Genomic DNA, 144,179 nt, shown 5'->3' on the forward strand with positions numbered 1-144,179 from the left:
ACGTGGAGACCACACACAATACTCAGCCTCATCAGGAGCATGCCCAGGCGTTGTAGGGAGGTCATACAGGCACGTGGAGGCCACACACTATACTCAGCCTCATCAGGAGCATGCCCAGGCATTGTAGGGAGGTCATACAGGCACGTGGAGGCCACACACAGTACTCAGCCTCATCAGGAGCATGCGCATTGTAGGGAGGTCATACAGGCACGTGGAGGCCACACACAATACTGAGCCTCATCAGGAGCATGCCCAGGCATTGTAGGGAGGTCATACAGGCACGTGGAGGCCACACACAATACTCAGCCTCATCAGGAGCTTGCCCAGGCGTTGTAGGGAGGTCATACAGGCACGTGGAGGCCACACACAATACTCAACCTCATCAGGAGCACGCCCAGGCGTTGTAGGGAGGTCATACAGGCACGTGGAGGCCACACACAATACTCAGCCTCATCAGGAGCATGCCCAGGCGTTGTAGGGAGGTCATACAGGCACGTGGAGTCCACACACAATACTCAGCCTCATCAGGAGCATGCCCAGGCTTGTAGGGAGGTCATACAGGCACGTGGAGGCCACACACAATACTTAGCGTCACCAGGAGCATGCTCAGGCGTTGTAGGGAGGTCATACAGGCACGTGGAGGCCACACACAATACTCAGCCTCATCAGGAGCATGCCCAGGCGATGTAGGGAGGTCATACAGGCACGTGGAGTCCACACACAATACTCAGCCTCATCAGGAGCATGCCCAGGCGTTGTAGGGAGGTCATACAGGCACGTGGAGGCCACACACAATACTCAGCCTCATCAGGAGCATGCCCAGGCATTGTAGGGAGGTCATACAGGCACGTGGAGGCCACACACAATACTCAGCCTCATCAGGAGCATGCCCAGGCGTTGTAGGGAGGTCATACAGGCACGTGGAGGCCACACACAATACTCAGCCTCATCAGGAGCATGCCCAGGCGTTGTAGGGAGGTCATACAGGCACGTGGAGGCCACACACAATACTGAGCCTCATCAGGAGCATGCCCAGGCGTTGTACGGAGGTCATACAGGCACGTGGAGGCCACACACAATACTCAGCCTCATCAGGAGTATGCCCAGGCGTTGTAGGGAGGTCATACAGGCACGTGGAGGCCACACACAATACACCGCCTCATCAGGAGCATGCCCAGGCATTGTAGGGAGGTCATACAGGCACGTGGAGGCCACACACAATACTGAGCCTCATCAGGAGCATGCCCAGGCGTTGTAGGGAGGTCATACAGGCACGTGGAGGCCACACACAATACTCAGCCTCATCAGGAGCATGCCCAGGCGTTGTAGGGAGGTCATACAGGCACGTGGAGGCCACACACAATACTCAGCCTCATCAGGAGCATGCCCAGGCGTTGTAGGGAGGTCATACAGGCACGTGGAGGCCACACACAATACTCAGCCTCATCAGGAGCATGCCCAGGCGTTGTAAGGAGGTCATACAGGCACGTGGAGGCCACACACAATACTCAGGATCATCAGGAGCATGCCCAGGCGTTGTAAGGAGGTCATACAGGCACGTGGAGGCCACACACAATACTCAGCCTCATCAGGAGCATGCCCAGGCGTTGTAGGGAGGTCATACAGGCACGTGGAGGCCACACACAATACTCAGCTTCATCAGGAGCATGCCCAGGCGTTGTAGGGAGGTCATACAGGCACGTGGAGGCCGCACACAATACTCAGCCTCATCAGGAGCATGCCCAGGCGTTGTAAGGAGGTCATACAGGCACGTGGAGGCCACACACAATACTCAGCCTCATCAGGAGCATGCCCAGGCGTTGTAGGGAGGTCATACAGGCACGTGGAGGCCACACACAATACTGAGCCTGATCAGGAACATGCCCAGGCGTTGTAGGGAGGTCATACAGGCACGTGGAGGCCACACACAATACTCAGCCTCATCAGGAGCATGCCCAGGCGTTGTAGGGAGGTCATACAGGCACGTGGAGGCCACACACTATACTGAGCCTCATCAGGAGCATGCCCAGGCGTTGTAGGGAGGTCATACAGGCACGTGGAGGCCACACACAATACTCAGCCTCATCAGGAGCATTCCCAGGCGTTGTAGGGAGGTCATACAGGCACGTGGAGGCCACACACAATACTGAGCCTCATCAGGAGCATGCCCAGGCGTTGTACGGAGGTCATACAGGCACGTGGAGGCCACACGCAATACTCAGCCTCATCAGGAGCATGCCCAGGCATTGTAGGGAGGTCATACAGGCACGTGGAGGCCACACACAATACTCAGCCTCATCAGGAGTATGCCCAGGCGTTGTAGGGAAGTCATACAGGCACGTGGAGGCCACACACAATACTCCGCCTCATCAGGAGCATGCCCAGGCATTGTAGGGAGGTCATACAGGCACGTGGAGGCCACATACAATACTGAGCCTCATCAGGAGCATGCCCAGGCGTTGTAGGGAGGTCATACAGGCACGTGGAGGCCACACACAATACTCAGCCTCATCAGGAGCATGCCCAGGCGTTGTAGGGAGGTCATACAGGCACGTGGAGGCCACACACAATACTCAGCCTCATCAGGAGCATGCCCAGGCGTTGTAGGGAGGTCATACAGGCACGTGGAGGCCACACACAATACTCAGCCTCATCAGGAGCATGCCCAGGCGTTGTAAGGAGGTCATACAGGCACGTGGAGGCCACACACAATACTCAGCCTCATCAGGAGCATGCCCAGGCGTTGTAAGGAGGTCATACAGGCACGTGGAGGCCACACACAATACTCAGCCTCATCAGGATCATGCCCAGGCGTTGTAGGGAGGTCATACAGGCACGTGGAGGCCACACACAATACTCAGCCTCATCAGGAGCATGCCCAGGCGTTGTAGGGAGGTCATACAGGCACGTGGAGGCCGCACACAATACTCAGCCTCATCAGGAGCATGCCCAGGCGTTGTAAGGAGGTCATACAGGCACGTGGAGGCCACACACAATACTCAGCCTCATCAGGAGCATGCCCAGGCGTTGTAGGGAGGTCATACAGGCACGTGGAGGCCACACACAATACTGAGCCTGATCAGGAACATGCCCAGGCGTTGTAGGGAGGTCATACAGGCACGTGGAGGCCACACACAATACTCAGCCTCATCAGGAGCATGCCCAGGCGTTGTAGGGAGGTCATACAGGCACGTGGAGGCCACACACAATACTCAGTCTCATCAGGAGCATGCCCAGGCGTTGTAGGGAGGTCATACAGGCACGTGGAGGCCACACACAATACTCAGCCTCATCAGGAGCATGCCCAGGCGTTGTAGGGAGGTCATACAGGCACGTGGAGGCCACACACAATACTCAGCCTCATCAGGAGCATGCCCAGGCGTTGTAAGGAGGTCATACAGGCACGTGGACGCCACACACAATACTCAGGATCATCAGGAGCATGCCCAGGCGTTGTAAGGAGGTCATACAGGCACGTGGAGGCCACACACAATACTCAGCCTCATCAGGAGCATGCCCAGGCGTTGTAGGGAGGTCATACAGGCACGTGGAGGCCACACACAATACTCAGCCTCATCAGGAGCATGCCCAGGCGTTGTAGGGAGGTCATACAGGCACGTGGAGGCCGCACACAATACTCAGCCTCATCAGGAGCATGCCCAGGCGTTGTAAGGAGGTCATACAGGCACGTGGAGGCCACACACAATACTCAGCCTCATCAGGAGCATGCCCAGGCGTTGTAGGGAGGTCATACAGGCACGTGGAGGCCACACACAATACTGAGCCTGATCAGGAACATGCCCAGGCGTTGTAGGGAGGTCATACAGGCACGTGGAGGCCACACACAATACTCAGCCTCATCAGGAGCATGCCCAGGCGTTGTAGGGAGGTCATACAGGCACGTGGAGGCCACACACTATACTGAGCCTCATCAGGAGCATGCCCAGGCGTTGTAGGGAGGTCATACAGGCACGTGGAGGCCACACACAATACTCAGCCTCATCAGGAGCATTCCCAGGCGTTGTAGGGAGGTCATACAGGCACGTGGAGGCCACACACAATACTGAGCCTCATCAGGAGCATGCCCAGGCGTTGTACGGAGGTCATACAGGCACGTGGAGGCCACACGCAATACTCAGCCTCATCAGGAGCATGCCCAGGCATTGTAGGGAGGTCATACAGGCACGTGGAGGCCACACACAATACTCAGCCTCATCAGGAGTATGCCCAGGCGTTGTAGGGAAGTCATACAGGCACGTGGAGGCCACACACAATACTCCGCCTCATCAGGAGCATGCCCAGGCATTGTAGGGAGGTCATACAGGCACGTGGAGGCCACATACAATACTGAGCCTCATCAGGAGCATGCCCAGGCGTTGTAGGGAGGTCATACAGGCACGTGGAGGCCACACACAATACTCAGCCTCATCAGGAGCATGCCCAGGCGTTGTAGGGAGGTCATACAGGCACGTGGAGGCCACACACAATACTCAGCCTCATCAGGAGCATGCCCAGGCGTTGTAGGGAGGTCATACAGGCACGTGGAGGCCACACACAATACTCAGCCTCATCAGGAGCATGCCCAGGCGTTGTAAGGAGGTCATACAGGCACGTGGAGGCCACACACAATACTCAGCCTCATCAGGAGCATGCCCAGGCGTTGTAAGGAGGTCATACAGGCACGTGGAGGCCACACACAATACTCAGCCTCATCAGGAGCATGCCCAGGCGTTGTAGGGAGGTCATACAGGCACGTGGAGGCCACACACAATACTCAGCCTCATCAGGAGCATGCCCAGGCGTTGTAGGGAGGTCATACAGGCACGTGGAGGCCGCACACAATACTCAGCCTCATCAGGAGCATGCCCAGGCGTTGTAAGGAGGTCATACAGGCACGTGGAGGCCACACACAATACTCAGCCTCATCAGGAGCATGCCCAGGCGTTGTAGGGAGGTCATACAGGCACGTGGAGGCCACACACAATACTGAGCCTGATCAGGAACATGCCCAGGCGTTGTAGGGAGGTCATACAGGCACGTGGAGGCCACACACAATACTCAGCCTCATCAGGAGCATGCCCAGGCGTTGTAGGGAGGTCATACAGGCACGTGGAGGCCACACACAATACTCAGTCTCATCAGGAGCATGCCCAGGCGTTGTAGGGAGGTCATACAGGCACGTGGAGGCCACACACAATACTCAGCCTCATCAGGAGCATGCCCAGGCGTTGTAGGGAGGTCATACAGGCACGTGGAGGCCACACACAATACTCAGCCTCATCAGGAGCATGCCCAGGCGTTGTAGGGAGGTCATACAGGCACGTGGAGGCCACACACAATACTCAGCCTCATCAGGAGCACGCCCAGGCGTTGTAGGGAGGTCATACAGGCATGTGGAGGCCACACACAATACTGAGCCTCATCAGGAGCATGCCCAGGCGTTGTAGGAAGGTCATACAGGCACATGGAGGCCACACACAATACTCAGCCTCATCAGGAGCATGCCCAGGTGTTGTAGGGAGGTCATACAGGCACGTTGAGGCCACACACAATACTCAGCCTCATCAGGAGCATGCCCAGGCGTTGTAGGGAGGTCATACAGGCACGTGGAGGCCACACACAATACTCAACCTCATCAGGAGCATGCCCAGGCATTGTAGGGAGGTCATACAGGCACGTGGAGGCCACACACAATACTCAACCTCATCAGGAGCATGCCCAGGCGTTGTAGGGAGGTCATACAGGCACGTGGAGGCCACACACAATACTGAGCCTCATCAGGAGCATGCCCAGGCGTTGTAAGGAGGTCATACAGGCACGTGGAGGCCACACACAATACTCAGCCTCATCAGGAGCATGCTCAGGCGTTGTAGGGAGGTCATACAGGCACGTGGAGGCCACACACAATACTGAGCCTGATCAGGAACATGCCCAGGCGTTGTAGGGAGGTCATACAGGCACGTGGAGGCCACACACAATACTCAGTCTCATCAGGAGCATGCCCAGGCGTTGTAGGGAGGTCATACAGGCACGTGGAGGCCACACACAATACTGAGCCTCATCAGGAGCATGCCCAGGCGTTGTAGGGAGGTCATACAGGCACGTGGAGGCCACACACAATACTCAGCCTCATCAGGAGCATGCCCAGGCGTTGTAGGGAGGTCATACAGGCACGTGGAGGCCACACACAATACTGAGCCTCATCAGGAGCATGCCCAGGCGTTGTACGGAGGTCATACAGGCACGTGGAGGCCACACGCAATACTCAGCCTCATCAGGAGCATGCCCAGGCATTGTAGGGAGGTCATACAGGCACGTGGAGGCCACACATAATACTCAGCCTCATCAGGAGTATGCCCAGGCGTTGTAGGGAGGTCATACAGGCACGTGGAGGCCACACACAATACTCCGCCTCATCAGGAGCATGCCCAGGCATTGTAGGGAGGTCATACAGGCACGTGGAGGCCACACACAATACTGAGCCTCATCAGGAGCATGCCCAGGCGTTGTAGGGACGTCATACAGGCACGTGGAGGCCACACACAATACTCCGCCTCATCAGGAGCATGCCCAGGCGTTGTAGGGAGGTCATACAGGCACGTGGAGGCCACACACAATACTCAGCCTCATCAGGAGCATGCCCAGGCGTTGTAGGGAGGTCATACAGGCACGTGGAGGCCACACACAATACTCAGCCTCATCAGGAGCATGCCAGGCGTTGTAAGGAGGTCATACAGGCACGTGGAGGCCACACACAATACTCAGCCTCATCAGGAGCATGCCCAGGCGTTGTAAGGAGGTCATACAGGCACGTGGAGGCCACACACAATACTCAGCCTCATCAGGAGCATGCCCAGGCGTTGTAGGGAGGTCATACAGGCACGTGGAGGCCACACACAATACTCAGCCTCATCAGGAGCATGCCCAGGCGTTGTAGGGAGGTCATACAGGCACGTGGAGGCCGCACACAATACTCAGCCTCATCAGGAGCATGCCCAGGCGTTGTAAGGAGGTCATACAGGCACGTGGAGGCCACACACAATACTCAGCCTCATCAGGAGCATGCCCAGGCGTTGTAGGGAGGTCATACAGGCACGTGGAGGCCACACACAATACTGAGCCTGATCAGGAACATGCCCAGGCGTTGTAGGGAGGTCATACAGGCACGTGGAGGCCACACACAATACTCAGCCTCATCAGGAGCATGCCCAGGCGTTGTAGGGAGGTCATACAGGCACGTGGAGGCCACACACAATACTCAGTCTCATCAGGAGCATGCCCAGGCGTTGTAGGGAGGTCATACAGGCACGTGGAGGCCACACACAATACTCAGCCTCATCAGGAGCATGCCCAGGCGTTGTAGGGAGGTCATACAGGCACGTGGAGGCCACACACAATACTCAGCCTCATCAGGAGCATGCCCAGGCATTGTAGGGAGGTCATACAGGCACGTGGAGGCCACACACAATACTCAGCCTCATCAGGAGCACGCCCAGGCGTTGTAGGGAGGTCATACAGGCATGTGGAGGCCACACACAATACTGAGCCTCATCAGGAGCATGCCCAGGCGTTGTAGGAAGGTCATACAGGCACATGGAGGCCACACACAATACTCAGCCTCATCAGGAGCATGCCCAGGCGTTGTAGGGAGGTCATACAGGCACGTGGAGGACACACACAATACTCAGCCTCATCAGGAGCACGCCCAGGTGTTGTAGGGAGGTCATACAGGCACGTTGAGGCCACACACAATACTCAGCCTCATCAGGAGCATGCCCAGGCGTTGTAGGGAGGTCATACAGGCACGTGGAGGCCACACACAATACTCAGCCTCATCAGGAGCATGCCCAGGCATTGTAGGGAGGTCATACAGGCACGTGGAGGCCACACACAATACTCAACCTCATCAGGAGCATGCCCAGGCGTTGTAGGGAGGTCATACAGGCACGTGGAGGCCACACACAATACTGAGCCTTATCAGGAGCATGCCCAGGCTTTGTAGGGAGGTCATACAGGCACGTGGAGGCCACACACAATACTCAGCCTCATCAGGAGCATGCCCAGGCGTTGTAGGGAGGTCATACAGGCACGTGGAGGCCACACACAATACTCAATCTCATCAGGAGCATGCCAAGGCGTTGTAGGGAGGTCATACAGGCACGTGGAGGCCACACACAATACTGAGCCTCATCAGGAGCATGCCCAGGCGTTGTAGGGAGGTCATACAGGCACGTGGAGGCCACACACAATACTCAGCCTCATCAGGAGCATGCCCAGGCGTTGTAGGGAGGTCATACAGGCACGTGGAGGCCACACACAATACTCAGTCTCATCAGCAGCATGCCCAGGCGTTGTAGGGAGGTCTTACAGGCACGTGGAGGCCACACACAATACTCAGCCTCATCAGGAGCATGCCCAGGCGTTGTAGGGAGGTCATACAGGCACGTGGAGGCCACACACAATACTCAGCCTCATCAGGAGCATGCCCAGGCGTTGTAGGGAGGTCATACAGGCACGTGGAGGCCACACACAATACTCAACCTCATCAGGAGCATGCCCAGGCGTTGTAGGGAGGTCATACAGGCACGTGGAGGCCACACACAATACTCAGCCTCATCAGGAGCTTGCCCAGGCGTTGTAGGGAGGTCATACAGGCACGTGGAGGCCACACACAATACTCAACCTCATCAGGAGCACGCCCAGGCGTTGTAGGGAGGTCATACAGGCACGTGGAGGCCACATACAATACTCAGCCTCATCAGGAGCATGCCCAGGCGTTGTAGGGAGGTCATACAGGCACGTGGAGGCCACACACAATACTCAGCCTCACCAGGAGCATGCCCAGGCGTTGTAGGGAGGTCATACAGGCACGTGGAGGCCACACACAATACTCAGCCTCATCAGGAGCATGCCCAGGCGTTGTAGGGAGGTCATACAGGCACGTGGAGTCCACACACAATACTCAGCCTCATCAGGAGCATGCCCAGGCGTTGTAGGGAGGTCATACAGGCACGTGGAGGCCACACACAATACTCAGCCTCATCAGGAGCATGCCCAGGCGTCGTAGGGAGGTCATACAGGCACGTGGAGGCCACACACAATACTCAGCCTCATCAGGAGCATGCCCAGGCATTGTAGGGAGGTCATACAGGCACGTGGAGGCCACACACAATACTCAGCCTCATCAGGAGCATGCCCAGGCCTCGTAGGAAGGTCATACAGGCACGTGGAGGCCACACACAATACTCAGCCTCATCAGGAGCATGCCCAGGCGTTGTAGGGAGGTCATACAGGCACGTGGAGGCCACACACAATACTCAGCCTCATCAGGAGCATGCCCAGGCCTCGTAGGAAGGTCATACAGGCACGTGGAGGCCACACACAATACTCAGCCTCATCAGGAGCATGCCCAGGCGTTGTAGGGAGGTCATACAGGCACGTGGAGGCCACACACAATACTCAGCCTCATCAGGAGCATGCCCAGGCGTTGTAGGGAGGTCATACAGACACGTGTAGGCCACACACAATACTGAGCCTCATCAGGAGCATGCCCAGGCGTTGCAGCGAGGTCATACAGACACGTGGAGGCCACACACAATACTCAGCCGCATCAGGAGCTTGCCCAGGCGTTGTAGGGAGGTCATACAGGCACGTGGAGGCCACACACAATACTCAGCCTCATCAGGAGCATGCCCAGGCGTCGTAGGGAGGTCATACAGGCACGTGGAGGCCACACACAATACTCAACCTCATCAGGAGCATGCCCAGGCGTCGTAGGGAGGTCATACAGGCACGTGGAGGCCACACACAATACTCAGCCTCATCAGGAGCATGCCCAGGCGTCGTAGGAAGGTCATACAGGCACGTGGAGGCCACACACAATACTCAGCCTCATCAGGAGCATGCCCAGGCGTTGTAGGGAGGTCATACAGGCACGTGGAGGCCACACACAATACTCAGCCTCACCAGGAGCATGCCCAGGCGTTGAAGGGAGGTCATACAGGCACGTGGAGGCCACACACAATACTCTGCCTCATCAGGAGCACGCCCAGGCGTTGTAGGGAGGTTATACAGGCACGTGGAGGCCACACACAATACTCAGCCTCATCAGGAGCATGCCCAGGCGTTGTAGGGAGGTCATAAAGGCACGTGAAGGCCACACACAATACTCAGCCTCATCAGGAGCATGCCCAGGCTTTATAGGGAGGTCATACAGGCACGTGGAGGCCACACACAATACTCAGCCTCATCAGGAGCATGCCCAGGCGTTGTAGGGAGGTCATACAGGCACGAGGAGGCCACACACAATACTCAGCCTCATCAGGAGCATGCCCAGGCGTTGTAGGGAGGTCATACAGGCACGTGGAGGCCCCACACAATATTCAGCCTCATCAGGAGCATGCCCAGGCGGTGTAGGGAGGTCATACAGGCACGTGGAGGCCACAAACAATACTGAGCCTCATCAGGAGAATGTCCAGGCGTTGTAGGGAGGTCATACAGGCACGTGGAGGCCACACACTAAACTCAGCCTCATCAGGAGCATGCCCAGGCATTGTAGGGAGGTCATACAGGCACGTGGAGGCCACACACAGTACTCAGCCTCACCAGGAGCATGCCCAGGCATTGTAGGGAGGTCATACAGGCACGTGGAGGCCACACACAATACTGAGCCTCATCAGGAGCATGCCCAGGCGTTGTAGGGAGGTCATACAGGCACGTGGAGGCCACACACAATACTCAGCCTCATCAGGAGCTTGCCCAGGCGTTGTAGGGAGGTCATACAGGCACGTGGAGGCCACACACAATACTCAACCTCATCAGGAGCATGCCCAGGCGTTGTAGGGAGGTCATACAGGCACGTGGAGGCCACACACAATACTCAGCCTCATCAGGAGCTTGCCCAGGCGTTGTAGGGAGGTCATACAGGCACGTGGAGGCCACACACAATACTCAACCTCATCAGGAGCACGCCCAGGCGTTGTAGGGAGGTCATACAGGCACGTGGAGGCCACACACAATACTCAGCCTCATCAGGAGCATGCCCAGGCGTTGTAGGGAGGTCATACAGGCACGTGGAGTCCACACACAATACTCAGCCTCATCAGGAGCATGCCCAGGCGTTGTAGGGAGGTCATACAGGCACGTGGAGGCCACACACAATACTCAGCCTCACCAGGAGCATGCTCAGGCGTTGTAGGGAGGTCATACAGGCACGTGGAGGCCACACACAATACTCAGCCTCATCAGGAGCATGCCCAGGCGTTGTAGGGAGGTCATACAGGCACGTGGAGTCCACACACAATACTCAGCCTCATCAGGAGCATGCCCAGGAGTTGTAGGGAGGTCATACAGGCACGTGGAGGCCACACACAATACTCAGCCTCATCAGGAGCATGCCCAGGCATTGTAGGGAGGTCATACTGGCACGTGGAGGCCACACACAATACTCAGCCTCATCAGGAGCATGCCCAGGCGTTGTAGGGAGGTCATACAGGCACGTGGATGACGCGCCCCCTGGGCCAGTGCTGTTTGGGGATTACCCGGAGCCGGATCTGATGGGGGTTGTAGTCTCCGAGTGTCGGCGACCCGGTCCGTGCCCAGGGTGTCAAACTCAGTGTGTGGCAGTCTTTACAGATGTTATTAGTTGTTGTTAGTGTCGACTACGCCACCCGTTGATTTGCGGTCAAAAGGCCGCCGCTGCAGCAGGGTCCGCTGAGGCTGGTGGTATATGTGCAGCTGTGGTAGTATAACCCCCAACGGGAGGGGTATAGCCTCAGGGGGTCAGGTGTAGAGGATGGTGGTAGTGGTGGTGCAGTGTGGATGGTAAGAAGACTCAGAGTCGGGCTGTGCAGTTCAGGGTTTTTACTTACTGCTGTTCTGTTGGTCACTCTGGCCTTGAGTGACCGCCCGAGCCGTGCTGCGTCCACCAGGTCCTGGACTCGGCCAACCCCCAAGCAATTCTGGAGCGTGGTCTTGAGCTCCCTTTCTGACTGTCCTCTCTACTGGCCGTTCCCACCAGGGGTCCACTTATGTCCGGCTCCCTCGGGTCTCCTGTTGGGTGAACCTTCTTTGGCTTCCCTGACCCTATGCTCGGTGTGCCTTCTTAGTGGACTTGGTGAGGGGCTGCTCCACATGTAATGTCGCAGCCTCCGGTTCTTAGTTGAGGGTAGTTTCTCTCCTCCACTAATTTGGGATCCGGTTCCCTTGCGTGCCAACCCTTCACCCTTCTGGTTGTATACTGGGTTCTTGGGGTTCCTTCTTCTCCCCCTCTGGGTCCTTCTCTTCTCCTCCCTCTCTTCTCTCTGCAGGCGCTCCTGGACCTCTCTCAGGACTGACTGACCCTCTACAGAAGACTGACCCTGATCTAAGATGGTGCCCACCTTATATACTCCCTCTATGTGTGAGCTCAGGTCACCAGCACCCAATGAGCTCCTAGCCTTACCCAAACTGCTCCCCCTATCTGCCCCTACACTACTGGGATGTTCCACCCCCCTCCCACTCCAGCCAGGGACAGACACTGTCGTACCTGCACATATACTGGTGGGAGTACCGTCGGTCTGTCCCCCGGAAATGGGATGTATGTAGTGTATGCAGCTATCTGAGCTCAGTCCCACACTCCATCCTTACCCGGGAGTGGAATACCACACCTCTGGCTTGAGGTGTAATACCCCTGTAGCAGCCGAGTCCTCAGGGTGCTACATGGAGGCCACACACAATACTCAGCCTCATCAGGAGCATGCCCAGGCGTTGTAGGGAGGTCATACAGGCACGTGGAGGCCACACACAATACTGAGCCTCATCAGGAGCATGCCCAGGCGTTGTACGGAGGTCATACAGGCACGTGGAGGCCACACGCAATACTCAGCCTCATCAGGAGCATGCCCAGGCATTGTAGGGAGGTCATACAGGCACGTGGAGGCCACACACAATACTCCGCCTCATCAGGAGCATGCCCAGGCATTGTAGGGAGGTCATACAGGCACGTGGAGGCCACACACAATACTGAGCCTCATCAGGAGCATGCCCAGGCGTTGTAGGGAGGTCATACAGGCACGTGGAGGCCACACACAATACTCAGCCTCATCAGGAGCATGCCCAGGCGTTGTAGGGAGGTCATACAGGCACGTGGAGGCCACAAACAATACTCCGCCTCATCAGGAGCATGCCCAGGCGTTGTAGGGAGGTCATACAGGCACGTGGAGGCCACACACAATACTCAGCCTCATCAGGAGCATGCCCAGGCGTTGTAGGGAGGTCATACAGGCACGTGGAGGCCACACACAATACTCAGCCTCATCAGGAGCATGCCCAGGCGTTGTAGGGAGGTCATACAGGCACGTGGAGGCCACACACAATACTCAACCTCATCAGGAGCATGCCCAGGCGTTGTAGGGAGGTCATACAGGCACGTGGAGGCCACACACAATACTGAGCCTTATCAGGAGCATGCCCAGGCTTTGTAGGGAGGTCATACAGGCACGTGGAGGCCACACACAATACTCAGCCTCATCAGGAGCATGCCCAGGCGTTGTAGGGAGGTCATACAGGCACGTGGAGGCCACACACAATACTCAGCCTCATCAGGAGCATGCCCAGGCGTTGTAGGGAGGTCATACAGGCACGTGGAGGCCACACACAATACTCAGCCTCATCAGGAGCATGCCCAGGCGTTGTAGGGAGGTCATACAGGCACGTGGAGGCCACACACAATACTCAACCTCATCAGGAGCATGCCCAGGAGTTGTAGGGAGGTCATACAGGCATGTGGAGGCCACACACAATACTGAGCCTCATCAGGAGCATGCCCAGGCGTTGTAGGGAGGTCATACAGGCACGTGGAGGCCACACACAATACTCAGCCTCATCAGGAGCATGCCCAGGCGTTGTAGGGAGGTCATACAGGCACGTGGAGGCCACACACAATACTCAGCCTCATCAGAAGCATGCCCAGGCGTTGTAGGGAGGTCATACAGGCACGTGGAGGCCACACACAATACTCAGCCTCATCAGGAGCATGCCCAGGCGTTGTAGGGAGGTCATATAGGCACGTGGAGGCCACACACAATACTCAGTCTCATCAGGAGCATGCCCAGGCGTTGTAGGGAGGTCATACAGGCACGTGGAGGCCACACACAATACTCCGCCTCATCAGGAGCATGCCCAGGCGTTGTAGGGAGGTCATACAGGCACGTGGAGGCCACACACAATACTGAGCCTCATCAGGAACATGCCCAGGCGTTGTAGGGAGGTCATACAGGCACGTGGAGTCCACACACAATACTGAGCCTCATCAGGAACATGCCCAGGCGTTGTAGGGAGGTCATACAGGCACGTGGAGGCCACACACAATACTCAGTCTCATCAGGAGCATGCCCAGGCGTTGTAGGGAGGTCATACAGGCACGTGGAGGCCACACACAATACTCAGCCTCATCAGGAGCATGCCCAGGCGTTGTAGGGAGGTCATACAGGCACGTGGAGTCCACACACAATACTGAGCCTCATCAGGAACATGCCCAGGCGTTGTAGGGAGGTCATACAGGCACGTGGAGGCCACACACAATACTCAGTCTCATCAGGAGCATGCCCAGTCGTTGTAGGGAGGTCATACAGGCACGTGGAGGCCACACACAATACTCAGCCTCATCAGGAGCATGCCCAGGCGTTGTGGGGAGGTCATACAGGCACGTGGAGGCCACACACAATACTCAGCCTCATCAGGAGCATGCCCAGGCGTTGTAGGGAGGTCATACAGGCACGTGGAGGCCACACACAATACTCAGCTTCATCAGGAGCACGCCCAGGCGTTGTAGGGAGGTCATACAGGCACGTGGAGGCCACACACAATACTGAGCCTCATCAGGAGCATGCCCAGGCGTTGTAGGAAGGTCATACAGGCACGTGGAGGCCACACACAATATTCAGCCTCATCAGGAGCATGCCCAGGTGTTGTAGGGAGGTCATACAGGCACGTTGAGGCCACACACAATACTCAGCCTCATCAGGAGCATGCCCAGGCGTTGTAGGGAGGTCATACAGGCACGTGGAGGCCACACACAATACTCAGCCTCATCAGGAGCATGCCCAGGCGTTGTAGGGAGGTCATACAGGCACGTGGAGGCCACACACAATACTCAACCTCATCAGGAGCATGCCCAGGCGTTGTAGGGAGGTCATACAGGCACGTGGAGGCCACACACAATACTGAGCCTTATCAGGAGCATGCCCAGGCTTTGTAGGGAGGTCATACAGGCACATGGAGGCCACACACAATACTCAGCCTCATCAGGAGCATGCCCAGGCGTTGTAGGGAGGTCATACAGGCACGTGGAGGCCACACACAATACTCAACCTCATCAGGAGCATGCCCAGGAGTTGTAGGGAGGTCATACAGGCACGTGGAGGCCACACACAATACTGAGCCTCATCTGGAACATGCCCAGGCGTTGTAGGGAGGTCATACAGGCACGTGGAGGCCACACACAATACTCAGTCTCATCAGGAGCATGCCCAGGCGTTGTAGGGAGGTCATACAGGCACGTGGAGGCCACACACAATACTCAGCCTCATCAGGAGCATGCCCAGGCGTTGTAGGGAGGTCATACAGGCACGTGGAGTCCACACACAATACTGAGCCTCATCAGGAACATGCCCAGGCGTTGTAGGGAGGTCATACAGGCACGTGGAGGCCACACACAATACTCAGTCTCATCAGGAGCATGCCCAGGCGTTGTAGGGAGGTCATACAGGCACGTGGAGGCCACACACAATACTCAGCCTCATCAGGAGCATGCCCAGGCGTTGTAGGGAGGTCATACAGGCACGTGGAGGCCACACACAATACTCAGCCTCATCAGGAGCATGCCCAGGCGTTGTAGGGAGGTCATACAGGCACGTGGAGGCCACACACAATACTCAGCCTCATCAGGAGCACGCCCAGGCGTTGTAGGGAGGTCATACAGGCACGTGGAGGCCACACACAATACTGAGCCTCATCAGGAGCATGCCCAGGCGTTGTAGGAAGGTCATACAGGCACGTGGAGGCCACACACAATATTCAGCCTCATCAGGAGCATGCCCAGGTGTTGTAGGGAGGTCATACAGGCACGTTGAGGCCACACACAATACTCAGCCTCATCAGGAGCATGCCCAGGCGTTGTAGGGAGGTCATACAGGCACGTGGAGGCCACACACAATACTCAGCCTCATCAGGAGCATGCCCAGGCGTTGTAGGGAGGTCATACAGGCACGTGGAGGCCACACACAATACTCAACCTCATCAGGAGCATGCCCAGGCGTTGTAGGGAGGTCATACAGGCACGTGGAGGCCACACACAATACTGAGCCTTATCAGGAGCATGCCCAGGCTTTGTAGGGAGGTCATACAGGCACATGGAGGCCACACACAATACTCAGCCTCATCAGGAGCATGCCCAGGCGTTGTAGGGAGGTCATACAGGCACGTGGAGGCCACACACAATACTCAACCTCATCAGGAGCATGCCCAGGAGTTGTAGGGAGGTCATACAGGCACGTGGAGGCCACACACAATACTGAGCCTCATCAGGAGCATGCCCAGGCGTTGTAGGGAGGTCATACAGGCACGTGGAGGCCACACACAATACTCAGCCTCATCAGGAGCATGCCCAGGCGTTGTAGGGAGGTCATACAGGCACGTGGAGGCCACACACAATACTCAGCCTCATCAGGAGCATGCCCAGGCGTTGTAGGGAGGTCATACAGGCACGTGGAGGCCACACACAATACTCAGCCTCATCAGGAGCATGCCCAGGCGTTGTAGGGAGGTCATATAGGCATGTGGAGGCCACACACAATACTCAGTCTCATCAGGAGCATGCCCAGGCGTTGTAGGGAGGTCATACAGGCACGTGGAGGTCACACACAATACTCAGCCTCATCAGGAGCATGCCCAGGCGTTGTAGGGAGGTCATACAGACACGTGGAGGCCACACACAATACTGAGCCTCATCAGGAGCATGCCCAGGCGTTGTAGGGAGGTCATACAGGCACGTGGAGGCCACACACAATACTCAGCCTCATCAGGAGCATGCCCAGGTGTTGTAGGGAGGCCATACAGGCACGTGGAGGCCACACACAATACTGAGCCTCATCAGAAGCATGCCCAGGCGTTGTAGGGAGGTCATACAGGCACGTGGAGGCCACACACAATACTCAGCCTCATCAGCAGCATGCCCAGGCGTTGTAGGGAGGTCTTACAGGCACGTGGAGGCCACACACAATACTCAGCCTCATCAGGAGCATGCCCAGGCGTTGTAGGGAGGTCATACAGGCACGTGGAGGCCACACACAATACTCAGCCTCATCAGGAGCATGCCCAGGCGTTGTAGGGAGGTCATACAGGCACGTGGAGGCCACACACAATACTCAACCTCATCAGGAGCATGCCCAGGCGTTGTAGGGAGGTCATACAGGCACGTGGAGGCCACACACAATACTCAGCCTCATCAGGAGCTTGCCCAGGCGTTGTAGGGAGGTCATACAGGCACGTGGAGGTCACACACAATACTCAGCCTCATCAGGAGCATGCCCAGGCGTTGTAGGGAGGTCATACAGACACGTGGAGGCCACACACAATACTGAGCCTCATCAGGAGCATGCCCAGGCGTTGTAGGGAGGTCATACAGGCACGTGGAGGCCACACACAATACTCAGCCTCATCAGGAGCATGCCCAGGTGTTGTAGGGAGGCCATACAGGCACGTGGAGGCCACACACAATACTGAGCCTCATCAGAAGCATGCCCAGGCGTTGTAGGGAGGTCATACAGGCACGTGGAGGCCACACACAATACTCAGCCTCATCAGCAGCATGCCCAGGCGTTGTAGGGAGGTCTTACAGGCACGTGGAGGCCACACACAATACTCAGCCTCATCAGGAGCATGCCCAGGCGTTGTAGGGAGGTCATACAGGCACGTGGAGGCCACACACAATACTCAGCCTCATCAGGAGCATGCCCAGGCGTTGTAGGGAGGTCATACAGGCACGTGGAGGCCACACACAATACTCAACCTCATCAGGAGCATGCCCAGGCGTTGTAGGGAGGTCATACAGGCACGTGGAGGCCACACACAATACTCAGCCTCATCAGGAGCTTGCCCAGGCGTTGTAGGGAGGTCATACAGGCACGTGGAGGCCACACACAATACTCAACCTCATCAGGAGCACGCCCAGGCGTTGTAGGGAGGTCATACAGGCACGTGGAGGCCACATACAATACTCAGCCTCATCAGGAGCATGCCCAGGCGTTGTAGGGAGGTCATAAAGGCACGTGGAGTCCACACACAATACTCAGCCTCATCAGGAGCATGCCCAGGCGTTGTAGGGAGGTCATACAGGCACGTGGAGGCCACACACAATACTCAGCCTCACCAGGAGCATGCCCAGGCGTTGTAGGGAGGTCATACAGGCACGTGGAGGCCACACACAATACTCAGCCTCATCAGGAGCATGCCCAGGCGTCGTAGGGAGGTCATACAGGCACGTGGAGGCCACACACAATACTCAGCCTCATCAGGAGCATGCCCAGGCATTGTAGGGAGGTCATACAGGCACGTGGAGGCCACACACAATACTCAGCCTCATCAGGAGCATGCCCAGGCCTCGTAGGAAGGTCATACAGGCACGTGGAGGCCACACACAATACTCAGCCTCATCAGGAGCATGCCCAGGCGTTGTAGGGAGGTCATACAGGCACGTGGAGGCCACACACAATACTCAGCCTCATCAGGAGCATGCCCAGGCCTCGTAGGAAGGTCATACAGGCACGTGGAGGCCACACACAATACTCAGCCTCATCAGGAGCATGCCCAGGCGTTGTAGGGAGGTCATACAGGCACGTGGAGGCCACACACAATACTCAGCCTCATCAGGAGCATGCCCAGGCGTTGTAGGGAGGTCATACAGACACGTGTAGGCCACACACAATACTGAGCCTCATCAGGAGCATGCCCAGGCGTTGTAGGGAGGTCATACAGGCACGTGGAGGCCACACACAATACTCAGCCTCATCAGGAGCATGCCCAGGCGTTGTAGCGAGGTCATACAGACACGTGGAGGCCACACACAATACTCAGCCGCATCAGGAGCTTGCCCAGGCGTTGTAGGGAGGTCATACAGGCACGTGGAGGCCACACACAATACTCAGCCTCATCAGGAGCATGCCCAGGCGTCGTAGGGAGGTCATACAGGCACGTGGAGGCCACACACAATACTCAACCTCATCAGGAGCATGCCCAGGCGTCGTAGGGAGGTCATACAGGCACGTGGAGGCCACACACAATACTCAGCCTCATCAGGAGCATGCCCAGGCGTCGTAGGAAGGTCATACAGGCACGTGGAGGCCACACACAATACTCAGCCTCATCAGGAGCATGCCCAGGCGTTGTAGGGAGGTCATACAGGCACGTGGAGGCCACACACAATACTCAGCCTCACCAGGAGCATGCCCAGGCATTGAAGGGAGGTCATACAGGCACGTGGAGGCCACACACAATACTCTGCCTCATCAGGAGCACGCCCAGGCGTTGTAGGGAGGTTATACAGGCACGTGGAGGCCACACACAATACTCAGCCTCATCAGGAGCATGCCCAGGCGTTGTAGGGAGGTCATAAAGGCACGTGAAGGCCACACACAATACTCAGCCTCATCAGGAGCATGCCCAGGCTTTATAGGGAGGTCATACAGGCACGTGGAGGCCACACACAATACTCAGCCTCATCAGGAGCATGCCCAGGCGTTGTAGGGAGGTCATACAGGCACGAGGAGGCCACACACAATACTCAGCCTCATCAGGAGCATGCCCAGGCGTTGTAGGGAGGTCATACAGGCACGTGGAGGCCCCACACAATATTCAGCCTCATCAGGAGCATGCCCAGGCGGTGTAGGGAGGTCATACAGGCACGTGGAGGCCACAAACAATACTGAGCCTCATCAGGAGAATGTCCAGGCGTTGTAGGGAGGTCATACAGGCACGTGGAGGCCACACACTCATCAGGAGCATGCCCAGGCATTGTAGGGAGGTCATACAGGCACGTGGAGGCCACACACAGTACTCAGCCTCACCAGGAGCATGCCCAGGCATTGTAGGGAGGTCATACAGGCACGTGGAGGCCACACACAATACTGAGCCTCTTCAGGAGCATGCCCAGGCGTTGTAGGGAGGTCATACAGGCACGTGGAGGCCACACACAATACTCAGCCTCATCAGGAGCTTGCCCAGGCGTTGTAGGGAGGTCATACAGGCACGTGGAGGCCACACACAATACTCAACCTCATTAGGAGCATGCCCAGGCGTTGTAGGGAGGTCATACAGGCACGTGGAGGCCACACACAATACTCAGCCTCATCAGGAGCTTGCCCAGGCGTTGTAGGGAGGTCATACAGGCACGTGGAGGCCACACACAATACTCAACCTCATCAGGAGCACGCCCAGGCGTTGTAGGGAGGTCATACAGGCACGTGGAGGCCACACACAATACTCAGCCTCATCAGGAGCATGCCCAGGCGTTGTAGGGAGGTCATACAGGCACGTGGAGTCCACACACAATACTCAGCCTCATCAGGAGCATGCCCAGGCGTTGTAGGGAGGTCATACAGGCACGTGGAGGCCACACACAATACTCAGCCTCACCAGGAGCATGCTCAGGCGTTGTAGGGAGGTCATACAGGCACGTGGAGGCCACACACAATACTCAGCCTCATCAGGAGCATGCCCAGGCGTTGTAGGGAGGTCATACAGGCACGTGGAGTCCACACACAATACTCAGCCTCATCAGGAGCATGCCCAGGCGTTGTAGGGAGGTCATACAGGCACGTGGAGGCCACACACAATACTCAGCCTCATCAGGAGCATGCCAGGCATTGTAGGGAGGTCATACTGGCACGTGGAGGCCACACACAATACTCAGCCTCATCAGGAGCATGCCCAGGCGTTGTAGGGAGGTCATACAGGCACGTGGATGACGCGCCCCCTGGGCCAGTGCTGTTTGGGGATTACCCGGAGCCGGATCTGATGGGGGTTGTAGTCTCCGAGTGTCGGCGACCCGGTCCGTGCCCAGGGTGTCAAACTCAGTGTGTGGCAGTCTTTACAGATGTTATTAGTTGTTGTTAGTGTCGACTACGCCACCCGTTGATTTGCGGTCAAAAGGCCGCCGCTGCAGCAGGGTCCGCTGAGGCTGGTGGTATATGTGCAGCTGTGGTAGTATAACCCCCAACGGGAGGGGTATAGCCTCAGGGGGTCAGGTGTAGAGGATGGTGGTAGTGGTGGTGCAGTGTGGATGGTAAGAAGACTCAGAGTCGGGCTGTGCAGTTCAGGGTTTTTACTTACTGCTGTTCTGTTGGTCACTCTGGCCTTGAGTGACCGCCCGAGCCGTGCTGCGTCCACCAGGTCCTGGACTCGGCCAACCCCCAAGCAATTCTGGAGCGTGGTCTTGAGCTCCCTTTCTGACTGTCCTCTCTACTGGCCGTTCCCACCAGGGGTCCACTTATGTCCGGCTCCCTCGGGTCTCCTGTTGGGTGAACCTTCTTTGGCTTCCCTGACCCTATGCTCGGTGTGCCTTCTTAGTGGACTTGGTGAGGGGCTGCTCCACATGTAATGTCGCAGCCTCCGGTTCTTAGTTGAGGGTAGTTTCTCTCCTCCACTAATTTGGGATCCGGTTCCCTTGCGTGCCAACCCTTCACCCTTCTGGTTGTATACTGGGTTCTTGGGGTTCCTTCTTCTCCCCCTCTGGGTCCTTCTCTTCTCCTCCCTCTCTTCTCTCTGCAGGCGCTCCTGGACCTCTCTCAGGACTGACTGACCCTCTACAGAAGACTGACCCCTTTCTAAGATGGTGCCCACCTTATATACTCCCTCTATGTGTGAGCTCAGGTCACCAGCACCCAATGAGCTCCTAGCCTTACCCAAACTGCTCCCCCTATCTGCCCCTACACTACTGGGATGTTCCACCCCCCTCCCACTCCAGCCAGGGACAGACACTGTCGTACCTGCACATATACTGGTGGGAGTACCGTCGGTCTGTCCCCCGGAAATGGGATGTATGTAGTGTATGCAGCTATCTGAGCTCAGTCCCACACTCCATCCTTACCCGGGAGTGGAATACCACACCTCTGGCTTGAGGTGTAATACCCCTGTAGCAGCCGAGTCCTCAGGGTGCTACATGGAGGCCACACACAATACTCAGCCTCATCAGGAGCATGCCCAGGCGTTGTAGGGAGGTCATACAGGCACGTGGAGGCCACACACAATACTGAGCCTCATCAGGAGCATGCCCAGGCGTTGTACGGAGGTCATACAGGCACGTGGAGGCCACACGCAATACTCAGCCTCATCAGGAGCATGCCCAGGCATTGTAGGGAGGTCATACAGGCACGTGGAGGCCACACACAATACTCCGCCTCATCAGGAGCATGCCCAGGCATTGTAGGGAGGTCATACAGGCACGTGGAGGCCACACACAATACTGAGCCTCATCAGGAGCATGCCCAGGCGTTGTAGGGAGGTCATACAGGCACGTGGAGGCCACACACAATACTCAGCCTCATCAGGAGCATGCCCAGGCGTTGTAGGGAGGTCATACAGGCACGTGGAGGCCACAAACAATACTCCGCCTCATCAGGAGCATGCCCAGGCGTTGTAGGGAGGTCATACAGGCACGTGGAGGCCACACACAATACTCAGCCTCATCAGGAGCATGCCCAGGCGTTGTAGGGAGGTCATACAGGCACGTGGAGGCCACACACAATACTCAACCTCATCAGGAGCATGCCCAGGCGTTGTAGGGAGGTCATACAGGCACGTGGAGGCCACACACAATACTGAGCCTTATCAGGAGCATGCCCAGGCTTTGTAGGGAGGTCATACAGGCACGTGGAGGCCACACACAATACTCAGCCTCATCAGGAGCATGCCCAGGCGTTGTAGGGAGGTCATACAGGCACGTGGAGGCCACACACAATACTCAGCCTCATCAGGAGCATGCCCAGGCGTTGTAGGGAGGTCATACAGGCACGTGGAGGCCACACACAATACTCAGCCTCATCAGGAGCATGCCCAGGCGTTGTAGGGAGGTCATACAGGCACGTGGAGGCCACACACAATACTCAACCTCATCAGGAGCATGCCCAGGAGTTGTAGGGAGGTCATACAGGCATGTGGAGGCCACACACAATACTGAGCCTCATCAGGAGCATGCCCAGGCGTTGTAGGGAGGTCATACAGGCACGTGGAGGCCACACACAATACTCAGCCTCATCAGGAGCATGCCCAGGCGTTGTAGGGAGGTCATACAGGCACGTGGAGGCCACACACAATACTCAGCCTCATCAGGAGCATGCCCAGGCGTTGTAGGGAGGTCATACAGGCACGTGGAGGCCACACACAATACTCAGCCTCATCAGGAGCATGCCCAGGCGTTGTAGGGAGGTCATATAGGCACGTGGAGGCCACACACAATACTCAGTCTCATCAGGAGCATGCCCAGGCGTTGTAGGGAGGTCATACAGGCACGTGGAGGCCACACACAATACTCCGCCTCATCAGGAGCATGCCCAGGCGTTGTAGGGAGGTCATACAGGCACGTGGAGGCCACACACAATACTGAGCCTCATCAGGAACATGCCCAGGCGTTGTAGGGAGGTCATACAGGCACGTGGAGTCCACACACAATACTGAGCCTCATCAGGAACATGCCCAGGCGTTGTAGGGAGGTCATACAGGCACGTGGAGGCCACACACAATACTCAGTCTCATCAGGAGCATGCCCAGGCGTTGTAGGGAGGTCATACAGGCACGTGGAGGCCACACACAATACTCAGCCTCATCAGGAGCATGCCCAGGCGTTGTAGGGAGGTCATACAGGCACGTGGAGTCCACACACAATACTGAGCCTCATCAGGAACATGCCCAGGCGTTGTAGGGAGGTCATACAGGCACGTGGAGGCCACACACAATACTCAGTCTCATCAGGAGCATGCCCAGTCGTTGTAGGGAGGTCATACAGGCACGTGGAGGCCACACACAATACTCAGCCTCATCAGGAGCATGCCCAGGCGTTGTAGGGAGGTCATACAGGCACGTGGAGGCCACACACAATACTCAGCCTCATCAGGAGCATGCCCAGGCGTTGTAGGGAGGTCATACAGGAACGTGGAGGCCACACACAATACTCAGCTTCATCAGGAGCACGCCCAGGCGTTGTAGGGAGGTCATACAGGCACGTGGAGGCCACACACAATACTGAGCCTCATCAGGAGCATGCCCAGGCGTTGTAGGAAGGTCATACAGGCACGTGGAGGCCACACACAATATTCAGCCTCATCAGGAGCATGCCCAGGTGTTGTAGGGAGGTCATACAGGCACGTGGAGGCCACACACAATACTCAGCCTCATCAGGAGCATGCCCAGGCATTGTAGGGAGGTCATACAGGCACGTGGAGGCCACACACAATACTCAGCCTCATCAGGAGCATGCCCAGGCGTTGTAGGGAGGTCATACAGGCACGTGGAGGCCACACACAATACTCAACCTCATCAGGAGCATGCCCAGGCGTTGTAGGGAGGTCATACAGGCACGTGGAGGCCACACACAATACTGAGCCTTATCAGGAGCATGCCCAGGCTTTGTAGGGAGGTCATACAGGCACATGGAGGCCACACACAATACTCAGCCTCATCAGGAGCATGCCCAGGCGTTGTAGGGAGGTCATACAGGCACGTGGAGGCCACACACAATACTCAACCTCATCAGGAGCATGCCCAGGAGTTGTAGGGAGGTCATACAGGCACGTGGAGGCCACACACAATACTGAGCCTCATCAGGAACATGCCCAGGCGTTGTAGGGAGGTCATACAGGCACGTGGAGGCCACACACAATACTCAGTCTCATCAGGAGCATGCCCAGGCGTTGTAGGGAGGTCATACAGGCACGTGGAGGCCACACACAATACTCAGCCTCATCAGGAGCATGCCCAGGCGTTGTAGGGAGGTCATACAGGCACGTGAAGTCCACACACAATACTGAGCCTCATCAGGAACATGCCCAGGCGTTGTAGGGAGGTCATACAGGCACGTGGAGGCCACACACAATACTCAGTCTCATCAGGAGCATGCCCAGGCGTTGTAGGGAGGTCATACAGGCACGTGGAGGCCACACACAATACTCAGCCTCATCAGGAGCATGCCCAGGCGTTGTAGGGAGGTCATACAGGCACGTGGAGGCCACACACAATACTCAGCCTCATCAGGAGCATGCCCAGGCGTTGTAGGGAGGTCATACAGGCACGTGGAGTCCACACACAATACTCAGCCTCATCAGGAGCACGCCCAGGCGTTGTAGGGAGGTCATACAGGCACGTGGAGGCCACACACAATACTGAGCCTCATCAGGAGCATGCCCAGGCGTTGTAGGAAGGTCATACAGGCACGTGGAGGCCACACACAATATTCAGCCTCATCAGGAGCATGCCCAGGTGTTGTAGGGAGGTCATACAGGCACGTTGAGGCCACACACAATACTCAGCCTCATCAGGAGCATGCCCAGGCGTTGTAGGGAGGTCATACAGGCACGTGGAGGCCACACACAATACTCAGCCTCATCAGGAGCATGCCCAGGCGTTGTAGGGAGGTCATACAGGCACGTGGAGGCCACACACAATACTCAACCTCATCAGGAGCATGCCCAGGTGTTGTAGGGAGGTCATACAGGCACGTGGAGGCCACACACAATACTGAGCCTTATCAGGAGCATGCCCAGGCTTTGTAGGGAGGTCATACAGGCACATGGAGGCCACACACAATACTCAGCCTCATCAGGAGCATGCCCAGGCGTTGTAGGGAGGTCATACAGGCACGTGGAGGCCACACACAATACTCAACCTCATCAGGAGCATGCCCAGGAGTTGTAGGGAGGTCATACAGGCACGTGGAGGCCACACACAATACTGAGCCTCATCAGGAGCATGCCCAGGCGTTGTAGGGAGGTCATACAGGCACGTGGAGGCCACACACAATACTCAGCCTCATCAGGAGCATGCCCAGGCGTTGTAGGGAGGTCATACAGGCACGTGGAGGCCACACACAATACTCAGCCTCATCAGGAGCATGCCCAGGCGTTGTAGGGAGGTCATACAGGCACGTGGAGGCCACACACAATACTCAGCCTCATCAGGAGCATGCCCAGGCGTTGTAGGGAGGTCATATAGGCATGTGGAGGCCACACACAATACTCAGTCTCATCAGGAGCATGCCCAGGCGTTGTAGGGAGGTCATACAGGCACGTGGAGGTCACACACAATACTCAGCCTCATCAGGAGCATGCCCAGGCGTTGTAGGGAGGTCATACAGACACGTGGAGGCCACACACAATACTGAGCCTCATCAGGAGCATGCCCAGGCGTTGTAGGGAGGTCATACAGGCACGTGGAGGCCACACACAATACTCAGCCTCATCAGGAGCATGCCCAGGTGTTGTAGGGAGGCCATACAGGCACGTGGAGGCCACACACAATACTGAGCCTCATCAGGAGCATGCCCAGGCGTTGTAGGGAGGTCATATAGGCATGTGGAGGCCACACACAATACTCAGTCTCATCAGGAGCATGCCCAGGCGTTGTAGGGAGGTCATACAGGCACGTGGAGGTCACACACAATACTCAGCCTCATCAGGAGCATGCCCAGGCGTTGTAGGGAGGTCATACAGACACGTGGAGGCCACACACAATACTGAGCCTCATCAGGAGCATGCCCAGGCGTTGTAGGGAGGTCATACAGGCACGTGGAGGCCACACACAAAACTCAGCCTCATCAGGAGCATGCCCAGGTGTTGTAGGGAGGCCATACAGGCACGTGGAGGCCACACACAATACTGAGCCTCATCAGAAGCATGCCCAGGCGTTGTAGGGAGGTCATACAGGCACGGGGAGGCCACACACAATACTCAGCCTCATCAGGAGCATGCCCAGGCGTTGTAGGGAGGTCATACAGGCACGTGGAGGTCACACACAATACTCAGTCTCATCAGGAGCATGCCCAGGTGTTGTAGGGAGGTCATACAGGCACGTGGAGGCCACACACAATACTCAGCCTCATCAGGAGCATGCCCAGGCGTTGTAGGTAGGTCATATAGGCACGTGAAGGTCACACGCAATACTCAGCCTCATCAGGAGCATGCCCAGGCGTTGTAGGGAGGTCATACAGGCACGTGGAGGCCACACACAATACTGAGCCTCATCAGGAGCATGCCCAGGCGTTGTAGGGAGGTCATACAGGCACGTGGAGGCCACACACAATACTCAGCCTCATCAGGAGCATGCCCAGGCGTTGTAGGGAGGTCATACAGGCACGTGGAGGCCACACACAATGCTCAGCCTCATCAGGAGCATGCCCAGGCATTCTAGGGAAGTCATACAGGCACGTGGAGGCCACACACAATACTAAGCCTCATCAGGAGCATGCCCAGGCATTGTAGGGAGGTCATACAGGCACGTGGAGGCCACACACAATACTCAGCCTCATCAGGAGCATGCCCAGGCGTTGTAGGGAGGTCATACAGGCACGTGGAGGCCACACACAATACTCAGCCTCATCAGTAGCATGCCCAGGCGTTGTAGGGAGGTCATACAGGCACGTGGAGTCCACACACAATACTGAGCCTCATCAGGAGCATGCCCAGGCGTTGTAGGGAGGTCATACAGGCACGTGGAGGCCACACACAATACTCAGCCTCATCAGGAGCATGCCCAGGCGTTGTAGGGAGGTCATACAGGCACGTGGAGGCCACACACAATACTCAACCTCATCAGGAGCATGCCCAGGCGTTGTAGGGAGGTCATACAGGCACGTGGAGGCCACACACAATACTGAGCCTTATCAGGAGCATGCCCAGGCTTTGTAGGGAGGTCATACAGGCACATGGAGGCCACACACAATACTCAGCCTCATCAGGAGCATGCCCAGGCGTTGTAGGGAGGTCATACAGGCACGTGGAGGCCACACACAATACTCAACCTCATCAGGAGCATGCCCAGGAGTTGTAGGGAGGTCATACAGGCACGTGGAGGCCACACACAATACTGAGCCTCATCAGGAGCATGCCCAGGCGTTGTAGGGAGGTCATACAGGCACGTGGAGGCCACACACAATACTCAGCCTCATCAGGAGCATGCCCAGGCGTTGTAGGGAGGTCATACAGGCACGTGGAGGCCACACACAATACTCAGCCTCATCAGGAGCATGCCCAGGCGTTGTAGGGAGGTCATACAGGCACGTGGAGGCCACACACAATACTCAGCCTCATCAGGAGCATGCCCAGGCGTTGTAGGGAGGTCATATAGGCATGTGGAGGCCACACACAATACTCAGTCTCATCAGGAGCATGCCCAGGCGTTGTAGGGAGGTCATACAGGCACGTGGAGGTCACACACAATACTCAGCCTCATCAGGAGCATGCCCAGGCGTTGTAGGGAGGTCATACAGACACGTGGAGGCCACACACAATACTGAGCCTCATCAGGAGCATGCCCAGGCGTTGTAGGGAGGTCATACAGGCACGTGGAGGCCACACACAATACTCAGCCTCATCAGGAGCATGCCCAGGTGTTGTAGGGAGGCCATACAGGCACGTGGAGGCCACACACAATACTGAGCCTCATCAGAAGCATGCCCAGGCGTTGTAGGGAGGTCATACAGGCACGTGGAGGCCACACACAATACTCAGCCTCATCAGGAGCATGCCCAGGCGTTGTAGGGAGGTCATACAGGCACGTGGAGGTCACACACAATACTCAGTCTCATCAGGAGCATGCCCAGGTGTTGTAGGGAGGTCATACAGGCACGTGGAGGCCACACACAATACTCAGCCTCATCAGGAGCATGCCCAGGCGTTGTAGGTAGGTCATATAGGCACGTGAAGGTCACACGCAATACTCAGCCTCATCAGGAGCATGCCCAGGCGTTGTAGGGAGGTCATACAGGCACGTGGAGGCCACACACAATACTGAGCCTCATCAGGAGCATGCCCAGGCGTTGTAGGGAGGTCATACAGGCACGTGGAGGCCACACACAATACTCAGCCTCATCAGGAGCATGCCCAGGCGTTGTAGGGAGGTCATACAGGCACGTGGAGGCCACACACAATGCTCAGCCTCATCAGGAGCATGCCCAGGCATTCTAGGGAAGTCATACAGGCACGTGGAGGCCACACACAATACTAAGCCTCATCAGGAGCATGCCCAGGCATTGTAGGGAGGTCATACAGGCACGTGGAGGCCACACACAATACTCAGCCTCATCAGGAGCATGCCCAGGCGTTGTAGGGAGGTCATACAGGCACGTGGAGGCCACACACAATACTCAGCCTCATCAGTAGCATGCCCAGGCGTTGTAGGGAGGTCATACAGGCACGTGGAGTCCACACACAATACTGAGCCTCATCAGGAGCATGCCCAGGCGTTGTAGGGAGGTCATACAGGCACGTGGAGGCCACACACAATACTGAGCCTCATCAGGAGCATGCCCAGGCGTTGTAGGGAGGTCATACAGGCACGTGGAGGCCACACACAATACTCAGCCTCATCAGGAGCATGGCCAGGCGTTTTAGGGAGGTCATACAGGCACGTGGAGGCCACACACAATACTCAGCCTCATCAGGAGCATGCCCAGGCATTGTAGGGAGGTCATACAGGCACGTGGAGGCCACACACAATACTCAGCCTCATCAAGAGCATGGCCAGGCGTTGTAGGGAGGTCACACAGGCACGTGGAGGCCACACACAATACTCAGCCTCATCAGGAGCATGCCCAGGCGTTGTAGGGAGGTCATACAGGCACGTGGAAGCCACACACAATACTGAGCCTCATCAGGAGCATGCCCAGGCGTTGTAGGGAGGTCATACAGGCACGTGGAGGCCACACACAATACTCAGCCTCATTGTGACTTGTTTTAAGGACATTACATCACAGTTGGATCGGCCTGTAGTGGGTTTTTCCACTGTAATTTTGGGGGTGACTCCACATCCAGGCCTCCATTGGTTAATAAATGTGATTTTCATTGATGATTTTTGTGTGATTTTGTTGTCAGCACATTCAGCTTCTACAGAACAAAGTATTCAATGAGAAGATTTCATCCATTCAGATCTAGGAGGGGGGATTTCAGGGGTCCCTTTAGTTTTTTGAGCAGTGTATATATATATCCCCCTCCTGTATATATATCCCCCTCCCGTATATATATATATCCCCCTCCTGTATATATATATCCTCCTGTATATATATCCCCTCCTGTATATATATCCCCTCCTGTATATATATATCCCCTACTGTATATAAATCCTCCTCCTGTATATATATATCCCCCTCCTGTATATATATCCCCCTCCTGTATATATATATCCCCCTCCTGTATATATATATCCTCCTCCTGTATATATATATATATCCCCCTCCTGTATATATATCCCCTCCTATATATATATATCCCCCTCCTGTATATATATATCCCCCTCCTGTATATATATATCCTCCTCCTGTATATATATCCCCCTCCTGTATATATATCCCCCTCCTGTATACATATCCCCCTCCTGTATATATATATCCCCCTCCTGTATATATATATATCCCCCTCCTGTATATATATCCCCATCCTGTATATATATATCCCCTCCTGTATATATATCCCCCTCCTGTATATATATATCCCCCTCCTGTATATATATATCCCCTCCTGTATATATATATCTCCCTCCTGTATATATATATCCCCTCCTGTATATATATATCCCCCTCCTGTATATATATATCCCCCTCCTGTTTACATATCCCCCTCCTGTATATATATCCCCCTCCTGTATATATATCCCCCTCCTGTATACATATCCCCCTCCTGTATATATATATCCCCCTCCTGTATATATATATATATCCCCCTCCTGTATATATATCCCCATCCTGTATATATATATCCCCTCCTGTATATATATATCTCCGTCCTGTATATATATATCCCCTCCTGTATATATAAATCCCCCTCCTGTATATATATATCCACCTCCTGTATATATATATCCCCCTCCTGTATACATATCCCCCTCCTGTATATATATCCCCCTCCTGTATATATATCCCCCTCTTGTATATATATATCCCCCTCCTGTACATATATATCCTCCTCCTGTATATATATCCTCCTCCTGTATATATATCCCCCTCCTGTATATATATATACCCCTCCTGTATATATATCCCCTCCTGTATATATATATCCCCCTCCTGTATATATATATCCCCTCCTGTATATATATATCCCCCTCCTGTATATATATATCCCCTTCTGTATATATATCCCCCTCCTGTATATATATATCCCCTCCTGTATATATATCCCCCTCATGTATATATATATCCCCTCCTGTATATATATATATCCCCTCCTGTATATATATATATATATCCCCTCCTGTATATATATCCCCCTCCTGTATATATATATCCCCTCCTGTATATATATATATCCCCTCCTGTATATATATATATCCCCCTCCTGTATATATATATCCTCCTCCTGTATATATATCCTCCTCCTGTATATATATCCCCCTCCTGTATATATATATCCCCCTCCTGTATATATATCCCCTCCTGTATATATATATCCCCCCTATATATATATATCCCCTCCTGTATATATATATCCCCCTCCTGTATTTATATATCCCCCTCCTGTATATATATCCCTCTCCTGTATATATATATCCCCCTCCTGTATATATATATCCCCTTCTGTATATATATCCCCCTCCTGTATATATATATCCCCTCCTGTATATATATATCCCCCTCCTGTATATATATATCCCCTTCTGTATATATATCCCCCTCCTGTATATATATATCCCCTCCTGTATATGTATCCCCCTCCTGTATATATATCCCCTCCTGTATATATATATATCCCCTCCTGTATATATATATCCCCTTCTGTATATATATATATATATCCCCCTCCTGTATATATATATCCCCCTCCTGTATATATATCCTCCTCCTGTATATATATCCCCTCCTGTATATATATATATCCCCTCCTGTATATATATCCCCTCCTGTATATTTATCCTCCTCCTGTATATATATCCCCTCCTGTATATATATATCCCCCTCCTGTATATATATACCCTCCTGTATATATATCCCCCTCCTGTATATATATCCCCTCCTGTATATATATATCCCCTCCTGTATATATATCCCCTCCTGTATATATATATCCCCTTCTGTATATATATATATATCCTCCTCCTGTATATATATCCCCCTCCTGTATATATATATCCCCCTCCTGTATATATATCCCCTCCTGTATATATATATCCCCTTCTGTATAAATATATATATCCTCCTCCTGTATATATATCCCCCTCCTGTATATATATATCCCCTTCTGTATATATATATATATCCTCCTCCTGTATATATATCCCCCTCCTGTATATATATATCCCCCTCCTGTATATATATCCCCTCCTGTATATATATCCTCCTCCTGTATATATATCCCCTCCTGTATATATATATCCCCCTCCTGTATATATATATACCCTCCTGTATATATATCCCCCTCCTGTATATATATCCCCTCCTGTATATATATATCCCCTCCTGTATATATATATCCCCTCCTGTATATATATCCCCTCCTGTATATATATATCCCCCTCCTGTATATATCCCCTCCTGTATATATATATATATATATCCCCTCCTGTATATATATATCCCCTCCTGTATATATATATATATATATATATATATCCCCCTCCTGTATATATATATCCCCTCCTGTATATATATATATATCCCCTCCTGTATATATATATCCCCCTCCTGTATATATCCCCTCCTGTATATATATATATATATCCCCTCCTGTATATATATATATCCCCCTCCTGTATATATATACCCTCCTGTATATATATATATATATATATATATCCCCCTCCTGTATATATATATCCCCTCCTGTATATATATATATATCCACTCCTGTATATATATATATCCCCTCCTGTATATAAATATCCCCCTCCTGTATATATATATCCTCCTGTATATATATATATCCTCCTCCTGTATATATATCCCCTCCTGTACATATATATATCCCCCTCGTGTATATATATCCCCCTCCTGTATATATATCCCCCTCCTGTATATATATATCCCCCTCCTGTATATATATATATCCCCCTAGTGTATATATATCCCCCTCCTGTATATATATCCCCTCCTGTATATATATATCCCCCTCCTGTATATATATATCCCCCTCCTGTATATATATATACCCTCCTGTATATATATATATCCCCTCCTGTATATATATCCCCTCCTGAATATATATATATCCCCCTCCTGTATATATATATCCCTCCTGTATATATATCCCCTCCTGTATATATATATATCCCCTCCTGTATATATATATCCCCCTCCTGTATATATATATATCCCCCTCCTGTATATATATATCCCCTCCTGTATATATATCCCCTCCTGTATATATATATCCCCTCCTGTATATATATCCCCTCCTGTATATATATATCCCCCTCCTGTATATATATCCCCCTCCTGTATATATATATCCCCCTCCTGTATATATATATCCCCTCATGTATATATATATCCCCTCCTGTATATATATCCCCTCCTGTATATATATATATCCCCCTCCTGTATATATATATATCCCTCCTGTATATATATATCCCCCTCCTGTATATATATCACCTCCAATATATATATATCCCCCTCCTGTATATATATATCCCCTCCTGTATATATATATCCCCCTCCTGTATATATATCCACTCCTGTATATATATATCCCCCTCCTGTATATATATATCCCCCTCCTGTATATATATCCCCCTCCTGTATATATATATATCCCCCTCCTGTATATATATCCCCTCCTGTATATATATATCCCCCTCCTGTATATATATATCCCCCTCCTGTATATATATCCCCCTCCTGTATATATATATCCCCCTCCTGTATATATATATCCCCTCATGTATATATATATCCCCTCCTGTATATATATCCCCTCCTGTATATATATATCCCCCTCCTGTATATATATATATCCCTCCTGTATATATATATCCCCCTCCTGTATATATATCACCTCCAATATATATATATCCCCCTCCTGTATATATATATCCCCTCCTGTATATATATATCCCCCTCCTGTATATATATCCCCTCCTGTATATATATATCCCCCTCCTGTATATATATATCCCCCTCCTGTATATATATATCCCCTCCTCTATATATATATATATCCCCCTCCTGTATATATATATATCCCCCTCCTGTATATATATCCCCTCCTGTATATATATATCCCCCTCCTGTATATATATATCCCCCTCCTGTATATATATATATATCCCCCCTGTATATATATATCCCCTCCTGTATATATATATCCCCCTCCTGTATTTATATATCCCCTCCTGTATATATATCCCCTTCTGTATATATATCCCCCTCCTGTATATATATATATCCCCCCTGTATATATATATCCCCCCCTGTATATATATCCCTCTCCTGTATATATATTCCCTCCTGTATATATATCCCCCTCCTGTATATATATTTCCCCTCCTGTATATATATCCCCTTCTGTATATATATCCCCCTCCTGTATATATATATCCCCCTGTATATATATATCTCCTCCTGTATATATATCCCCCTCCTGTATATATATATCCCCTCCTGTATATATATCCCCCTCCTGTATATATATATATATATCCCCTCCTGTATATATATCCCCTCCTGTATATATATATCCCCCTCCTGTATATATATCCCCCTCCTGTATATATATATATATATATCCCCTCCTGTATATATATCCCCTCCTGTATATATATATCCCCCTCCTGTATATATATCCCCCTCCTGTATATATATATCCCCTCCTGTATATATCCCCTCCTGTATATATATATATCCCCTCTGTATATATATCCCCCCTGTATATATATATCCCCTCCTGTATATATATATATATATCCCCTCCTGTATATATATATATCCCCTCCTGTATATATATATCCCCCTCCTGTATATATATCCCCTTCTGTATATATATCCCCCTCCTGTATATATATATCCCCCCTGTATATATATATCCCCCCCTGTATATATATATCCCCTCCTGTATATATATATCCCCCTCCTGTATATATATATCCAGTCCTGTATATATATATATATATATCCCCTTCTGTATATATATCCCCCTCCTGTATATATATCCCTCTCCTGTATATATATATATCCCCTCCTGTATATATATCCCCCACCTGTATACATATATCCCCCTCCTGTATATATATATCCCCTCCTGTATATATATATATATATATATATCCCCTCCTGTATATATATATCCCCCTCCTGTATATATATATATATCCCCCTCCTGTATATATATATCCCTCTCCTGTATATATATATATATATCCCCCTCCTGTATATATATCCCCCTCCTGTATATATATATATCCCCTCCTGTATATATATCCCCTCCTGTATATATATCCCCCTCCTGTATATATATATCCCCTCCTGTACATATATCCCCCTCCTGTATATATATATCCCCCTCCTGTATATATGTATCCCCCTCCTGTATATATATCCCCTCCTGTATATATATATATATATATATATATCCCCCTCCTGTATATATATCCCCTCCTGTATACATATATATCCCCCTCCTGTATATATATCCTCCTGCTGTATATATATATCCCCCTCCTGTATATATATCCCCCTCCTGTATATATATATATGTCCCCCTCCTGTATATATATATCCTCCTCCTGTATATATATATCCCCCTCCTTTATATATATATATATATCCCCCTCCTGTATATATATCCCCTCCTGTATATATATATCCCCCTCCTGTATATATATCCCCCTCCTGTATACATATATATCCCCCTCCTGTATATATATCCCCCTCCTGTATATATATATCCCCCTCGTGTATATATATCCCCCTCCTGTATATATATATCCCCCTCCTGTATATATATATCCTCCTCCTGTATATATATCCCCCTCCTGTATATATATCCCCCCCTGTATATATATATATCCCCTCCTGTATATATATATCCCCCTCCTGTATGTATATATCCCCCTCCTGTATATATATATATATCCGCCTCCTGTATATATATCCCCCTCCTGTATATATATATATATATCCCCCTCCTGTATACATATCCCCCTCCTGTATATATATATCCCCCTCCTGTATATATATATATCCCGCTCCTGTATATATATCCCCCTCCTGTATATATATATCCCCTCCTGTATATATATCCCCCTCCTGTATATATATCCCCCTCCTGTATATATATATCCCCTCCTGTATATATATATCTCCCTACTGTATATATATATCCCCTCCTGTATATATATATCCCCCTCCTGTATACATATCCCCCTCCTGTATATATATCCCCCTCCTGTATACATATCCCCCTCCTGTATATATATATCCCCCTCCTGTATACATATATATCCCCCTCCTGTATATATATCCCCCTTCTGTATATATATATCCCCTCCTGTATATATATATCTCCCTCCTGTATATATATATCCCCTCCTGTATATATAAATCCCCCTCCTGTATATATATATCCCCCTCCTGTATATATATATATATCCCCCTCCTGTATACATATCCCCCTCCTGTATATATATCCCCCTCCTGTATATATATATCCCCCTCCTGTATATATATATCCTCCTCCAGTATATGTATCCTCCTCCTGTATATATATCCCCCTCCTGTATATATATATCCCCCTCCTGTATATATATCCCCTCCTGTATATATATATATATCCCCCTCCTGTATATATATATATCCCCTCCTGTATATATATATCCCCCTCCTGTATATATATATATCCCCTCCTGTATATATATCCCCCTCCTGTATATATATATCCTCCTCCTGTATATATATATCCCCCTCCTGTATATATATCCCCCTCCTGTATATATATATCCCCCTCCTGTATATATATATCCTCCTCCTGTATATATATATCCCCCTCCTGTATATATATATATATATATATATCCCCCTCCTGTATATATATCCCCTCCTGTATATATATATCCCCCTCCTGTATATATATATCCCCCTCCTGTATACATATATATCCCCCTCCTGTATATATATCCCCCTCCTGTATATATATATCCCCCTCCTGTATATATATCCCCCTCCTGTATATATATATCCCCCTCCTGTATATATATATCCTCCTCCTGTATATATATCCCCCTCCTGTATATATATCCCCTCCTGTATAAATATATATCCCCTCCTGTATATATATATCCCCCTCCTGTATGTATATATCCCCCTCCTGTATATATATATATCCCCTCCTGTATATATATCCCCCACCTGTATATATATATATATACCCCTCCTGTATACATATCCCCCTCCTGTATATATATATCCCCTCCTGTATACATATATATATCCCCCTCCTGTATATATATCCCCCTCCTGTATATATATATCCCCTCCTGTATATATATCCCCCTCCTGTATATATATATCCCCCTCCTGTATATATATATCCCCTCCTATATATATATATCTCCCTCCTGTATATATATATCCCCTCCTGTATATATATATCCCCCTCCTGTATATATATCCCCCTCCTGTATACATATCCCCCTCCTGTATATATATCCCCCTCCTGTATATATATATCCCCCTCCTGTATATATATCCCCCTCCTGTATATATATATATCCCCTCCTGTATATATATATCTCCCTCCTGTATATATATATATCCCCTCCTGTATATATAAATCCCCCTCCTGTATATATATATCCCCCTCCTGTATACATATCCCCCTCCTGTATATATATCCCCCTCCTGTATATATATCCCCCTCCTGTATATATATATCCCCCTCCTGTATGTATATATCCTCCTCCAGTATATATATCCTCCTCCTGTATATATATCCCCCTCCTGTATATATATATCCCCCTCCTGTATATATATCCCCTCCTGTATATATATATCCCCCTCCTGTATATATATATCCCCTCCTGTATATATATATCCCCCTCCTGTGTATATATATATATCCCCTCCTGTATATATATCCCCCTCCTGTATATATATATCCCCTCCTGTATATATATATCTCCCTCCTGTATATATATATCCCCTCCTGTATATTTATATCCCCCTCCTGTATACATATCCCCCTCCTGTATATATATCCCCCTCCTGTATATATATCCCCTCCTGTATATATATCTCCCTCCTGTATATATATCTCCCTCCTGTATATATATATCCCCCTCCTGTATATATATCCCCCTCCTGTATATATATCCCCCTCCTGTATATATATATGCCCCTCCTGTATATATATCTCCCTCCTGTATATATATCTCCCTCCTGTATATATATATCCCCCTCCAGTATATATATCCCCCTCCTGTATATATATCCCCCTCCTGTATACATATCCCCCTCCTGTATATATATATCCCCCTCCTGTATATATATCCCCCTCCTGTATTTATATCCCCCTCCTGTATATATATATCCCCTCCTGTATATATATATCTCCCTCCTGTATATATATATCCCCTCCTGTATATATAAATCCCCCTCCTGTATATATATCCCCCTCCTGTATATATATATCCCCCTCCTGTATACATATCCCCCTCCTGTATATATATCCCCCTCCTGTATATATATATCCCCCTCCTGTATATATATCCCCTCCTGTATATATATCCCCTCCTGTATATATATCCCCCTCCTGTATATATATATCCTCCTGTATATATTCCCCTCCTGTATATATATATCCCCCTCCTGTATATATATCCCCTCCTGTATATATATATCCCCCTCCTGTATATATATATCCTCCTCCTGTATATATATCCCCCTCCTGTATATATATATCCTCCTCCTGTATATATATATCCCCTCCTGTATATATATCCCCTCCTGTATATATATATCCCCTCCTGTATATATATATCCTCCTCCTGTATATATATCCTCCTCCTGTATATAAATCCCCCTCCTGTATATATATATCCCCCTCCTGTATATATATCCCCTCCTGTATATATATATCCCCCTCCTGTATATATATATCCCCTCCTGTATATATATATCCCCCTCCTGTATATATATATCCCCTCCTGTATATATAGCCCCCTCCTGTATATATATATCCCCTCCTGTATATATATCCCCCTCCTGTATATATATATCCCCTCCTGTATATATATATCCCCTCCTGGATATATATATCTCCCTCCTGTGTATATATATATATATATATATATCCCTCCTGTATATATATATCCCCCTCCTGTATATATATATCCTCCTCCTGTATATATATCCTCCTCCTGTATATATATCCCCTCCTGTATATATATATCCCCTCCTGTATATATATATCCCCTCCTGTATATATATCCCCCTCCTGTATATATATATCCCCTCCTTTATATATATATCCCCTCCTGTATATATATATCCCCTCCTGTATATATATATCCCCTCCTGTATATATATATATCCCCCTCCTGTATATATCCCCTCCTGTATATATATATATATATATATATATATATATATATCTCCCCCTCCTGTATATATATATCCCCTCCTGTATATATATATATATATATATATATATCCCCTCCTGTATATATATATCCCCCTCCTGTATATATCCCCTCCTGTATATATATATCCCCTCCTGTATATATATCCCCTCCTGTATATATATATTCCCTCCTGTATATATATCCCCTCCTGTATATATATCTATATCTATCCCCTCCTGTATATATATATCCCCTCCTGTATATATATATATATATCCCCCTCCTGTATATATATATCCCCTCCTGTATATATATCCCCTCCTGTATATATATATATCCCCCTCCTGTAAATATATATCCTCCTCCTGTATATATATATATCTCCTCCTGTATATATATATCCCCTCCTGTATATATCCCCTCCTGTATATATATATATATATATCCCCCTCCAGCATATATATCCCCTCCTGTATATATATACCCCTCCTGTATATATCCCCTTCTGTATATACATATATATCTCCCTCCTGTATATATATTCCCTCCTGTATATATATATATACCCCTCCTGTATATATATCCCCTCCTGTATATATATATCCCCTCCTGTATATATATCCCCTCCTGTATATATATCCCCTCCTGTATATATATATCCCCCTCCTGTATATATATCCCCTCCTGTATATATATCCCCCTCCTGTATATATATCCCCCTCCTGTATATATATATATCCCCCTCCTGTATATATATCCCCTCCTGTATATATATATCCCCCTCCTGTATATATATATCCCCCTCCTGTAAATATATATCCCCTCCTGTATATATATCCCTCCTGTATATATATCCCCTCCTGTATATATATCCCCCTCCTGTATATATATCCCCCTCCTGTATATATATATATCCCCCTCCTGTATATATATCCCCTCCTGTATATATATATCCCCCTCCTGTATATATATATCCCCCTCCTGTATACATATATCCCCCTCCTGTATTTATATATCCCCTCCTGTATATATATATAGAATCATAGAATGGTAGAGTTGGAAGGGACCTCCTGGGTCATCTGGTCCAACCCCCTGCTCAAAGCAGGATTCACTAGATCATCTCAGACAGATGTCTGTCCAGCCTCTGTTTGAAGACGTCCATTGAAGGGGAACTCACCACCTCTCGTGGCAGCCTGTTCCACTCATTGATCTCCTCACTGTCAAAAAGTTTTTTCTAATATCTAATCTGTGTCTCCTCCCATTCAGTTTCATCCCATTGCTTCTAGTCTTTCCTTGTGCAAATGAGAATAAAGATGATCCTTCTACAATGTGACAGCCCTTGACATATTTGTAGACAGCTATTAAGTCTCCTCTCAGTCTTCTTTTTTGCAAGCTAAACATTCCCAAATCCTGCAACCGTTCCTCATAGGACATGGTTTGCAGACCAGTCACCATTCTGGTCGCTCTTCTCTGAACTTGCTCCAGTTTGTCGATGTCTTTTTTAAAATGTGGTGCCCAAAACTGTACACAGTATTCCAGATGAGGTCTGACCAAAGAGATATATATATATCCCCTCCTGTATATATATATCCCCCTCCTGTATATATATATCCCCTCCTGTATATATATCCCCCTCCTGTATATATATCCCTCCTGTATATATATCCCCTCCTGTATATATATATCCCCCTCCTGTATATATATCCCCTCCTGTATATATATATCCCCCTCCTGTATATATATATCCCCCTCCTGTATATATATCCCCTCCTGTATTTATGTATCCCCTCCTGTATATATATATCCCCTCCTGTATATACATATCCCCCTCCTGTATATATATATCCCCTCCTGTATATATATATCCCCCTCCTGTATATATATCCCTCCTGTATATATATCCCCTCCTGTATATATATATCCCCTCCTGTATATATATATCCCCCTCCTGTATATATATATCCCCTCCTGTATATATATCCCCTGCTGTATATATATATCCCCTCCTGTATATATATCCCTCCTGTATATATATCCCCTCCTGTATATATATATCCCCTCCTGTATATATATATCCCCCTCCTGTATATATATATCCCCTCCTGTATATATATCCCCATCCTGTATATATATATCCCCTCCTGTATATATATATCCCCCTCCTGTATATATATATCCCCTCCTGTATATATATCCCCTCCTGTATATATATATCCCCCTCCTGTATATATATATATCCCCTCCTGTATATATATCCCCTGCTGTATATATATATCCCCTCCTGTATATATATCCCCATCCTGTATATATATATCCCCCTCCTGTATATATATATCCCCCTCCTGTATATATATATCCCCTCCTGTATATATATCCCCTCCTGTATATATATATCCCCCTCCTGTATATATATATATCCCCTCCTGTATATATATCCCCTGCTGTATATATATATCCCCTCCTGTATATATATCCCCTCCTATATATATATATATCCCCCTCCTGTATATATATCCCCCTCCTGTATATATCCCCCTCCTGTATATATATATTCCCCTCCTGTATATATATATCCCCTCCTGTATATATATCCCCTCCTGTATATATATATATCCCCCTCCTGTATATATATCCCCCTCCTGTATATATATATCCTCCTCCTGTATATATATATATCCCCCTCCTGTATATATATCCCCCTCCTGTATATATCCCCCTCCTGTATATATATATCCCCCTCCTGTATATATATCCCCTCCTGTATATATATATATCCCCCTCCTGTATATATATCCCCTCCTGTATATATATATCCCCCTCCTGTATATATATCCCCTCCTGTATATATATATATCCCCCTCCTGTATATATATCCCCTCCTGTATATATATCCCCCTCCTGTATATATATATCCCCTCCTGTATATATATATCCCCCTCCTGTATATATATATCCCCCTCCTGTATATATATATCCCCTCCTGTATATATATATCACCCTCCTGTATATATATATATATATCCCCCTCCTGTATATATATCCCCTCCTGTATATATATCCCCTCCTGTATATATATCCTCCTCCTGTATATATATATCCCCTCCTGTATATATATATCCCCTCCTGTATATATATATCCCCCTCCTGTATATATATATCCCCCTCCTGTATATATATATCCCCTCCTGTATATATATCCCCTCCTGTATATATATATCCCCTCCTGTATATATATATCCCCTCCTGTATATATATATCCCCCTCCTGTATATATATATCCCCCTCCTGTATATATATATCCCCTCCTGTATATATATCCCCTCCTGTATATATATATCCCCCTCCTGTATATATATATCCCCCTCCTGTATATATATCCCCCTCCTGTATATATATATCCCCTCCTGTATATATATATCCCCCTCCTGTATATATATCCCCCTCCTGTATATATATATCCCCTCCTGTATATATATATCCTCCTCCTGTATTTATATATATCCCCCCTGTATATATATCCCCTCCTGTATATATATATCCCCCTCCTGTATATATATATCCCCTCCTGTATATATATCCCCTCCTGTATATATATATCCCCCTCCTGTATAAATATCCCCTCCTGTATATATATATCCCCCTCCTGTATATATATATCCCCCTCCTGTATATATATCCCCCTCCTGTATATATATCCCCTCCTGTATATATATATCCCCTCCTGGATATATATATCTCCCTCCTGTGTATATATATATATATATATCCCTCCTGTATATATATCCCCTCCTGTATATATATCCCCTCCTGTATATATATATCCCCCTCCTGTATATATATATATATATATCCCCCTCCTGTATATATATCCCCTCCTGTATATATATCCCCTCCTGTATATATATCCTCCTCCTGTATATATATATCCCCTCCTGTATATATATATCCCCTCCTGTATATATATATCCCCCTCCTGTATATATATATCCCCTCCTGTATATATATATCCCCCTCCTGTATATATATATCCCCCTCCTGTATATATATCCCCCTCCTGTATATATATATCCCCTCCTGTATATATATATCCTCCTCCTGTATATATATCCCCTCCTGTATATATACAGTCATATGAAAAAGTTTGGGCACCCCTATTAATCTTAAGCTTATTGTTTTATAAAAATTGGTGTTTTTGCAACAGCTATTTCAGTTTGATATATGTAATAACTGTTGGACACAGTAATGTTTCTGCCTTGAAATGAGGTTTATTGTACTAACAGAAAATGTGCAATCTGCATTCAGACAAAATTTGACAGGTGCATAAGTATGGGCACCTCACCAGAAAAGTGACATTAATATTTAGTAGATCCTCCTTTTGCAAAAATAACAGCCTCTAGTCGCTTCCTGTAGCTTTTAATGAGTTCCTGGATCCTGGATGAAGGTATTTTTGACCATTCCTCTTTACAAAACAATTCCAGTTCAGTTAAGTTTGATGGTCGTCGAGCATGGACAGCCCTCTTCAAATGATCCCACAGATGTTCAATGATATTCAGGTCTGGGGACTGGGATGGCCATTCCAGAACATTGTAATTGTTCCTCTGCATGAATGCCTGAGTAGATTTGGAGCGGTGTTTGGATCATTGTCTTGCTGAAAGATCCATCCCCTGCGTAACTTCAACTTTATCACTGATTCTTGAACATTATTGTCAAGAATCTGCTGATACTGAGTGGAATCCATGCGTCCCTCAACTTTAACAAGATTCCCAGTGCCAGCATTGACCACACAGCCCCAAAGCATGATGGAACCTCCACCAAATTTTACTGTGGGTAGCAAGTGTTTTTCTTGGAATGCTGTGTTTTTTTGCCGCCATGCATAACGCCTTTTTGTATGACCAAATAACTCAATCTTGATTTCATCAGTCCACAGGACCTTCTTCCAAAAAGAAATTGGCTTCTCCAAATGTGCTTTTGCGTACCTCAGCCAACTCTGTTTGTGGCGTGCTTGCAGAAACGGCTTCTTTCGCATCACTCTCCCATACAGCTTCTCCTTGTGCAAAGTGCGTTGTATAGTTGACCGATGCACAGTGACACCATCTGCAGCAAGTTGATGCTGCAGCTCTCTGGAGGTGGTCTGAGGATTGTCCTTGAATGATCTCACCATTCTTCTTCTCTGCCTTTCTGATGTTTTTCTTGGCCTGCCACTTCTGGCCTTAACAAGAACTGTCCCTGTGTTCTTCCATTTCCTTACTATGTTCCTCACAGTGGAAACTGACAGGTTAAATCTCTGAGACAGCTTTTTGTATCCTTCCCCTGAACAACTATGTTGAATAATCTTTGTTTTCAGATCATTTGACAGTTGTTTTGAGGAGCACATGATGCCACTCTTCAGAGGAGATTCAAACAGGAGAACAACTTGCAAGTGGCCACTTTAAGTAGCTTTTCTCATGATTGCATACACCTGGCTATAAAGTTCAAAGCTCCATGAGGTTACAAAACCAAAAAAAGTGCTTTAGTAAGTCAGTAAAAAGTAGGTAGGAGTATTTAAAACAAGAAAATGATAAGGGTGCCCATACTTATGCACCTTTCAAATTTTGTTTGAATGCAGATTGCACATTTTCTGTTAGTACAATAAACCTCATTTCAAGGCAGAAACATTACTGTGTCCAACAGTTATTACATATATCAAACTGAAAGAGCTGCTGCAAAAACACCAATTTTTATAAAACATTAAGCTTAAGATTAATAGGGGTGCCCAAACTTTTTCATATGACTGTATATCCCCCTCCTGTATATATATATCCCCTCCTGTATATATATCCCCTCCTGTATATATATATCCCCCTCCTGTATATATCCCCTCCTGTATATATATATCCCCCTCCTGTATATATATATATCCCCTCCTGTATATATATATATCCCCTCCTGTATATATATATCCCCCCTTTATATATATCACCTTCTGTATATATATATCCCCCTCCTGTATATATATATCCCCTCCTGTATATATATATCCCCCTCCTGTATATATATATCCCCCTCCTGTATATATCCCCTCCTGTATATATATATCCTCCTCCTGTATATATATCCCCCTCCTGTATATATATATCCCCTCCTGTATATATATCCCCCTCCTGTATATATATATATATATATCCCTCCTGTATATATATATCCCCCTCCTGTATATATATATATCCCCCTCCTGTATATATATATCCCCTCCTGTATATATATATCCCCCTCCTGTATATATATATCCCCCTCCTGTATATATCCCCTCCTGTATATATATATCCTCCTCCTGTATATATATCCCCCTCCTGTATATATATATCCCCTCCTGTATATATATCCCCCTCCTGTATATATATATATATATATCCCTCCTGTATATATATATCCCCCTCCTGTATATATATATATATATATCCCTCCTGTATATATATATCCCCTCCTGTATATATATCCTCCTCCTGTATATATATCCCCCTCCTGTATATATAAATCCCCCTCCTGTATATATATCCCCCTCCTGTATATATATATCCCCCTCCTGTATATATATCCCCCTCCTGTATATATATCCCCCTCCTGTATATATATATCCCCTCCTGTATATATATATATCCCCCTCCTGTATATATATCCCCTCCTGTATATATATATATCCCCCTCCTGTATATATATCCCCCTCCTGTATATATATATATCCCCTCCTGTATATATATATATCCCCCTCCTGTATATATATCCCCCTCCTGTATATATATATATCCCCCTCCTGTATATATTTATATCTTCCTGGTTTTTTCTTTCCTGCGCTCCTGCAGTTCCCGCTGCGGCCGCCAGATGTCGTCCTCCGCCTCTTTCTCGGCCTCTCGGTGACGTCACAGTTGTTCTGCGCAGACGCCTTTGGTGGAAAATGAAACCCGACGAGCCCGGCGCCAGCTGTTCGGTTACGTCATCGCTTGGTAACCATGGCAGCAGAGACATCAATGTTCGCGTCAGAACCCCCGGTCACCAGGCAACCGGGCGGAGTTCTGGGGAGGATGACGTAAGTTTGACGTTAATAAGGCGGGGCAATAGCAGTGTGGGCGGAGTTATGGAGCGCAGACACTCAGAAACACGTGATGAACGGGGAAAGAAGACTGGAAGCCGGGCGCGAAGCATGAGCGAGAGCTGAGACCCCCGAGACAGGTGAGACCCCCGAGACAGGCGAGACCCCCCCCCCCCCCGAGACTGGAGAAAGCCCCCCCCCCGAAACTGGAGAGAGCTCCCAGAGACAGCTGAGACCCCCCCCAAGACTGGAGAGAGCCCCCCGAGTCAGGTGAGAGCCCCCCCCCCCCCCTCGAAACTGAAGAGAGCTCCGTGAGACAGTTGAGACCCCCCCCCCCCCCCCCGAGGCTGGTGAGAGCTCCCCGAGATAGGAGAGAGCCCCCCCTGTACTTGTGAGAGACCCCCCCCCCCCCCGGAACTGAAGAGAGCTCTGCGAGACAGTTGAGCCCTCCCACCCCCGAGTCAGGTGTGAGCCCCCCCCCCCCAAGTCAGGTGAGAGCCCCCCCCCCGAGTCAGGTGAGAGCCCCCCCCCGAGTCAGGTGAGAGCCCCCCCCGAGTCAGGTGAGAGCCCCCCCCCCCCGAGTCAGGTGAGAGCCCCCCCCCCCCGAGTCAGGTGAGAGCCCCCCCCCCCGAGTCAGGTGAGAGCCCCCCCCCCGAGTCAGGTGAGAGCCCCCCCCCCCGAGTCAGGTGAGAGCCCCCCCCCCCGAGTCAGGTGAGAGCCCCCCCCCCCGAGTCAGGTGAGAGCCCCCCCCCCCGAGTCAGGTGAGAGCCCCCCCCCCCCGAGTCAGGTGAGAGCCCCCCCCCCCCGAGTCAGGTGAGAGCCCCCCCCCCCCGAGTCAGGTGAGAGCCCCCCCCCCCCGAGTCAGGTGAGAGCCCCCCCCCGAGGCTGGTGAGAGCCCCCCCCTGAGGCTGGTGAGAGCCCCCCGAGACTGGTGAGAGCCCCCCCGAGTTAGGTGAGAGCCCCCCCCCCTCCCAGAGAGTGAGTGAGAGATAGAGGGAGAACCCCCCAGAGTGAATGAGATAGAGAGGGGGGAGACCCCTGCATACACCGGCCTGTGACGCCTGAATCCCCCCTTCCTCCTGCCCGGTGCCCCCTGACTCTCTTCCTCCCCCTGCAGGATGGTGATTCTCAGGGACGGCCGTGTGTCGGGCAGCGCTTCCCATAGACCCCTCCGAGTCGGCTTTTATGACATTGGGGGGACACTCGGCAAAGGCAACTTTGCGGTGGTGAAACTGGCGAGGCACAGAGTGACCAACACGCAGGTAATGGGGTGCAAGATCCGGGTGTGGGGGCAGCGCGGGTCATCGGCCGCTCACCCTCCTCCTCCTCGCAGGTCGCCATTAAGATCATCGATAAAACGCAACTGGACCGCGCCAATCTGGAGAAGATTTATAGGGAAGTCCAGATCCTGAAACGCCTGCGCCACCCTCACATCATCCGCCTCTACCAGGTGAGGGACATGGACCGCACCCCCTGTATAGCCCTCACCGTCCTCACATGACCCCCGTATACTGGGACTGTCACTGTCCACACTTGACCCCCATATATTGTGCCCCTCACGATCTTCAGATGACCCTCGAAATACTGTGACCGTCACAGTCTTCACATGATTCCACCCCCCTACGTACTGTGTCCCTCACCATCCTCACATGACCCCCTCGCCTCCCTCGGCGCCGCCGCTCCCCCCTCTCCTCCCTCGGCGCCGCTCCCTGCTCCTCCCTTCCATTACTCCTCTCTTATATTGCAGGTGATGGAGACCAAAGACATGATTTATATCGTGACAGAATACGCCAAAAATGGGGAGTTATTTGGTGAGTGCAGAATTGGTGTTTCTGGTGGCGCAGACCTAGTTTATGTCACGGTCTGACCCTTGTGTGTCCCACAGATTACCTGACCGTTCGTGGGCGCCTGTCCGAGGAAGAAGCCAGGGTCAAATTCCTGCAGATCCTGTCCGCTGTGGAATATTGTCATTCCCAGAACATTGTCCACCGAGACCTAAAGACCGAGAACCTGCTACTGAGCGAGGCCATGGACGTCAAGCTGGCTGGTGAGCCGGGGGCAGAGCGGGCTGATGCTGAGAGGGCAACACAGAGGAGGGGATGGCCCCGGCCCTGGTGAGGGTGGCCCTCTGGAGGAGGGGATGGCCCCGGCCCTGGTGAAGCGGGGCGTTGAGGATGATGGCACAAGGCGTGACAAGTTGTAACAAAGACTTATTGTTTCTCTGCAGATTTTGGGTTTGGTAACTTCTACATGGAGGGTCGACCCCTCAATACCTGGTGTGGGAGCCCCCCATATGCTGCTCCAGAAGTGTTCCTGGGAAAGGAGTATGAGGGGCCTCTACTGGATGTCTGGGTGAGGCCCGTGTGATATGGAATATGATATACTCTGTATATATGGGGTGTCCATTTTGCAGTTTTCCACCTACACAGAATGGAGAGATCTGTGATATTTATCGTCGGTCTCTTCACCTGTGAGAGACAGAATCTAACAATAACATCCAGAGAATCACATTGTAGGATTTTTAAAATAATTAATTTGCATTTTATTGCATGAAATAAGTATTTGGTCACCGACCAACCAGCAAGAATTCTGCCTCTCACAGACCTGTTAGTTTTTCTGTAAGAAGCCTCCTACTCTGCACTCATTACCTGGATTAATTGCACCTGTTTGAACTCGTTACCTGTATAAAAGACACCTGTCCACACGCTCAATCACACTCCAACCTCTCCACCATGGCCAAGACCTAAGAGCTGTCTAAGGACACCAGAGACAAAATTCTAGACCTGCACAAGGCTGGGATGGGCTACAGGACAATAGGCAAGCAGCTTGGTGAGAAGACAACAACTGTTGGCACAATTATTAGAAAATGGAAGAAACGCAAGATGACTGTCAGTCTTCCTCGGTCTGGGGCTCCTTACAAGATCTCGCCTCGTGGGGGAAGGACGATTCTGAGAAAGGTCAGAAATCAGCCCAGAACTACCCAGGAGGCCCTGGTCAATGACCTGAAGAGAGCTGGGACCACAGTCTCAGATATTACCGTTAGGCCACAGCCCCACTATCAGTATTCAGTCAATATTTTTTCTCAGGAGTTGGAGCCAAAACCTGGTAAGGAACAATCAGAGAAAAGGTATAATAGAAACAAGTCACCAATTCTGCAGTTATCGCTCACTGCTGATTTTGGCTCTCACTACTGAGGAAAAAATACTGACCGAATACTGATAATGGGGCCGTGGCCTTAATAACACACTACGCCGCTCGCGCCAGCACACATCCAGGCCCGTTTGAAGTTTGCCAATGACCATCTTGGTGATCCAGAGGAGGCATGGGAGACGGTCATGTGGTCAGATGAGACCAAAATAGAACTTTTTGGTATTCACTCCACTCGCTGTGTTCGAAGGAGAAGGATGAGTACAACCCCAAGAACACCATCCCAACCGTGAAGCATGGTGGGGGAATCCTCATACTTTGGGGTGCTTTTCTGTAAAGGGGAAAGGATGACTGCACCGTATTGAAGGGAGGATGGATGGGGTCATGTATGTAAGATTTTGGCAGACAACCTCCTTCCTTCAGTAAGAAGATGGGTCGTGGCTGGATCTTGCAGAATGACAATGACCTGAAATACACTGTCAAGGCAACTAAGGAGTGGCTCCGTAAGAAGCATTTCAAGGTCTTGGAATGGTCTAGCCAGTCTCCAGACCTGAACCCAATAGAAAATCTTTGGAGGAGCTGAAGCTCAATGTTGCCCAGTGACAGCCCCGAAACCTGAAAGATCTGGAGAAGATCTGTATGGAGGAGGGGGCCAAAATCCCTGCTGCAGTGTGTGCAAACCTGGTCAAGAACTACAGGAAACGTCTGACCTCTGTAATCGCAAAGAAGTAGCAAAAAGACTGACTGAGTACAGGTGCGAACTAAGAGTATAAGAGTAGCCATCGCTGCTTAGAAGACCCCATGGCTGCTGGTTTTGGCACAAGGTTAGAGGAGGCTGGGTTTATAAAGATGGGAAATCTCCATCACCGGCCTTTCCCAACGAAGATGGTGAACAAGCCAGAACCCTAACAGGCTAATTAAAGTCTGAAATCTTGGTCAAAGTTATCTGAGCGCGCACAAATCTCCAAGGGTGCCCAAACTTTTGCATCAGCCCATTTTCCGCTTTGTAATTTTTAAAATGGGGAAAAAAACGAATACAGGAACAGGACTTTTGACCAGGGGTGCCCAAACTATTGCATGCCACTGTGTGTGTGTGTATATATATATATATATATATATATATATATATATATATATATATATATATATATATATATATATATATATATATATATATATATATATATATATATATATATATATATATATATATATATATATATATATATATATATTATTATAGCCTCTTACCCGCCGTCTCTTCCTCTCCGCAGAGTTTGGGGGTCGTCCTTTATGTCCTGCTTTGTGGATCTTTTCCCTTCGATGGACCGAACCTCCCGGCCGTGCGGCAGCGGGTCCTAGATGGCCGTTTCCGAATCCCATACTACATGTCACAAGGTGAGGGGCTGGTGTGGACAGGAGCGGCTGCCGTGTCCTCTACGTGTTAGTCCTAGTGTAGGGTTGGGGTCTACATGCCCCCTCCATGTTTTTCTGCCTTGTCCCCCATTCACTGACTCTTGTGCTGTCGCCCCCCAGACTGCGAGTCTCTGCTACGCCGAATGCTGGTGGTTGACCCAGGGAAGCGGCTGAGCATTGCACAGATCCGACAGCATCGGTGGTTCCAGGGTGCGGCCCCCCAAGAGCCCATCCTGCACCCCGACTGCCTGTCACCGCAGCCCTGCATACAAGTCCTGGCCATCATGCAGATTCTGGGCATTGACAGAGAGCGCACCCTGCAGGTGAGTGGCTGTACTGTCCGGCTCTGCTCAGCTCCACACGGCCGCACTACGTCCTGCAGTGACGCTCGTCTCGCTCTCTCAGGCTCTGCAGAACGACACCTATGATCACTATGCCGCCATCTACTACCTCCTGGCGGAGCGGCTGCAGGAGTCGCGATTTGTACAGTCTCCAGTACCCGAAACCAAAGCCTCACTGGACTGTGCGCAGGTAAGGACTCTGGGGGTGGAGGGTGGGGGGCGGCGGTAAGGACTCTGGGGGGTGGGGGGCGGCGGTAAGGATTCTGGGGGTGGTGGGGGGGGCGGTAAGGATTCTGGGGAGGGAGGGTGGTAAGGATTCTGGGGAGGGAGGGTGGTAAGGACTATGGGGGGCGCTACGAAAGCAAATGAGGAAAAAGCAGCAACGTGCCTACACTGCTGTCAGCTAAAAGTGAGAGAACAAAGGTGAAATGTAAATCTCATCCGTGTTTGGTGACCGCCCATCGTCTGCAGAACCGCATCACTTCTGGATGCGCCAGCGATTGAGGGTCAGCAGAAAGCTTTGCGGAGGTCCAGCAATCTAGAGCTGCACTTAAGCAAAGTGGAGACAGTCAGGATTACTTGTGTCCTCAATGCTGAGAAATCCCAGCAGATACTGACCCATCATGTGACACCATCAGGAGGCGTCTGATCGGCTCCAGATTTATCCTACAGCCGGACAACGACCCACAACATCCAGCCAATGTCATTAAGAATGAAGAGTCCTGGGGATGATGATCCAGAGTCCTGATCTCCCATCATCCAGTCTGTCTGGGATCACATGAAGAGACAGAAGGATCCGCACAAGCCTCATACACAAAAGATCTGAGGGAAGTTATCCAAGATCTTTGGAACAATCTCCTGCCAAGATCCTCCATAACCTGTGTACAAGTGACGAGAAGAAGTGATGGAGGCGACCGCCGGTCACAAGATAGTGATGGTGGAGGTGACTGGCGGTCACCAGATTAGTGATGGTGGAGGCGACGGGCGGTTACCAGATTAGTGATGGTGGAGGCGACGGGCGGTCACACGTGTACTCACTCATACCTACACCCTGTGGGGGGATGATACGGGCAGGTGCCGGGTGTCCACTGCTGCATTTCTGATTGAGTCTCCTCCCCTACAGGCCTCCTCCTCCACGGCCGTCTCGTCCCTCTTGTGTCAGCCACGGGTTATGATGACAGATTATGACTGTGAGCTCAGCGCTCCGCTGCAGGTGAGACACATGTCCATCCCTGCAGTCACACAGACGCATACACATGCATGTATACATATATACTACAAGGCTGTGATCACTGCCTCTCTACACCATAATTCACACTGATCGGATGGATTGTGCATAGCACTACACAATACAGCACAAAGGGGCCGATGCACGAGGGCCACCAGCTGCCACGGGGTGACCTCCCCTGATTGGATCCTGGGCTGATGTTCCTCAGACATGCCCACATATATATTGTATATCGCACGTACGTCCGCCATTGATCCGACTCCTCTGCTCTTCTCAGTCTCTGCTGTGTCTCGGGGAGCCGTCTGTTCCTGCGTCAGCCCCTTGTCCTCCACTAGTGCTGGAGGCTTCTTTACTTGAGGGCCCATCGCTGTATGAGAAGATCCTGAGGAGCAGACATCCCAGCCTAGTGACACCAGGTACAAGACCCTGCTGGCTTCCTCTGTGCTGCTTGTGCGGCAGTGTCCGTGTGTGTGCACTCACTCATTGTCCTTTTCTTGCAGATATTCTTGTTTCCTCCACGCCTTCCCCTTGTAACAGTCTAGAGACTTGTCTGAGACCATCCGGCCTCCATCCACTGCTGGGCGTCACTAACTTGCCCCCCACGGCGCCCGTCAGCACCCAGTCCGCTACTCCTGTCCTGCAGCATCAGGGAGTCCCCTCTCTCAACTGTCTCCTGCCCGTCACCTTCCAGGAGGGGCGCCGAGCATCCGACACCTACCTGACGCTAGGTAAGTCCTTACTGGTTATAGACTGGGGGCTTTACACTGAGACTGGAGGCGGACCCACAATAGCCCCCTCCACTAATCGCTACTCGTATATATCAGTGTGTGATAAATGTATGTGCAAACGTTACAGCAGATGTGGGAGAATCATCAGTATTTGGTGACTGCCCGTCTCCTCCATCATCCAGTATCTGGTGACCTCCTGTACCAGTAGCACTAGGTTACTGAGAGAGTCTTAATTTGACTGGATTTGGGATTTAGGAGCAACCAAAAGAGTCTGGGTGAGAAAGATCGTTACCACAATCCAGCTGGGGGCTTACAGGCCTAATAACAGCAGCTGGGTGAGCTCAGCATAGTGGAATTGAAAACAGGTGTGTGTGTGTGTGTGTGTGTGTGTGTGTGTGTGTGTGTGTGTGTTTTGCATATAATATTATATTTAGTGTATATAATCTATATGGATATACATCATGTATGCACCTGCTGCCCACGGCTTCTGCTGTGTATTAAGCCCCTGTGTGTTCGGTTAGGATCCAGCACCCTGCGACAGCTGCGAAGGTCTGTTCGAGTGCGCGGTTTTCTGTGTGTCCATAAGCCGCGTCACCGAGGGATCTCCACCTCTGGGGGGCGCACTGCGGACTCGCCAGGCTTCTTGCTGGGTGTGCGTCAGCAGCAGCGGTAAGTGTTCATTCCGCTGATCTGTTTCCAGTGGCCGAGCCCGGGGAGTCTCATGATTGTTTCTTTTTTTTTGCAGTTTGCTACAGATTTCCTTCTCCCATCCTGCCACATCCCCATCAGGAATCCCCTCTTCACTGCCCCCCGAAAATCCTGCAGATTGTTATTTGCATCACAAATTCTTCCCAGAAGCAAAGGTGTGGCCCCCGACACCGGTGACTTGTAGTGTGGACTGTGCAGTGAATGATGGGGGGTGTAGTACTTAGATTTTTACCTCGTACCTGCTCCTTGGCAGTTGGCCTAGCAATATATCACATGCACAGGGGGGCCACTCTGTCCCTGGAGGGGTCCTCAAAGCACTGACCGGGATGAAGCAATAACCACAAGCACAGAACAAAACGTCAATGCCTCTCCTCCTCTACTGTCTATTTATGGGGCATGCGCTGGAAGCCGTGACACCGCGACGTGCGCTGGAAGCCGTGACACCGCGACGTGCGCTGGAAGCCGTGACACCGCGACGTGCGCTGGAAGCCGTGACACCGCGATGTGCGCTGGAACTATGACTGTGGAACTCAGAAAGCTGCTAATTCATTAGATGATTCATTCTCTGTTTTCCACCCAAAGGCCGCCCCCCCCCCCCCAACTGCACTGTAATGTGAACTCCCTAACTTGTACCTATGTTGGAGAGGCAGCTACATCCTCTGTACCCCCTCCTCTGTACCTGACCGCCACAGCTGCCTCTTCTCTTCTGTACCCCTCCTCTGTACCTTACCGTCGTAGCTGCCTCTCCTCCTCTGTACGCTCCCCAACCCCCGTACCTGAGCGCCACAGCTGCCTCTCCTCTGTACCCTCCTCAGCCCTCTGTACCTGACCGCCGTAGCTACCTCTCCTCCTCTGTACCTGACCGCCGTAGCTGCCTCTCCCCCTCTGTACCCTCCCCAGCTCTCTGTACCTGACCGCCGTAGCTACCTCTCCTCCTCTGTACCTAACCGCCGTAGTTGCCTCTCCCCCTCTGTACCCTCCCCGGCCCTCTGTACCTGACCGTCTTAGCTGCCTCTCCCCCTCTGTACCCTCCCCGGCCCTCTGTACCTGACCGCCTTAGCTGCCTCTCCCCCTCTGTACCCTCCTCAGCCCTCTGTACCTGACCGCCGTAGCTGCCTCTCCCCCTCTGTACCCTCCTCAGCCCTCTGTACCTGACCGCCGTAGCTACCTCTCCTCCTCTGTACCTGACCGCCGTAGCTGCCTCTCCTCCTCTGTACCCTCTGTACCTGACCGCCGTAGCTGCCTCTCCTCCTCTGTACCCTCCCCGGCCCTCTGTACCTGACCGCCGTAGCTGCCTCTCCTCCTCTGTACCCTCCTCAGCCCTCTGTACCTGACCGCCGTAGCTGCCTCTTCTCCTCTGTACCCTCCCCAGCTCTCTGTACCTGACTGCCGTAGCTACCTCTCCTCCTCTGTACCTGACCGCCGTAGCTACCTCTCCCCCTCTGTACCTGACCGCCTTAGCTGCCTCTCCCCCTCTGTACCCTCCTCAGTCCTCTGTACCTGACCGTCGTAGCTGCCTCTCCTCCTCTGTACCCTCCCCAGCCCTCTGTACCTGACCGCCGTAGCTGCCTCTCTTCTGAGGGATGCGTTTTGTGTATTTTCCTGCGTGTTGCAGGACAGACGGACACTAACTGGTCAACAACTCATTTCTACTGATAACTTACTAAATAAATTATTTTTCATACCTGATGGGAGTGATTGTCATGTTGTACCAAATAAACAAGAGAAGCTGGTCTGACACAATGTGATCAGACATTGGATGAGCAGAACCTCCGCTCACGTCTGCACGTGCGTCAGCCACCGGAGCTGCGGCGGTGTCACTGCCTTCCGTCGGCACGTGCGTCAGCCACCGGAGCTGCGGCGGTGTCACTGCCTTCCGTCGGCACGTGCGTCAGCCACCGGAGCTGCGGCTGCGTCACTGCTGAAGCTATAGATAAAGCTGCTACTAAAGGCTGAACACCAAGAAGGGAAGACATCAAGGGTCGTGTGTGCTCCCCTCCGACCAGAGATCCCTGCTCCATAGATGATAGACACATGCGGATGATATCAGGAGATCTTTATTGCTGTTTTGGCCCTGCAATCTGTACATAGGAAAGCAGAGGCAGGGGGCAGAGAGGAGGACTGGAAGGGGACTGTTTTAGGAGGAGGGGGCAGAGGTGGGCTTCTCCTCACGGGAAACAGGAATGGGTCTCTCACTGTGGCTTGAATCCAGGTTGGAAAGCAGTTTGGGACCAGAGAAGGTTAAAATGCCATCGGCAGAGAGGGAGCAGCTGACTGAGGACTGGTCCAAGCTTGGTGGGAGGCGATAACGGCGATGAAACTCCCGGGAGATGTATCCGTGATCGTCCTTAACAGAGAGAACATGTCGTTATACACATGTAACCCCCCGCCAATCATCGGATCACATCCGCACCAGTATCGTGCCCATATAATCGGCAACTGCCTGCGACTCGTCGTATGAAGGGTGCGGAGAAAATCTTTGCAATACTAGATAATACTGATCCCATTGAGGTCCAGTGACCATGACTGTCAGCAGTGGGGGCTGTGATATCTTACCTGCCTTCTGCTACAGCGTGCAGGAGACTACCTGCACCTCTCCATCATTCAACCTTCTGTCCATCCATTCCACTTCTCCACCGATCCATCCTTCCACCCACTCACCAATTCCATCCATCTATCCGTCCACCCCTTGGCATCTCTGCTCAGAGCACACATCGCCCACCTGTCTTTCACTGTGTTTTCCATGGATCTCCACAAAGTCATCCAGAAGTTTCACCGTCAGATCCTCAGGAGAAAAATGCTTCACGTCCAAGTTAATTGTGAAACGCTCACGGTCTGAGCGCACCTGTAATGATAGACACAGAGGTAAGCGGAGGTCATGCGGTCACCCATGAGTGACACCAAATTCCGCATATAGCTATGAAGGTGACCAGCAGGAGAGAGACTCCATCACAGAAGGAATAGACATTTCTACACGGACCTCTGATGGTCCCAGAAAGGACAGAACCGACAACTGCAGGATGTAATGAAAAGCCTAATGGGCAGGGTCAGGTTGGAGGCTGTCGGGGTCAGGTTGGAGGCTGTCGGGGTTAGGTTGGAGGCTGTCTGGGTCAGGTTGGAGACTGTCGGGGTCAGGTTGAAGGCTGTCGGGGTCGGGGTCAGGTTGGAGACTGTCGAGGTCAGCTTGGAGGCTGTCGGGGTCAGCTTGGAGGCTGTCGGGGTCAGCTTGGAGGCTGTCGGGGTATGCTGGGACAGGTAGTTTTATAACAGATCATGACCCTAATTGTTCTAGCGGCCACAAGAGGAGCCCTCACCTCAGAAATGCCAGAATCCATGTATCCCCTGAAGAGGCTCTGCCTGTAGTAAGGGCTGATAGTGGAAGAGAAGAAGGGGTACAGGTCATAATCAAACAGCCCTTCCCCAAAGATCTGCTCGAAGAGACGGTTGGGAAAGAAGGGGCTCAGTGCACGCTTGAACCAGGGGTGTTGAATAGTGATGTCCATCGTGGAGACGTGAAGCCAGACACAGACGTATGTGCCTCAATGTGCCGGCACCCCCTTATATACCAGGAGAAAAGAGGGGATCACACGTTCACAGGGGGAGGCAGAGCCCTCCGCAGAGACATGACTTCATCCACACCCAACTGTCAGCACATTTCTCAGTCTGACCCGGGGCACATTGTCTGCCCAGCCAGCTTCTCCTGCGCCAGCAAAATCCCTAACTATGAGAGGGATCACAATGGCCGGGTCACAGGAGACTGAAAAATGAAGGAAAATTAGGCACCGCTGCCCTCATCTGTCAGAGCGAAATACAAGAAACAATCCTTAGACATTACATAAGAAGGAATCCAACGATCTCAGATCTCACACATATTCACAAGGAATCGAGATCAGATCTCACAGATACCGAAATATAACGAGGAATCGAGATCAGATCTCACAGATACCGAAATATAACGAGGAATCGAGATCAGATCTCACAGATACCGAAATACAGCAAGGAATCGAGATCAGATCTCTCAGATACCGAAATACAGCAAGGAATCGAGATCAGATCTCTCAGATACCGAAATATAACGAGGAATCGAGATCAGATCTCTCAGATACCGAAATATAACGAGGAATCGAGATCAGATCTCACTGATACCGAAATATAACGAGGAATCGGGATCAGATCTCACAGATACCGAAATATAACGAGGAATCGAGATCAGATCTCACAGATACCGAAATACAGCAAGGAATCGAGATCAGATCTCACAGATACCGAAATACAGCAAGGAATCGAGATCAGATCTCACAGATACCGAAATATAACAAGGAATCGAGATCAGATCTCACTGATACCGAAATATAACGAGGAATCGAGATCAGATCTCACAGATACTGAAATATAACGAGGAATCGAGATCAGATCTCACAGATACCGAAATATAACGAGGAATCGAGATCAGATCTCACAGATACTGAAATATAACGAGGAATCGAGATCAGATCTCACAGATACCGAAATATAACAAGGAATCGAGATCAGATCTCACAGATGCCGAAATATAACGAGGAATCGAGATCAGATCTCACAGATACCGAAATATAACGAGGAATCGAGATCAGATCTCACAGATACCGAAATATAACGAGGAATCGAGATCAGATCTCACATATACCAAAACATGACGAGGAGTCGAGATCAGATCTCAAAGATACTGAAATATAACAAGGAATCGAGATCAGATCTCACAGATACCGAAATATAACGAGGAATCGAGATCAGATCTCACAGATACTGAAATATAACGAGGAATCGAGATCAGATCTCACAGATACCGAAATATAACGAGGAATCGAGATCAGATCTCACAGATACTGAAATATAACGAGGAATCGAGATCAGATCTCACAGATACCGAAATATAACGAGGAATCGAGATCAGATCTCACAGATACCGAAATATAACGAGGAATCGAGATCAGATCTCACAGATACTGAAATATAACGAGGAATCGAGATCAGATCTCACAGATACCGAAATATAATCAGGAATCGAGATCAGATCTCACAGATACTGAAATACAGCAAGGAATCGAGATCAGATCTCACAGATACCGAAATATATAACGAGGAATCGAGATCAGATCTCACAGATACTGAAATATAACGAGGAATCGAGATCAGATCTCACAGATACCGAAATATAACAAGGAATCAAGATCAGATCTCACAGATACCGAAATATAACAAGGAATCGAGATCAGATCTCACAGATACCGAAATATAACAAGCAATCGAGATCAGATCTCACAGGTACCGAAATATAATGAGGAATCGAGATCAGATCTCACAGATACCGAAATATAACAAGGAATCGAGATCAGATCTCACAGATACTGAAATATAAAAAAGAATCGAGATCAGATCTCACAGATACCGAAATATAACAAGGAATCGAGATCAGATCTCACAGATACCGAAATGCAACGAGGAATCGAGATCAGATCTCACAGATACCGAAATACACTGCTCAAAAAAATAAATGGAGCTCTTAAGCACAATGTAACTCCAAGTCAATAACACTTCTGTGAAATCAACCTGTCCAGTTATGAAGCAACACTGATTGTGAATCAATTTCTCCTGCTGGTGTGGACATGGAACAGACAATCGGTAGAAATGATCGGCAATTAGCAAGACACCCCCTATAAAGGAGCGGTTCTGCAGGTGGTGACCACAGACCATTTCTCTGTTCTCATCCTTTTTGGCTCTTGTTTTGGTCACGTTTGCATATTGTCATTGCTCTCACCCCTAGAGGTACAGTAGCATGAGGCGGTGTCTACAACCCACAGAAGTTTCTCAGGTAGTGCAGCTCTTCAGGATGGCACATCAATGCGAGGTGTGGCAAAAAGGGCAGCTGTGTCTGTCATCAGAGTGCCCAGAAAATGGAGCAGATACCAGGAGACAGGCCAGTACACCAGGAGACATGGAGGGGGCTGTAGGAGGGCAACAACCCAGCAGCAGGACCGCTACCTCCGCCTTTGTGCTTAGAGGAAGAGGAGGAGCACTGCCAGAGCCCTGCAAAATGACCTCCAGCAGGCCACAAATGTGCAGGTGTCTGCACAAACAGTTAGAAACCGACTCCATGAGGGTGGTATGAGGGCCCGACGTCCACAGATGAGGGTTGTGCTCACAGCCCAACACCGTGCAAGACGATTAGCAATGTATTTTCATGGTGCCTGTATACTGAGGTGAAGAAAAATATTTTTTTGTTCCTATAAAAGTAGTAAAAATAATAAGTAATTATAATTTTTTTCCTGTTAGCCTCCTGGTCTCTAACCCACAACGTCAACATTACAGACAGGCACTTAAGCTGCTGAACCACAAGCTCCAGTGATGTCATTAGGAGAATTCTGTCTACTTGATCTGTACTGCAGGATCTGACTATAGGCTGAATGTACTGATACAATATATGTATTTGTATTCTAGACGGAGAATAACAGATTTTTTCAGCCTATAAAATTGATAAAAATAATGATGAAAAACACTTGATAATGAAACAAATATCGTCATTTTTAATTTGCTTTTTAAAAAATAATAAACAGCGCTAATCAGCAAACAACACAGACATATTTGGTGTCCCTGTAAGCGTAATGACCCGCACAACACAGCGATCAGATTATTTACGGGGATCGGTAAATGGCGTAACAAAATGGCGTGATTGATATTTTTTCTCTATTAAACCCATAAAAATGTAATAACACTGTAATGCTGAGGCCGTGTTCACACTTAGCGTAAATGCTGCGTTCTTTCTGCTGCTTTTTTTCTGCAGGTGTCCTCGCCAGATGACGCAATGACAATCTTCTCTGATTATTGGTGCTTGCTGTGTTTCTTTTATGCGTTTTCCCGCTTATTTGATGCGATTCTGGGGCAGATATGAAGCAGAGTTTTTAACGCTTTTTTAATAATACAGAAAAGCTTTGATTCTGCGCTTAAAAATGCAGCGGAGTTTTTTTCTTCATGCGTTTTTTTTACAGAAGAAGCCTATAAAGAAAAAAGCACCAAAACCGCAGCGTTCAGCAGAGGCTCGATACCACAGACAGCGGAGATCTCATGGAATCACGTCCACTTTGCTTCAAAATTTAGTCCTTATTCACATGTAGCGTAAATGCTGCAGATTTTCTGCTGCTTTTTTTGCATAAAAATTCTGCTGTTTAACTGTTCAAGCAAAATGGATGTCATTTCATGAGAACTGCGACCGCTATTAGAATTCATCAAACATTATTAGTATTTCTCTATATTCCTGTCTCTCCAGCTGTTTTTGCAGGTGTTCTTCCTTTCCCTTTTCTTTCCTTGCCTTTCCTGTTCCTTTTCTTCCTCTCCTACCTCTTAAATGTTTTATATATAAGGTATTTTATATACGTATCCTGTACATACCAATCTTTTTCATTTTCCTTCTATCCCTTTAATTTTTGTTTTTCCTTTTTTCCCATTTTCCTTAATAAGCCATTATTTTCCTTAATAAGCCATATTTTTCCTTCCCTCTTCTCATCCTTAACCCTTTCCACCTTTATCTTTCATCCCTTTAAATTTTGCTTTTTTGCTTTATTTAGTTTTTGTTTGCGGCAATATTACTGTGTATTTATAATATGTCTCCTCCTTTTTCTATATTACTGTGTATTTATAATATGTTTCCCCCCTTTTTCTATATTACTGTGTATTTATAATATGTCTCCTCCTTTTTCTATATTACTGTGTATTTATAATATGTCTCCTCCTTTTTCTATATTACTGTGTATTTATAATATGTCTCCTCCTTTTTCTATATTACTGTGTATTTATAATATGTCTCCTCCTTTTTCTATATTACTGTGTATTTATAATATGTCTCCCCCCTTTTTCTCACAGTGCATGTCAGACCAAATGAGACCTGGCCGTCCAGCCAAACTGAGCAATCGTGGGAGAGGAGCCTTGGTGAGAGAGGTAAAGAAGAAGCCCAAGATCACTGTGGCTGAGCTCCAGAGATGCAGTAGGGAGATGGGAGAAAGTTCCACAAAGTCAGCTATCACTGCAGCCCTCCACCAGTCTGGCCTTTATGGCAGAGTGGCCCGACGGAAGCCTCTCCTCAGTGCAAGACATATGAAAGCCCACAAAGAGTTTGCTCAAAAACACATGAAGGACTCCCAGACTATGAGAAATAAGATTCTCTGGTCTGATGAGACGAAGATAGAACTTTTTGGTGATAATTCTAAGCGGTATATGTGGAGAAAACTAGGTACTGCTCATCAACTGCCCAATACAATCCCAACAGTGAAACATGGTGGTGGCAGCATCATGCTATGGGGGTGTTTTTCAGCTGCAGGGACAGGATGACTGGTTGCAATTGAAGGAAGCGTATGAAGGAAATATTACTGTGTATTTATAATATGTCTCCCTCCTTTTTCTCACAGTGCATGTCAGACCAAATGAGACCTGGCCGTCCAGCCAAACTGAGCAATCGTGGGAGAAGAGCCTTGGTAAGAGAGGTAAAGAAGAACCCCAAGATCACTGTGGCTGAGCTCCAGAAATGCAGTAGGGAGATGGGAAAAAGTTCCACAAAGTCAACTATCACTGCAGCCCTCCACCAGTCGGGCCTTTATGGCAGAGTGGCCCGACGGAAGCCTCTCCTCAGTGCAAGACATATGAAAGCCCACATAGAGTTTTTGAGTAAACTCTATGTGGGCTTTCATATGTCTTGCACTGAGGAGAGGCTTCCGTCGGGCCACTCTGCCATAAAGGCCCGACTGGTGGAGGGCTGCAGTGATAGTTGACTTTGTGGAACTTTTTCCCATCTCCCTACTGCATTTCTGGAGCTCAGCCACAGTGATCTTGGGGTTCTTCTTTACCTCTCTTACCAAGGCTCTTCTCCCACGATTGCTCAGTTTGGCTGGACGGCCAGGTCTCATTTGGTCTGACATGCACTGTGAGAAAAAGGGGGGAGACATATTATAAATACACAGTAATATAGAAAAAGGAGGAGACATATTATAAATACACAGTAATATAGAAAAAGGGGGGAAACATATTATAAATACACAGTAATATAGAAAAAGGAGGGAGACATATTATAAATACACAGTAATGTAGAAAAAGGGGGGGACATATTATAAATACACAGTAATGTAGAAAAAGGGGGGAGACATATTATAAATACACAGTAACATAGAAAAAGGAGGGAGACATATTATAAATACACAGTAATATTTCCTTCATACGTTTCCTTCAATTGCAACCAGTCATCATGTCCCTGCAGCTGAAAAACACCCCCATAGCATGATGCTGCCACCACGTTTCACTGTTGGGATTGTATTGGGCAGGTGATGAGCAGTACCTAGTTTTCTCCACATATACCGCTTAGAATTATCACCAAAAAGTTCTACCTTCGTCTCATCAGACCAGAGAATCTTATTTCTCATAGTCTGGGAGTCCTTCATGTGTTTTTGAGTAAACACATGAAGGACTCCCAGACTATGAGAAATAAGATTCTCTGGTCTGATGAGACGAAGGTAGAACTTTTTGGTGATAATTCTAAGCGGTATATGTGGAGAAAACTAGGTACTGCTCATCACCTGCCCAATACAATCCCAACAGTGAAACGTGGTGGCAGCATCATGCTATGGGGGTGTTTTTCAGCTGCAGGGACATGATGACTGGTTGCAATTGAAGGAAACGTATGAAGGAAATATTACTGTGTATTTATAATATGTCTCCCTCCTTTTTCTATGTTACTGTGTATTTATAATATGTCTCCCCCCTTTTTCTACATTACTGTGTATTTATAATATGTCCCCCCCTTTTTCTACATTACTGTGTATTTATAATATGTCTCCCTCCTTTTTCTATATTACTGTGTATTCATAATATGTTTCCCCCCTTTTTCTATATTACTGTGTATTTATAATATGTCTCCTCCTTTTTCTATATTACTGTGTATTTATAATATGTCTCCCCCCTTTTTCTCACAGTGCATGTCAGACCAAATGAGACCTGGCCGTCCAGCCAAACTGAGCAATCGTGGGAGAAGAGCCTTGGTGAGAGAGGTAAAGAAGAACCCCAAGATCACTGTGGCTGAGCTCCAGAGATGCAGTAGGAAGATGGGAGAAAGTTCCACAAAGTCAGCTATCACTGTGTCGGGGTAAAAGAGAATATATATATTTGTAACTTTTATACTTTTGTAACTTTTATACGCTTTTTTGCTAATGTACTAACCACCATTTTGTGTCATATAACAATAAGCTTTCCTTGCTACGTAATACTCAAATCGAAACTTAAACTAAGACAGTTCCAGTGTTGCCAAGACTTATTTCAGAGAAACGAAACAAGATTATAAGCTGACGGCTGCAATATCTGCCCAGAGACTGAGATAAGGAGATGTGGACCAATCAGGAGTGGCCAGACACTGGACTTTCATGGCTTACCCCGCCCCGGACAACCCCTTTCCCCTCCCATTATGTAGTGTATTTAGATTTGTGCATGTAAAAAATAAATTCAGAACATTGCTGAGAGCGTTGTCTGTAGTAGCCTTCTGAGCGTGCTCTGAGCTTGAACCAGCTTGTTGTCTGACTCATTCTTTGAATGGTTGACCCATGCTCATAGTTTGAATTTGGAGTGACTGGAGGACGAGTGGAATGTCATCACGACCCTCACAACTGCAGCCCTCCACCAGTCTGGCCTTTATGGCAGAGTGGCCCGACGGAAGCCTCTCCTCAGTGCAAGACATATGAAAGCCCACATAGAGTTTGCTCAAAAACACATGAAGGACTCCCAGACTATGAGAAATAAGATTCTCTGGTCTGATGAGACGAAGATAGAACTTTTTGGTGATAATTCTAAGCGGTATATGTGGAGAAAACTAGGTACTGCTCATCACCTGCCCAATACAATCCCAACAGTGAAACATGGTGGTGGCAGCATCATGCTATGGGGGTGTTTTTCAGCTGCAGGGACAGGATGACTGGTTGCAATTGAAGGAAACGTATGAAGGAAATATTACTGTGTATTTATAATATGTCTCCCTCCTTTTTCTATGTTACTGTGTATTTATAATATGTCTCCTCCTTTTTCTATATTACTGTGTATTTATAATATGTCTCCTCCTTTTTCTATATTACTGTGTATTTATAATATGTCTCCCCCCTTTTTCTCACAGTGCATGTCAGACCAAATGAGACCTGGCCGTCCAGCCAAACTGAGCAATCGTGGGAGAGGAGCCTTGGTGAGAGAGGTAAAGAAGAACCCCAAGATCACTGTGGCTGAGCTCCAGAGATGCAGTAGGGAGATGGGAGAAAGTTCCACAAAGTCAGCTATCACTGCAGCCCTCCACCAGTCTGGCCTTTATGGCAGAGTGGCCCGACGGAAGCCTCTCCTCAGTGCAAGACATATGAAAGCCCACATAGAGTTTGCTCAAAAACACATGAAGGACTCCCAGACTATGAGAAATAAGATTCTCTGGTCTGATGAGACGAAGGTAGAACTTTTTGGTGATAATTCTAAGCGGTATATGTGGAGAAAACTAGGTACTGCTCATCACCTGCCCAATACAATCCCAACAGTGAAACATGGTGGTGGCAGCATCATGCTATGGGGGTGTTTTTCAGCTGCAGGGACAGGATGACTGGTTGCATTTGAAGGAAACGTATGAAGGAAATATTACTGTGTATTTATAATATGTCTCCCTCCTTTTTCTCACAGTGCATGTCAGACCAAATGAGACCTGGCCGTCCAGCCAAACTGAGCAATCGTGGGAGAAGAGCCTTGGTGAGAGAGGTAAAGAAGAACCCCAAGATCACTGTGGCTGAGCTCCAGAAATGCAGTAGGGAGATCGGAAAAAGTTCCACAAAGTCAACTATCACTGCAGCCCTCCACCAGTCGGGCCTTTATGGCAGAGTGGCCCGACGGAAGCCTCTCCTCAGTGCAAGACATATGAAAGCCCACATAGAGTTTGCTCAAAAACACATGAAGGACTCCCAGACTATGAGAAATAAGATTCTCTGGTCTGATGAGACGAAGGTAGAACTTTTTGGTGATAATTCTAAGCGGTATATGTGGAGAAAACTAGGTACTGCTCATCACCTGCCCAATACAATCCCAACAGTGAAACGTGGTGGCAGCATCATGCTATGGGGGTGTTTTTCAGCTGCAGGGACAGGATGACTGGTTGCAATTGAAGGAAACGTATGAAGGAAATATTACTGTGTATTTATAATATGTCTCCCTCCTTTTTCTATGTTACTGTGTATTTATAATATGTCTCCCCCCTTTTTCTACATTACTGTGTATTTATAATATGTCCCCCCCTTTTTCTACATTACTGTGTATTTATAATATGTCTCCCTCCTTTTTCTATATTGCTGTGTATTTATAATATGTCTCCCTCCTTTTTCTATATTACTGTGTATTTATAATATGTTTCCCCCCTTTTTCTATATTACTGTGTATTTATAATATGTCTCCTCCTTTTTCTATATTACTGTGTATTTATAATATGTCTCCCCCCTTTTTCTCACAGTGCATGTCAGACCAAATGAGACCTGGCCGTCCAGCCAAACTGAGCAATCGTGGGAGAAGAGCCTTGGTGAGAGAGGTAAAGAAGAACCCCAAGATCACTGTGGCTGAGCTCCAGAGATGCAGTAGGAAGATGGGAGAAAGTTCCACAAAGTCAGCTATCACTGCAGCCGTCCACCAGTCTGGCCTTTATGGCAGAGTGGCCCGACAGAAGCCTCTCCTCAGTGCAAGACATATGAAAGCCCACATAGAGTTTGCTCAAAAACACATGAAGGACTCCCAGACTATGAGAAATAAGATTCTCTGGTCTGATGAGACGAAGATAGAACTTTTTGGTGATAATTCTAAGCGGTATATGTGGAGAAAACTAGGTACTGCTCATTACCTGCCCAATACAATCCCAACAGTGAAACATGGTGGTGGCAGCATCATGCTATGGGGGTGTTTTTCAGCTGCAGGGACAGGATGACTGGTTGCAATTGAAGGAAACGTATGAAGGAAATATTACTGTGTATTTATAATATGTCTCCCTCCTTTTTCTCACAGTGCATGTCAGACCAAATGAGACCTGGCCGTCCAGCCAAACTGAGCAATCGTGGGAGAAGAGCCTTGGTGAGAGAGGTAAAGAAGAACCCCAAGATCACTGTGGCTGAGCTCCAGAAATGCAGTAGGGAGATGGGAAAAAGTTCCACAAAGTCAACTATCACTGCAGCCCTCCACCAGTCGGGCCTTTATGGCAGAGTGGCCCGACGGAAGCCTCTCCTCAGTGCAAGACATATGAAAGCCCACATAGAGTTTACTCAAAAACACATGAAGGACTCCCAGACTATGAGAAATAAGATTCTCTGGTCTGATGAGACGAAGGTAGAACTTTTTGGTGATAATTCTAAGCGGTATATGTGGAGAAAACTAGGTACTGCTCATCACCTGCCCAATACAATCCCAACAGTGAAACGTGGTGGCAGCATCATGCTATGGGGGTGTTTTTCAGCTGCAGGGACATGATGACTGGTTGCAATTGAAGGAAACGTATGAAGGAAATATTACTGTGTATTTATAATATGTCTCCCTCCTTTTTCTATGTTACTGTGTATTTATAATATGTCTCCCCCCTTTTTCTACATTACTGTGTATTTATAATATGTCCCCCCCTTTTTCTACATTACTGTGTATTTATAATATGTCTCCCTCCTTTTTCTATATTACTGTGTATTTATAATATGTTTCCCCCCTTTTTCTATATTACTGTGTATTTATAATATGTCTCCTCCTTTTTCTATATTACTGTGTATTTATAATATGTCTCCCCCCTTTTTCTCACAGTGCATGTCAGACCAAATGAGACCTGGCCGTCCAGCCAAACTGAGCAATCGTGGGAGAAGAGCCTTGGTGAGAGAGGTAAAGAAGAACCCCAAGATCACTGTGGCTGAGCTCCAGAGATGCAGTAGGAAGATGGGAGAAAGTTCCACAAAGTCAGCTATCACTGTGTCGGGGTAAAAGAGAATATATATATTTGTAACTTTTATACTTTTGTAACTTTTATACGCTTTTTTGCTAATGTACTAACCACCATTTTGTGTCATATAACAATAAGCTTTCCTTGCTACGTAATACTCAAATCGAAACTTAAACTAAGACAGTTCCAGTGTTGCCAAGACTTATTTCAGAGAAACGAAACAAGATTATAAGCTGACGGCTGCAATATCTGCCCAGAGACTGAGATAAGGAGATGTGGACCAATCAGGAGTGGCCAGACACTGGACTTTCATGGCTTACCCCGCCCCGGACAACCCCTTTCCCCTCCCATTATGTAGTGTATTTAGATTTGTGCATGTAAAAAATAAATTCAGAACATTGCTAAGAGCGTTGTCTGTAGTAGCCTTCTGAGCGTGCTCTGAGCTTGAACCAGCTTGTTGTCTGACTCATTCTTTGAATGGTTGACCCATGCTCATAGTTTGAATTTGGAGTGACTGGAGGACGAGTGGAATGTCATCACGACCCTCACAACTGCAGCCCTCCACCAGTCTTTCCTTTATGGCAGAGTGGCCCGACGGAAGCCTCTCCTCAGTGCAAGACATATGAAAGCCCACATAGAGTTTGCTCAAAAACACATGAAGGACTCCCAGACTATGAGAAATAAGATTCTCTGGTCTGATGAGACGAAGATAGAACTTTTTGGTGATAATTCTAAGCGGTATATGTGGAGAAAACTAGGTACTGCTCATCACCTGCCCAATACAATCCCAACAGTGAAACATGGTGGTGGCAGCATCATGCTATGGGGGTGTTTTTCAGCTGCAGGGACAGGATGACTGGTTGCAATTGAAGGAAACGTATGAAGGAAATATTACTGTGTATTTATAATATGTCTCCCTCCTTTTTCTATGTTACTGTGTATTTATAATATGTCTCCTCCTTTTTCTATATTACTGTGTATTTATAATATGTCTCCTCCTTTTTCTATATTACTGTGTATTTATAATATGTCTCCCCCCTTTTTCTCACAGTGCATGTCAGACCAAATGAGACCTGGCCGTCCAGCCAAACTGAGCAATCGTGGGAGAGGAGCCTTGGTGAGAGAGGTAAAGAAGAACCCCAAGATCACTGTGGCTGAGCTCCAGAGATGCAGTAGGGAGATGGGAGAAAGTTCCACAAAGTCAGCTATCACTGCAGCCCTCCACCAGTCTGGCCTTTATGGCAGAGTGGCCCGACGGAAGCCTCTCCTCAGTGCAAGACATATGAAAGCCCACATAGAGTTTGCTCAAAAACACATGAAGGACTCCCAGACTATGAGAAATAAGATTCTCTGGTCTGATGAGACGAAGGTAGAACTTTTTGGTGATAATTCTAAGCGGTATATGTGGAGAAAACTAGGTACTGCTCATCACCTGCCCAATACAATCCCAACAGTGAAACATGGTGGTGGCAGCATCATGCTATGGGGGTGTTTTTCAGCTGCAGGGACAGGATGACTGGTTGCATTTGAAGGAAACGTATGAAGGAAATATTACTGTGTATTTATAATATGTCTCCCTCCTTTTTCTCACAGTGCATGTCAGACCAAATGAGACCTGGCCGTCCAGCCAAACTGAGCAATCGTGGGAGAAGAGCCTTGGTGAGAGAGGTAAAGAAGAACCCCAAGATCACTGTGGCTGAGCTCCAGAAATGCAGTAGGGAGATGGGAAAAAGTTCCACAAAGTCAACTATCACTGCAGCCCTCCACCAGTCGGGCCTTTATGGCAGAGTGGCCCGACGGAAGCCTCTCCTCAGTGCAAGACATATGAAAGCCCACATAGAGTTTGCTCAAAAACACATGAAGGACTCCCAGACTATGAGAAATAAGATTCTCTGGTCTGATGAGACGAAGGTAGAACTTTTTGGTGATAATTCTAAGCGGTATATGTGGAGAAAACTAGGTACTGCTCATCACCTGCCCAATACAATCCCAACAGTGAAACGTGGTGGCAGCATCATGCTATGGGGGTGTTTTTCAGCTGCAGGGACAGGATGACTGGTTGCAATTGAAGGAAACGTATGAAGGAAATATTACTGTGTATTTATAATATGTCTCCCTCCTTTTTCTATGTTACTGTGTATTTATAATATGTCTCCCCCCTTTTTCTACATTACTGTGTATTTATAATATGTCCCCCCCTTTTTCTACATTACTGTGTATTTATAATATGTCTCCCTCCTTTTTCTATATTACTGTGTATTTATAATATGTCTCCCTCCTTTTTCTATATTACTGTGTATTTATAATATGTTTCCCCCCTTTTTCTATATTACTGTGTATTTATAATATGTCTCCTCCTTTTTCTATATTACTGTGTATTTATAATATGTCTCCCCCCTTTTTCTCACAGTGCATGTCAGACCAAATGAGACCTGGCCGTCCAGCCAAACTGAGCAATCGTGGGAGAAGAGCCTTGGTGAGAGAGGTAAAGAAGAACCCCAAGATCACTGTGGCTGAGCTCCAGAGATGCAGTAGGAAGATGGGAGAAAGTTCCACAAAGTCAGCTATCACTGCAGCCGTCCACCAGTCTGGCCTTTATGGCAGAGTGGCCCGACAGAAGCCTCTCCTCAGTGCAAGACATATGAAAGCCCACATAGAGTTTGCTCAAAAACACATGAAGGACTCCCAGACTATGAGAAATAAGATTCTCTGGTCTGATGAGACGAAGATAGAACTTTTTGGTGATAATTCTAAGCGGTATATGTGGAGAAAACTAGGTACTGCTCATTACCTGCCCAATACAATCCCAACAGTGAAACATGGTGGTGGCAGCATCATGCTATGGGGGTGTTTTTCAGCTGCAGGGACAGGATGACTGGTTGCAATTGAAGGAAACGTATGAAGGAAATATTACTGTGTATTTATAATATGTCTCCCTCCTTTTTCTATGTTACTGTGTATTTATAATATGTCTCCCCCCTTTTTCTACATTACTGTGTATTTATAATATGTCCCCCCCTTTTTCTACATTACTGTGTATTTATAATATGTCTCCCCACTTTTTCTATATTACTGTGTATTTATAATATGTCTCCCTCCTTTTTCTATATTACTGTGTATTTATAATATGTTTCCCCCTTTTTCTATATTACTGTGTATTTATAATATGTTTCCCCCCTCTTTCTATATTACTGTGTATTTATAATATGTCTCCCTCCTTTTTCTATATTACTGTGTATTTATAATATGTCTCCCCCCTTTTTCTATATTACTGTGTATTTATAATATGTTTCCCCCCTTTTTCTATATTACTGTGTATTTATAATATGTCTCCCTCCTTTTTCTATATTACTGTGTATTTATAATATGTTTCCCCCCTTTTTCTATATTACTGTGTATTTATAATATGTCTCCCTCCTTTTTCTATATTACTGTGTATTTATATGTCCCCCTCCTTTTTCTATATTATTGTGTATTTATAATATGTCTCCCCCCTTTTTCTATATTACTGTGTATTTATAATATGTCTCCCCCCTTTTTCTACATTACTGTGTATTTATAATACATCTCCCCCTTTTTCTATATTACTGTGTATTTATATGTCTCCCTCCTTTTTCTATATTATTGTGTATTTATAATATGTTTCCCCCCTTTTTCTATATTACTGTGTATTTACAATATGTCTCCCTCCTTTTTCTATATTACTGTGTATTTATATGTATCCCTCCTTTTTCTAGATTACTGTGTATTTATAATATGTTTCCCCCCTTTTTCTATATTACTGTGTATTTATAATATGTCTCCCTCCTTTTTCTATATTACTGTGTATTTATATGTCTCCCTCCTTTTTCTATATTATTGTGTATTTATAATATGTCTCCCCCCTTTTTCTATATTACTGTGTATTTATAATATGTTTCCCCCTTTTTCTATATTACTGTGTATTTATAATATGTCTCCCTCCTTTTTCTATATTACTGTGTATTTATATGTCTCCCTCCTTTTTCTATATTATTGTGTATTTATAATATGTTTCCCCCCTTTTTCTATATTACTGTGTATTTATAATATGTCTCCCTCCTTTTTCTATATTACTGTGTATTTATATGTCTCCCTCCTTTTTCTATATTACTGTGTATTTATAATATGTTTCCCCCCTTTTTCTATATTACTGTGTATTTATAATATGTCTCCCTCCTTTTTCTATATTACTGTGTATTTATATGTCTCCCTCCTTTTTCTATATTATTGTGTATTTATAATATGTCTCCCCCCTTTTTCTATATTACTGTGTATTTATATGTCTCCCTCCTTTTTCTATATTATTGTGTATTTATAATATGTTTCCCCCCTTTTTCTATATTACTGTGTATTTATAATATGTCTCCCTCCTTTTTCTATATTACTGTGTATTTATGTCTCCCTCCTTTTTCTATATTATTGTGTATTTATAATATGTTTCCCCCCTTTTTCTATATTACTGTGTATTTATAATATGTCTCCCTCCTTTTTCTATATTACTGTGTATTTATATGTCTCCCTCCTTTTTCTATATTATTGTGTATTTATAATATGTCTCCCCCCTTTTTCTATATTACTGTGTATTTATATGTCTCCCTCCTTTTTCTATATTATTGTGTATTTATAATATGTTTCCCCCCTTTTTCTATATTACTGTGTATTTATAATATGTCTCCCTCCTTTTTCTATATTACTGTGTATTTATATGTCTCCCTCCTTTTTCTATATTACTGTGTATTTATAATATGTTTCCCCCCTTTTTCTATATTACTGTGTATTTATAATATGTCTCCCTCCTTTTTCTATATTACTGTGTATTTATATGTCTCCCTCCTTTTTCTATATTATTGTGTATTTATAATATGTCTCCCCCCTTTTTCTATATTACTGTGTATTTATAATATGTTTCCCCCTTTTTCTATATTACTGTGTATTTATAATATGTCTCCCTCCTTTTTCTATATTACTGTGTATTTATATGTCTCCCTCCTTTTTCTATATTATTGTGTATTTATAATATGTTTCCCCCCTTTTTCTATATTACTGTGTATTTATAATATGTCTCCCTCCTTTTTCTATATTACTGTGTATTTATATGTCTCCCTCCTTTTTCTATATTATTGTGTATTTATAATATGTCTCCCCCCTTTTTCTACATTACTGTGTATTTATAATATGTCTCCCCCTTTTTCTATATTACTGTGTATTTATGATATGTCTCCCCCTTTTTCTATATTACTGTGTATTTATAATATGTCTCCCTCCTTTTTCTATATTACTGTGTATTTATAATGTCTCCCCCCTTTTTCTACATTACTGTGTATTTATATTACATCTCCCCCTTTTTCTATATTACTGTGTATTTATATGTCTCCCTCGTTTTTCTATATTATTGTGTATTTATAATATGTTTCCCCCCTTTTTCTATATTACTGTGTATTTATAATATGTCTCCCTCCTTTTTCTATATTACTGTGTATTTATATGTCTCCCTCCTTTTTCTATATTACTGTGTATTTATAATATGTCTCCCTCCTTTTTCTATATTACTGTGTATTTATAATGTCTCATCCTTTTTTCTATATTACTGTGTATTTATAATATGTTTCCCCCCTTTTTCTATATTACTGTGTATTTATAACATGTCTCCCTCCTTTTTCTACATTACTGTGTATTTATAATATGTCTCCCTCCTTTTTCTATATTACTGTGTATTTATAATATGTCTCCCTCCTTTTTCTATATTACTGTGTATTTATAATATGTCTCCCTCCTTTTTCTATATTATTGTGTATTTATAATATGTTTCCCCCCTTTTTCTATATTACTGTGTATTTATAATATGTTTCCCCCCTTTTTCTATATTACTGTGTATTTATAATATGTCTCCCTCCTTTTTCTATATTACTGTGTATTTATATGTCTCCCTCCTTTTTCTATATTACTGTGTATTTATAATATGTCTCCCTCCTTTTTCTATATTACTGTGTATTTATAATATGTCTCCCCCCTTTTTCTATATTACTGTGTATTTATAATATGTTTCCCCCCTTTTTCTATATTACTGTGTATTTATAATATGTCTCCCTCCTTTTTCTATATTACTGTGTATTTATATGTTTCCCTCCTTTTTCTATATTATTGTGTATTTATAATATGTTTCCCCCCTTTTTCTATATTACTGTGTATTTATAATATGTCTCCCTCCTTTTTCTATATTACTGTGTATTTATAATATGTCTCCCCCCTTTTCTACATTACTGTGTATTTATAATACATCTCCCCCTTTTTCTATATTACTGTGTGTCAGGCCATTATTTAGAGACCACACATTGCATAGCTGCAGTCTACTATTCTGGTGTTTTTGTGCTACAGCTCTATGTAGCGTTTTTCCGTGCCAGAAAAATATCACTATCATTCCATTGCTAATTTTACCTCTAAAAATATGGGTCCTGTTATCGCCGGACATATGGAACTCACAATATTTCAGATTTCATATCGGACTCGACCTGGCTATGACTGGTGGCCGGGAATTGTTTGTGAATGCCTTTGAACTTAACAAGTCATTTCCTCTTTTCTCCAAACTCTGGCCTGGGAGAAGGCTTCAATCTATCTCAGGTCTGTGTTAAGAGGAAATACAGTTACATTTTAGTTAGCTTGTACCAGTTCTTGGCTGGCCTTTGTTTGTGTAAGGCCTCCTTCATGACTGTGCTAATTGGGGCTTTTATGCTAAGCAAAAGGGGAATAAGGGAGGGGGCTGAACATCTATATCAGGCCAATATGGACGAGCATTTCCCTGACACTGTGTATTTATAATATGTTTCCCCCCTTTTCCTATATTACTGTGTATTTATAATACGTCTCCCCCTTTTTCTATATTACTGTGTATTTATAATGTCTCCCCCCTTTTTCTATATTACTGTGTATTTATAATATGTCTCCCCCTTTTTCTACATTACTGTGTATTTATAATATGTCTCCCCCTTTTTCTATATCACTGTGTATTTATATGTCTCCTCCTTTTTCTATATTACTGTGTATTTATAATATGTCTCCCCCCTTTTTCTATATTACTGTGTATTTATGTCTCCCCCTTTTTCTATATTACTGTGTATTTATAATGTCTCCCCCCTTTTTCTACAATACTGTGTATTTATAATACGTCTCCCGCTTTTTCTATATAACTGTGTATTTATAATATGTCTCCCCCTTTTTCTTTAGTACTGTGTATTTATAAAATGTCTCCCCCTTTTTCTATATTATTCTGTGTTTATAATATGTCCCCCTCCTTTTTCTATATTACTGTGTATTTGTAATATGTCTCCCCCCTTTTTCTACATTACTGTGTATTTATAATGTGTCCCCCCTTTTTCTATATTACTGTGTATTTATAATATGTCTCCCCCCTTTTTCTACATTACTGTGTATTTATAATACATCTCCCCCTTTTTGTATATTACTGTGTATTTATAATATGTCTCCCCCCTTTTTCTATATTACTGTGTATTTATAATATGTCTCCCCCCTTTTTCTACATTACTGTGTATTTATAAACATCTCCCCCTTTTTCTATATTACTGTGTATTTATGATATGTCTCCCCCTTTTTCTATATTACTGTGTGTCAGGCCATTATTTAGAGACCACACATTGCATAGCTGCAGTCTACTATTCTGGTGTTTTTGTGCTACAGCTCTATGTAGCGTTTTTCCGTGCCAGAAAAATATCACTATCATTCCATTGCTGATTTTACCTCTAAAAATATGGGTCCCGTTATCGCCGGACATATGGAACTCACAATATTTCATATTTCATATCGGAGTCGACCTGGCTATGACTGGTGGCCGGGAATTGTTTGTGAATGCCTTTGAACTTAACAAATCATTTCCTCTTTTCTCCAAACTCTGGCCTGGGAGAAGGCTTCAATCTATCTCAGGTCTGTGTTAAGAGGAAATACAGTTACATTTTAGTTAGCTTGTACCAGTTCTTGGCTGGCCTTTGTTTGTGTAAGGCCTCCCTCATGACTGTGCTAATTGGGACTTTTATGCTAAGCAAAAGGGGAATAAGGGACGAGGGTGAACATCTATATCAGGCCAATATGGACGAGCATTTCCCTGACACTGTGTATTTATAATATGTCTCCTCCTTTTTCTATATTACTGTGTATTTATAATATGTCTCCCCCTTTTTCTACATTACTGTGTATTTATAATATGTCTCCCCCTTTTTCTATATCACTGTGTATTTATATGTCTCCCCCTTTTTCTATATTACTGTGTATTTATATATGTCTCCCCCTTTTTCTATATCACTGTGTATTTATGTCTCCCCCTTTTTCTATATTACTGTGTATTTATAATATGTCTCACCCCTTTTTCTATATTACTGTGTATTTATAATATGTCTCACCCCTTTTTCTATATTACTGTGTATTTATAATATGTCTCATCCCTTTTTCTATATTACTGTGTATTTATAATACATAATAAAATCCTCCATAATCCAAACTTCCCACTCCCTTCTCCAGGATTTCACACGTGCTGCGCCAATTCTTTGGAATGCACTACCCAGGACAATTCGATTAATCCCCAATACCCACAGTTTTAAGTGTGCCCTAAAAACCCATTTCTTTAGATTGGCTTATCACCTCAACATACTTATCTAACTGTCCCAGTTTGGCCAATACCAAAAGTTTCTTCAAAATCATGTTCATACCATCCAGGCACTGAATAGCCTCTGTCTGTACTGCACACATACTGACAGGTGACCAGGTCATGCAGTGTTATGTAGTTACCCTATTTAGCATATTATGGCTGTATTATACAATATATGTACAGTTTACCTTTTGTGTCCTCCCTATTTCCTCATAGACTGTAAGCTTGCGAGTAGGGCCCTCACTCCTTTTAGTATCTGAGTTATTCTTATTCTGTAATGTCTTTTTGTCTGTTTAAGCCCCCCTAAAATTCTAAAGTGCTGCTGAATATGTTTGGCGCAATAAAAATAAAAAATTATTATTATTATTATATGTCTCCCCCTTTTTCTATATTATTGTGTATTTATAATATGTTTCCCCCCTTTTTCTTTACCCCATTTACGTAAAAAATCCTTAATAAAAACTATTTTAACAAAAAAGGTGCCCGCTGTGCACCCAAGGATGCTGCTTAACTATGTGGTTTTGGTGCTTTTTTTCTCTCTTGTCTTCTATGTGGAGCCTAAAAAAAATGCAGGTAAAAAATGGCAGATACTTTATTAAGTGCAGAATCAAAGCTTTTCTGTGCTATAAAAAAACACATTAAAAATGCGGTTTCACATCTGCACCAAAAACGCATCAAATAAGGGGGAGAAGATTGTTATTGTGCAGCTTGGTGCAGTATTTCTGTAACGTGTGAACACGGCCTTACAGACACAAAAAAAGCCAGATGTCGTGAACTGAAACTACATAAAGATGAGAAAGTTCTGGCGGCTCCGACTGTGAATGAAGGAACAAAAAATAATCCACAACTAGAGATGAGCAGGACGCACAGATGTCACTGCGCTGCCCTGGATGATCAAAAGCCGCTAGGGACGCCGGAAGGTAAAAGAATTGCAGCCTCTCGTCTAGCTGCCTCGTACCAGTGACCTGGACTCTGGACCAGAGATACGGGAATCCATCCGCTCATCTCCAGTCACAACTGTCCCAGATACAGTGGACAATCCCGGATTTGGGTCTACGCCATGCAGTCTTGGGCGTCTGCTGAATGTCCCTCACTACCACTGCCACTCTGACAACTCCTCCTGTCAGGAGAGAAATAAATGGTAAATGGGTGTGGATTAGGGTGTGGCAAAAATTTGCTGCGGCGCACCATGCATAATCTGTTAGAGAAAGCAGAAAAATCCAGCTCACAGATTAAGTCCAAAAAAGTGCATTTTATTTTCCAAGGTACATGAAGCAAAGATGCCTGTGTTCTCTTTTTTTGTGAACACACAATTTTAATCTTTGCTTCATGTACCTTGGAAAATAAAATGCACTTTTTTGGACTTAATCTGTGAGCTGGATTTTTCTGCTTTCTCTATTGGATGTTGCGCCTGCCCAGGTGCTGACCGTGCTCCAGAAATGTGGGACTGCAGGTGGTGAGCTGGATTTACTTCTGTGACTTTGATGTATAATGTGTCCCTCTGTCTGTTTTACTAAAGTTGTGAGGTATGTGTCTCCCTCCATCCACCAACGTCACGTTGCACCACAGACGGTCCAGGAGTTGGCGGATGCTTTAGTCCAGGTCTGGGAGAAGATCCCACAGGAGACCATCCGCAACCTCATCAGGAGCATGCCCAGGTGTTGTAGGGAGGTCATACAGGCACGTGGAGGCCACACACAATACTCAGCCTCATCAGGAGCATGCCCAGGCGTTGTAGGGAGGTCATACAGGCACGTGGAGGCCACACACAATACTGAGCCTTATCAGGAGCATGCCCAGGCGTTCTAGGGAGGTCATACAGGCACGTGGAGGCCACACACAATACTCAGCCTCATCAGGAGCATGCCCAGGCGTTGTAGGGAGGTCATACAGGCACGTGGAGGCCACACACAATACTCAGCCTCATCAGGAGCATGCCCAGGCGTTGTAGGGAGGTCATACCGGCACGTGGAGGCCACACACAATACTCAGCCTCATCAGGAGCCTGCCCAGGCGTTGTAGGGAGGTCATACAGGCACGTGGAGGCCACACACAATACTCAGCCTCATCAGGAGCATGCCCAGGCGTTGTAGGGAGGTCATACAGGCACGTGGAGGCCACACACAATACTCAGCCTCATCAGGAGCATGCCCAGGCGTTGTAGGGAGGTCATACAGGCATGTGGAGGCCACACACAATACTCAGCCTCATCAGGCGCATGCCCAGGCTATGTAGGGAGGTCATACAGGCACGTGGAGGCCACACACAATACTCAGCCTCATCAGGAGCATGCCCAGGTGTTGTAGGGAGGTCATACAGGCACGTGGAGGCCACAACAATACTCAGCCTCATCATGAGCAAGCCCAGGCGTTGTAGGGAGGTCATACAGGCACGTGGAGGCCACACACAATACTCAGCCTCATCAGGAGCATGCCCAGGCGTTGTAGGGAGGTCATACAGGCACGTCGAGGCCACACACAATACTCAGCCTCATCAGGAGCGTGCCCAGGCGTTGTAGGGAGGTCATACAGGCACGTGGAGGCCACACACAATACCCAGCCTCATCAGGAGCATGCCCAGGCGTTGTAGGGAGGTCATACAGGCACGTGGAGGCCACACACAATACCCAGCCTCATCAGGAGCATGCCCAGGCGTTGTAGGGAGGTCATACAGGCACGTGGAGGCCACACACAATACTCAGCCTCATCAGGAGCATGCCCAGGTGTTGTAGGGAGGTCATACAGGCACGTGGAGGCCACACACAATACTCAGCCTCATCAGGAGCATGCCCAGGCGTTGTAGGGAGGTCATACAGGCACGTGGAGGCCACACACAATACTCAGCCTCATCAGGAGCATGCCCAGGCGTTGTAGGGAGGTCATACAGGCACGTGGAGGCCACACACAATACTCAGCCTCATCAGGAGCATGCCCGGGCGTTGTAGGGAGGTCATACAGGCACGTGAAGGCCACACACAATACTCAGCCTCATCAGGAGCATGCCCGGGCGTTGTAGGGAGGTCATACAGGCACGTGGAGGCCACACACAATACTCAGCCTCATCAGGAGCATGCCCAGGCGTTGTAGGGAGGTCATACAGGCACGTGGAGGCCACACACAATACCCAGCCTCATCAGGAGCATGCCCAGGCGTTGTAGGGAGGTCATACAGGCACGTGGAGGCCACACACAATACCCAGCCTCATCAGGAGCATGCCCAGGCATTGTAGGGAGGTCATATAGGCTCGTGGAGGCCACACACAATACTCAGCCTCATCAGGAGCATGCCCAGGCGTTGTAGGGAGGTCATATGTGGCACCCCAGGGGTCTGGTTTTCCACAGTAATGTAATGTTATGTCTGAGAGCAGGTGGGAGGTCCTTTGGTCAGGGATCCTGTGCATGCCGCACCTCCTGCCCAGTCTTGGGAGGGGAAGAACTTCCCCTGTATAAACCCTGGGCTGAGGCAGGGTTAGTCAGTCAAGGAGAGTAGAGACAGAGAAGCAGCATAGGAAGAAAGAGCAGAAGCTCAGTGGGAGCAATATTACTACGAGTCAGGGGCTGGCAGCTGCAGAGCTCGCCCTGACTGAGAAGCTTTCTTACCGGACCCGGCGTCCGAGGCTGTGGGGACTAACTCTTACCCAGCAGCAGAAGCCGACCGGCAGGGGATTTCAGGTCCTCAGGCCCAGAAACCCGAAGGCACGGTCACACGCGTGGGACCAGCACCGCCATCGTGGAGCGGAAGCCATTAGAAGGCCCCGAGTCACCAGCCATACGGGTGAGCACCACACGGTACACTCAGGGACGTGGGCTACTTATATCCGCTTCTAGCAAGGTAGCCAGAAGAGTACAGTCAGTTTGGGAGGCCTACAACTCCGCCTGGCCAGGGGAGATCCCATCTGCTCAAGGACTGACCAGGCCCCGTTCACTAGCAAGTACTCCGGGAGGGTCTATCATTGTTACCAGTAAAGACCCTGAATTACACCGCACCGTCTCTGAGTGGTTCCTGCTACCCCCATCATCCACATCTGCTGCCCTGAGGCCATACCCCTCCCGTTGGGGGTTATACCATCTACGCTGCACCATCCATCCACCGGCCTCAGCGGACTGTCCTGCAGCGGCAGCTCCATAGCTGCATTCAACGGGTGGCGTAGTCGTCCTGCATCTACCGCTGTTACATCGCCGCTCAGTTTGACTCCCTGGGCACGGACCGGGTCACCGCCACGAGACTATAACCCTCAAGAGATCTGGCTCCGGGTAAGCTCCCGCGTGCGCAACGCAGCGCGACACAGGCCCAGGGGCGCGTCAACTTTGGCGTAGTCGGCAGGATTTCGTGCCCGCAACCACCGGGTACTGCGTGCCTGAAAAAGAGACTTTTAAAACTTACCATCCGTGAAGTTTTCCCGCCATCGGTGAAGATTCCCGCCATCCGGCGCCATTTTCAGCCTTCTTCCCGCCATCTGTGAAGATTCCCGCCATCCGGCGCCATCTTCAGCCTTCTTCCCGCCATCCGTGGAGTTTTCCCGCCGTTGGACGCCATCTTGAGGACGCCGCGCGGGAAGAAGAGGGGCGTGGACTCCGAAAGCGCGCGAGAACTGAAGCCCCGCCTCACGTCCGGACGTTGCGTAAGGTCCTGGAAGGAGCCCAGCAGACGCCGACGTCACCGGAGCGCGACGGAAGGTCCTCAACCCTGACGATCTACTGCGGAGCCGCGGCCTACGGAACAGGATCATCGCAAGGTAGGCCACGGTCCACTAGGGGGGAGGAAGATGTCGGATACGGAGGAGAGCTTCACTGCCTCAACCCCCGCCAGCGCTACCGCTGCTGCAGTTATGCCCTTCACCATGCCCTATATCCCGGGAGCAGCTTGGCTACCCCAGTACTCAGGGGAGTCACATACCCTGCATGACTTTAGAGAAAAGCTGGATAGCCTCTTCCAGGTGTACCCCCTCACAGAAGAGCAAAAAGTGAGCATCCTGGTGGCCCAACTAACCGGGGCAGCCAAAAGGGAAGTAAAATCCTGGCCACCTGGGAGGAAGACTGTCGCAGGGATACTAACCCGGCTGAAGGACACCTTTGATACCCGCACCTCAGCCGAGATTAAGCTTAGATTCTACGGGTGCAAGCAGCGAGCGCATGAGAGTATAAGGGACTATGCACTAAACCTACAAGAGGCCCTGAGGGCCATTAAGCAGACCGACCCTGGAGGAGTGGGAAACGAGGACAGGCTGTTGACCGAACAATTTATAGAGGGACTATATTGTAATGCTCACCGAACCCAGTTGCGGGCGATGGCCTTACAGGATCCCCATCTGGGCTTTGCACAGTTCAAGGACAGAGCCATCCGGGTGCTCCGAGAACCGGCACCGGGTGGCGTTGTGACCCACAGGCGCCCAGCTATCACTTACCACCAGGAGGCGGCGCCCTTGTCGGCAGGGCCTGTGGGAGCTGATGCGCAGGCTTTGGACAATGACCCGGCTCCAGACCTACACCATCAGGTCCAAGAGCTAGCTAAGAGCGTTGCTGCGCTAACCCGAACTGTGCAGTCTTTACAGGTTTCCACCCCAGGGAAGATCCAGCTGGCATCCGGACCGGAGGACATCCCGTGGCGTCGACCAAGGAGGACCCCACCGGCCAGAGGAAGACCCAGTGACCGATACAGCGAAGACGGACGACCCATCTGCCGCCGCTGCAATCAACCCGGACATATGGCAAGGTACTGTTCTTTAAACGGGCACAACCTGGGGTAGAGGGCCAACCCCCAGGAAAAAGATCACCAGGCCCATCGAACTGGCGCGACAGATATGTGGGAGGACGTCCAGTCTTGCCTGTGGTACTGGATGGCATTCCCATGAGTGCCCTACTGGACACCGGGTCACAGGTCACCACCATCCCGTACGTGCTCTTTAAGCAGTACTGGAATGACTCGGATATTACCCGCTACCCTGACGACGACTTGAGTATCATCGCCAGCAATGGCCAGCCCGTGCCACAGATCGGATTTAAAGAGGTGACCATCAAAATCGGTAGAGTCGAACTGGCAGCACAGGGACTGATCATTGTAGATATTGACAAACATGAGAGTCACCCAAAAATAACTCTAGGAACTAATGTAATTGAAAATTGTCTTGCAGAGGTGATTTTCCTTTTACAGCAGGTTGCCAAGAACGCCAGCTCCGGCGAGCAGCGGGTGCTCCAGAAAGAGATCCGGGCACTGATGCGACGGCAACAGGTGGAACTCTCCGGCGGTGAGATTGGTAGCGTAAGAATGTGTGACCCATTTCCTATTGCCATGCCCCCAAAAAGTGAAATGATGATTTGGTGCCGGGCAGCTATTGGTCTGAGAGGTAGAGATTACCAGGCAATGGTAGAACCAGTTTACTCGGACAGTAGGCCCACCATTTTGACAGCACGGGGGGTGGTTGATGTACGCCATGGGAGGGTGCCCGTTCGCATAATAAATATCGGGGAGAGGGAAGTGTACCTGCCCCGGTATGCCACGCTAGCCAAATTATATACCATTAACCAAAATTCTATACAATCTGTGGAACCCTTGCCTCCATCTCACCCGGAGGAAGGTAACGGCTCTAAGAAAAACATGGAGGACTGGTGTCAGCAACTACATCTGGGTACTGACTCCACTCCCGCACACCAGAAACAAGGAGTCTATCGGGTGGTTCAGGAGTACGAGAGAGTGTTCAGTAAACACCCGTTACACTTCGGGCGAGTCAAGGGGGTAGAACACCACATCCCCACGGGAGACCATCCTCCTATAAAAGAGAGGTATCGACCCGTACCCCCTGCACACTACCAACACGCCAAGGGGATGCTTAGAGACATGAAGGAGGCTGGGGTGATCAGGGATAGCTGTAGCCCCTGGGCAGCTCCACTAGTCTTAGTCCGAAAGAAAGACAACACCATGAGGATGTGTGTAGATTACCGGAAAATCAATCGTATCACACACAAGGATGCGTACCCCTTACCAAGGATAGAGGAGTCATTGGCTGCTTTAAGATCTGCTAACTTCTTCTCTACCTTGGATCTCACTAGCGGGTACTGGCAGGTTCCTGTAGCAGAGGCGGACCGGGAGAAGACCGCATTCACCACCCCGATGGGACTTAGCGAGTTCACCTGCATGCCGTTCGGACTCTGCAACGCACCGGGAACCTTCCAACGACTAATGGAGTGTTGTCTGGGCCACAGAAACTTCGAGACGGTCCTGTTGTACCTGGACGATGTCATCGTATATTCCAAGACGTATGAGGACCACCTGAAACACCTGGCGGAAGTGTTCGAAGCTCTGGCAAGTTACGGCCTAAAGGTGAAACCCTCCAAGTGTCACCTCCTGAAACCAAAGGTGCAGTACCTGGGACACGTGGTGAGCGCTGACGGAGTGGCTCCCGACCCTGATAAGATCACCGCAATTAAGGAATGGCCAAGCCCCTCCAGCGTAAAAGAAGTGCGGCAGTTCCTCGGGTTGGTAGGCTACTACCGAAGGTTTATTCCCGGTTTCACCAAAAAGGCAGCACCTATGCAGGACCTCCTGATAGGCCAGTCCCGGAAGGCCAAGAACCAGAAGCCGCCCTTCAAATGGGAGGAGCTGGAAGAAGAGTCCTTCCGCCAGCTGAAGATGGCCCTCACGGGGGACGAAATCCTGGCGTACCCGGATTATAGCCAGCCCTTTATCCTCTACACCGACGCCAGTAACATCGGGCTAGGAGCCGTACTGTCCCAGATCCAGCAGGGGAAGGAACGAGTAATCGCCTACGCCAGCCGAAAACTGCGACCCACCGAAAGGAACCCCGAGAATTACAGCTCATTTAAGTTAGAGTTCCTGGCCGTAGTATGGGCAGTCACCGAGCGCTTTAAGCATTACCTCGCTTCTTCTCGGTTCACCGTGTACACGGATAGCAACCCGTTGACACACCTGGACACGGCAAGACTCGGTGCCCTGGAGCAGAGGTGGATGGCCCGTCTGTCCAACTACGAGTTCACAATCAAATACCGGGCAGGACGCTCCAATACCAACGCGGACGCCCTGTCCAGGATGCCCAACCTGCCGGACGGAGGAGAAGATCCGGAGGGACTGGAAGAAGTTGAACTCCCTGCATTCCACCGTCATGGGACTATCCAGTATTCCCACCGGGTAAGGAGTAAGCAGGCTGCTACATTGAACCCCTTACCCCACTACAACTGGGCGGAAACGCAAGACAGCGACCCTGCCGTCCGACTGGTGAAGGAGATGCTGACTCGGCCGGAGGCTCGCCTTGAACCAGACGCTCCGGAGGAAGCCAAACAACTATGGGCAGAGAAGAGTCGACTGTTCCTTTACAAAGGGAAGTTGTGCCGCAGAATGGTTAACTCCCGGACGCATGAATTACTCTGGCAAGTAGTGGTGCCACGAAGAGACGCAGCCATGGTGATGGAGGCATACCACGACGGAGCTGGACACTTCGGGTGGAAGAAGCTGGAGTTCCTGCTGCGCGAGCGGTTCCACTGGGTAGGCATGAGGGGAACCATCGAGAAGTGGTGCAGAGACTGTGGCCCGTGCAACCTGAGAAGGAAGGACCGTGCCAGCCAGAAGACTCCCCTGCAGTCCATCGTCACCCGGCAACCGTTGGAACTGGTAGCCTTGGATCATGTAAAACTGACCCCAAGCAGAAGTGGCTACGTCTACGCGTTAACCATCGTGGATCATTACTCCCGGTTTCTGGTCGTCGTCCCCGTCAAGGACTTAACGGCTCAAACAGCAGCGAGAGCCTTCCAGCAGCATTTCTGCCGTCCACACGGGTACCCGGACCAAGTGTTGACAGACCAGGGACCTGCCTTTGAAGCGGAGGTCTTCCAAGAATTCTGCAATCTGTATGGCTGCCGGAAGATAAGGACGACACCCTATCATCCGCAAACTAATGGACTTTGTGAGAAAATGAACCAGGTGGTAATGGATCTTCTGAAAACGTTGCCCCTGGAAGAACGCAGTCTGTGGCCTGAGAAGCTGCCCGATCTGGTGGACCTATACAACCACATCCCGGTAGGTTCCACCAACTGTACCCCGGCTTACCTAATGAGGGCAAGACCTGGTAAGTTACCTGTTGACCTGGAAATGGGAGTCCTGACACCCGAGGACACTTCACCAGAAACAGACTGGGACACCGAGAGGCAGCAGCAGTACCGGAGAGTACAGGAGAGCGTGGAGCGAAGTCTCTGTCAGGCTAGGGAAAGACGAGAGAAAACTTACAACCAGTATGCTCCCGCTGTTCCCCTGGTACCCGGAGAGCAGGTCTTGAAGAGGAAGAGACGGCTCCACAAGTTGGACGACCAGTGGGAAAAGGACCCGTACACCGTACTGCCCTCAAGCCACGAGAACCCGAAGGTTTGTACCATCAGTAAAGACGGAGGGGAAACCACAGCTATTGTATCCCGGGACCACCTGAAGAAGTGTCCCGAACAACTGAGGAACCCTGAAGAGGAACAAGAAGACCATCGACCCGTAGAGGAAAGGGAAGATATGGTTAGTACTGTGCTCGGGGACTTCCCTCGGTCTTGGACTCAAGTCAATGGTGCAGTTGTGGTACCCGTACTCACCTTCCTCCAACCAGCATCCCAAGCACCTACGGAGCAACAGGTAGAACTGGAAGAACAGCCGGTCCAGGAGGCAGAAGACCCCACACCCGCAGACCAGGAGGATCAACCCTCTGCTTGCAGTGAGCCTGCCATATCCCTAGTGAGCCAAAGAGCCGGTAGACAGCTGCCCAGTTTACCCTTGACAGCTCCTACACCCTGTAGTTCAGGGCTAGGCAGTCAGCTCCGTAGGTCCACTAGGGCCACTAGAGGCCAGTTACCCGCACGTTGGAGGATTTGAAGTGTATAAATTGTTTTATTTATGTTTACCTGTGTATTGTTGCTTGTGTATAATTTTGTGTTTCTAGTTATTTGTAGGAGTCCTTGGTGGATTTACCGGGAAACCCTTGTACCTAGTTGGAGCGTAACCCAGGATGGACTAAAGACTGTTAAGGACTCGGGGCAGGACAAACCCCTACCTGGTTACGTCTCCCTGTTTTGGTGAAATGGACACCTTACTTTTCTTCAAAGACTGCACCCGGTTACGGACATGCCGTGACCACCTTTATGTGTTTCTTCTTATTGTACTGTTATTGTTGTTATATCTTGTTATGTTTTTCTAAAATATGTTTAGTCCCGGAGTACTAAATTTCACTAGGGGGGAATGTGGCACCCCAGGGGTCTGGTTTTCCACAGTAATGTAATGTTATGTCTGAGAGCAGGTGGGAGGTCCTTTGGTCAGGGATCCTGTGCATGCCACACCTCCTGCCCAGTCTTGGGAGGGGAAGAACTTCCCCTGTATAAACCCTGGGCTGAGGCAGGGTTAGTCAGTCAAGCAGAGTAGAGACAGAGAAGCAGCATAGGAAGAAAGAGCAGAAGCTCAGTGGGAGCAATATTACTACGAGTCAGGGGCTGGCAGCTGCAGAGCTCTCCCTGACTGAGAAGCTTTCTTACCGGACCCGGCGTCCGAGGCTGTGGGGACTAACTCTTACCCAGCAGCAGAAGCCGACCGGCAGGGGATTTCAGGTCCTCAGGCCCAGAAACCCGAAGGCACGGTCACACGCGTGGGACCAGCACCGCCATCGTGGAGCGGAAGCCATTAGAAGGCCCCGAGTCACCAGCCATACGGGTGAGCACCACACGGTACACTCAGGGACGTGGGCTACTTATATCCGCTTCTAGCAAGGTAGCCAGAAGAGTACAGTCAGTTTGGGAGGCCTACAACTCCGCCTGGCCAGGGGAGATCCCATCTGCTCAAGGACTGACCAGGCCCCGTTCACTAGCAAGTACTCCGGGAGGGTCTATCATTGTTACCAGTAAAGACCCTGAATTACACCGCACCGTCTCTGAGTGGTTCCTGCTACCCCCATCATCCACATCTGCTGCCCTGAGGCCATACCCCTCCCGTTGGGGGTTATACCATCTACGCTGCACCATCCATCCACCGGCCTCAGCGGACTGTCCTGCAGCGGCAGCTCCATAGCTGCATTCAACGGGTGGCGTAGTCGTCCTGCATCTACCGCTGTTACATCGCCGCTCAGTTTGACTCCCTGGGCACGGACCGGGTCACCGCCACGAGACTACAACCCTCAAGAGATCCGGCTCCGGGTAAGCTCCCGCGTGCGCAACGCAGCGCGACACAGGCCCAGGGGCGCGTCACATACAGGCACGTGGAGGCCACACACAATACTCAGCCTCATCAGGAGCATGCCCAGGCGTTGTAGGGAGGTCATACAGGCACGTGGAGGCCACACACAATACTCAGCCTCATCAGGAGCATGCCCAGGCGTTGTAGGGAGGTCATACAGGCACGTGGAGGCCACACACAATACTCAACCTCATCAGGAGTATGCCCAGGCGTTGTAGGGAGGTCATACAGGCACGTGGAGGCCACACACAATACCCAGCCTCATCAGGAGCATGCCCAGGCGTTGTAGGGAGGTCATACAGGCACGTGGAGGCCACACACAATGCTCAGCCTCATCAGGAGCATGCCCAGGCATTGTAGGGAGGTCATACAGGCACGTGGAGGCCACACACAATACTCAGCCTCATCAGGAGCATGCCCAGGCGTTGTAGGGAGGTCATACAGGCACGTGGAGGCCACACACAATACTCAGCCTCATCAGGAGCATGCCCAGGCGTTGTAGGGAGGTCATACAGGCACGTGGAGGCCACACACAATACTCAGCCTCATCAGGAGCATGCCCAGGCGTTGTAGGGAGGTCATACAGGCACGTGGAGGCCACACACAATACCCAGCCTCATCAGGAGCATGCCCAGGCGTTGTAGGGAGGTCATATAGGCTCGTGGAGGCCACACACAATACTCAGCCTCATCAGGAGCATGCCCAGGCGTTGTAGGGAGGTCATACAGGCACGTGGAGGCCACACACAATACTCAGCCTCATCAGGAGCATGCCCAGGCGTTGTAGGGAGGTCATACAGACAAGTGGAGGACACACACAATACTCAGTCTCATCAGGAGCATGCCCAGGCGTTGTAGGGAGGTCATACAGGCACGTGGAGGCCACACACAATACTCAGCCTCATCAGGAGCATGCCCAGGCGTTGTAGGGAGGTCATACAGGCACGTCGAGGCCACACACAATACTCAGCCTCATCAGGAGCATGCCCAGGCGTTGTAGGGAGGTCATACAGGCACGTGAAGGCCACACACAATACTCAGCCTCATCAGGAGCATGCCCAGGCATTGTAGGGAGGTCATACAGGCAAGTCGAGGCCACACACAATACTCAGCCTCATCAGGAGCATGTCCAGGCGTTGTAGGGAGGTCATACAGGCACATGGAGGCCACACACAATACTCAGCCTCATCAGGAGCATGCCCAGGCGTTGTAGGGAGGTCATACAGGCACATGGAGGCCACACACAATACTCAGCCTCATGAGGAGCATGCCCAGGCGTTGTAGGGAGGTCATACAGGCATGTGGAGGCCACACACAATACTCGGCCTCATCAGAAGCATGCCCAGGCGTTGTAGGGAGGTCATACAGGCACGTGGAGGTCACACACAATACTCGGCCTCATCAGGAGCATATCCAGGCGTTATAGGGAGGTAATACAGGCACGTGGAGGCCACACACAATACTCAGCCTCATCAGGAGCATGCCCAGGCGTTGTAGGGAGGTCATACAGGCACGTGGAGGCCACACACAATACTCAGCCTCATCAGGAGCATGCCCAGGCGTTGTAGGGAGGTCATAAAGGCACGTGGAGGCCACACACAATACTCAGCCTCATCAGGAGCATGCCCAGGCGTTGTAGGGAGGTCATACAGGCATGTGGAGGCCACACACAATACTCAGCCTCATCAGAAGCATGCCCAGGCGTTGTAGGGAGGTCATACAGGCACGTGGAGGCCACACACAATACTCAGCCTCATCAGAAGCATGCCCAGGCGATGTAGGGAGGTCATACAGGCACGTGGAGGCCACACACAATACTCAGCCTCATCAGGAGCATGCCCAGTCATTGTAGAGAGGTCATACAGGCACGTGGAGGCCACACACAATACTCAGCCTCATCAGGAGCATGCCCAGGCGTTGTAGGGAGGTCTTACAGGCACGTGGAGGCCACACACAATACTCAGCCTCATCAGGAGCATGCCCAGGCGATGTAGGGAGGTCATACAGGCATGTGGAGGCCACACACAATACTCAGCCTCATCAGAAGCATGCCCAGGCGTTGTAGGGAGGTCATACAGGCACGTGGAGGCCACACACAATACTCAGCCTCATCAGGAGCATGCCCAGGCGTTGTAGGGAGGTCATACAGGCACGTGGAGGCCACACACAATACTCAGCCTCATCAGGAGCACGCCCAGTCGTTGTAGGGAGGTCATACAGGCACGTGGAGGCCACACACAATACTCAGCCTTATCAGGAGCATGCCCAGGCGTTGTAGGGAGGTCTTACAGGCACGTGGAGGCCACACACAATACTCAGCCTCATCAGGAGCATGCCCAGGCGATGTAGGGAGGTCATACAGGCATGTGGAGGCCACACACAATACTCAGCCTCATCAGAAGCATGCCCAGGCGTTGTAGGGAGGTCATACAGGCACGTGGAGGCCACACACAATACTCAGCCTCATCAGGAGCATGCCCAGGCGTTGTAGGGAGGTCATACAGGCACGTGGAGGCCACACACAATACTCAGCCTCATCAGGAGCACGCCCAGTCGTTGTAGGGAGGTCATACAGGCACGTGGAGGCCACACACAATACTCAGCCTCATCAGGAGCATGCCCAGGCGTTGTAGGGGGGTCATACAGGCACGTGGAGGCCACACACAATACTCAGCCTCATCAGGAGCATGCCCAGGCGTTGTAGGGAGGTCATACAGGCACGTGGAGGCCACACACAATACTCAGCCTCATCAGGAGCATGCCCAGGCGTTGTAGGGAGGTCATACAGGCACGTGGAGGCCACACACAATACTCAGCCTCATCAGGAGCATGCCCAGGCGTTGTAGGGAGGTCATACAGGCACGTGGAGGCCACACACAATACTCAGCCTCATCAGGAGCATGCCCAGGCGTTGTAGGGAGGTCATACAGGCACGTGGAGGCCACACACAATACTCAGCCTCATCAGGAGCATGCCCAGGCGTTGTAGGGAGGTCATACAGGCACGTGGAGGCCACACACAATACTCAGCCTCATCAGGAGCATGCACAGGCGTTGTAGGGAGGTCATACAGGCACGTGGAGGTCACACACAATACTCAGCCTCATCAGGAGCATGCCCAGGCATTGTAGGGAGGTCATACAGGCACGTGGAGGCCACACACAATACTCAGCCTCATCAGGAGCATGCCCAAGCGTTGTAGGGAGGTCATACAGGCACGTGGAGGCCACACACAATACTCAGCCTCATCAGGAGCATGCCCAGGCGTTGTAGGGAGGTCATAAAGGCACGTGGAGGCCACACACAATACTCAGCCTCATCAGGAGCATGCCCAGGCGTTGTAGGGAGGTCATACAGGCATGTGGAGGCCACACACAATACTCAGCCTCATCAGGAGTATGCCCAGGCGTTGTAGGGAGGTCATACAGGTACGTGGAGGCCACACACAATACTCAGCCTCATTTCCTTGTCTTGAGGTGACGCACCCCTAGGCCTTCGTCGCGCGGCATCGCGCCCACGGGAGCTTACCCGGAGCCGGATCTGTTGAGGGTTGTAGTCTCGTGGCGGTGACCTGGTCTGTGCCCAGGGAGTCAAACTGAGCGGCGATGTATTAGCGGTAGATGTTGGACGACTACGCCACCCGTTGAATGCAGCGAAGGAGCTGCCGCTGCAGGGCAGACCGCTGAGGCCGGTGGTAGGATTGTGCAGCGTGATAGTATCACCCCCAACGGGAGGGGTATGGCCTCAGGGCATCCGACGTGGATGATGGGGGTAGCAGGAATCACTCAGAGACGATGCGGTGTAATTCAGGGTCTTTACTGGTGATAAAGATAGACCCTCCCGGAGTACTGGCTAGCGATCGGGGCCTGGTCAGTCCTTGAGCAGATGGGATCTCCCCTGGCCAGGCGGAGTTGTAGGCATCCCAAACTGACTGTACTCTTCTGGCTACCTTGCTAGAGGCGGGTATAAGTAGCCCACGTCCCTGAGTGTACCGTGTGGTGCTCACCCGTATGGCCGGTGACTCGGGGCCTTCTAGTGGCGTCCGCTTCACGACGGCGGTGCTGGTCCCACGCGTGTGACCGTGCCTTCAGGTTTCTTGGCCAGAGGACCTGAAATCCCCTGCCGGGCGGTTTCTGCTGCTGGGTAAAGATTAGTCCCCACAGCCTCGGACTCCGGGTCCGGTGATAGCTTCTCAGTCAGGGCGAGCTCTGCAGCTGCCAGCCCCTGACTCCTTATAGCACTGCTCCCACAGAGCTTCTGATGTTCTTTTCCTAGATCTGCTTCTCTTCTCTGTCTCTACTTCTTCTCTACTCACTAACCCTGCCTCAGCCCTAGGTTTATATAGGGGAAGTTCTTCCCCTCCCAGGACTGGGCAGGAGGTGTGTCATGCATAGGATCCCTGACCAAGAGACCTCCCACCTGCTCTCAGACATAACATTGCTGTTACTGTGGAAACCAGACCCCTGGGGTGCCACATTCCCCCCTAGTGAAATTTAGTACTCCGGGACTAAACATAACAAGGTATAAACAATAATAATACAATAAGAAAAACACAATAAGATGGTTACGGCGTGTCCGCAACCGGGTGCAGTTTTGAAGAAAAGCAAGGTGTCCATTTCACCAAAACAGGGAGACGTAACCAGGTAGGGGTCTGTCCTGCCCCGAGTCCTTAACAGTCTTTAGTCCATTCCTGGGTTACGCTCCAACCAATTATACAAGGATTCCCGGTAAATCCACCAAGGACTCCTAAAAATAACTAGAAACACATAATTATTTACAAGTAACAGACAGGTGACCACAAATAAAACAATTTAAACACTTCAAATCCTCCAACGTGCGGGTAACTGGCCTCTAGTGGCCCTAGTGGACCTACGGAGTTGACTGTCTGGCCCTGAACTACAGGGTGTAGGAGCTGTCAAGGGTAAACTGGGCAGCTGTCTACGGGCTCTTTGGCTCACTAGGGGTACGGCAGACTCACTATGAGCAGAGGGTTGATCCTCCTGTTCTGCTTGTGTGGAGTCTGCTGCCTCCTGGACCGGCTGCTCTTCCAGCTCTACCTGTTGCTCCGTAGGCACTTGGGATGCTAGTTGGAGGAACGTGAGGACGGGTACCACAACTGCACCATTGACTTGAGTCCAGGATCGAGGGAAGTCTCCGAGCACAGTACTAACCATATCTTCCCTTTCCTCTACGGGTCAAGGGTCTTCTTGCTCTCCTTCTGGGTTCCGTAGCTGTTCGGGACACTTCTTCAGGTGATCCCGGGATACAATGGCTGTGGTTTCCCCTCCGTCTTTACTGATGGTACAAACCTTTGGGTTGTCGTGGCTTGAGGGCAGTACGGTGTACGGGTCCTTCTCCCACTGGTCGTCCAACTTGTGGAGCCGTCTCTTCCTCTTCAAGACCTGCTCTCCGGGTACCAGGGGAACAGCGGGAGCATACTGGTTGTAATTTTTCTCTTGTCTTTCCCTAGCGAGACAGAGACTTCGCTCCACGCTCTCCTGTACTTTCCGGTACTGCTGCTGCCTCTCTGTGTCCCAGTCTGCTTCCGGTGAAGTGTCCTCGGGTGTCAGGACTCCCATCTCCAGGTCAACAGGTAGCTTACCAGGCCTTGCCCTCATTAGGTAAGCCGGGGTACAGTTGGTGGAACCTACAGGGATGTAGTTATATAGGTCCACCAGGTCGGGCAGCTTCTCAGGCCACAGACTGCGTTCTTCCAGGGGCAACGTTTTCAGAAGATCCATTACCACCTGGTTCATTTTCTCACAAAGTCCATTAGTTTGCGGATGATAGGGTGTCGTCCTTATCTTCCGGCAGCCATACAGATTGCAGAATTCCTGGAAGACCTCCGCTTCAAAGGCAGGTCCCTGGTCCGTCAGCACTTGGTCCGGGTACCCGTGAGGACGGCAGAAGTGCTGCTGGAAGGCTCTAGCTGCTGTTTGAGCTGTTAAGTCCTTAACGGGGACGACAACCAAGAACCGGGAGTAATGATCCACAATGGTTAACGCGTAGACGTAGCCACTTCTGCTTGGGGTCAGTTTTACATGATCCAAGGCTACCAGTTCCAACGGCTGCTTGGTGACGATGGACTGAAGGGGGGTCTTCTGGCTGGCACGGTCCTTCCTTCTTAGGTTGCACGGGCCACAGTCTCTGCACCACCTCTCGATGGTTCCCCTCATGCCTACCCAGTGGAACCGCCCGCGCAGCAGGAACTCCAGCTTCTTCCATCCGAAATGCCCAGCTCCGTCGTGGTATGCCTCCATCACCATAGCTGCGTCTTTTCTTGGCACCACTACTTGCCAGATTAGTTCATGCGTCCGGGAGTTAACCATTTTGCGGCACAACTTTCCCTTGTAAAGGAACAGTCGACTCTTCTCAGCCCACAGTTGTTTGGCTTCCTCCGGAGCGTCTGGGTCAAGGCGAGCCTCTGGCCGAGTCAGCATCTCCTTCACCAGTCGGACGGCAGGGTCACTGTCTTGCGTTTCCTCCCAGTTGTAGTGAGGCAAGGGGTTAAACGTAGCGGCTTGCTTACTCCTTACCCGATGGGAATACTGGATAGTCCCATGACGGTGGAACGCGGGGAGTTCGACTTCTTCCAATCCCTCTGGATCTTCTCCTACGTCCGGTAGGTTTGGCATCCTGGACAGGGCGTCCGCGTTGGTATTGGAGCGTCCTGCCCGGTATTTGATTGTGAACTCGTAGTTGGACAGACGGGCCATCCATCTCTGCTCTAGGGCACCGAGTCTTGCCGTGTCCAGGTGTGTCAACGGGTTGTTATCCGTGTACACGGTGAACCGGGAAGAAGCGAGGTAGTGCTTAAAGCGTTCGGTGACTGCCCACACCACTGCCAGGAACTCTAGCTTAAATGAGCTGTAATTCTCAGGGTTTCTTTCGGTGGGTCGCAGTTTTCGACTGGCGTAAGCGATTACTCGTTCTTTCCCCTGCTGGATCTGGGACAGTACAGCTCCTAGCCCGATGTTACTTGCGTCGGTGTAGAGGATAAAGGGCTGACTGTAATCAGGGTACGCCAGGATTTCATCCCCCGTGAGGGCCATCTTCAGCTGGCGGAAGGACTCTTCTTCTAACTTCTCCCATTTGAAGGGCGGCTTCTGGTTCTTGGCCTTCCGGGACTGGCCTATCAGGAGGTCCTGCATAGGAGCTGCCTTTTTGGTGAAACCGGGGATGAATCTGCGGTAATAGCCTACCAACCCGAGGAACTGCCGCACTTCCTTTACACTGGAGGGACTTGGCCATTCCTTAATTGCGGTGATCTTATCAGGGTCGGGAGCCACTCCGTCAGCGCTCACCACGTGTCCCAGGTACTGCACCTTTGGTTTTAGGAGGTGACACTTGGAGGGTTTTACCTTTAGGCCGTAGTTTGCCAGAGCTTCGAACACTTCCGCCAGGTGTTTCAGGTGGTCCTCATAAGTCTTGGAATATACGATGACATCGTCCAGGTACAACAGGACCGTCTCGAAGTTTCTGTGGCCCAGACAGCACTCCATTAATCATTGAAAGGTTCCTGGTGCGTTACAGAGTCCGAACGGCATGCAGGTAAACTCGCTAAGTCCCATCGGGGTGGTGAATGCGGTCTTCTCCCGGTCCGCCTCTGCTACAGGAACCTGCCAGTACCCGCTAGTGAGATCCAAGGTAGAGAAGAAGTTAGCAGATCTTAAAGCAGCCAAAGACTCCTCTATCCTTGGTAAGGGGTACGCATCCTTGTGTGTGATACGGTTGATTTTCCGGTAATCTACACACATCCTCATGGTGTTGTCTTTCTTTTTGACTAAGACTAGTGGAGCTGCCCAGGGGCTACAGCTATCCCTGATCACCCCAGCCTCCTTCATGTCCCTAAGCATCCCCTTGGCGTGTTGGTAGTGTGCAGGGGGTACGGGTCGATACCTCTCTTTTATGGGAAGATGGTCTCCCGTGGGGATGTGGTGTTCTACCCCCTTGACTCGCCCGAAGTCTAACGGGTGTTTACTAAACACTCTCTCGTACTCTTGAACCACCCGATAGACTCCCTGTCTCTGGTGTGAGGGAGTGGAGTCAGTACCCAAATGTAGTTGCTGACACCAGTCCTCCATTGTTTCCTTAGAGCCGTTACTTTCCTCCGGGGAAGATGGAGGCAAGGGTTCTACGGACTGTATGGAATTTTGATTGATGGTATACAATTTGGCTAGCGTGGCATACCGGGGCAGGTACACTTCCCTCTTTCCGATATTTATTATGCGAACGGGCACCCTCCCATGGCGTACATTGACCACCCCCCGTGCTGTCAAAATGGTGGGCCTACTGTCTGAGTAAACTGGTTCTACCATTGCCTGGTAATCTCTACCTCTCAGACCAATAGCTGCCCGGCACCAAATCATCATTTCACTTTTTGGGGGCATGGCAATAGGAAAAGGGTCACACATTCTTACGCTACCAATCTCACCACCGGAGAGTTCTATCTGTTGCCGTCGCATCAGTGCCCGGATCTCTTTCTGGAGCACTCGCTGCTGGCCGGAGCTGGCGTTCTTGGCAACCTGCTGTAGAAGGAAAATCACCTCTGCAAGACAATTTTCAATTACATTAGTTCCTAGAGTTATCTTTGGGTGACTCTCGTGCTTGTCAATGTCTACAATGATCAGTCCCTGTGCCGCCAATTCAACTCTACCAATTTTAATGGTCACCTCTTTAAATCCAATCTGTGGCACGGGCTGACCATTGCTGGCGATGATACTCAAGTCGTCGTCAGGGTAGCGGGTGATATCCGAGTCATTCCAGTACTGCTTGAAGAGCACGTACGGGATAGTGGTAACCTGTGACCCGGTGTCCAGTAGGGCACTCATGGGGATGCCATCCAGTACCACAGGCAAGACTGGACGTCCTCCCACATATTTGTCGCGCCAGTTCGATGGGCCTGATGATCTTTTTCCTGGGGTTTGGCCCTCTACCCCAGGTTGTGCCAGTTTAAAGGACAGTACCTTGCCATATGTCCGGGTTGATTGCAGCGGCGGCAGATGGGTTGTCCGTCCTCGTTGTATTGGTCGCTGGGTCTTCCTCTGGCCGGTGGGGTCCTCCTTGGTCGACGCCACGGGATGTCCTCCGGTCCGGATGCCAGCTGGATCTTCCCTGGAGTGGAAACCTGTAAAGACTGCACAGTTCGGGTTAGCGCGGCAACGCTTTTAGCTAGCTCTTGGACCTGATGGTGCAGGTCTGGAGCCGGGTCATTGTTCAAAGCCTGCGCATCAGCTCCCACAGGCCCTGCCGACAAGGGTGCCGCCTCCTGGTGGTAAGTGGTAGTGGGGCGTCTGTGGGTCACAACGCCACCTGGTGCCGGTTCTCGGAGCACCCGGATGGCTCTGTCCTTGAACTGTGCAAATCCCAGATGAGGGTCCTGTAAGGCCATTGCCCGCAACTGGGTTCGGTGGGCATTGCAATATAAACCCTCTATAAATTGTTCAGTCAACAGCCTGTCCTCGTCTCCCACGCCGTCAGGGTCGGTCTGCTTAATGGCTCTCAGGGCCTCTTGTAGGTTCAGGGCATAGTCCCTTATACTCTCGTGTGCTCGCTGCTTGCACCCGTAGAATCTAAGCTTGATCTCGGCTGAGGTGCGGGTATCAAAGGTGTCCCTCAGCCGGGTTAGTATCCCTGCAACAGTCCTTCACCCAGGTGGCCAGGACTTTACCTCTCTTTGGGCTGCCCCGGTTAATTGGGCCACCAGGATGCTCACTTTTTGCTCTTCTGTGAGGGGATACACCTGGAAGAGGCTATCCAGCTTTTCTCTAAAGTCATGCAGGGTATGTGACTCCCCTGAGTACTGGGGTAGCCAGGCCGCTCCCGGGATATAGGGCATGGTGAAAGGCATGACTGCAGCAGCGGTGGCGCTGGCGGGGGTTGAGGCAGTGAAGCTCTCCTCCGTATCCGACATCTTCCTCCCCCCTAGTGGACCGTGGCCTACCTTGCGATGATACTCTTCCGTAGGCCGCGGCTCCGCAGTGGATCGTCAGGGTTGAGGACCTTCCGTCGCGCTCCTGTGACGTCGGCGTCTGCTGGGCTCCTTCCAGGACCTTACGCAACGTCCGGACGTGAGGCGGGGCTTCAGTTTTCGCGCGCTTTCGGAGTCCACGCCCCTCTTCTTCCCGCGCGGCGTCTTCAAGATGGCGTCCAACAGCGGGAAAACTCCACGGATGGCGGGAAGAAGGGAGAAGATGGCGCCGGATGGCGGGAAAACTTCGCGGATGGCGGGAAGAAGGCAGAAGATGGCGCCGGATGGCGGGAATCTTCACCACTGGTAAGTTTGAACAGTCTTTTTCAGGCACGCAGTACCCGGTGGTTGCGGGCACGAAATCCTGCCGACTACGCCAAAAGCTGACGCACCCCTGGGCCTTCGTCGCGCGGCATCGCGCGCACGGGAGCTTACCCGGAGCCGGATCTGTTGAGGGTTGTAGTCTCGTGGCGGTGACCCGGTCCGTGCCCAGGGAGTCAAACTGAGCGGCGATGTATTAGCGGTAGATGTTGGACGACTACGCCACCCGTTGAATGCAGCGAAGGAGCTGCCGCTGCAGGGCAGACCGCTGAGGCTGGTGGTAGGATTGTGCAGCGTGATAGTATCACCCCCAACGGGAGGGGTATGGCCTCAGGGCAGCCGACGTGGATGATGGGGGTAGCAGGAATCACTCAGAGACGATGCGGTGTAATTCAGGGTCTTTACTGGTGATAAAGATAGACCCTCCCGGAGTACTGGCTAGCGATCGGGGCCTGGTCAGTCCTTGAGCAGATGGGATCTCCCCTGGCCAGGCGGAGTTGTAGGCCTCCCAAACTGACTGTACTCTTCTGGCTACCTTGCTAGAGGCGGGTATAAGTAGCCCACGTCCCTAAGTGTACCGTGTGGTGCTCACCCGTATGGCCGGTGACTCGGGGCCTTCTAGTGGCGTCCGCTCCACGACGGCGGTGCTGGTCCCACGCGTGTGACCGTGCCTTCGGGTTTCTTGGCCAGAGGACATGAAATCCCCTGCCGGGCGGTTTCTGCTGCTGGGTAAAGATTAGTCCCCACAGCCTCGGACTCCGGGTCCGGTGATAGCTTCTCAGTCAGGGCGAGCTCTGCAGCTGCCAGCCCCTGACTCCTTATAGTACTGCTCCCACAGAGTTCCTGATGTTCTTTTCCTAGATCTGCTTCTCTTCTCTGTCTCTACTTCTTCTCTACTCACTAACCCTGCCTCAGCCCTAGGTTTATATAGGGGAAGTTCTTCCCCTCCCAGGACTGGGCAGGAGGTGTGGCATGCACAGGATCCCTGACCAAGAGACCTCCCACCTGCTCTCAGACATAACATTGCTGTTACTGTGGAAACCAGACCCCTGGGGTGCCACAGAGGCATTTCCACTGAAGTTGGATCGGCCTGTAGTGGGTTTTTCCACTCTGATTTTGAGCATCATTCCATATCCAGGCCTCCATGGGAGATTCATTTTTATTGACATTGATGATTTTTATGTTTTATTGTTCTCAACGCTCCACTATGTAATGAATAGAGATTTCATTCGGTGATCTCTAGGATGTGGGATTTAGTGTTCCATTTTTTTTTTTTAGCAGTGTATAATGAATTCAGATCAGATCTCATAGATCCCAAACTATCAAAAAATTCAGATCAGATCTCACAAATACTGAAATATAACAAGGAATCGAGATCAGATCTCACAGATACCGAAATATAACAAGGAATCGAGATCAGATCTCACAAGTACTGAAATATAACGAGGAATCGAGATCAGATCTCACAGATACTGAAATATAACGAGGAATCGAGATCAGATCTCACAGATACCGAAATATAACGAGGAATCGAGATCAGATCTCACAGATACCGAAATATAACGAGGAATCGAGATCAGATCTCACAGATACCGAAATATAACGAGGAATCGAGATCAGATCTCACAGATACTGAAATATAACGAGGAATCGAGATCAGATCTCACAGATACTGAAATATAACGAGGAATCGAGATCAGATCTCACAGATACTGAAATATAACGAGGAATCGAGATCAGATCTCACAGATACCGAAATATAACAAGGAATCGAGATCAGATCTCACAGATACCGAAATATAACAAGGAATCAAGATCAGATCTCACAGATACCGAAATATAACAAGGAATTGAGATCAGATCTCACAAGTACTGAAATATAACGAGGAATCGAGATCAGATCTCACAGATACCGAAATATAACGAGGAATTGAGATTACATTTCTTAGAAAAAAAGCACAAGGCCAAAGGTGAGTGAGAGAAGCAGATCCCTGGGACAATACCAGCCCCACACCGACCTCAGACGCATCCACCTCCACCACAAATGGTCTATTGAGGTCCGGCTGGACCAGAACCGGGGCAGAGGCAAACGCCTCATTGAAGCTAGAAAATACCCTACATCGGCCTTGCGAGTAAGGTCCATAAGGGGTTTCACAATTTTTTGGAAAAATCCCAAGATGAATGTCACAGGGTCCTTCTCTGGTATCATACAAACAACAGAGCAAGAGTATAGTGAACAATCCCAAGACCTTTATTATAGGCAAAACCAAAAGGTCCATAAACAATCCACCACACAGAGGATAATATTGTCCAGAAATACAAATGCAGTCCGGTAACGGGATAAATGTCCTGGGAGATGAGAGTCCAACAATCCAGCAGAGGATAAAATAGTCCATGTGCTTCTCCGTATATATTCCTCCAGCAGTATTTCCAAAGTCATCCAGGTTTCTCCCATTCTCCCTGACATACTGTCCTCACGTCATCGTCCCACACAGCATCTCCCCCGTGTCTCTCCTGGCTGATATTTAAAAGTCCCTCTCCTCATTCATTAGGTCATGGGGGGGTCACAGGAGCACAATGTTTGAGCATTTTATCAATTTGCATTGTGCATCTTCCATTGCTTTACAAAATCAACAAGCTGGTTCAATATGTCATTAATATATTAGCAAACAGCATTATTCACTGACCCTGTGCACAGATAACAGTACAATAAGCTGTGGGAGCTGATATCAGATGATAAATAACAGCTATTCATCAATTACCAAATATCAACTCATCCTACAAGAGAAGTCAACATTAGAGGGACACAGAGCAACAAGAGAACATTAGAGGGACACAGAGCAACAAGAGAACACTATGAAAATCAGTAAAATATAAATATACACATAATGATCCCCACATACCATATCACACCATCACAATGAACCTTCTGTAGAAGTTGGCAAAACCCCAAAAAAAGTTGAAGAGCCTTGAGGTTCTTGGGTTGCATCCAGTCCCGTATGGCCTGTACATTAGCAGGGTCCATACGGAAACCAGTGGAGAAATAAAATTACCCAAAGAAATCCAAGCTCCTCCACGTCAAAAGAGCATTTGGGCAGACATACATATAAAAAATTATCCTTGAGTCTATTGAGGACAATACAAACATGATCTCTATGGGACGACACATGCTTAGAGAAAATACGAATATCATCAATATAGACAATAACTCCCCAGAATATCTCTAAAGATGTCATTAACCAAAGCCTGAAATACTGCAGGGGCATTTCAGAGACCGAATGACATAACCAACTATTCATAATGCCCCTTGGGAGTGCTAAAAGCGGTCTTCCACTCATCTCCTGAATTGATGTTAGCAAGATTATAGGCCCCCTTAAGATCCAGTTTGGTAAAGATCTTGGCCCCAATGAGTTGGTTAAACAAGTCAGGGATAAGAGGAAGAGGGTACTGTTTTTTAACGTAATCTTATTAAGTAATCCCAGTAATCAATGCATGGTTTCAAACTTCCATCTTGTTTAGCCACAAAAAAAGAACCCAGCTGCCACAGGCGATTTAGAAGGGTGGATGAACGCCCCTAAATATGTCCTCTCTGACATAGTCCCTCATAGCTACCCACTCAGGTTCAGACAGATTAAAGATTCTACCCTTGGGTAATAAGACATCAGTCACCTGCTGCATCTCACAATCATAGGGCCAATAGGGAGGCAAAACCGAGCTCCCCTTTTCAGAGAATACCTCTGGAAACTCCCCCAAATACCAAGGGGTTTGGGTGGTAGAGCACTTAATGTGAGGAATCTCATGAAAACATTTGCCCCTACACTCCTCCCACCACCCAATGACATCCCCAGTAACCCAGTCAATTATGGGATTATGTTTTCTGAGACAAGGAAGACCCAGTATCACAGGAGCTGACCAAGAATGTTATCTCTTCCTCGTGGAGGTACCCCACTCACAGGGATACTGTACAATCAGTACAATCTTCTACACACCGAGAAAGAAGGGTGTTATCCAGTGAGGTAAGTTTAATGACTGGTTGCAAAGCCCTGAGAGGAATCTCCAAAGTCTTAGCCATGGAGATATCCAAAAAATTTACTTTTTCCCCGCAGTCGGCAAAAGCACGACATTTAGCCTCCCTCCATCAATAAGCCAAAATAATGGGAAAAAAACACTTTTTTAAACAGGGGTACCTGTGTGCCTAATTGGGAGGCTCCTGATCCAAGTAGGCGCGATTGTTTCCTAGATGCTCCAGACGAGGGCAGTTTCGCACCAGATGTTTAGCCAACCCGCAGAGGAGGCACAATCTCCATTCCCAGCAGCGTCATATTTGCTCATGTGAGGGGGCCACCTTTGCCAGTTGCATCGGCTCCTCCCCGAGAGATGAAGGTAGTGTTATGATCTGCTACAGAGACTAAGGAAAGACAGGAGATCTGTCCCTACAATAGAACTAAACTAGATCCCTACGATGTAACGGGGAACCTGATCCTGCGATCAGACCCGCTAAAGTCCTCGGCTAGTCTGTACGAAGACCTATACATGTGAGGGAGGAATCCCTACAAGAACTAGGGACTGGGATAAGTTGGACACCTCCTAGCAGAAATAGTAGCAGTCAAAGACAAACACACAACAAAAAGTAAAGAGGTCAGAAGACCTAGCAAAACTAACAGAGAACGGCAACAGAGCACCAAGCTAGCTCAACAGTAGTAAATACAATGAAGTCCAGCAATGCCAGGAGGGCGGAGCCGGATTAAATAGGCAAAAATGGTCATGTGACCAGCAAACTAAAAAAAACTAACAGGAGAGTTGTAACAGTACCCCCTCTTCTAAGAGGATCCTCCGGATCCCCTAGGCCCAGGCTTACCAGGAAACCTCCTGTGAAACGCTCGGACAAGTCTGGAAGCAGAAACATCATCCGCCCTCACCCATGAGTTATCCTCAGGTCCGAAACCCTTCCAAGCGACGAGATACTGCAAACTCCCTCTATACCGTCTAGAATTTAGGATGCGGGAAATTTCATATTCCCCGTCCTCTACCACCGGAGGAACAGTGGCAGAGGCGTCACCATCCGACACATCAGCTTTTTTCAACAGAGAAACATGAAACACCGGATTAATCCTCCAGGACGTAGGAACCTCCAGCCTAACAGCAGATTGGTTAACTATCTGAAGCACCTTAAAAGGCCCTACGAACTTGGGACCCAATTCTTTAGAAGGAATCCTCAACCGCAGATTCTTAGAGGACAACCAAACCATGTCACCAACAGAAAACAAAACCTCTTGCCGTTTCCTATCAAAGTACCTCTTAGATTTTTTGTTAGCCTCCTGAAGATTACCACGCACATCCGTCCAAACTCTCTCCAAATCACCGGAAAAACTCTCCTCCTCAGGCACAACCGAAACCAATTTGGAGAATGACCCAAAAGACGGATGTCTCCCAGAACAAAAAAAAGGCGAACACCCAGCAGAAGAGGATGTATGGTTGTTAAGAGCAAATTCAGCAAGTGGCAGAAACTCAGACCACCCCTCTTGATTGTCTGCCACAAAACAACGCAAGAACTGCTCAACATCCTGGTTCTTCCTTTCTGTCTGGCCATTAGACTCAGGATGATATCCGGATGAAAACGACAAATGAACTCCCAACCTGTCACAAAAGGCACGCCAAAAACGAGCCACGAACTGAGGTCCCCTATCAGAAACAATGTCAGTAGGAACACCATGTAGTCTGACAATTTCCCTGACAAAGGCCTTAGCGAGTGTCTTAGCACAAGGCAGTTTGATGAAGGGAACCAAGTGACACATCTTGCTAAAACGGTCCACGACCACCCAGATGACCGTGAAACCTTCAGAGGGAGGAAGATCAGTAATAAAGTCCATAGCCACATGTGTCCAAGGTGCACTAGGAACCTCCAGAGGGCAAAGCAACACACAGTACATTGGCGCACCCACTTAATGACTTCCTTCTGCCATCCAGGCCACCAAAAACTGCGACCCACAAGTCTCTTGGTCTCAGAAATTCCTGGATGACCTGCCAACCGAGACTCATGACACTCAACAAACAAATCTCTCCTAAAGGTCCTAGGCACAAACAACCTCCCATGGGGAGTGTTAGATGGGGCATTCTCCTGTGCTTTAAGAATCTCATCCTCCAAAACGGAGTCCAAAGCAGAAATCACAACACCTTCTTGTAAAATGGTCTCCTCTTCCTCCTCAACACCGACCATGGGAGAAAAGCTGCGAGACAAAGCATCCGCTTTAGCATTCTTGGTACCCGGGATGTAAGTAACGGAAAAATTAAACCGCGAGAAAAAAAGTGCCCACCTAGCCTGACGGGCATTCAGGCGCTTGGCAGCATCAAGATATATCAGATTTTTATGATCAGTGAAAACCTGAACGGGAAATTCAGCACCTTCCAAGAGATGACGCCAGTGTTCAAATGCGAGTTTAATCGCCAGCAATTCCCGATTACCAATATCGTAATTAAGTTCAGTCTCAGAAAATTTTTTTGAAAAAAAGGCACAGGGATGTACTCCATCCTTGTTTTCCTGAGACAACACCGCACCGACCCCCACCGAAGAAGCATCAACCTCAACCAAAAACGGCTTAGTCACATCAGGCTGCATAAGGATGGGAGCAGAGGTGAACCTCTCCTTTAAAAACACAAAAGCTTCAATGGCCTCAGAAGTCCACTGAACCGCATTAGCACCTTTCCTGGTGAGATCGGTCAGCGGTTTGACAATAATAGAAACATTTTTTATGAATTTTCTGTAATAATTGGCGAAACCCAAAAACCTCTGTATCGATTTCAAACCAATAGGCCTAGGCCATTCCTGCACAGCTTGAACTTTAACCGGGTCCATCTCAAAACCTTCACTGGAGATAATGTAGCCCAAAAAACTAATTCTCTGTACAGCGAACTCACATTTCTCCAGCTTAGCAAAAAGCGAATTGTCCATTAATAACTGTAATACCTCACGTACGCTCCGCCAATGAGACTCCAGATCCGGCGAATAAATAGAATGTCACCCAAATACACAACCACATTTTTGCCGATTAAAGGTCTAAGGATGTCATTAATAAGATTCTGAAAAAATGCTGGAGCATTGGTAAGACCAAAAGTCATCACCAGATTCTCAAAATGACCCACAGGAGTGTTAAAAGCAGTCTTCCATTCATCACCCTCCTTCATGCGCAACAAATTGTATGCCCCCCGGAGATCAATTTTAGAGAACCACTTGGCCCCCACTAACTGGTTAAACAAATCAGGAATCAATGGCAGTGGGTAAGGATTGCGTACAGTAATTTTATTAATCTCACGAAAGTCCAGACAAGGACGTAAACCGCCGTCCTTTTTTTTTACAAAAAAAAATCCAACAGCCACAGGAGACTTGGAAGGCCTAATGTGACCGGCGGCCAAGCTTGTCTGTATGTATTCCTCCAAAGCCTTTATCTCAGGAATAGTAAGATTAAATAAACGACTTTCAGGAAGAGTCGCTCCAGGGACAAATTCAATGGTACAATCATAGTCTCTATGGGGAGGCAAAACCTGCGACTCCTCCTCAGAAAAAACTCTCCAAAAATCCTGAATAGGTACAGGCAATTCCCCTTTATCCACAGCAGCAATACGTCCGTTACAACACTTGTCATAACACTTAGGGCTCCAGGACTTAATTTCATTGGTAGACCAATCCAGTACAGGATTGTGCAATTTTAACCAGGGTAACCCCAATATTACTGGAGAAGGCAAATTATCCAATACCACCAAATCCAAATTCTCTTGATGAATACCATTAATAGTGAGGAGAAATTCACAGACCTTGTGAGTAACACTCTTCAAGGGAGAGCCATCGACAGAAACCACAGCAATAGGGGATGACAAAGTTTTAGGTTCTAATCTAAGTTTTTCCAAGAATCCCCCATCAATCACATTCAGAGTAGATCCACAATCCACAAATACCCGAAATTCAATTAATTCATCCTGAGCAGCAGTAGTGGCAGATAGGAATACTCCCTTAGAATTTAAACAGGCAATACGGGCATGACTGACCATTTTTTTTTCTTTCTTCATACGAAGCACACAGTTCTTAATAAAATGACCAGAATTTCCGCAATAGAAACACAAGCCTTCAGAAAGTCGGCGGTCTTTTTCCTGAGAGCGGGGTGTCATCGCCCCAATTTCCATCGGCTCACCATTGTCAGCACTGAACCTCTCAGGACTCGAAGCTGACATAGCAGAGGATTTGCTCTCATTAACCCTTGCACGCAGTCTCCTGTCCACCCGTATAGCTAATTGCATTGCCTCCTGCAAGTTTCCAGGTGTGGGATAAGCAATCAGTAAATCCTTAACCCTTTCACCTAGCCCTGCAAGAAACAAGCTTTTCAAAGCTGAATCGTTCCACCCCACCTGGGCAGACCACCGACGGAAGTGAGAACAATATTTTTCCACATTACCTGATCCCTGCCTCAAACGTCTTAATTCAGACTCAGCAGATGAGACACGATCAGTATCATCGTACAACAAACCCAAAGCAGAAAAAAAACTATCCACTGAACTAAAGCACGAATCACTAGGTTGGAGAGAGAAGGCCCATCCCTGAGGATCTTTGCGCAAAAGTGACATTATGAACCCTATGCGCTGTGATTCATCACCAGAGGATCCGGGTCTCAAACGAAAATACAATAAACAAGCATTTTTAAAAGAAAAAAAATCTTGTTGTTCGCCAAAAAATAGATCAGGCAGACGTACCTTTGGTTCCACAAAATGCGCTCCAGAACAGCTACTCACGTGTTGTTGGAGCTTGGTCACCTCCAGAGAGAGTCCCTGCAAGCGTTGAGCCAAATCTTGCACCGAGATCATGATGGAAAACAGGAGGTCTTTCCCCAGAGAAATTTATTTATTTATTTTTTTTTTTTTTTTAAGGCTGGACTTACTGTTATGATCTGCTACAGAGACTAAGGAAAGACAGGAGATCTGTCCCTACAATAGAACTAAACTAGATCCCTACGATGTAACGGGGAACCTGATCCTGCGATCAGACCCGCTAAAGTCCTCGGCTAGTCTGTACGAAGACCTATAGATGTGAGGGAGGAATCCCTACAAGAATTAGGGACTGGGATAAGTTGGACACCTCCTAGCAGAAATCGTAGCAGTCAAACACAAACACACAACAAAAAGTAAAGAGGTCAGAAGACCTAGCAAAACTAACAGAGAACGGCAACAGAGCACCCAGCTAGCTCAACAGTAGTAAATACAAATGAAGTCCAGCAATGCCAGGAGGGCGGAGCCGGATTAAATAGGCAAAACTGGTCATGTGACCAGCAAACTAAAAAAAAACTAACAGGTGAGTTGTAACAGGTAGTTCCTGAGACAGCACTATTCTTTTACCAGAGGCTTTGTTCCATAACCAATCTTGTCTCCTTCCATCCAGACGCAAGGCCACAGATGGCGACCTCCAGACTTTGAGGCGATGAGAGGTGCACCAATATGTCCTTTACAGAATCCACCAGTCCATCCAGGAACATGCTCCATAAGGCTGCATCATTCCACCCCGCCTCAACAGACCACTGTCTGAATTGAGAACAATAATTCTCCGTCAGGAGGTGTAAAGATCTGAGGTTGTGGGTTGTAAGTAATCACCTAGGCAGGTTAACGATGCAACATTATTTTATTGATGACAGCCATGGTAATAAAGCAATTCCAGGTAAATGGCCAAAATACAGTTCTCTCAGTCCTCAAGTTCCCAACCTGGGTTCAGTAGTTCCACTGGCTTTGTATAAGGCCATACTCACTGTCTCCCAACTTTTGGTTGGCCCACAGATTTCGTATCTCCAGCCAGTATAGTCTGTAGCCACAGTCCATGATCCTCTAGACGGCCGATAAAACTATGAAAGCACAGGTATCCTGTAGCAACAGTCCTTTTAAGAAAGTTTAAATCCAAACGACATAATCCATAATGGTAACATGTTTATCCATCCATCCTTCCAAGTCCACGGTCTCCATCCTCTTCCTTCAATCCTTCCACACAACTCTGACTAAAACATCTCTGTCCTTTCTTTCGTTGGGATCAGTCCCCTCCCAGGTCAGAAGTGATCACCCCCCCCCCCTTAAACATTCACTGTTTGCTAAAAACAATGAAGAATATTCTAGAAGCCTTCATCTGAGACTGCATGTAAGACCCCCTGTGGTGACGGCTCCACTGTGTCTACAGTCTACACACACATAACGAGATTATTGGCTGTTGGAACAATGGTTAGATACTCCTGAGATACAGATATCCTGAGATACTGATTAGTGGAATGCTGGACATTTTACAAGTGAATCTAGTGCACATACTGACAAGTTAGCAGAACTATATAAAACATAACAAGTGAATCACTAATAAAACACAATAATAATATTGACAAAAACGGTGGAAAAGTATCATAGTCTTTAATAATTGGGTAATTCCTTACATACCTCCCCCACTTTTTCAGCATGGACACGAATGTAAAAGGTCTCGCCTTTATGAGAACGAAACTTTGTATCATCCAGTTTCCTCAAAGAATATTCCATGTTGTCCTTGCGAATAAACTCCACAGTCCCCATTCCACCCTGGTATACGTCAGTGTAATAAACATCTCCAGCTTCTCTCACATGGTCTTTCAGATTTTGCCAACTTCCCGATGGGGGAAGCCCTGAGACAAGGACTCTGTATTTAGTTCGCTGGATCAGGGGTCTGTCCTTTCCGAGGGGTCCTCCATATCCCCCCTGATCCCTGGTTTGTCCTGGGAAAGTACCCACGTGCCCAATGAGAACCAGACTTGTAGCCATTGCGACCAACCCCAGAGTGCTGACACCCAGTTAGGGGGATGGTCACTTGGCGGCCTGGTAATGGGAGCTCTGGGGGAACAGTATCTGGGCTGACCAGGGTGATGGTAGATCCAGTGTCCCGAAGTCCCTGGGCCTCCTCCCTGATGTAATTTACCTCCCCCAGATTACATTCCTTCATTGTGACAGTCACTGCATTTTGTGTATCACTCACCGCTGACATGTTGATATTGCTCCTTTCCCTATCGGCTGATGCAGTGTGAACCGCTCCTTGGCTTCCAGTTACGACATTGGCCCAGTGGCACACCAGTCCTGCTCCCAGATTGTTTCCCAGCAACACCTCTACTGGTAGTTGCCGCACTACTCCTCCAGCCACCATTCCATGAATGTGACCCCAGTCTAAATGTAGTCGGGCCCTCCGAATGTTCAAAGTTTCTCCTCCGGCTATATTGACTAACATACGGCTGCCAGGGACAATACATTGGTCCGGTACTAAATGGTCTTTTATCAATGTGACTGAGGCTCCAGAGTCACGGAGCCCCACAGCTTCCACGCCCTCTACCCAGACCGGCTGCAGTTGCTGGTTAATAGACTCTGAGGTGTCCTATCTAGTCCAGGACACTTCTCCTTGTACCACATATGCCTCTTCTTCTTCCGGTCGGGGTAGAGGGATCCTCTCTCCCTCAGCATTCCAGCCCCATTGCAGCACAGTGTTCACAGGTTGGGGACGCTAATGATGTGGCCAAGAACGTTTCTGACATTCCCTGGCAAAGTGTCCCATGCGTCCACAGTTATGGCAGTTAAGCTCTCCTCGTCCCAACACAGGCCGTACTTGGGGGCTTGGGCAACCTCCCCCTCTTTGTGAAGTCTGAACTCCCTGACGTTCCTCCTCTGGACAGTCCATGGGTTTAAATGGCCTCCCTGTAAGCTCCTGTTCCCGACTCACTGGGGCTGTACTTCCACGTTGCCCTGGTCGATTAACAGACCAATAATCAGCCAATCTTGCAGCCTCATCCCGGCTGAGTGGTTTTCTATCTGCCACCCATTCTTTTAAATCACCTGGGAGTTTGGACATAAATTGTTCCAGCATGATTATGTACATTACATGTTCTGCTTCCTGAGCCCTCAGTCCTTCTAGCCACCGAGTGCATGCCGTACGTAGTGTGTTGGCAAACTCCCGATGTGTGTGTGCTGCCAGCTTGTCAGTCTCCCGAAACTTCCTCTGGTAGGTTACTGGCGTGACCGCATACCTCTCTAGTAATGTGCTTCGAATGGTAGAGTAACATCTCTGATCCCCAGAAGACAAGTTTTTAAAAGCTTCTCTTGCTTTTCTGGTCAGGCCAACGCTCAAAAATCTGGGCCAGTCACTGACTGACACCTCATGCAGCATACAGAGGTTCTCAAAGAACTGGAGATGTTCATCAATATCCGAGGTGTCCTCATTGAACTGTGGTATATCCCGGTACCTTAAAGATGCGGGCTCCTCTCTCCTGTTATCCACTGTCCTCTGCAATGGGGCAGGTTGGGGTACTGCTATATGCACACCCAGATATTTGCTTAACACTGCCGCCCGCTCTATCTCCGTAGCCCGATCTCCTAGCACGTCCAGCATCCGCCTCAACTCAGTCGGTCGATCATCCACCATCTGGATGACAGCCCTGGGCTGCTGTCCCTCATTCACGTTTGAACTGACCTTCTCATGTGGTTGTTCCTGGTCCCAATCGTCCATGCGTTGCATTAGGGTCGCCCGACTGTCCTCCGGCAACCCCTCTAGTTCTCTCTCAGAGCAAAGGGCTCTCAGCTCCTCCTTCTTGAGCCTCTTGTAGATGGAGTCTGTCATCTCTTCTGCCAAGTCACCTCTCAGTAACTTTCCCTGGTATGCTGTCCAGAGATAGGTGATCCCACCGCTGCCAATACTTGTAAAGATCTGAGGTTGTGGGTTGTAAGTAATCACCTAGGCAGGCTAACGATGCAACAATATTTTATTGATCACAGCCATGGTAATAAAGCAATTCCAGGTAAATGGCCAAAATACAGGTCTCTCAATCCTAAAGTTCCCAATCGAGGTTCAGTAGTTCCACTGGCTTTGTATAAGGCCATACTCACTGTCTCCCAACTTTTGGTTGGCCCACAGATTTCGTATCTCCAGCCAGTATAGTCTGTAGCCACAGTCCATGATCCTCTAGACGGCCGATAAAACGATGAAAGCACAGGTATCCTGTAGCAGCAGTCCTTTTAAGAAAGTTTAAATCCAAACTACATAATCCATAATGGTAACATGTTTATCCATCCTTCCAAGTCCACGGTCTCCATCCTCTTCCTTCAATCCTTCCACACAACTCTGACTAAAACATCTCTGTCCTTTCTTTCGCTGGGATCAGTCCCCATCCAGGTCAGAAGTGATCACCCTCCCCCTTAAGCATTTACTCTTAGCTAAAAACAATGAAGAATATTCTAGAAGCCTTCATCTGAGACTGCATGTAAGACCCCCTGTGGTGACGGCTCCACTGTGTCTACAGTCTACACACACATAACGAGATTATTGGCTGTTGGAACAATGGTTAGATACTCCTGAGATACAGATATCCTGAGATACAGATTAGTGGAATGCTGGACATTTTACAAGTGAATCTAGTGCACATACTGACAAGTTAGCAGAACTATATAAAACATAACAAGTGAATCACTAATAAAACACAATAATAATATTGACAAAAACGGTGGTACATTGCTGGAAAAGTATCATAGTCTTTAGTAAGTGGGCAACTCCTCATAGGAGGTTACCCTGAACAAGTGCTCTGAGGTTAGATTCAGCAATAGCGGCTCTATCTGGTTCATCATAAATGAGTCCCAGTGCCCCAAAAAATTCTTCAATGTAGTTACTGGCCAGGGAATCATCCTCCAGAGTAAAGGCCCATGTCTGGGGATCCCCCTAAGTAGGGAGATAACCAGCCCCACCTGAGACCTCCCGTCCCCTGATGACATGGGTCTAAGCTGAAAATATAACTTGCAATTCTCACGAAAATTAAGAAATTTCTTGCGTTCCCCAGAAAAAAAAAATCTGGCAATGGAACTTTAGGCTCACTGAATCTTCTGGCACCAACCACAAGGTCCTGTACATGGGGTATGGGAGCTAACCCAAGAGAGGGCGCTTCAGTACTTAACTGAGCCAGGGCTTGGGTATGATGCCCCTCAGTAACAACCAAATCCTGAAACATGCTAGCAGATTCCACATCTGCTCCACCAGCTGACCGGCTGGATCCATTCAATCTAGGCTGATTATTATACTGTATCAAGAAAACTTCGGCACACCAGTAATATGCTTGAAAAAGTTTTAAAATTTTATTTACATGTACCCCTTGTTTCACAAAACAGGGCGTAAGCCCAAAATAATAATAAAAAAGCAGACCAACGTTTCGACCTTTAGGACGGTCTTTCTCAGGGTCATCACTAGGCATAAACAAACGAATAATTAATGCAAAATTCCATATACATTGAATTCCATTATATAATGTGTGAACAACAGGAGAGCGAAAATACATGGATATAGTAAAGTCTATATATAGTATGCACCAAAATTCGGGTCTATTATTCCATAGAATAGAAAATATCAGAAGAAGCTAAGCTATATAGGAAAAACTCTATATGGGTCAAATTATATGCTTGTGGATCTATACCTCATGGGAGGCCAAAGGGTCTGCCAATACATTTAGCTGGAACTAGTTATACACAAAATGAGGTTCATATTACCAGTTTGAGAATGCTGTCTCACTCAGAGTTAGAGAGCTGGAAGTTTCCTATGTGACACAAAAATAGGGATGATATTCTCAAGATAGCATACAAGGTCAGCAGTGGCTAGTGTATATATAAACACTCACGGTCCCATTCATTCATTAGCGGTATCATACCTGTGCCTGGGGTGAGGGTGGATAAGGCTGCACGTGCTGTGAGGAAGTGTGGAATGCTAATTCCTTTTATATTCAGTCCCGCAGTCTCATTGGTGGTTCTGGTGGAGGCGCGTTCTGCCTGAACAGAGCGTCCTATGTGCCAATGCCTTGAGGACCTACAGGTCCTTCAAGTCATGTGTATCGCGACTTCCTGTCACTCGTGACTTCCGGGAGCGGTGGAACGCATATGCGTTCCATAGCCTCTGCTACATCGTAGCTATACTGCAAGGGGGAGGAACTGAGTCACCAATGTAGTGTGCAGGTGCGTGCACAGTAATTAAAGGGGAAGGGAACCCACCATCAGGGTGCACAGAAATAGTAGTTATCCATTAGTAAATGGAGAAAGTGCGGTCCTTTATAAATGAGGGAGTGAAAATCCGTTATTAGCCAGGCATCCTGGAGTGCAGTGAGATGGGACACTGGTAATATTAATGGGTGACCTAAACATGAAAGACAGGAGAAAACAGATGAGAAATATAGCTTATGAACCTTGAATATGACAAATTATATACAGTGTGGACAAATAGACGATATAGGAAAACAATAATAGAACCTACATGATTATTATGTAATGCTTGGTGATGGTGAAGTGACCCATTGCTAGCCATCAAGAGCAGTGTGCCGGTTACACTTGGCGCTAGCTGTCGCACTGCGGCGCACCCTTGAGGGCCGGGTGTACTCTTCACCTGCCTCCCGATACTCAAAAGGGGATATTGACGTGTGTTTAGGATCATTATCCATTTGTAGAATCATCCTCTTTTCACCTTCAGATTTTTTACAGATGGTGTTATGTTTACATCAATAATTTGTTGAAATTTCATTGAATCCATTCTTCCTTCTACCCATGAAATGTTCCCCGTGCCATTGGCTGCAACACAACCCCAAAGCATGATTGATTCTCCCCCATGCTTAATGGTTGGCAAGATGTTCTTTTCCTGAAATTCTGTGCCCTTTATTCACCACACATACCTTTGATCATTTGTGGCCAAAGAGTACTATTTTAACCTCATCGGTCCACAGGATTTGTTTCCAAAATGCACCAGGCTTGTTTAGATGTTCTTTTGCACTTCTGATGCTGAATTTTATGGTGAGGACGCAGGAGAGGTTTCTTTTGATGACTCTTCCATGAAGGCTGTATTTGTGCAGGTGTCTCTGAACAGTAGAACAATGAACCATAACTCTGGCGTCTGATAGATCTTCATGAAGGTCTTTTGCAGTCAAGAGGGGGGTCTGATTTGCCTCTCTAGCATTCCTACAAGCAGTTCTCACTGAAATTTTGCTTGGTCTTCCAGACCTTATATTGACCTCCATTGTTCCTAGTAACTGCCATTTTTTAATTACATTTCGAACAGAGGAAAGGGCAACTTAAAAACACTTTGCTATCTTCTTATAGCCTTCTCCTGCTTTGTGGGCCTCCACCATTTTCATTTTCAGAGTGCTAGGCAGCTGCTTAAAGGAACCCATGGCTGCTGTATTTTTGCACAAGGTTAGAGGAGGTTTTTATAAAGCTGGGAAATTTGCATTATCTGACCTTTCCAAACGATGATAGTGAACAAGCCATAACCCTAACAGGATAATTAAGGTTTAAAACCTTGGTCAAAGCTATATGAGCACCCAAATCTCCAAGGGTGCCCAAACTTTTGCATCGGCCCATTTTCCTTTTTGTAATTTTTAAAATGTAAAAAATGCCAATATATTTATTTTTTGCCTAAAATACAAAGGAAATGTGTCATCTTTAACTTTAGGCCTTTTAGATCATTTCATCTTCAACTTGCCTAACTGTTCACAATAACAGGAATTTTGACCGGGGGTGCACAAACTTTGTGCGGGGGCTTCTCATCCATGGAGGGGCTCACTCACAATGTGTGGGGGTTTCTCATCTATGGAGGGGATCACTCACAATGTGCGGGGGCTTCTCATCCATGGATGGGATCACTCACAATGTGCGGAGGCTTCTCATCCATGGAGGGGGTCACTCACAATGTGTGGAGGCTTCTCATCATGGAGGGGGTCACTCACAATGTGTGGAGGCTTCTCATCATGGAGGGGGTCTCTCACAATGTGTGGAGGTTTCTCATCGCTCACAGTGTGTGGGGGCTTCTCATCCATGGAGGGGGTCACTTACAATGTACGGCGGCTTCTCATCCATGGAGGGGGTCACTCACAATGTGTGGGGGTTTCTCATCTACGGAGGGGATCACTCACAATGTGCGGGGGCTTCTCATCCATGGAGGGGATCACTCACAATGTGAAGATGCTTCTCATCCATGGAAAGGATAACTCACAATGTGCGGGGGCTTCTCATTCATGGAGGGGATCATTCACAATGTGAAGATGCTTCTCATCCATGGAAGGGATCACTCACAATGTGAAGATGCTTCTCATCCATGGAAGGGATAACTCACAATGTGCGGGGGCTTCTCATCCATGGAGGGGATCACTCACAATGTGTGGGGGCTTCTCATCCATGGAAGGAATAACTCACAATGTGCGGGGGTTCTCATCCATGGAGGGGATCACTCACAATGTGTTGATGCTTCTCATCCATGGAGGGGTCACTCACAATGTGCTGATGCTTCTCATCCATGGAGGGGTCACTCACAATGTGTTGATGTTTCTCATCCATGGAGGGGTCACTCACAATGTGTTGATGTTTCTCATCCATGGAGGGGTCACTCACAATGTGTTGATACTTCTCATCCATGGAGGGGTCACTCACAATGTGTTGATGCTTCTCATCCATGGAAGGGATCACTTACAATGTGTGGGGAGTTCTCATCCATGGAGCTTATCGCTAACAATGTGTGGGGGCTTCTCATCCATGGAGGGGGTCACTCACAATGTGTGGGGAGTTCTCATCCATGGAGGGTATCACTTACAATGTGTGGGGGCTTCTCATCCATGGAGGGGGTCACTCACAATGTGAAGATGCTTCTCATCCATGGAGGGGATCACTCACAATGTGTGGGGGCTTCTCATCCATGGAGGGGATCACTCACAATGTGTGGGGGCTTCTCACCCATGAAGGGGATCATTCACAATGTGTTGATGCTTCTCATCCATGGAGGGTATCACTTACAATGTGTGGGGGCTTCTCACCCATGGAGGGTATCACTTACAATGTGTGGGGACTTCTCATCCATGGAGGGTATCACTTAAAATGTGTGAGGGCTTCTCATCCATGGAGGAGGTCACGCACAATGTGCAGAGCTTCTCATCCATGGAGGGTATCACTTACAATGTGTGGGGACTTCTCATCCATGGAGGGTATCACTTACAATGTGTGGGGACTTCTCATCCATGGAGGGTATCACTTAAAATGTGTTGGGGCTTCTCATCCATGGAGGAGGTCACTCACAATGTGCAGAGCTTTTCATCCATGGAGGGGGTCACTTACAATGTGTGGGGGCTTCTCATCCATGGATGAGATCCATGGAAGAACACAGCCATGAATAGAGAATTGGGTCTAATCATCCTCCAAGAACAAATTCTCCCATCCTCCAGGACAATGTGGTGATGATGCTTTTTCCCCATGATATAGACCAGGTCACAAAGCAAACACCAAACTCTGATGAGACAAGAATGGGCGGCCATCAGTCACTATCTGCCCAGAAGCTGATATCCAGCTGCCAGGGGGAAGGGCAGAAGTCTGGAGAACAAGGGGCAGCACTGGGAATATTGAAGCGTCACAGAAACTTCAACTTTTTTGTCAATAAAAGTGTAAAATCTTCTGAAATGTTTATAATTCACCAGTAAACACAGAAACATCCAACGAAAAGATCCAAAAACATTGAGGCCGCAAAATGTGAAAACCAAAATGTGTCAGTCTCAAAACATTTGACCACAACTGTATATGAGGAGTTGAAGGATCAACATAACACACAGGGTCAATAATAACACTGTATATGAGGAGTCGGGAGAGCCACATAGTGGGGAGATGTTCAGAATGGTGCAGACACTGGTATTAGTACAGTATAAACAGTCTCTGGGGCCGTGAGATGGCTCCGTACCCGGGCATAGTGCCCAAGGATTACCTCCATATAATGATATGCTCTGGGCAGCCCATCCTGGCACTTGTATAACCATCGCAGATGAATTCCCAGATTTAGTTTCCCATCCAGAAATCCCATCGTAGAGCGTTGTACTCACCTCTTCTGCAGAGCATTCCGTTCTCTTGGTACCATCACTTATTCTACATATATAATGGTAAACTACTTCCTAATCCAGAGCAGATTTCCTGCAGCAGAATTTCAGGACCACTACATGATAATGATACTATCAATCTTCTCTGAGAAGTCCAACCCCCTACTTTTCAATTAAATTTTGGGTGGTCATTTAAGATGAGAGAGCATTGAAATGCTCGTTGCTCGGGTCAACCAACTCGTAATGCTTGAGTGACAAGTCCAATGTAAGTCAATGAGAAACTCGAGCATTTTTCCGGCGGCTCTCCTGGTGGTCTGCAGATGACCTAAAAATTGACCAAATCAATGGAAACAGAGCTGTAATTACATGGGAACAGCATAGGGAAGACTCCTGGAAGAATTTCTGACTCCCAGGTCGCTGCCTAAAACCGTGCTCATCACATGTGATCCCATATTGCTGTGGTAATTATCCTGACTAGTGATGAACTAGTACTAAAATGCTAGGGTGCTCGTTGCTTGGGTCGACCCGAGCAACGAGCCCAATGTAAGTCTATGGGAAACTCGAGCATTTGTCAGGCGGCTCCCCCCGGCGGTCTGCACAGGGCCTAATAATTGCCCAAATTGATGGGAACAGTGCTCAGATGACATGGGGACAGCATGGGGAAGATGCCTGGAAGCATCTCTGACTCCCAGATCAATAATAACAGGGTCGGTACCACAGGACTGGCGTATAGCAAATGTGGTGCCAATATTCAAAAAGGGGACAAAAACTGAACTTGGAAATTCTAGGCCAGTAAGCTTAACCTCTACTGTGGGTAAAATCCTGGAGGGTTTCCTAAGAGATGCTATGATAGAGTATCTGAAGAAGAAGAACCTCATGACCCAATATCAACATGGGTTTACGAGGGACCGTTTCTGTCAGACTAATCTGATCAGCTTTTATGAGGAGGCAAGTTCCGGACTGGACCAAGGAAATGAAAGAAAACTGGCCAAATGCATAATATAAGGCGAACCCCGGAGCTGAAAACAATGAATCAGACACCAGGTTCGTGTTGCCTACTCGTCGATCAAATGCAAAAAAGGAGAACAAAAAGAGCAATATGGCAAAACAGACAGCAATTTTATTCAAAATACATTAACAAAGTGTTAAAAGTTATGTAGAGATAACACAGCAATGAGGTAAAAAGAGGAGCCAGAGCTAAGACATCTCCTGGAGATCATACAGTGGGATATCCGACTCTGGCAGGTACATATAAAAGGAGGACAAGTAGTCCAGAAATAGGTGCATAAATAGGTCAATCAAAAACCCTCCATTAAGAGGGAAACAACCCCATTGTGGGGCAGGAAATCCAATAGTCAGTAAAACAGTATATTGAGTCTGATCCAAAAATTAGTGACTGACAAGGACTTAGATCAATAGGTAAAGGATGCACCCATATCAGGCACCAATATATAATAGATTGCAGTGTCCAAAATGCACCTAGAGTCTAATACATAGCACTCACCCAAACAAGCAGAAGGGGAGAAACCTAAGTATAGGACAGTCGACCAGATCCCAGGGGAGCCACAGAAAGTGCAAGTGGTGAAGGACGCGCCCCGACGCGCGTTTCGCTTCTTCTTTCTCAAGAGGCGCCGTGTAGTACACCAGAAAGGACCTAACTATATACGCCCCCAATCCAGTCACATGATCGACTGGGCGCGGAGCTCATTGGTGTACAGCAGCGCGCGCGTCACAGCTGTCAGGTCCCGGACAGGCGTCCGGGGGCGTGCCTAGGAACGCCCCCAGAGGCGTGCCAGGGACGGGGAGACAGCCGGACACGCGCGCAGGACAGTGCAGGACCTCATTGCTGTGTTATCTCTACATAACTTTTAACACTTTGTTAATGTATTTTGAATAAAATTGCTGTCTGTTTTGCCATATTGCTCTTTTTGGACCAAGGAAATGCAGTGGATGTTGTGTATATGGACTTTTCAAAAGCTTTTGATACGGTTCCACACAAAAGGTTGATACATAAAATGAGAACAATGGGGATAGGGGAAAATATATGTATGTGGGTTAAGAATTGGCTCAGTGATAGGAAACAAAGGGCGGTTATTAATGGAAAACACTCAGACTGGGTCTCAGTTAACAGTGGGGTACCACAGGGGTCAGTATTGGGCCGGCTTCTTTTTAACATATTTATTAATGACCTTGTAGGGGGCATACAGAGTAGTATTTCAATATTTGCAGATGACACTAAACTCTGCAGGGTAATCAATACAGAGGACAATTTTATATTACAGGAGGATCTATATAAACTAGAAGCTTGGGCTGATAAATGGCAAATGAGCTTTAATGGGGATAAATGTAAGGTAATGCACTTGGGCAGAGGAAATAAAATGTATAATTATATGCTTAATTGTAAAACACTGGGCAAAACTGTCACTGAAAAAGACCTGGGTGTATTGGTGGACGACAAGCTCACGTTTAGTGGCCAGTGTCAGGCAGCTGCTGCAAAGGCAAATAAAATAATGGGATGCATTAAAAGAGGCATAGATGCTCATGAGGAGAAGATAATTTTACCTCTATACAAGTCACTAGTGCGACCACACTTAGAATACTGTGTACAGTTCTGGTCTCCGGTGTATAAGAAAGACATAGCTGAACTAGAGCGGGTGCAGAGAAGAGCGACCAAGGTTATTAGAGGACTGGGGGGTCTGCAATACCAAGACAGGTTATTAGAGGACTGGGGGGTCTGCAATACCAAGACAGGTTATTAGAGGACTGGGGGGTCTGCAATACCAAGACAGGTTATTACACTTGGGGTTATTTAGTGTGGAAAAAAGAAGGCTTAGGGGTGATCTTATTACTATGTACAAGTATATGAGGGGACAGTACAAAGACCCTTCTAGTCATCTTTTTACTCTGAGGCCTGAGACGGGGACAAGGGGGCATCTTCTATGTCTGGAGGAAAGAAGGTTTAATCATAATCACAGACGCGGATTCTTTACTGTAAGAGCAGTGAGACTATGGAGCTCTCTGCCGCATGATGTTGTAATGAGGGATTCACTATTAAAATATAAGAAGGGCCTGGATGCCTTTCCTGAAAAGTACAATATTACAGGTTATATATACTAGATTCCTTGACAGGGCGTTGATCCAGGGAACTAGTCTGATTGTCGTATGGAGTCAGGAAGGAATTTTTTTCCCCAATGTGGAGCTTAGTGTTTGTCACATGGTTTTTTTGCCTTCCTCTGGATCAACATGTTAGGCTATAGGGTGACTTAGTCTTCCTTCAACCTTAAAAACTATGTTACTATGTTACTGCTGTCAGCAATGTTGTCAGAGGTATTACGCCACTTTTACTGACTCACAATAAAACATACAAAAACGAAAACAAATTGGATTTTTCTGGAAAAAATGTTAAGGAACATCCTTTCCAGGGTAATGACTTGTATATAAGGCAAAATAAATAACCAAAACCAGAAATGTTGCTCCACACCTTGGGCTATGTTCACACGTAATGTTTTTGATGCATTTTTGCACTTTTGTATTGCTTTCAATGGTGAAAAATGCATTCACCAGGAAATGTAATTTTAACATTTTACTACCTTATCTGGCCATGTGGTGTGTGAGACATGATCAGACACATCCTGTTTCATTTATGAACATTCGGCAAAGAAGTGTGGGAAAATTATTGCGGTGCAACTGACGCGCCCCCTGGGCTGTGGGTTACTCGGTGCCGGGCCGGTCGTTGCTAGGGGAGATGTCACAGTGGCGGTGACCCGGGGCCGTCAGTAGAAAGGGGAATATTTACAGGGGAATTAAAGTTCTTATATACAGTTCGTGACGCCACCTGTGGTATGCAGCTAAAGGGAGCCGCCGCTGCGGATCAGGTCCTCTGGAGCTGGTATGAATGCAGCAGAGTTGGTTTAGCTCTCCACAAGTAGAGATTAGCTCCAGGTCAGTGTAGATGTTGCTGATGTTGTAGATGGTGCTGTTATGGTGTAGTGCAGGCGATGGCACAGATAATGATCAGAGACAGTAAGGTGCAGTCCTCAGGGTTTACTCACGGTTTCTTAAACTTCCAGTTACCAGTACTAGAGTAACTTCCCACGGCGTCCTGTGCTTACTCAGGGAGGGGTTCAGCAAACTCCCAGGTCTCTCCGGAGTACATAACGGGACGTCCTTCTGTGTGTTCCTTCTGGCCATCTCCCTGCACCTCACACCCAGTGTCTCAGGCCAGTGGCCGCGGACCTTGCCGGGCGACGTCTTCTCTGTCCCCTGGGTCCTCTATGGCCACCTTTCTGGTGATTAGATGTGGCTTGTTGGCTGCAGTACCTGAAATACTGCAGCCTCCGGTTTCCTAGTTGAGGCTTAAAGAACTCTGCTAGTTTAGGGACCGGTCCCCTCTGTGCGACCTGACTCCTCCACCGCCTGGCAGATTCGGGCGTAAGGGTGGCCTCCAGCACTACCCGTACCCCTGGGGTCCCTTCCATGTTCCTGGAGCCTTTCTCCTGCTCCTCTCTCTCTCCTCAGTCTTGGGCCTCTCTGACTAGGCCCTCCTTCTGAGCAGAGCTCCTACAGAGCTCCTGCTCCCTCTACTTCTCCTCTCAGACTGATCTGTCCTTTCAAGATAGCTTCTCTCTATATACTATCCCTAACAAGTGCTCCCCTGATCTTCTTCCTCCACCCTCACCCACTACATGGTTCCCCCTACTTTGGTTACCCCCACTCCAGCCAGGGACAGGGCTCAGCAGGGAAGCGATGCATCTTGCCCCTCCTGCTGGTCTGGAGTAGTGCAGTGTTGGATGCAGGTGTTAGGGTCCCGGGTAGTACTCCTTCCTTACTTGAGAGTGAGATACCACACCTCTGGGTGAGATGCAGTACCTCTGTGGCGACTGAACCCGCAGGGGCGCCACACAACTAGTGTTTTTAACAGTTTGGCTACTATACTGCTAATGTATGATGAGCAGAGGTGCTGGGAAGAGCTCAGAGGAGTGGCACACTTATAATCTTTTTTTTTTCCCTGTAACTTTAAGTGTGTAAATCGGGGCTAGCCAATCAGAGGGCAGGAAGCATCCACATTGTCCAGACACAAGGGCTTCTGCCATTGGCTGCTGAAATCACACGTCCTCTCTATATAAAGAGCAGCCATGTTCTCTGAGTACCATTTTATGCATGTCACTGCTCACAGATGCTGCTGCTGACTGTGCTCCTGTTTAAAGAGTGATTTTAACTAGATAGATGGGCGCTTGTTTGGAAGTCAGATAGTTTAGATAAGTCCTCTGCTGGGTGCTTGGAAATCGAACTTGCAGCACATTTCTTTCTTGTGCAATTACTGAGGTTCAGACAAAAACAGCAGGGCCTATGGCATAGAACTGTGTTGTGCACGGCTTGTATTGTGCTCTATACACCAGTATCCCTTCAATCTATTTTTTCACTTGCTAATGTGATACAGCAAGCAAGCCCTAGTAGCCCACCTTTTCATTTTGTGGGGTTGAAATTCAGCTATATGCAGACTCTGCAGAGCTCCTGAGTGCAGAGCACAAAAACATTTTTTTTCATTTGCTAATGTGATAGCGCAAGCTATAGTAGCCCACCTCGCAAATGTGAAAATATGTTAAGGAACATCCTTTCCAGGGTAATGACTTGTATATAAGGCAAAATAAATAACCAAAAACAAAAAATACTCCTCCACACCTTGGGCTATGTTCACACGTAGCGTTTATGCACTTTTGTATTGCTTTCAACCAAGACAAATGCATTCACTGGTAAATGTCATTTTAACATTTTACAACCTTATCTGCCCATGTGGTGTGTGAGACATGATCAGACACATCCTGTTTCATTTATGAAGGAGGGACTTTGAAAGTCACAAAGCAAATTTTTATAGGGCCATCAGGCGGCCCTTACTATTCTTAAAGGGCCAGCAGTCGACCCTCGCTATTATTAGAGAGCCATCAGCCGGCTATGCTTTGTTGGTCCCATTACTAAAGAGTGGGTCTCCTATCCTGTTATTGCGTATGCAGTGAGTCGCAGGTCTGCCCAAAATTTGGATGCACCGGAATACCCCTTTGAAAATTTGGACCCACCCCTTTGAAGAGACTTAGAGGAGGGCCTCCTGAAAACAATGTTTCCTTTATTAGGAAGTGGGTCTCCCATACTGTTTGGCTATGCAGTGAATGCAAGGGCTGCCAAAAATTTGGACCTACTCCAATGCCCCTTGGAAGAAACGTAGAGGAGGGTCTCCTGAAAAAAAATGTTCCCATTATTAGGAAGTGGGTCTCCCATTGTGTTTGCCTATGCAGTGAATGCAAGTGTTGCCAAAAATTTGGAGTCACTCCAATGCCCCTTGGAAGAGATGTGGAGGTCAGAGGGCCTCCTGCAAACAATGTTCCCATTATTAGGAAGTGGATCTCCCATTGTGTTGGTCTACGCAGTGAATGCAAGGGTTTCCAAAAATTTGGAGGCACTCCAATGTCCCTTGGAAGAGACGTGGAGGTCAGAGGGCCTCCTGAAAACAATGTTCCCATTATTAGGAAGTGGGTCTCCCATAGTGTTGGCCTATGCAGTGAATGAAAGGGCTGCCAAAAATTGGGAGGTACTCCAATGCCCCTTGGAAGAGACGTAGTGGAGGGCCTCATAAAAAAATGTTCCCATTAGAAAGGAGCGGGTCTCCTATACTTGTAATGCGCATGCACTAAGTGTATGAGCTGACAAACATTTACCCCTGGGGGTATACATGAACATACTGTATAATTTTTTTTTTTTATGGGCATCATAAACACCCTTTAAAAAAATTATATGGGTGTTGCATCACCAACCACTGTCACCCTGGTGATATGGTGGTGCAGGATGAGGATAAGAAGGAGGACAAGAGCATATAGCCAAAATCAGGAAGTGTATACCCATGTGTGGGTATGAAAAGGTGCATAATACACCTTCCAAAAAAAGACACTGTATTTGAGTTTATGTTACGCTGCTATCATTCGATTGTGTTGAGAAGTCTGGCCCAAACCAGACCTTGTTCATTTTTATAAGAGTCAGCCTGTCAGCATTGTCAGTTGACAGGCGGATGCGCTTATTATTATGATCTGCAACAAGTACTAAGGAAAGAAGGGGAAAGCTGTCCCTACAGTAAGACTAAGCTGAATCCCTACGATGTAGCAGGCTGCCTGTTCCTAGCGAACAGACCCGCCTTAGTCCTCGGCTAGTCTGAACGAAGACCTATAGCATAAAGGGGAGGGGTCACTAAAAGGACTAAGGACTGGAACAAAAAAGGGACACCTCCTTAACAGAGAAGTTGTTGCAGAACACAAAAAGATAAACTGACAAAAAGGTACTAGAGGTCCTAGAAGGACCAAGCGAACTGACAGAGAAAGGCACAGAAGCACCTGGATAGCAAAACAGTCAAACAACACTGAAGTCCAGCACAGCCAAAAGGGCGGAGCTGGAATATAAAGGCAGATGGTCACGTGACCGCAAAACACTAGATGGAAAAAACAAACAGGAGGGTTCTAACAGTACCCCCTCTTTTATGAGGATCCTCCAGGCCCATCCCTATCCGGAAACCTCTTGTGGAAAGCTCTAACAAGCCTAGGAGCAGAGACATCATCCGCCCTTACCCAGGAGTTGTCTTCGGGACCGAAACCCTTCCAGGAGACTAGATACTGTAATCTCCCTCTATGCCATCTAGGACTCAAGATACGAGAAATTTCATATTCGCCGTCTTCCACCACAGGAGGAACTGTGACAGTGGCGTCCCTATCAGATACGTCAGCCTTTTTCAACAAGGAAACATGAAACACAGGATTAATCTTCCAGGAAGTATGGAACCTCCAACCTAACAGCAGACTGGTTAGCCACCTGAAGCACTTTAAATGGACTCACAAACTTAGAACCCAGTTTTTTAGCGGGAATCCTCAACTACAAGTTCCTTGAGGACAACCAAACCATGTCACCCACAGTAAACAAAACCTCCTTACGTTTCCTGTCAAAATACTTCTTGTTAGCCTCTTGAAGGTTGCAATGTACATTAGTCCAAACTCTCTCCAAATCACCGGAAAAATTCTCCTCCTCCGGCACCGCCGACCCCGATTTGGATAACAAACCAAAAGACTGATGTCTCCCAGTACAACAAAAATAGGAGAACATCCAGCTGAGGAGGATGTATGATTGTTAAGAGCAAATTCTGCGAGAGGCAGAAACTCAGACCATACCTCTTGATTGTCCGCCACAAAACAACGCAAAAACTGTTCTACATCCTGGTTCTTTCTTTCAGTCTGTCCATTAGACTCAGGATGATACCCAGACAAAAATGAAAAATGGACTCCCAACCTGTCACAAAAAGCACGCCAAAAGCAAGCCACAAACTGAGGTCCTCTATTATTATTATTTATTATTATAGCGCCATTTATTCCATGGCACTTTACATGTGAAGAAGGGGTACATACAAGAACAATTACAATAATCTTGAACACAATGTGACGGCGACTGGTACAGGAGGAGCGAGGACCCTGCCCGTGAGGGCTCACAGTCTACAAGGGATGGGTGAGGATACAGTAGGTGAGGGTAGAGCTAGTCGTGCAGCGGTATTGGTGGAGTGGTGGTTACTCCAGGTTGTAGGCTTATCGGAAGAGGTGGGTCTTCAGGCTCTTTTTGAAGGTTTCCACGGTCGACGAGCGTCTGATGTGTTGGGGTAGAGAGTTCCAGAGTAGGGGAGAAGCACGGGAGAAATCTTGTATGCGATTGTGGGAGGAGATTAGAGGGGAGTAGAGAAAGAGATCTTGTGAGGATCGGAGGTTGCGTGCGGGTATGTAGCGGGAGACTAGGTCAGAGATATATGGAGGAGACAGGTTGTGAATGGCTTTGTATGTCATGGTTAGGGTTTTGAACTGGAGTCTCTGGGCAATAGCGAGGCAGTGAAGAGATTGACAGAGAGGGGAGGCTGGGGAATAGCAGGGGGACAGGTGGATTAGTCGGGCAGCAGAGTTTAGGATGGATTGGAGGGGTGCGAGAGTGTTGGAAGGGAGGACACAGAGCAGGAGGTTGCAGTAGTCAAGGTGGGAGATGATGACGGCGTGCACCAGTGTTTTTGCAGATTCATGGTTGAGGAATGTGCGGATCCGGGAGATATTTTGAGTTGGAGTCGGCAGGAAGTGGAAAGGGCTTAGATATGTGGTTTGAAGGAGAGTTCAGAGTCCAGGGTTACCCCAAGGCAGCGAGCCTGAGGGACTGGGGAGAGTGGGCAGCCATTGACTATGATGGATAGGTCAGTTGGGGGGGTTGAATGAGATGACGGAAAGATGATGAATTCTGTTTTGTCCATGTTAAGTTTTAGAAATCTAGCAGAGAAGAAGGATGAAATAGCAGACAGACATTGTGGGATTTTGGTTAGTAAGGAGGTGATATCGGGTCCAGAGAGGTAGATCTGTGTGTCATCAGCATAGAGGTGATAATGAAAGCCTTGAGACTCTATGAGCTGTCCCAGGCCTAAGGTGTAGATGGAGAAGAGCAGCAGTCCTAGAACTGAACCTTGGGGGACACCGACAGATAGAGGGCGAGATGAGGAGGTGGTCTGTGAGTGAGAGACACTGAATGTCCTGTCTGTTAGGTATGAGGAGATCCAGGATAGAGCCAAGTCTGTGATGCCGAGAGATTAGAGAATTTGTAGTAGGAGGGAATGGTCCACTGTGTCGAAGGCAGATGACAGGTCTAGGAGGAGGAGGACAGAGTAGAGTCGCTTAGATTTGGTGGTTAGTAGGTCGTTGGTGACTTTTGTCAGTGCAGTTTCAGTAGAATGGTGCGGTCGGAAACCAGATTGTAGGCAGTTGAAGAGGGAGCAAGAGGAGAGGTGGGAGGACAGCTCAGAATGGACGTGTTGTTCCAGTAGTTTTGAAGCATAGGGGAGAAGTGATATGGGGCGATAGCTAGACAGAGAGGATGGGTCAAGGGAGGCCTTTTTGAGGATTGGTGTGATTGAGACATGTTTGAAACATGAGGGGAAGACACCAGTTGTTAGTGACAGGTTGAAGAGGTGGGCTAGGGGTGGGATGAAGATAGTGGTAAGGTTAGGGATGAGGTGGGACGGGATTGGGTCAAGTTTACAGGTGGTGAGGTGTGATTTGGAGAGTAAAGAGGAAAGCTGATCTTCCGTAATGGTGGAGGTGGTTTTGGAGGAGGAGGGTTGAGTAGGTGTGGGGAGGGGCTGTGGGGGCTTTAGGCAAAAGCTTTGTCTGATGGTGTCAATCTTCTGCTTGAAGAATGAGGCAAAGTCTTCGGCTGAAATAAGAGGAGAGGGAGGAGGCACTGGGGGACGGAGGAGAGAATTGAAGGTGTTCAATAGTTGTTTGGGGTTGTGAGACAGGGAGGATATGAGAGATGAGAAGTATGTTTGTTTTGCAGCAGTGAGTGTGGACTTGAAGGTAGTGAGGGACTGTTTGAATGTGATGAAGTGCTCATTGGAGTGGGACTTTTTCCATCTACGCTCAGCAACCCTGGACGCCCGTCGCAGTTCTTTAGTTAGGCTGGTGTGCCAGGGTTGTCTGTTGATTGTGCGAGCTTTGGTATGTGTGAGGGGGGCAACCGAATCGAGAGCTGCAGCTGTTGTGGTGTTGTATGAAGTGGCAGCAACATCTGCATCATGTAAGGAACTAATGTCTGTAAGAGGGAAGAAGGGATTCAGAGAGAAAGTGTAGGTCAAGGTGTTTGAGATTTCTGCGAGGGTATGCAAGTTTGTGGAGTGGGGATTGTTGCCCTGGAGAGGAGAGGGTAGAGAATGTAAGTAGGTTGTGGTCAGAGAGAGGGAGAGGTGAGTTAGAGAGCTTAGATAGGGAACAGAGGCGGGTGAAAATGAGGTCCAGCATGTGGCCGACTTTGTGGGTGGGTGTGGAAGACCACTGGGTAAGACCGAAGGAGGAAGTGAGGGATAGAAGCTTAGAGGCAGCTAGAAGGGAAGTGTCAATGGGGATGTTGAAGTCGCCCATGAGGATAGTGGGTATGTCAACGGAGAGGAAATGAAGTAGCCAAGTGGTGAAGTGGTCAAAGAAGGTGGTGGCTGATCCTGGGGGCGGTAGATGACAGCCAGTTGGAGGTTAGAGGGGGTGTAGATGCGCACGCAGTGCACTTCAAAAGAGGGGAGAGTAATTGAGGGTGGCAGTGGGATATGGGTGAAGGGGCAGTTATCTGAGAGGAGGAAACCTATTCCTCCACCGTGCTTGCTGGTGGGGCGGGGGGTATGGGAGAGGTGGAATCCGCCGTATGAAAGTGCAGCAGGAGAGGCCGTGTCGGAGGGGGTGAGCCAGGTTTCAGTGATGCCGAAGAAGGAAAGCTTGTTAGTGATAAAGAGATCGTGACTGTAGGAAAGTTTGTCGCAGACAGAGCGAGCGTTCCATAGAGCACCTGTTAGAGGGACTGGGGAAGCGGGGGCTGGGCGGATGGGTATAAGGTTAGAAGGGTTACGAGAGTTTGGGATAGATCGTGGGTAGGAGGTGGAAGTGATTGTAGGGATGTGGTAAGGAGGGTCAGGATTTGGAGAGATGTCGCCGGCAGTGAGGAGGAGCAGAGAAAGAGTTAGTAGGTGGAAGCAGGAGAGGGCATGAGGTGGCTGTCTGTGTTTGGAGACAAAGGATTGTATGATGAGGAATAGCTCTGAGGAGGAGGTGAGATGGGTGGGGAGAATGGAGGGAGAGATGAAGAGTTCATTACTAGGTGTAGGGATTAGGGGTGGTTGGAAAAGGTGAAGGATTAAGGGGGTGAGAGTGAAAACAAAGACAAACATTGTTTACTGTGACTTAGTATCCAGCTACCTTCAGGTCACTTCAGGTTCAATTCAGGATTAATTCATATTTCTCACACTTAAGCAATAGACAAACTTAAGGTGATGGACACAGACTAAAGTCTGACAAAGACTCCTGGCCCACAATATATTTGTAACAGAATGCATTCAGCTGTGAACCAGAGGGGAGTGGTCTGTGCTCATCTTGATCAGCTGATTAAGGCTGAAACAGATGCTGGATAGTCAAAGGCTAAGTAAACAAGGTCATAAATGAAAGTGGGGGTTAGCTGGTGTAACTTGAAGAACATACCATTAGTAAATAGGAGCAGAGAGGTATAGAGAAGTCTGCAAGGAAATCAGGATGGCTAAGTTGGGTCACGTACCTGTAAGAGGAATGGATAAACAGAGATGCTGATTAGAGTGCGGTGGTGGCAGGTAAGGTACAGTCTGCATGCATCATATCATTCAGAATTAATTCATGTTTCTCACACTTCAGCTAATGGCCACACTTAAGGTGATGGACACAGACTATCAGAAACAATATCCGTGGGAACGCCATGAAGCTTGACAATCTCCTTAACAAACGCCTTAACGAGAGTCTTGGCGCAGGGCAACTTAATGAATGGAACCAAATGACACATCTTACTAAAGCGGTCCACGACCACCCACATGACAGTAAAAACCTCGGACACAGGCAGATCAGTAATAAAATCCATTGTGAGATGCGTCCAAGGTGCACTAGGAACCTCCAGAGAACAAAGCAACCCCGCAGCAGGAGTATGTGAAGTACACTGACGCACCTACTTGATGACTTCCTTCTGCCATCCAGGCCACCAAAAACTGCGACTGATAAGTCTCTTAGTCTCAGAAATTCCTGGATGACCTGCCAACAGAGACTCATGACACTCCACAAACAAATCTCTCCTAAAGGACTACCTATTGAAGCTCATCAAGAGAATGCCAAGAGTGTGCAAAGCAGTCATCAAAGCAAAAGGTGGCTACTTTGAAAACCCTAGAATATAAGACATATTTTCAGTTGTTTCACACTTTTTTGTTAAGTATATAATTCCACATGTGTTAATTCATAGTTTTGATGCCTTCAGTGTGAAAGTACAATTTTCATAGTCATGAAAATACAGAAAAATATTTAAATGAGAAGGTGTGTCCAAACTTTTGGTCTGTACTGTATCTCTCTGATTTAAGGACATAAAAACTAAAATTGTGAAAATTGCTAAATTTTCGCCAAATTTCCGATTTTTTCACAAATAAACGCAAGTGATATCAAAGAAATTTTTCCACAATCAAGAAGAACAATATGTCACAAAAAAACAAACAGTCTCAGAATCGGAGGGATCTGTTGAAGCTCCAGAGCAATTACCTCATAAAGAATTGTAAAAATAGGCTTGGTCATTAACGTGCAAACCACCCTCAGGAGTAAAGGGGTTAAGCCTCGCACATTACACCCCGCGCACTACGCCTCATACATTACACCTCATACATTACACCCCGCGCACTACGCCTCATACATTACACTTCGTACATTACACCTCATACATTAAACCTCGTACATTACACCTCATACATTACACCTCATACATTACACCTCATACATTACACCTCATACATTACACCTCATACATTACCCCCCGTACATTACACTTCATACATTACACCTCATACATTACACCGCATACATTACACCGCATACATTACTCCCCGCACATTACACCCCATACATTACACCTATAATAATAATAATAGTTTATTTTTATAGCGCCAACATATTCCGCAGCACTTTACAAATTTTAGGGGGGACTTATACAGACAATACAGAATAAGCATATCTCATATCGAACGGAGTGAGGGCCCTGCTCGCGAGCTTACAGTCTATGAGGAAGTGGGGGAGACACAAAAGGTAAAAAGTACATATATTGTATAATGCAGCCTTGATATACTGAATAGGATAAATAATAATACATGGACTGGTCGCCAGCCAGTATGTGTGCAGTCCTGACAGAGGCTTTTATGTGCATGGTTGGTTTGAACCCGAAGTTGAAGAAGATTTTAATATGGGGGAAAGCTGGGATGGACCTCATACATTACACCGCATACATTACACCGCATACATTACTCCCCGCACATTACACCCCGTACATTACACCTCGAACATTACACCTCGAACATTACACCTCGTACATTACACCTCGTACATTACCCCCCACACATTACACCTCGTACATTACACCGCATACATTACTCCCCGCACATTACACCCCATACATTACACCTCATACATTACTCCCCGCACATTACACCTCATACATTACACCTCATACATTACATCTCATACATTACACCTCGTACATTACACCTCGTACACTACACCTCGTACATTACGCCTCATACATTAACACCTCATACACTACACCTCGTACATTACACCCCACACATTACACCTCGTACATTACACTTCATACATTACACCTCATACATTACACCACATAACACCCCATACATTACACCTCATACATTACTCCCCGCACATTACACCTCATACATTACACCTCATACATTACACCTCATACATTACACCTCATACATTACTCCCCGCACATTACACCCCGTACATTACACCTCATACATTACACCTCATACATTAAACCTCGCACATTACACCTCGCACATTACACCTCGTACATTACACCTCGTACATTACTCCCCGCACATTACACCTCATACATTACACCCTGCACATTACACCTCGTACATTACACCTCATACATTACTCCCCGCACATTACACCTCATACATTACTCCCCGCACATTACACCTCATACATTACTCCCCGCACATTACACCTCATACATTACACCTCGTACATTACACCCCGCACATTACACCTCGTACATTACACCTCATACATTACACCTCATACATTACATCTCATAAATTACACCCCACGCACTAAGCCTCATACATTACACCCCGCGCACTACGCCTCATACATTACACCCCGCGCACTACGCCTCATACATTACACCTCATACATTACACCTCATACAACTCGTACATTACACCTCGTACATTACCCCCCACACATTACACCTCGTACATTACACCCCGCACAATACACCTCATACATTACACCTCGTACATTACACCGCATACATTACTCCCCGCACATTACACCTCATACATTACACCTCATACATTACACCTCATACATTACTCCCCGCACATTACACCTCATACATGACATCTCATACATTACACCTCATACATTACACCGCATACATTACTCCCCGCACATTACACCCCGCACATTACACCTCGAACATTACACCTCGTACATTACACCTCATACATTACCCCCCACACATTACACCTCGTACATTATTCCCCGAACATTACACCCCATACATTACTCCCCGCACATTACACCTCATACATTACACATCGTACATTACACCTCGTACATTACATCTCATACATTACACCTCGTACATTACACCTCATACATTACACCACATAACACCCCATACATTACACCTCATACATTACACCCTGCACATTACACCTCATACATTACTCCCCGCACATTACACCTCATACATTACTCCCCGCACATTACACCTCGCACATTATACCTCATACATTACACCTCGTACATTACACCTCGTACATTACACCTCGTACATTACACCTCGTACATTACACCTCGTACATTACACCCCGCACATTACACCCCGCACATTACACCTCATACATTACACCTCGTACAATACACCTCATACATTACATCTCATAAATTACACCCCGCGCACTAAGCCTCATACATTACACCCCGCGCACTACGCCTCATACATTACACCTCATACATTACACCCCGCGCACTACGCCTCATACATTACACCTCATACATTACACCTCGTACATTACACCTCGTACATTACACCTCGTACACTACACCTCGTACATTACCCCCCACACATTACACCTCGTACATTACACCCCGCACATTACACCTCGTACATTACACCTCGTACATTACACCGCATACATTACTCCCCGCACATTACACCTCATACATTACACCTCATACATTACACCTCATACATTACACCTCATACATTACTCCCCGCACATTACACCTCATACATTACACCTCATACATTACTCCCCGCACATTACACCTCATACATTACTCCCCGCACATTACACCTCATACATTACACCTCGCACATTACACCTCATACATTACACCCTGCACATTACACCTCATACATTACTCCCCGCACATTACACCTCATACATTACACCTCGTACATTACACCTCATACATTACTCCCCGCACATTACACCTCATACATTACTCCCCGCACATTACACCTCATACATTACACCTCGTACATTACACCTCATACATTACACCTCGTACATTACACCTCGTACATTACACCTCGTACATTACACCCCGCACATTACACCTCATACATTACACCTCATACATTACACCTCATACATTACATCTCATACATTACACCTCGTACAATACACCTCATACATTACATCTCATAAATTACACCCCGCGCACTACGCCTCATACATTACACCCCGCGCACTACGCCTCATACATTACACCCCGCGCACTATGCCTCATACATTACACCTCATACATTACACCTCGTACACTACACCTCGTACATTACCCCCCGCACATTACACTTCATACATTACACCGCATACATTACTCCCCGCACATTACACCTCATACCTTACACCTCATACATTACACCTTGCACATTATACCTCGTACAATACACCTCATACATTACATCTCATAAATTACATCCCGCGCACTACGCCTCATACATTACACCTCACACATTACACCCCGCGCACTACGCCTCATACAATACACCCCGCACATTACACCTCGTATATTACACCTCATACATTACTCCCCGCATATTATACCCCATATATTACACCTCATACATTACTCCCACACATTACACCTCATACATTACTCCCTGCACATTACACCCCATACATTACACCTCGCACATTACACCTCGCACATTACACCTCGCACATTACACCTCGCACATTACACCTCGTACATTACACCTCGTACATTACACCTCGCACATTACACCTCATACATTACACCTCATACATTACATCTCATACATTACACCTCGTACAATACACCTCATACATTACATCTCATAAATTACATCCCGAGCACTACGCCTCATACATTACACCCTGCACATTACACCTTATACATTACTTCCCGCACATTACACCTCATACATTACACCCTGCACATTACACCTCATACATTACTCCCCGCACATTAAACCTCATACATTACACCTCATACATTACAACTCGTACATTACACCTCATACATTATACCTCATAAATTACTACCCGCACATTACACCTCATACATTACTGCCCGCACATTACACCTCATACAATACAGCTCGCATATTACACCTCGCACATTACACCTCATACATTACTCCCCGCACATTACACCTCACACATTACACCCTGCACATTACACCTCGTACATTACACACTCATACATTACATCCCGCACATTACACCTCATCCATTACACCCTGCACATTACACCTCATACATTAAACCCTGCACATTACACCTCATACATTACACCCTGCACATTACACCGCATACATTACATCTCGTTCATTACACCTCATACATTACATCTCACACATTACACCTCGTACATTACTCCCCGCACATTAAACCTCATACATTACACCCCACACATTACACCTCATACATTACATCTCGTTCATTACATCTCATACATTACACCTCGTACATGACACCCCACACATTACAGCTCGTACATTACACCCCGCACATTACACCTCACACATTACACTTCATACATTACACCCCACACATTACACCTCGTACATCAACACCTCGTACACTACACCTCGTACATCAACACCTCGTACACTACACCTCGTACATTACACCTCGTACATTACACCTCGTACATTACACCCCACACATTACACCTCGTACATTACACCCCACACATTACACCTCGTACATAACACCTCGTATATTACACCCCGCACTTTACACCTCATACATTACTCCCCGCACATTACACCTCGTACATTACACCTCCTCCATTACACCCCGCACATTACACCTCATACATTACACCTCGCACATTACACCTCAAACATTACACCTCATACATTACACCTCGTACAATACACCTCATACATTACATCTCATGAATTACACCCCGCGCAGTACGCCTCATACATTACACGCCGCGCACCACGCCTCATACATTACACCTCGTACAGTACACTTCATACATTACACCGCGCACATTACACCCCATACATTACACCTCGTACATTACACCTTGCACATTACACCTCGTACAATACACCACATACATTACATCCCGCGCACTACGCCTCATACATTACACCTCACACATTACACCCCGCGCACTACGCCTCATACAATACACCCCGCACATTGCACCTTGTATATTACACCTCATACATTACTCCCCGCATATTATACCCCATATATTACACCTCATACATTACTCCCAGCACATTACACCTCATACATTACTCCCTGCATATTACACCTCATACATTACAAATCATACATTACTCCCCGCACATTACACCTCGTACATTACACCCCGAGCACCACGCCTCATACATTACACCTCATACATTACTCCCAGCACATTACACCTCATACATTACTCCCCGCATATTATACCCCATATATTACACCTCATACATTACTCTCAGCACATTACACCTCATACCTAACTCCCTGCATATTACACCTCATACATTACAAATCATACATTACCCTCCACACATTACACCTCGTACATTATACCCCGCACATTACACCTCATACATTACACCTCGTACAGTACACTTCATACATTACACCTCATACATTACACCCCATACATTACACCTCATACATTACACCTCATACACTACACCTCACACATTACACCTCATACATTACACCTCATACATTACACCTCATACAATACACCTCGTACAATACACCTCGTACAATACACCTCATACATTACATCTCAAATTACATCCCGCGCACTACGCCTCATACATTACACCTCGCGCACTACGCCTCATACAATACACCCCGCACATTACACCTTGTATATTACACCTCATACATTACTCCCCGCATATTATACCCCATATATTACACCTCATACATTACTCCCAGCACATTACACCTCATACATTACTCCCTGCATATTACACCTCATACATTACACCTCATACATTACTCCCCGCACATTACACCTCATACATTACACCCCATATATTACACCTCATACATTACACCTCATACATTACTCCCTGCACATTACACCTCATACATTACACCTCATACATTACCCCCCACACATTACACCTCGTACATTATACCCCATATATTACACCTCATACATTACTCCCTGCACATTACACCTCATACATTACTCCCCGCACATTACACCCCATACATTACACCTCGTACATTACATCTCATACATTACACCTCGTACAATACACCTCATACATTACATCTCATAAATTACATCCCGAGCACTACGCCTCATACATTACACCTCATACATTACACCCTGCACATTACACCTCGTACATTACACCTCATACATTACTCCCCGCACATTACACCTGATACATTACACCCTGCACATTACACCTCGTACAATACTCGCCGCACATTACACCTCATACATTACACCCTGCACATTACACCTCGTACATTACTCCCCGCACATTACACCTCATACATTACACCCTGCACATTACACCTCGTACATTACACCTCGTACATTACTCCCCGCACATTAAACCTCATACATTACACCTCATACATTACAACTCGTACATTACTCCCTGCACATTACACCTCGCACATTACACCTCATACAATACACCTCATACATTACTCCCCGCACATTACACCTAGCACATTACATCTCGCACATTACACCTCATACATTACATCTCATACATTATTACCCGCACATTACACCTCATACATTACACCTCATACATTACACCTCGCACATTACACACTCATAGATTACATCCCGCACATTACACCTCATCCATTACACCCTGCACATTACACCTCATACATTACACCTTGCACATTACACCTCGTACATTACTCCTCGTACATTACTCCCCGCACATTACACCTCATACATTACATCTCATACATTACACCTCATACATTACACCCTGCACATTACAACTCGTACATTACTCCCCGCACATTAAACCCCACACATTACACCTCATACATTACATCTCGTTCATTACACCTCATACATTACACCTCGTAAATTACACCTCGTACATTACACCTCGTACATTACACCTCGTACATTACACCCCGCAAATTACACCTCATACATTACACCTCGTACATTACACTTCATACATTACACCCCATATATTACACCTCATACATTACACCGCATACATTACACCGCATACATTACTCCGCATACATTACTCCCCGCACATTACACCCCATACATTACTCCCAACACATTACACCTCGTACATTACACCTCATACATTACACCTCGTACATTACACCTCGTACATTACACCTCGTACATTACACCTCGTACATTACAGCCCGCACATTACACCTCATACATTACACCTCGTACATTACACTTCATACATTACATCGCATACATTACACCGCATACATTACACCCCATACATTACACCCCATACATTACACCCCATACATTACACCCCATACATTACACCCCATACATTACACCCCATACATTACACCCCATACATTACACCCCATACATTACACCCCATACATTACTCCCCGCACATTACACCTCGTACATTACTCCCCGCACATTACACCTCGTACATTACACCTCATACATTACACCCCACACATTACACCCAATACATTACACCCCATACATTACTCCCCGCACATTACACCTCGTACATTACACCTCGTACATTACACCTCATACATTACACCCCACACATTACACCCCACACATTACACCTCATACATTACACCGCATACATTACACCTCATACATTAACACCTCATACACTACACCTCGCACATTACACCTCGTACATTACACCTCGTACATTACTCCCCGCACATTACACCTCATACATTACACCCTGCAAATTAAACCTCATACATTACACCTCGTACATTACACCTCGTACATTACACCTCGTACATTACACCTCGTACATTACACCTCGCACATTACAACTGATACATTACACCTCGTACATTACACCTCATACATTACACCGCATACATTACTCCCCGCACATTACACCTCATACATTACACATCGTACATTACATCTCGTACATTACACCTCGTACATTACACCTCATACATTAACACCTCATACACTACACCTCGTACATTACACCCCACACATTACACCTCATACATTACACCTCGTACATTACACCCCACACATTACACCTCATACATTACACCTCATACATTACACCTCGTACATTACACTGCATACATTACACCACATAACACCCCATACATTACACCTCATACATTACTCCTCGCACATTACACCTCATACATTACACCTCATACATTACACCTCGCACATTACACCTCGCACATTACACCTGATACATTACACCCTGCACATTATACCTCATACATTACTCCCTTCACATTACACCTCATACATTACTCCCCGCACATTACACCCCGTACATTACACCTCATACATTACACCTCGCACATTACACCTCGTACATTACACCTCGTACATTACACCCTGCACATTACACCTCGTACATTACACCTCGTACATTACACCTCGTACATTACTCCCCGCACATTACACCTCATACATTACTCCCCGCACATTACACCTCGCACATTACACCTGATACATTACACCTCGTACATTACACCCCGCACATTACACCTCATACATTACACCTCGTACAATACACCTCATACATTACATCTCAAATTACACCCCGCGCACTACGCCTCATACATTACACCTCGTACATTACACTTCATACATTACACCTCATACATTACACCTCATACAATACACCTCATACATTACATCTCGTACATTACACCTCATACATTACACCTCATACATTACACCTCATACATTACACCTCATACATTACACCTCGTACAATACACCTCGTACAATACACCTCATACATTATATCTCATAAATTACATCCCGCGCACTACGCCTCATACATTACACCTCACACATTACACCCCGCGCACTACGCCTCATACAATACACCCCGCCTCATACAATACACCCCGCACATTACACCTCATACATTACACCTCGCACATTACACCTCATACATTACACCTTATACATTACACCTCGTACATTACACCTCATACATTACATCTCATACATTACACCTCATACATTACATCTCATAAATTACATCCCGAGCACTACGCCTCATACATTACACCTCATACATTACACCCTGCACATTACACCTCGTACATAACACCTCATACATTACTCCCCGCACATTACACCTCGCACATTACACCTGATACATTACACCCTGCACATTACACCTCGTACAATACACCTCATACATTACACCCTGCACATTACACCTCGTACATTACTCCCCGCACATTACACCTCGTACATTACTCCCCGCACATTACACCTCATACATTACACCCTGCACATTACACCTTATACATTACTTTCCGCACATTACACCTCGTACATTACTCCCCGCACATTAATCCTCATACATTACACCCTGCACATTACACCTCATACATTACACCTCGCACATTACACCTCATACAATACACCTCATACATTACTCCCCGCACATTACACCACATACATTACACCTCATACATTACTCCCCGCACATTACACCTCGCACATTACATCTCGCACATTACACCTCATACATTATACCTCATACATTACTACCCGCACATTACACCTCATACATTACTGCCCGCACATTACACCTCGTACATTACACCTCATACATTACACCTCGTACAATACACCTCGTACATTACATCTCATAAATTACATCCCGAGCACTACGCCTCATACATTACACCTCATACATTACACCTCATACATTACTCCCCGCACATTACACCTTATACATTACTTGCCGCACATTACACCTCATACATTACACCCTGTACATTACTCCCCGCACATTAAACCTCATACATTACACCTCATACATTACAACTCGTACATTACTCCCCGCACATTACACCTCATACATTACACCTCATACATTACTCCCCGCACATTACACCTCATACATTACACCTCATACAATACACCTCATACACTACACCTCGCACATTACACCTCATACATTACTGCCCGCACATTACACCTCATACATTACAGCTCGCACATTACACCCTGCACATTACACCTCATATATTACACATCATATATTACACCTCATACATTACACCTCGCACATTACACCTCGCACATTACACCTCATACATGACACCCTGCACATTACACCTCATCCATTACACCCTGCACATTACACCTCATCCATTACACCCTGCACATTACACCTCATACATTACACCTCATACATTACACCGCATACAGTACATCTCGTTCATTACACCTAATACATTACATTTCACACATTACACCTCGTACATTACTCCCCGCACATTAAACCTCATACATTACACCCCACACATTACACGTCATACATTACACCGCGCACATTACACCCCATACATTACTCCCCGCACATTACACCTCATACATTACACTTCATACATTACACCTCGTACATCAACACCTCTTACATTACACCGCACACATAACCTCGTACAACACCTCGTACATTACACCTCGTACATTACACCTCGTACATCAACACCTCGTACATTAAACCCCACACATTACACCTCGTACATCAACACCTCGTACACTACACCTCGTACATTACACCCCACATTACACCGCATACATTACACCGCATACATTACACCTCGTACATTACACCCCGCACAATACACCTCATACATTACACCGCATACATTACACCGCATACATTACTCCCCGCACATTACACCTCATACATTACACCTCGTACATTACACCTCATACATTACATCTCATAAATTACACCTCATACATTACACCTCATACATTACACCTCATACATTACATCTCATAAATTACATCCCGAGCACTACGCCTCATACATTACACCTCAAACATTACACCTCGTACATTACACCTCATACATTACTCCCCGCACATTACACCTGATACATTACACCCTGCACATTACACCTCATACATTACACCCTGCACATTTCTCCCCGCACATTACACCTCATACATTACACCTCGTACATTACTCCCCGCAAATTACACCTCATACATTACACCTCGTACATTACACCTCATACATTACACCCTGCACATTACACCTCGTACATTACTCCCCGCACATTAAACCTCATACATTACACCTCATACATTACAACTCGTACATTACACCTCATACATTACTCCCTGCACATTACACCTCATACATTACACCTCGCACATTACACCTCATACAATACATCTCATACATTACTCCCCGCACATTACATCTTGCACATTACACCTCATACATTACATCTCATACATTATACCTCATACATTACTACCCGCACATTACACCTCATACATTACTCCCCGCACATTACACCTCACACATTACAGCTCGCACATTACACCTCATACATTACTCCCCGCACATTACACCTGATACATTACACCCTGCACATTACACCTCATACATTACACCCTGCACATTACACCTCGTACATTACTCCCCGCACATTACACCTCATACATTACATCTCATACATTACACCTCATACATTACACCCTGCACATTACACCTCGTACATTACTCCCCGCACATTAAACCTCATACATTATACCTCATACATTACTCCCCGCACATTACACCTCATACATTACTCCCCGCACATTACACCTCACACATTACACCTCATACATTACTCCCCGCACATTACACCTCATATATTACACCTCATACATTACACCTCATATATTACACCTCGTACATTACACCTCGCACATTACACACTCATACATTACATCCCGCACATTACACCTCATCCATTACACCCTGCACATTACACCTCATACATTACACCTTGCACATTACACCTCGTACATTACACCTCGTACATTACTCCCCGCACATTACACCTTGCACATTACACACTCATACATTACATCCCGCACGTTACACCTCATCCATTACACCTTGCACATTACACCTCGTACATTACTCCCCGCACATTACACCTCATACATTACATCTCATACATTACACCTCATATATTACACCCTGCACATTACACCTCATACATTACTCCCCGCACATTAAACCTCATACATTACACCCCACACATTACACCTCATACATTACATCTCGTTCATTACACCTCGTACATTACACCACATACATTACACCTCGTACATTACACCTCGTACATTACACCTCGTACATTACACCTCGTACATTACACCTCGTACATTACACCTCGTACATTACACCTCATACATTACACCTCGTACATTACACCTCGCACATTACACCTCATACATTACACTTCATACATTACACCCCACACATTACACCTCGTACATTACACCCCGCACATTACACCTCATACATTACATCTCATACATTACACCTCGTACAATACACCTCATACATTACATCTCATAAATTACATCTCATAAATTACACCCGCGCAGTACGCCTCATACATTACACCTCATACATTACACTTCGTACTTTACACCTCGTACATTACACCTCATACATTACACATCATACATTACCCCCCACACATTACACCTTGTATATTACACCGCGCACATTACACCTCATATATTACACCTCATATATTACACCTCGTACAGTACACTTCATACATTACACTGCATACATTACACCCCGCACATTACACACCATACATTACACCTCGTACACTACACCTCGTACACTACACCTCGTACACTACACCTCGTACATTACATCTCGTACATTACATCTCGTACATTACACCTCGTACATTACACCTCGTACATTACACCCCGCACATTACACCCCGCACATTACACCCCGCACATTACACCTCATACATTACACCTCATACATTACACCTCATACATTACACCACGTACATTACACCTCATACATTACACCTCATACATTACACCTCATACATTACACCTTATACATTACACCTCATACATTACATCTCATAAATTACATCCCGCGCACTACGCCTCATACATTACACCCCGCGCACTACGCCTCATACAATACACCCCGCACTTTACACCTCATACATTACTCCCCGCATATTATACCCCATATATTACACCTCACACATTACTCCCAGCACATTACACCTCATACATTACTCCCTGCACATTACACCTCATACATTACTCCCCGCACATTACACCCCATACATTACACCTCGTACATTACACCTCGCACATTACACCTCGCACATTACAACTCATACATTACACCTCGTACATTACACCTCGCACATTACACCTCGTACATTACACCTCATACATTACATCTCATACATTACACCTCGTACAATACAGCTCATACATTACATCTCATAAATTACATCCCGAGCACTACGCCTCATACATTACTCCCCGCACATTACACCTCATACATTACTCCCCGCACATTACACCTCGCACATTACACCTGATACATTAC

The 144,179-nt window shown here is 47.9% G+C and overlaps 2 protein-coding genes across 3 annotated transcripts; one reads left to right on the top strand and one right to left on the bottom strand.

The window, feature by feature from the left end:
- Positions 1 to 46,866: 46,866 nt before the first annotated feature.
- Positions 46,867 to 56,109, top strand: SIK1 (salt inducible kinase 1). Its single transcript, XM_073668815.1, has 14 exons — positions 46,867 to 46,992; positions 47,970 to 48,114; positions 48,186 to 48,302; positions 48,600 to 48,663; positions 48,738 to 48,899; positions 49,080 to 49,204; positions 51,274 to 51,397; positions 51,536 to 51,738; positions 51,821 to 51,946; positions 52,880 to 52,969; positions 53,262 to 53,400; positions 53,485 to 53,712; positions 54,234 to 54,381; positions 54,458 to 56,109. The coding sequence occupies exons 2-14, from the start codon at positions 47,971 to 47,973 to the stop codon at positions 54,642 to 54,644; spliced, it is 1,857 nt and encodes a 618-aa protein (XP_073524916.1). The 5' UTR covers positions 46,867 to 46,992; position 47,970; the 3' UTR covers positions 54,645 to 56,109.
- Positions 56,110 to 56,461: 352 nt separating this feature from the next.
- On the bottom strand, positions 56,462 to 113,481 carry CRYAA (crystallin alpha A). Of its 2 annotated transcripts, XM_073670901.1 has the most exons (3): positions 57,735 to 57,943; positions 57,143 to 57,265; positions 56,462 to 56,767 (listed from the first exon to the last, which is right to left on the bottom strand). In XM_073670901.1, the coding sequence occupies exons 1-3, from the start codon at positions 57,921 to 57,923 to the stop codon at positions 56,558 to 56,560; spliced, it is 522 nt and encodes a 173-aa protein (XP_073527002.1). In that variant the 5' UTR covers positions 57,924 to 57,943; the 3' UTR covers positions 56,462 to 56,557. The 2 variants fall into 2 exon arrangements, 1 of the variants encoding a protein (XP_073527002.1); XR_012314241.1 differs by lacking the exons at positions 56,462 to 56,767; positions 57,735 to 57,943 and adding an exon at positions 113,283 to 113,481 and having other exon boundaries at positions 57,144 to 57,265.
- Positions 113,482 to 144,179: the final 30,698 nt, after the last annotated feature.

This window comes from Phyllobates terribilis, unplaced genomic scaffold (genome assembly GCF_046119375.1).
Source record: "Phyllobates terribilis strain yellow unplaced genomic scaffold, ASM4611937v1 Scaffold_2__4_contigs__length_985480577, whole genome shotgun sequence".
NCBI lineage: Eukaryota > Metazoa > Chordata > Amphibia > Anura > Dendrobatidae > Phyllobates > Phyllobates terribilis.

Bases quoted from the DNA above. Each gene is read 5' to 3' on its own strand.
- SIK1 (XM_073668815.1), top strand. From the start codon at position 47,971: ATGGTGATTCTCAGGGACGGCCGTGTGTCGGGCAGCGCTTCCCATAGA. The intron at 52,970-53,261 runs GTGAGACACATG...TGCTCTTCTCAG, and splicing joins AGCTCAGCGCTCCGCTGCAG to TCTCTGCTGTGTCTCGGGGA. The intron at 53,401-53,484 runs GTACAAGACCCT...CTTTTCTTGCAG, and splicing joins TCCCAGCCTAGTGACACCAG to ATATTCTTGTTTCCTCCACG.
- CRYAA (XM_073670901.1), bottom strand. From the start codon at position 57,923: ATGGACATCACTATTCAACACCCCTGGTTCAAGCGTGCACTGAGCCCC. The intron at 57,266-57,734 runs GTGAGGGCTCCT...CTATCATTACAG, and splicing joins TGGATTCTGGCATTTCTGAG to GTGCGCTCAGACCGTGAGCG. The intron at 56,768-57,142 runs GTGGGCGATGTG...CTCTCTGTTAAG, and splicing joins GAAAACACAGTGAAAGACAG to GACGATCACGGATACATCTC.